The 124,146-nt window shown below is 37.8% G+C and overlaps 7 protein-coding genes and 1 long non-coding RNA gene across 16 annotated transcripts in view; 2 read left to right on the top strand and 6 right to left on the bottom strand.

Annotated features, from left to right (window-relative positions):
- Nucleotides 1-2,881: 2,881 nt before the first annotated feature.
- LOC139152810 (TNF receptor-associated factor 2-like) lies at nucleotides 2,882-15,048 on the bottom strand. Its single transcript, XM_070726153.1, has 8 exons — nucleotides 14,693-15,048; nucleotides 14,236-14,393; nucleotides 12,730-12,799; nucleotides 11,987-12,088; nucleotides 11,638-11,802; nucleotides 11,294-11,365; nucleotides 4,553-4,639; nucleotides 2,882-4,018 (listed from the first exon to the last, which is right to left on the bottom strand). The coding sequence occupies exons 2-8, from the start codon at nucleotides 14,379-14,381 to the stop codon at nucleotides 2,993-2,995; spliced, it is 1,668 nt and encodes a 555-aa protein (XP_070582254.1). The 5' UTR covers nucleotides 14,382-14,393; nucleotides 14,693-15,048; the 3' UTR covers nucleotides 2,882-2,992.
- Nucleotides 15,049-18,824: 3,776 nt separating this feature from the next.
- LOC139152806 (TNF receptor-associated factor 2-like) lies at nucleotides 18,825-29,328 on the bottom strand. 2 transcript variants are annotated; one of them, XM_070726143.1, is made up of 8 exons: nucleotides 29,146-29,328; nucleotides 28,408-28,577; nucleotides 25,051-25,120; nucleotides 24,711-24,812; nucleotides 24,083-24,247; nucleotides 23,009-23,083; nucleotides 22,542-22,628; nucleotides 18,825-22,145 (listed from the first exon to the last, which is right to left on the bottom strand). In XM_070726143.1, exons 2-8 carry the CDS (start codon nucleotides 28,557-28,559, stop codon nucleotides 21,123-21,125), a joined length of 1,674 nt encoding a protein of 557 aa, XP_070582244.1. In that variant the 5' UTR covers nucleotides 28,560-28,577; nucleotides 29,146-29,328; the 3' UTR covers nucleotides 18,825-21,122. The 2 variants fall into 2 exon arrangements, with proteins under 2 accessions (XP_070582244.1, XP_070582243.1); XM_070726142.1 differs by lacking the exon at nucleotides 29,146-29,328 and adding an exon at nucleotides 28,898-29,135.
- Nucleotides 29,329-30,756: 1,428 nt separating this feature from the next.
- On the bottom strand, nucleotides 30,757-42,148 carry LOC139152807 (TNF receptor-associated factor 2-like). 6 transcript variants are annotated; one of them, XM_070726144.1, is made up of 10 exons: nucleotides 41,840-42,148; nucleotides 41,240-41,394; nucleotides 38,687-38,757; nucleotides 37,708-37,853; nucleotides 35,555-35,623; nucleotides 35,124-35,225; nucleotides 34,418-34,582; nucleotides 34,003-34,077; nucleotides 33,580-33,666; nucleotides 30,757-33,201 (listed from the first exon to the last, which is right to left on the bottom strand). In XM_070726144.1, exons 7-10 carry the CDS (start codon nucleotides 34,517-34,519, stop codon nucleotides 32,179-32,181), a joined length of 1,287 nt encoding a protein of 428 aa, XP_070582245.1. In that variant the 5' UTR covers nucleotides 34,520-34,582; nucleotides 35,124-35,225; nucleotides 35,555-35,623; nucleotides 37,708-37,853; nucleotides 38,687-38,757; nucleotides 41,240-41,394; nucleotides 41,840-42,148; the 3' UTR covers nucleotides 30,757-32,178. The 6 variants fall into 6 exon arrangements, with proteins under 6 accessions (XP_070582245.1, XP_070582246.1, XP_070582247.1 ...); XM_070726145.1 differs by lacking the exon at nucleotides 38,687-38,757; XM_070726146.1 differs by lacking the exons at nucleotides 37,708-37,853; nucleotides 38,687-38,757.
- Nucleotides 42,149-46,078: 3,930 nt separating this feature from the next.
- On the top strand, nucleotides 46,079-53,730 carry LOC139152805 (uncharacterized). 2 transcript variants are annotated; one of them, XM_070726140.1, is made up of 5 exons: nucleotides 46,079-46,183; nucleotides 48,408-48,523; nucleotides 49,558-49,815; nucleotides 52,164-52,306; nucleotides 52,916-53,730. In XM_070726140.1, exons 2-4 carry the CDS (start codon nucleotides 48,458-48,460, stop codon nucleotides 52,173-52,175), a joined length of 336 nt encoding a protein of 111 aa, XP_070582241.1. In that variant the 5' UTR covers nucleotides 46,079-46,183; nucleotides 48,408-48,457; the 3' UTR covers nucleotides 52,176-52,306; nucleotides 52,916-53,730. The 2 variants fall into 2 exon arrangements, with proteins under 2 accessions (XP_070582241.1, XP_070582242.1); XM_070726141.1 differs by lacking the exon at nucleotides 52,916-53,730 and adding an exon at nucleotides 52,692-52,756.
- Nucleotides 53,731-83,939: 30,209 nt separating this feature from the next.
- On the bottom strand, nucleotides 83,940-88,049 carry LOC139152804 (uncharacterized). Its single transcript, XR_011556712.1, has 3 exons — nucleotides 87,959-88,049; nucleotides 85,289-85,586; nucleotides 83,940-84,851 (listed from the first exon to the last, which is right to left on the bottom strand). It is a non-coding gene; the product is annotated as an uncharacterized lncRNA (long non-coding RNA).
- A 4,134-nt stretch (nucleotides 88,050-92,183) lies between these two features.
- On the bottom strand, nucleotides 92,184-98,612 carry LOC139152794 (TNF receptor-associated factor 3-like). Of its 2 annotated transcripts, XR_011556707.1 has the most exons (4): nucleotides 98,519-98,612; nucleotides 96,001-96,299; nucleotides 93,449-94,933; nucleotides 92,184-92,595 (listed from the first exon to the last, which is right to left on the bottom strand). XR_011556707.1 is itself a non-coding variant. In XM_070726132.1 (3 exons), the coding sequence occupies exons 2-3, from the start codon at nucleotides 96,280-96,282 to the stop codon at nucleotides 94,286-94,288; spliced, it is 930 nt and encodes a 309-aa protein (XP_070582233.1). In that variant the 5' UTR covers nucleotides 96,283-96,299; nucleotides 98,519-98,610; the 3' UTR covers nucleotides 92,184-94,285. The 2 variants fall into 2 exon arrangements, 1 of the variants encoding a protein (XP_070582233.1); XM_070726132.1 differs by having other exon boundaries at nucleotides 92,184-94,933; nucleotides 98,519-98,610.
- A 759-nt stretch (nucleotides 98,613-99,371) lies between these two features.
- On the bottom strand, nucleotides 99,372-106,550 carry LOC139152793 (TNF receptor-associated factor 2-like). Its single transcript, XM_070726131.1, has 7 exons — nucleotides 106,347-106,550; nucleotides 105,622-105,697; nucleotides 105,228-105,329; nucleotides 104,367-104,531; nucleotides 103,566-103,640; nucleotides 102,946-103,032; nucleotides 99,372-102,508 (listed from the first exon to the last, which is right to left on the bottom strand). Exons 1-7 carry the CDS (start codon nucleotides 106,496-106,498, stop codon nucleotides 101,486-101,488), a joined length of 1,680 nt encoding a protein of 559 aa, XP_070582232.1. The 5' UTR covers nucleotides 106,499-106,550; the 3' UTR covers nucleotides 99,372-101,485.
- A 7,724-nt stretch (nucleotides 106,551-114,274) lies between these two features.
- The window catches only part of LOC139152803 (uncharacterized), a 13,146-nt gene continuing 3,274 nt past the window's right edge, over nucleotides 114,275-124,146 (top strand). Inside the window, exons 1-4 of the mRNA XM_070726139.1 lie at nucleotides 114,275-115,580; nucleotides 118,930-119,021; nucleotides 121,643-121,925; nucleotides 123,806-123,876. Of these exons, the coding sequence (XP_070582240.1) occupies nucleotides 118,955-119,021; nucleotides 121,643-121,925; nucleotides 123,806-123,876 (421 nt within the window). The 5' untranslated portion in view covers nucleotides 114,275-115,580; nucleotides 118,930-118,954. The remainder of the gene's footprint in view (nucleotides 115,581-118,929; nucleotides 119,022-121,642; nucleotides 121,926-123,805; nucleotides 123,877-124,146) is intronic.

The following is a 124,146-nucleotide window of genomic DNA, read 5'->3' as shown; positions in this document are numbered from 1 at the left end:
GCAAGTATGCATGCAATTTATTAATATTGAAGCTGCAAGCTCTTTTTGCTCCGTCTGAAAATATAAGCTTTTGTTGTATTAAGTAAATTATATGCGGAGCACTAGCTTCAACGTGAGAAAGTGTTACGTCCAATGTTACAATGTGTGGACAGTAATATTCAATAAAGTACAAAATTATATATTTTGGTAAAGCTAATTTATGGACAGCGAGAAGAAAACGTTCTATTTATATCTATAGAACATATCTACAGAACATCCAATAGAACATCCAAAATGAAACTATCAGATAATACTGCCAAGAACTATCAGATAATACTGCCATTACCCATTACAATATCTGTCATAGATAAATTTTTTGTGTCAATTTATTTCGATTACCATAATTTTGCTCAAACTATACAACAAATCGTGACATTAATTCAGTCAGTTGTTAAACCTAGTACTCCACGAATGATAACACCGACAGTGAACCATACACATACTTGTGATGAAGCATTGCTATATTTAGCTATACTTTTATTTATTCAACATCCCCAATAATCTATAACAGACATCAAAATTTAATCGGTATGTAATACATGCACTTTATTAATACAACTCTAAATAAAATAAATCTGTAAATAAGCAAAGACAAATATGATAGACAGTATAACAGTTTACATAAATATATCTATGTCTGATTGAAGTAATATGAAAATATATTCTGATGAATAAGCCCGCTATTGTCATGTTAAGAAAATATGTGTCCGAATGAAATACCAATGCCCGAACGATATAATGCTTGAAAAGTTAGGAATATCATGTTTTTGGTTGTTTTTTTTTAATGTTTATTTTAACGAAGACTGGCCTGAAAAAAGTGATCATGCTTAATTTCATTAACGCATCAAATATTCACTTGTAAATGATTTAGGATCGATCTCTATGTAGATGATATCGAGGTCTTGGTATGGCAGTGAAATATCTGAATTTTCAGAGAACCATCTTTAAGTAGCTTGGACAAAATGGGTTTGTGTCATCTTGAAAATTATACAGGGGCTTGTTTGGTATCTCATTCGTTGTGTCCAGCACAATGTGTAAGTTAGGTCTTTGGGACAAGTATTGACCCTCTAAACGGTGGATTCTCTGCAAACCATCGAGGTTGTAACCACTTTCAAATACTTCCTGAAAACCTTGATTTAGGACAATTAAAAAGCAACACTCTGAGACACTCAGATCGCGTTCATTACGCTGTCGCTTGTAAAGAAGCAGGTAAAAGACCGATTTACTTAGAAGTTATTCACATTGACTGTCACGTAATCCTTATGCGAACAATGATCTCTATCTACGCTTGAGGAAAATATGTACTCAAATAGGGTCCCGGGTTCTGTTAGTTGCAGAGAATCCATTATTCGGAAGGGAGAAATACTTGTTCCGAAACCTTTTAAAAATGTAGGATCGATTGTATACAAAACTGTGTTACGAAATACTGTGCACGTTTTCAACATGATATATTGCCAGTTGTCTCTATGTTGCTAAACACTATATACATAATGTGTGAAATAAAATTACTTGATAAAATAGGCACATTTAACAAACCTTTCACTCATGTAATACTTACAATGGTCATTGAACCCCTTACTGCAAAACCAATTAAGCGAAGGCAACTAAAACACTTTTACGAAATTACAGTCATTCATAAAATATACAAATACGTTCATGGCCAGTATGTCATATTAATGAGATTTTTTACACAAAAAACATGACTGTAGCAATTTTTCCCGCAAGTCTGATCAACGTTACATTTGACCGCTCGATTAAAAAGCTTGCTAATAGGTGAATTTGTAAACTTTATGTAATTGTAACTTGTGTAACTATTTTCATGATCAAGTATTTGTGATTAAGTAAATGAGTCCAACCGAGATTTTATTTGTTATGGTGAAGTAGAAGAATCAGCATATTTGATGGAATTAAATAGTAGAGCAATAGAAAATATATATAACAAAGTTATTAAAAAGAAGATGTAACACTCTATTTCATCAATAACAATTACTGTATTATATTATATCAGTAGTATACTATTAGTCAATTTTTATTTTATCAAGCTACCCTTGTTATTAATTTTCTTTATTATAGTGACTTAAAAGCCTATTGGGCTAGGTGACCACTCATCATTTATTTTGTATCATTAGTTAGATGCAAATATTAAAATCATGTCACTTGATAAATCTACTACTACTACTACTACTACTACTGCTACTACTACTTATAGTAAGATCATGACTTATGTTGGGGTTTTACGCGTATGATACGCATTATTTTACAAAGAATCCTTAGTCAAAGCGTTTAGTACTATCAGAATGCAAATCATAGTTTGTATCCATTTCATTGAATTTAAGATTGAATTAGATGATCTACCATATCTTTCTTTCCCCACATGAACTGAGAGTAATAACATAATATTGTTGTGCGAACGGTTATTAGAGGCTGACGATATCATAAGAGTCAACCATGGAAAGTGAGTTATGATGCAACTCTTTGTTATCTGTGATTCATATAGATATCATTCCCTAATGCTGCAAACAGTTTAGGACATGGTAAACAATGTACTGTAAATATACTAAAGTTGGTCGACCATAAGGTATTTCCGTTATGGCTAGTGCGGTTAACTGTGATATATTGCCCAGCAATCATTCATGACATGTGAAAAGATAATAAGTTAATAACCATTGTTCATCATTAGTATAACATGCCTATAAAACCCATGTTAAATCATGTGCCCTTTTAATTTGCACACGATCTCGAACAAAGCAAAATCCTACAATAAATTCGCGTAGTACCCACTGACTACAATTCATTGCATCGTATGGGGTGACAATGTATGATTAATGATAAAGAGGGCTAGGCCTATACTAGTGATCGATATTCAAAGACAGCATTCTTTTCTACAAAAAACAGGTATGCATGGTTGATTATTTAGTGGACAGAGCACTGGGAACCTAATCGGCTGTCAATGCTAAATAAGATCACTTGTATCGACGATTACTTTTAGGAAAGCTACGTCATCTTTCACATAACCATGTCTTGGACTGTCAAGTTGAGAAAATGGCATAAATAAAGGACAGCCACTAGCAATGTTCATGTCTTGTGTTGGTCGTTTAAATGAAGATGATGTTGGATCTGGTCGGAAAGCGTCTATCACGTGTTCTCTATCATTTTGATCAACCCACATCAAAGTGACCTTTTGACGGAATGGCCACCTCAAGAGGGCGTCAAAGGGTCCCTTCATTATTGTGAAAAATACAGACACATGATTACCCTTACCCATTCCATCTCCATTCAGATAAATTCGGGCGCACATTTTGTAACCATGGCGACTTGTGTAAAAACAGGGAGAATATAGTGACAAAGTTTTGCCGGATATAGCATCATGCCGTTTCCTTTCAAAATCTGAAATTTTCCACAAAAGTACGCCATCGTAAGACGCCATTTCTAGTGACTGTATCCTCAGATCCTGCTCTGCAAGAGCTACATCTTTCACGGCAATAATTTTATCCTGCGCTTTAACCTTACGTTCTAAACCTTCTATTAGCTCCCTATCCTTAACTCTCTCATACTTTATTTGTTGAATTACTTCTGTCTTGCGTTCTATTTCATTATTTAAAACAGCCGCAACCCCCTCCGTAGTGGTTATCTTAGTCTTCAGAACTGTTTGCTCGTGATTTAAACTCTCAAGTGACTTTGAATACTCGTCCAGGGTTAATTTTAAATTGCCCTCCGACATACCATTTCTTAAAGTAACTCCCCCGTCCATTTCTTCCATGATCTGATTCACCATCCCTTCCAACTTTCCTGTTCCAGATCCAAGGTTTTCGATCCTTGTCTGTTGTTCAGCGACAGTTTGTTTCAACTGTTGGATTACACCATCATTTTCTGTCATGTTTCTTACAATCGCTAAGTAAGGTGTTATGGAATTCAGCAGCATAAGTATGTGTTCTCCGATGAACTTTTTCCCATGGTCCTTCACTTTGTCCTTCTCGATCTTAGAGAGAAGAAAAATACCCCAAGGTTAAGTTTTCAGGTCATCTTTAGTCTCTAACAAAATACGGTCTTGCGACATTCAATGTCTAAACATTTACATACTTGTTTTATTTTTAAATTGGAGGACGGTAGAGAGAATTGGTAGAGAATTGTTGGAACTTTAAAATATCTAGAAGTGCAGTTACTTAGTAGGTATATTGCGCTTTGAAACTAGAATTTATCTATGCCAGGAACAAGTTTGTATATAAGCATAGATCTAATATCGTTTTTGCAAAGTTTAGGCATAAAAATTGATGTACGTGTACGTAATTATGGGAGGTGAAAGATTTGGCGTTGAAATTTCTTGCTTTTATTGTCATGAATCAATTTTGAAAAAATGACTCAATTGAATCCAAGAAAGCTCGTTAGCTTCGTCCAAAACGACGCACCAACAAAACTCCTACGACACGTCACTGATCATAAAGTAGGAAATTTAGATACACAAACTGAGAAGAAGAGTTGCAGTTAATCAAACCTAACGTAAGTTATGCCTTACCAGTTCGTTACAGCCAACATCCCTAAAGTTGCACGGCACTGGTTTCTTGGGACAGTCTCCAGTTTCAATATCAAGATGACTTGTCATCTGTTGGATAAAAGAGGGGTATTTAGTAAATGAACATGAAAGTATCTTGCAGAGTTTAGAAATTGACATAAATACTTCTCGATCCCACAAGCCAACGCTATCAGACCTAGTAACACTTTGCGAAAAAAAAATATACGTACTGACTTGATATATTGTCATCTTGAAAGTCTTAAGCTGCAAATACATCAGTTTATAATGAATTTGCCTTTCTAACTCAAGTTGTGACCAACTTCTTCAATGCTACAGTTATTGTTTTTGTGTTCATGGTAAAGCTTTATTGGCCTCGTTGGCCAGAGGCCAACAAGCGAATGCCATCATGTGTGTGTCTGTCTGTCCGTCTGTCTGTCCGTCCGTCCGTCGATCCGCTCATCCATCTGTAGACCAAATTTGTGGATCTCATAACTTAAAAAATACCGTTCAGGACAGTGTGCTCACATTCGTTGAATTGGTCCATTCGAAAAATATTGAAACCAGGGAAATCAAGAATGACAAAAACAAATAAGGTCTCCAACTTAGGTACTGGAGGTCATCTTTAGGAACATGCATATCAACTTCTATAGCAATGGGACAAGCAGATCCTAAATACATAAGCAAATGTCAACAACAAAAAATAGACAGAGAAGGTTTGATAAAAAGAAAAGATGGGAGTGGGTAAAAAATGTACAAGGGATCTGGTAAAAAGTAATGCTACCTCATCAATCTTCTAGACCCTACCCCCTCCTGAATATAAAATGTTCCATCCCTTGGTATTACATAACGCCAGATTACAGGAAATGTATTTACAACCTTGGGAAGTTTTTAATTAATGCAATGAGTGTTATCATTCTAATGTAAACAGCACTTAAGTTAGTTACAGATAGTGAAATGCCTTCCACTGTCCGCGGTGATTACAACATCTGGAATTTTCCTGGATCCAAATTTCTCATCAGTTCTTGTATGTCTTACATAGAAAAGTTGCAAAAATTGGTCCACAATGAAAAATTCACCTAAGTTTTGTTTTCAGGATCAAATTTTCCTACAAATTGATACCAAATATGACAAAATTATGTTCACAGCCTTCGAAATTGTCTCACAACATATCCTGGGTTGGTGTAGGTCATTTAAGGTCACAAACTGAGAAGATTACCTAAAATAAATTTGGGTGTTTCCTAACACTTTGAGCAGAAAATGTATCAAATAACATCCCTCAGGACTTTATACCAGGAAATGTATTCACAAACTTGCAAGCTATCAAACAAGTAATTTTGAGAACAAGTTTTCTTGACCAAAAATGACAATATTGTCTTAAAAATACAAATTTGTATATTTCAGAACAATTTCCACATATCTAACTATTGTCATCTCTGTACGTCTGTGTACCAAATATAAAAGCTGTCTGTCAAGAAGAAAATACTGTTTAAGATTTTTGACCAAAAATGACAAAATTGCTCCAAAATAGTAACTTTCCCGATATTGTCATAATTTTAACAAATTAGAAGAGTAACACCCTTTCAAAGATCCAACCCAAATTTGAGAGCGATTGGGCTGGCGGTTTCAGAGAAGAAGAATTTTTACTGAAAATGAGAAAAATCACCAAAAAATTCAGTAAAAATACAAAATTAAGGATATCTTCACAATATTCATAAAACTGTATAAGGTTTACCTAAGGTACTTGTACACAAATTTTCAAAGCAATCAAAACAGCGGTTCTCAAGATATTAATTCTTGACCATTTTCACATTTTGTAAGCTCATTTGCATAATTTTGGCAATGCAGACTTCATTTGAACAAAATCCCATCTACAGCCCAGGATGCATCCACACACCCAATACCAAGCTGAAATGTGCAGCGGTTTGCGTGTTTTTGATGTTGACGGACATACTGTACATACATACATACATACATACATACATACATACATACATACATACATACATACATACATACATACATACATACATACATACATACATACATACATACATACATACATACATACATACATACATACATATATATATATATTATCAAATAGGGCAAATGCAATTACACGGTTACAAGGGTATCGAAATCTCTGCCGACCTGAGAACCGTTTTTCACAAAATGGATTGTCATTGATTGGTTGTTGAATATTGTTAATCAAACACTGATAATGCAAAAAATGTAATAATAATATGAGTGTTCAATGCTATTTTTCAACAATTTACCAAGCGAAACATCTTCCAGATTGCACCATTATAAATATAAATTTCTCTCAATCTTCGATGCGAGAGGGGGAACCCTCCTATAATGCTCTCCGCCTTTAGGGTGTGAGTTTTACTTAGTAAAAGACTAAGTAAAAAAACTCTCAGATTGCACCATTGTGCACCTTTGCACACATCAATTCTCAACATTTTACAGTCATGCAAGATAGGGAACATCGCCTCCGACGCTTCCCCGACAGTCTCTCGTATGCCCCCCCCCCCCTCCGTTTTCGGATGAAAATGCACTTTGACGAGGCGGTTTTTAGAATTAATAAAGCAGTATGTTTAAAGTAGTAGAAGACAGTGACAATAAACCGTACTTTTATTTTGAATTTGAAAAGTACTCTGTACGTGAATTAATGTGGGCCAAGTGCATATGGGTTATAAAGCGTCAGTCTTGATAGAGAGAGACACTGACTCAAATATTACCTCTCCGTCATTTTACTAATGATAAAAAAAATATTCCATTCAAAATATCACACTCTGGCGATGGCAAATTCTTCCTGTGTATCAGTCAAAATGAGTGAACCCCCTGCCCATAAATATGATGACTCCCTTTAATCCTTTCACCCCCAGTTCCCTGTATACAGGTCCAACTTTACCATAGAAAACAATGGATTTGGGACAAACCATGGCGGTGAAAGGGTTAAGTCAACAAGATAACACAAATTTCATGATACCCCCACCCACTTGAGTAAAGTTGCATTCATAAACACCTCTGGAGGGGGGGGGGCGATATAATAAAAAAAGTTCCCATATTGTATTGTTTCACATGACCCCCTAACAAACACACATTGCGTTCAATCTCCCTTCTGACTTGCCATAATTTTGAACCCCCCCTCAAAGGGACTGATCAGAAATTACTGTCGGTCACCATTTTTGCGCAACTATTAGAAGTCAAAGTGTGTCCAATATAGTGCTTTGTCATGAAAAAAATATCCAATATAAAACTACCAATATCTGTGCATGTAGACGTTTGATAATTGACATAATGTACTTGATTGGAATACAATGGTTATCCCCCAGGTTATCGTTCGCCCCAGTTAAATCGATGAATTCGTTGCTTCGCTTCGATAAAGTTTGTATGTGCGATGTGTGATAGTGAGCATGCGTGCGTGAGTGCTTCACGAATTCTACAACGTGTGGAGCGTGAACCACTATTTTTGGGAGTGGATATTTAGCCGAGCGGTTCTCTCTGTGGCCTCTCCGCTACGCGACTGATGCCGTATGTTGTGGGTTCGAACCCAATTGAAAACTAGCTGTATTTACAACTCGTATGTGTACAAAAAGTTGATTTTGGAATTTTACCAAAAATTTTCATCCACTATACATAGGGGACTATGACAATATGCTGGTGCATATATATACGTTAGATAATTCAGATTTACAGACAAACGGCTTCAGATAGCGAATCAGAACATTTTTAAACACTGAAACTGCTTTTTGATAGGATGGATACTATGAAAATCAAGTGACCCCAACCTCTGTGCTGTTTGAAAAATACATGACCCCACCCCTTTGCAGTTTACAAATTTAAAGTTACCCCTCCTGGTTTTTGCCGGCCCACCCCTGGCCGTAATAACTGAACGCTCCCTAATATTATGGAGCCTTCTGCATGTGTAAAAGAGGTATTTCAAAATTTTGTTTTACATGTAAGTTATATGACAATGTTTACAGAGCTATTGACAATGTTTGGTCACAGTTCTAGCAATTTGTTTTATTTTCATAAAGGTGACAAAATTTGTGAATGTAATTAACATTTTAAGTGGTGTGGATGTAATTTAGTAAAGTTTCGATTGGATTCGAACTTACAACGTAAGGCTCCCTCCCGCCTAGCAATGTCATCACAGCCGAAACTGCCAGACTAAATCCCTATTATGTTGGTTTCATCAGCAGAAGTGGTCTATTAATGATTGTATTACAATATTAGGACTATATCCACACTATCAGTTGTAATCATGCAGCCTATTCGAAACTGTAAATCTTACTGTCATGTGATAATGACGGCATAATATTATTAGTATAAGATCTCAGAAATAGTGAACAAAATTGACACATTTTGAAAATCTGACTGTTGTCAGGCTTCAGTAAGTACAGGCCATTCCGGACGGTTTCAAATCAATCTAAGCACTGTATGTTATTAATTCATGACGTTTTGCCATCGAAAATGCAATTTGCATTTCTGTTTACTTGATGATTTTCATGAAATAAATGTATTCCGAAATGAAATAAATGTATTCTGTTTTATTCATTGATATTCATGAAATATATATATATATTTCTGTTTAGGCTGCGTTCACAAATAACGATAAGGGAGGCCGGAGGAATTCAGGGGGATTCAAACATTTTGGGGGTAGTAGAGGGGGGACTTGAAAATTTTGCTCTACCTGTAGGGGGGGGGGGCTTGAAAATTTTTGGTTCCCTTTTGTGTTTTACATTTTCCAAGTCCAAGTTTTTGTTGGTAATTTAATGAAAAATGAATATCATTTTTGATGTCATCAAAAAGTTGTAATGTTAGTAATGATTTGACAGAATCTAGAACCATTTGTCACATTTCATGACTTTTATCTCGAAAAAATCTAAACATGTGTGATTTGTCGGAAAAACAAAAAAACTTGAGCCTAGTAACAGGACAGAAGCTGCAACTGTTAATGATTTCTGCAATATTCCTATGCAATATAACAACTACTGTAGTTTCTTGCTATCTCCCTACAGCATGCTTAAACACACAATATTTAGCTTGTTGACAAAGCCTGTATATATAAATATGTATTTGGTGATAATTTAATTGGAGTGCAGACTGACAGTCAGTTGGCAGTGATACAAATGCATGGTACAAATACATAGGCTGCAATAGCAAGCTGAATACTGGACAATTCACATGCTGTAAGGAGTAGAACAAGAACACAGTTGTAAAACTGAACAAAATATTGTCAAAATTATCAAAGTTAATACAGCTACTGCCTACGGATAGTGCCACTATCATAATTATAACACCTTTATTGCCACAAATGTGATGTAAATCCTATATTTACAAGCAAGCAATAAAAATATTATTATTATTATTATTATTATTATTATTATTATTATTATTATTATTATTAATGCTCTGCTTCTGTAGTTTCACTGTTACTGCATACCTGAATAGTGACAGAGATATAGCTCTGACTCTGATGTACATGGTAGTTGAAGAAAGAGTTTGTGTCAAATAACGCTAATGACAGTGAAACATACTTGTCACACAAGATCAGATCAGAGAGCAACACATGGAAGAACACATGAACATTTTTGAACTCTGGCATATGAGAATATCAAATATTAAAGAAAAAAGATGGGGTCAACACGCTTGATTTCCTAAATTTTCACATTCTTGTCATAAAATGATAAAGAAGTAAAACTTTGAACAGTAAAAACTAAGTGAAAAAATATGTGACCAAATCGAATTATTAATTTTTAACCAAATTTGCAATTATTACACCCAAAATTTCAGAGATTAAAATGTTTATTTGATGACATATTTTAACCTTCCAGTATTGTCAATTTTGAGTAGCATCTAATTCATATTTGTCTTGTAGTTTTGGAACAAATTTTTGGTTAGTCACTGCGCTAAGTTTTTTACAATATGGCAATTAGCCAGAATTCACAATTTGGCTACTCTCTCATGATTGACATTTTGTGTGCTCTTCAGCAGGAGCAATTGACCTGGCCAGAGTTGGATTAACTCAAGTCGGCTTTTAGACCAAAAAATCTAAAAAAAAATCACCGATGTATTTGAAGAAATTGCCTTTGGAATATGACTGTACAAAGTGCTAGTACAGGTAATGTTGAACACCTGTGAGCAGAACGGCGCAATACATGTTTATTTTTTCTGCGCTCACACCCTTTACAAATATGCGGGCCTTTGATAGTTGGGGGGACTTGAAAAATTTTGACCATATAGAGGGGGGACATTTGAAATTTTTTCAGGGTAATTAGGGGGGATCTGAAAAAAATAATATTTCAATCGCGATTCCTCCAGCCCCCCCCCCCCCATCGTTATTTGTGAACGCAGCCTTAGTTGATAAATTTCATAAAACAAAAGTCTCCGTCATTTGCTTATGTCCTTGAAATAGAATAAACTATATTCGGCCAAACCAATATGTCCTCCTGTACTATAAAAATATGTTCTCCATCCAAACTCTAATCTAAATGAGAAACAATAAAACCAGTTTGAAAGCTTTTCTGAGATACAGTTGACATACCTGTTCTAGGTGGGCCATAATATGTTTGTGATGTCCAAACACGTTTTTGGAATCATGTGCAAAGAAATCAAATTGATCATGTTTTGCTTTGTTTGTCATGAGTTACAACTGCATGAGATGCATGTATATCGCACAGGGGCCATTGAAGTCTGAGTCTGATGTCCTTAAAGAATGTAATCAGCCTTTCCTACCTTCTCACCGGAAACATCTTCTCTGCAATATTGACAGGTAATCGGGCGCTTCGGACATCGGCTCTGATGAACCTTGGAATTAAGAATAATGTTTGAATTAAAACATTGTTTGAAATCAGAAAAGATTACCAGGACACTTAAAGATATACAGGTCTACAGATGATAAAGTCATTTGTACTATCACTTTGCAAACGTTTTCCTCTCTATGCCTTTAGTTTCTCCTTTAACCTACCATCCTTTATTTTACTCCCCATCCTCTATGTATCCTTCAAAAATAATCTCCACGAGTCAAACTTAAATTGAAATCACCAACAAGAAAAACCGCGAGCAGGATGGTGCCCTACCTTCAGTTCTTTGTATGTCACTTCTTCGCTGCAGAACTGACACTTTATTCTTCTAAATAGACATTCATTGTCCAGGTGCTCGGCTAGGTTTTCTCGACGCAATGAAATACCACATTCTGAGTGAATGCATCCAATGATGGCAAATAAACAGCTGGATTGATGTTCCTATAGCAATGAAAAGTTCGAATGTTTTTGCTAAGTTAATATGCAAAGTTACTTGGAAATGTTGCGAATAAATTTATCCACGAAGGTTTGGGTAACGGGACTAAGTTAATATACAAAGTTATGAGGAAAAGTTACAAACGTATTAAATTTATCCACAAGGGATTTCATGCGGGGAAAATCTTACCGTGTCATATTCCTTGTACAAGCCGTTCCACGTACAGCCTTCATTTTGACAATGTACTTTACAACTGTTGAGTTCTCGAAGTATAGCTCTATCCCTGTTTGACTGAAATAAATTGGAAGAAAAAGAAAACACTGGAGAATACCCGAGTACAGAGACATGAAGTTTGATATCATCATTTATGGTTTGTGCTCTTCAAGGCCTGACATCTAGATATAATCTTTGCTAATTTGATCATGGCACCTTATTTAATCTAAAAACAAGACGTTGCAGGAGCCATTCTGTCGTTTCATAAAATACTTCATCCGACTAGTCGACCAGAATGTCGACTTATATTTCGATTTCTATTTGAAAGCTAACTGTGCGTTTACTTCACGCCATCCATTCATCATTGTTGTGTCGTATAGAACCGATCATTCAAACAGTTACTTCGAAATATTTTTCAGTCCCACATGTGTACGACATTCAATGATATGAATGATGATTTTAATTTCTGTTAATTCTGTTGAGTTATTTTATACGGTATATGCGAGTGTGTAAATGTTCAGATTACACATAGATGAATGCGAATGTGTACCTAAAATTTCGTCGTCATTTCCCCTTGTATCATAATGTGATGCTAAATTGTCCATTCCGAAATATGATACTACAGATTAACATAATGTGCGACATATGTCCTCGGCGAAGAGTTTGTGAATAAATTTGTTAAAAAGGACATGAAATTAAATGTTACATCAGATTTTTACCTCTTGAATACTCAGTATCGTCTCTTTGTTATCTTCTTGGTTACAAGCTTCACATGTGACACGGTCACTACTGTTAGAAATGAACCAGAATAATTGCTATCAATATATGATAATGATTGTGGAAATTCTGTATTCGTTACGTTAATTGCATTTGGTGTATGACATGCACGTGTGCACAATTTACGCAGCTTGAGGCATTAATAATTAGGTTATAAATAGCAAAGAAAAGAAACGTTAATACTCTATGAAAACATTTACAAACGTGAAACTAAGATTAGATGTGCCGGGTACATTGAAAGATAAAACATTATAAATACTACTCTCTCTCTCTCCTCTCTCTCTCTCTCTCTCTCTCTCTCTCTCTCTCTCATACACAAACTCAAGCATAAGCTTAATATTCTGCCTTTCCTTTTATGGTAAAGACAGACGCAAATTAACATGCATTGGATATTCACGGTACTTTACTCATATATATAAGAATCCTCTAATGCAGCAACATATATTTTGCGCAAGGGATGGGATCACAGGTTAAAGAATGTGAAGATACATGATCCTTCCAAAGCTACATTAATCATAATCAAGGATATGTGTCATAAATAAAGCAGGTACGAATCCGCTGCATGTGTTGTAATGTCAACTGGAAAAATCACGTGCAGTAGTATGTGTAGAGACTGTAAAAATCAGATGGGTTTTCCAAATTATCTTTAAATTTGGTAAAGTTTGAGAGTAAAATAATCCAGTGATGATCACAAATTACTGGGTTATTACATTATGAAAACGGAACAATCAATAATAATATTCCCAGCAAAATGGTATGCAGTGTCTTACCGTTCCTATGATTTAAATTTACAAAAAAACCAAGTATTTTCGAGCATCAAGTTCACCATAGTATGTATGGATAACACATAAAAGGTGGAAGATTCTTGTGCTTTCCACAGAGCAACAACAGCTACTTATGATTAACATGATTAAGAAGGGTTATTCTTTGATTGACATTGCGTCATTCCAAGCCTGGCCAAGGTCATATTTGAGCTACTGTGCTCAAAAGACAAGCGGCGTAATATAGCGTACGATGTCAATGTGCAGCATTGAATAAGCTCTTATCCAATTGGGTAGCTGAATCTTACCAATATAAGGCCAAAGTAATTAAATTCTTTGTTTTGCGTCCCAACCCGCTTAGGTTTTTAAGGTTTTCATAAAAAACACACACAGTGTATTTGAATAGGAAATTTTAGGACATGGCCGCTTAGCTTTCCTGAACTAAAATTTTGTTTCAATTTTTTTATTTGCTGCAATTAAATTACATTGTGTTAATTTTCTTGTGTGTGTTTTTCAGCCGCTTAGACGCGTACCTTTTCCCATTTAGAGTGGACGCAAAACAAAGAATTTACTTACTTTGGCCTAATGAAAACAATACAAATAGACTCCCTAAGTCGCTATGAATAGTGACAATGGATATATCAGAGAAACAGCTTATTCAACGCTGCACATCAGCAGATATCTTACCTTTCGATGTATTCTTCTAAACACCTGTGGCAATACCTGTGGCCACAGTGCGTTTGAATTGGATCCCTCAAGACTTTAGAACATGGGGTACAGAGGAACTTCGACTGTAGCCCTTGACTAAAGATTGATTTTGAATAGCCAGACATTCAACCGTTCCGCTGTAAAACGACCAATGTTTCTTTCAGTTAATATCAAGGACATAGTCATTTGGTACATTTGGCGACATTGCTACCTTCACATCCTTCACATACCACAATCGGGTATCAATTCTAGCTAGCTCGCATGATTTCATATTTGAATTAATTTGGATATACGAGGCAGGCTTAGCTTATCGCTTGAATCGCCATGGTTTGACGGACTCCTGTATAAACGCAGTTCGAGAGGATCGACACTGTCTACTGTCGGTGTAACGACGATTTTGTTGTGAAATGTATATTGAATTTTCTCGAGTTCTTACCCAGCCGTTGTCAATCAGTCTCGAATGCTTCAGATTGACGCCTCGACAGTGATATTCGAACAAGGCAGCACCGTGGATAAAATATGTTTCTAACTCCGTGCAACGCATATTGTTATATATGAGCACTCGACAGCTACAGAGTACGTCAGCATGGCCTCAATGACGCGTAACGTAAACATGAATTCTTTGAACTGTTTGCTTGTCGACATGGTACCAGCTATTCATGGAATAAGTGTGTACATAGGGCAGATGCGATACCTCCATGGTGTGTACAGTTTGGAAAATACAATTCAATCAGCTTAACGCATGAAGCCAAGTTACAGCCGACCAGCTCGCTACGATCTTTTGACTGCGGTTATATGTGGCGTTCGCGACCAGAATAGTGTGTCTCTAAGTTTAACTGTGTGGGCATGCTCAGTTCACGTGTAAACAATGCTGGCACAGAGAAATGCTTAGGGATGGCCCATTTGGTTTCGGGGGGAGGAGGAAATGAGTATAGCGACCATTTTTTACCCACCTGGCAGCAAATTTGTTTTCCAAAGGTTGCTTCAAAGCACTTTTTCATAGAAAATTATGTACTCATTTATCACAATCTTGTAAAATCGAGCCGTTTTAACATTTAAATGATATCTTCACACATGCACATCACTGAACATATAGGCCCTATCCAACTTATGCAACCTTTCCAATGTTACTGCCTATGTTAAGCACGTGACTTCTAAGAAATTCAGAAGACTCTGAATGGTCTGTGCACTGCTGCAAACCGCTGCCTTCTCTTGAGCTTTCCTTCAACTCTTCTTATTATGAAGTTTAAAAATTATAGTAAAATTATCAGTATTATACATTTTTGACAATTTTTATCATTTCAGTCAACATTTTATTCTGAGACACCTCTGTTTTAATTGGAAAACGAGCTTAAAGACAGTATCTAACAGGTAGACATCAGTGGACTGTAAGAAAAGTATTTCACAGAGATATACATGCTTTGTTCATTTTTTCCTGAAGTAGTTAAACATTTTCAGTATATACATTTGTAAAATTGTGTGAGTATAACACAGTTAATTGTTCATTTATTCGTTGATACTTTTTTACAAAAGATTTATTTAACTACTGTATTTTATTGTTTATCTTAATCCTATCAGGAAGATTGAAAATCTTATCCTTTACATTTCCAGTCATTGTTTAAAGTACACCACCAAGGCAATGTCAACAAATGCGACTGAAGACTTGCTTTAAAGCAATTACACACCTAATGAATATTACAAATCATACATATTTACTGTGATATGAATGGCAGATTAATATTCTTTTCTTCATCATGAAATCTCTGATCAGATGCCATACAGCATGACATTGACATTCACCGGTTGTTTTGTTTTCTAGAACAATTTGAGACAAAATTTAAACTTTAATAGACATATATCTATTAATAAAGTGTTACCGCTTTATAATGAGATTTATTTGTTTATTGATTTCAATCTCTTTTGTAGACTTGACAAACATTCTCAGGTTTATTCTAACACTGGCAGCATTGCATTTATAACACAGTGCAGTCGGGTAGTGCAGCAGCAGAATACAAGTACACATTCATGTTCGGTCACTCTGTATGCACGGTCACTCCGCACAGAGTGACCGTGATTCATGCTACTGAGAAGAGGTTTCTGCTTCTATAGATACCCATTCAAAAATGCCGCCGTAGGCGGCAGCTCCAAATTAAAGACAATATAATTCTGTTTCCAAAGATTCTTGTTCAAATATGCCAGCGTAGGCGGCAGCTCCGGAGACCACTGAATGCTGGTCTACTACCCAAGGGTGCAATCACAGCAGTTTTTGTATAAGAAGCCTTCCTAGAAGCAATTTTTTGCCAACTGCAGAGACAATTTTTCCCAGCCTTTGGCCGGCAACAATTTTTTTTCGAAAATCCTCCAGCCGCCCCCCTTAAATCAAATGGACCACCCCTTATGTACAGGTCATCGCTGCGTACATCATCTTTTACGGCGTATGCTGAGTGAGTTTGCACACGGTACATCGACAACGTCATTAAATAGCAACGTTTAGGGGAATCCCCACAGTTCAACTGTACTCACGCGAGGTAATTCGACCAGTAATGAATGCAACGTCATATATTGTTTGATGTGAAACACAAAAATGAGTGTCAAAGTCGATAGTTCCTGGACAAGATAGAGACAAAAACGTGATATACTCGAGCTGATCTGAACAGCGATTAGAGAATTAATCCCCTAACAATTATTGGTACTATCGCGTGTTAGCATCCGGGGTTAGCATGAAGTCGTTGTTGGTATTGACGTCATCGCCTTTAGCAGTAACGTGACGTATGATTTAAATGTTTCCGCCGAACGGGTAATTTATTTAGGAAGTTTCGTATATGCAGAATCAAGCTAAATTGAACGTTGCGTAATTAGTTTTTGCCGTATTTGTACATTTGTATCGTAAGAGAGCTCTTAAAGGCATAGTTCAGGCGTCAGATTGTCTTGCCAGGAGAAATTTACTTACGGTTACAATTTTAATGAAAAATAAAAGGCTATGACACCTTCATTATTCTCTTACAGACTCGAACAAACTCGATCCCTTGGATCGATCGATTCCCCTACCTTTAAGTAGATTTTCCACCCTAGAGAGATCTCAAAGCAAAAAATTAATCGATTGATTTCAACACCCGCTCATGTATTTTTGGGTTTCGCTCGTTTGGTTTTAGTCGAGTCATCACATTCAAAATACTATTATCAGTGGAAATAATTAAAATATGTTGCAGCACGGCTACACCTACCAATTTGTCAAGCAAATATACCGTTGAAACATTTTACATTAATTTCTTTTTCAATCAAATTATAACGTTAAATGGTCGACGTAGAAAAAAAAACTAAATGAGCGAAACATAATATACATGAGCGGGTAATTAACTCTTCCAATTTCAATCATTCTTTGTTTGATATTTCGAATCGGTTAAGTCAGTGCTCGGAGCTTCGGATCCTCGCAAACCTCGCTGCAATGATCATTTGCACGGTATCAATTTCGTATTAAGAAAGAGGAAAAGAAAATTATATGTAAATTTATGATGAAAATTAGTTCCTTGTCATTGAGGGCAAGGATTACGTCATTTCAATCATGATTGCAATCACATCGATCTAAATCGATAGCTCATTTGCATAAACAAAGGCAAACTAGACACTAGTTTTCAAATTTGACAACACACCCACTATTATGAGAAATGGTAGATATAAAAACATTTTAAAGCTCAACACAGTTGGGATAAGGTCAATCCCTGTCTTTATATCAGTCTGTTTTCACATATGACTGTGTGTCGTTCACGAAACTCACCGAAATATGGCTTTACAAATCGATTGCGACTATTTATAAGTCACGCCTTTCGGATGTATGTGTATGGTTGCAATTTATTTTTATTTCATGTGATTTTCTTGCTTGCACTTAGTTATTTTAATACCCGCATTATCCTCAAAAGATCTACTGCGAATTACAATTTTCGACCATCCGCTAGTAGAAACACACATTTAAATGAATGAGTCATTCTTCTCATTACTTTTCAAGAAATTGTATCGACCTTTTATTTGGGGCATCATTGCCCCTCTGAGGCGTTAACATGGATTACAGTGATCCCGCACAGAAGAGGTCTCCGAGTGATATCGATCTTTTTATCAAATCAGATCAAAGCAAAATGAGAGAAATGTCCTTCAGATCGTAGGACATGAATTTCATTCATAAGCTTCATTTAACCTGTGCAGTCACAGATGTCAGGCGCATGGTACAGTTTGTCATTTCAGTAACTGCCTCACTTCGGACTGCACTGGCCAATTCCTGGTTTCATCATGGTGGTCTTCGGAAAACACATGGCCCTGAGGTAATATTTTGTTTTGACAGCAAATGTCTAGACAAGCTGATGTTATCAGTTACACAAGACTTATTGTGTCGACTTTTATTAGACCCCCTGACAGTGAAAACATAAGTGCGGACAGGACGTTCAGATCAATCGTTTTGGCAGTCAAAAGCCAATAGCAGTTGTAGTTGCCCAAATTGAAATTACATGTACGTAACCACCAAGGCAAAACCTCGCGGGTGGAGACAAATCATCAGATTTTGACATATACGACAGAAATACATGTAGAAGCTTGTAATTCATTTATTCAGCGGTCAACAATACACGGCAAATAATACCCACACTTGTCTACTTGTATTAAAAAATAATATCAATAAGTTAAAGATATCACTTTGTGCTTGAAATAAAAAAATTATTTGTTTACGTTTATAACGCTCTGTTTATTACAACGATCACTGTACTTTCATATATATATATATATATATATATATATATATATATATATATATATATATATATATATATATATATATATCTTTCAACCCGCTTTTTATGGAAAATTGGAACTGCATATTTTCCGAAATGTTGATTAATATCAAGGCAATTTTATCGCCAAAATATCCCTCAAATACATAATAAAGTACATAAAATAAGAGCGCAAGTCCCCTGAGCTGCAATATGTAAATGTTGTTGCATTGACGTCGACATATACGATAAATTATCGTCGATGAACTATTATACCTCATAGACAGCTCATCATACCCTGCAAGTTTTATATTTAGTTTGGTAATATCAAAGCTTGTAAATTTGTTTTATGAGATAAACACCAAAGATTCAATACTAGTAATTGCTATAAGTGAAATAAAGTCACTGAAAATAAACTTCGCCCTCACACGCTTCGTTGATTGTCAAACCGTTTTTTATATATATCTGACACTACTTTCTGTACGAGATGGCAAACCTTAATGTTTTTGTCATAAGTTACAAGTATTTTGTTTTAACATGAAACGTTGCTATTCGCAAAAACTATATTCTCGCAAAATCAAAACCATTTCAAAAATTATTGTAACAAAAATGTAACACTACACAGTAAGTGAGGCTACCCACAATGCTCCATGATCTGTACACACGGAGATCACTCACTGACTGAAGCAAATTTCTTCTGTACACAGAACAACTCGGTCCATATTTCAAATTCTGGCAACATAGTTCTGATCATCATAATTTTCTGATTTCTCACTGTGAATAATGAGAAGATCAACTCCTTTTCCACGGAGGAGATAGCAATTTTGTAATTTTGTCGACATAGATTTTTGACAGCCATACACAATATTTCAAGGAAACTAAGGGAATAAGTTGCATCTGTGTTGGCAAAAGAAAGGGTATTGATTTTTTTTAGTGTTCGTAACAAAGGAAATTTGCATGTCTGACAGGTGGTATGATGAGACCATCTCAGTTGCTGATAACTTTATCTTGACAAGTGTGCAATTTTTAGCATCTCCAAACATCACCTTCTCATTCAATTTACTCTTGAATTTTAAACATAATCAATAATTTTGGAACATAGTCTTAACAAATAATCCTGAATTTAAATTGTAAGTTAAAAATTGTTAAGAAACTGATAAAATTGAAAAAGCTTTTAGCAAAAAATGTCTGAGTGAACAAATCAAGGGAATTCTTGGAAGCCTCACTTACTGTGCACTATAGACTCTTCACCCTGTATGTACATACAATTATCCATGTCAACTGTATTACTCATATCATCATCGTTGATAGAGTTGACAAAGTAAGAACGAACATTAATCGATATAAATGTGTATTTAAAGAAACATACCATTTTCACAAATGAAATTATCGTCACTTCTCAACAAAGATGGCATTGCAATCGAAGTTGTTAAAAAGATAACTCATAAAATGAGTAAAAAACCTTCGAAAAACTGTAATTGCCTTTACCTTATTTATACCTGAATATAGCAAGTTGTTTATATAACATTGTAAATGACAAGTTTACAAATATAGAACAAACTTCACACGAAATAGTTAAAAATGTTTTCGATAATACAAATATCATGTATGATTGATTAATGGTTATTTTTCCGTCATCCTCAGTGAAGTCATTCATGGTATGGATGCACAAAAAATTCAACCATTTCATAACATAAGAACCATGATACCATTAACATCGTCAGTATTCTTTCTTTTCTGGGGACTGTATTGAAAGATTCTTCAAACACAGACATCGATTGAATGTTAGCACAGAAATACTTAGTGCATGCTGTTACGAAATGCTATGAAAATTAACTTTCTGTCAAATAAACAAAACTATGAATAGCAAACCCGATGAATACACCACCCCGGATTATGAAAACTTAAACAACTTGAATATTTTCAAAACAGACTGTTCGTAGACTCCTAAATGTTTATCTAAAGTACGTCGTTCTGCAGCAACGAATTAAATGATCAAGCAAGTCAGTTTTCGATTTCGGATCGAGAGGTATCGAGTTTAAGTTTGGCATCAACTTTGAAGTGACCCACTTCCATCGAGAGATACATTATCAATGAAGATCTGACGTTGTTTTACATCAGATCACTTGTGTCAACAATCACTTTCAAAAATGCTACGTCATCTCTGACGTATGCATGTCTTGGACTATCAAGTTGTGACAGTGGCATAAACAAGGGACAACCACTGGCAATATTCATGTCTGTGGTTGGTCGTTTGAATGAGGATGATGTTGGATCTGGTCGGAAAGCATCAATCACGTGTTCCCTGTTATTTTGATCTAACCACATCAACGTAACTTTTTGACGGAATGGCCACCTCAAGAGGGCGTCAAAGGGTCCCTTCATTATTGTAAAGAATACAGACACGTGATTACCCTTACCCATCCCATCCCCATTCAGATAAATTCGGGCACACATTTTGTAACCATGGCGACTGGTATAGAAACAGGGAGAATATATCGACACAGTTTTGCCGGATATAGCATCATGTCGTTTCCTTTCAAAATCAGAAATTTTCCACAAAAGTACGCCATCGTAAGAAGCCATTTCTAAGGCCTGTATTCTCAGATCCTGCTCTGCAAGAGCTACATCTTTCAGAGCAATGATTCTATCCTGCGATCTGATTTTACGCTCTAAAGACTCGATAAATTCTTTGTCCCTGATTCTTTCGCGTTTCAAAGTCTGCATCAAGTCCCTATCGTTTTCAACTTGATTATTCAGCACTGCGACAACACCGTCAAAAGTATTAGCCTTAGTGTGAAGTACAGTTTGTTTGTCTTTTAATTCTTTAACTGAACTACCCAATTTGTCAAGCGTCATTTTAATCTGGGATACCGATAAAGCATTATCGAATTTGGACTGACCACTCTTTCCATCCAATACTTGTGTCACTTTAGTTTCCAGCGTCTTGGTATCAGATGCCAATGATTCGATCTGTTGCTGTTGCTCATCGACTGTTCTTTTCAATCTTTCAACTCGGCTGTCATCATTCATGGTTGGAACTCGTGCCAATAAGGGAGTAATTGCGTAGAGGACCATCAGTATGTGTTTTCCAATGAAATTTGAGTTATGATCCTGAACCCTGTCTTCTTCAACCTAAGAGACACAAGGAGGAACAAACTGTCTCTTTTAAATATATACTTTAAAGTGGCTAAAGAGTTATCCTATCATGACAACAAAGATGTTTTAATGTGGTAGAACACTTTTTTTGACCGTCGTCTGGATATATAGGTACAGATTGTCACACAACATTTATATCATCACATACCTTGCTATGTTAATTTATTTTGAAACAGACAAAACATTTTATGTGAAGTCATTTCCTTTTTAACGAACTAGCATAATTCTCACGATAGGTTTGTGTGCTTTGTCTTTTTGTCATTTTCCCCCTTCAAATTTTTTATCACAATAATTCTTAATACAAGTTGTTGATTTTGACACAACAGCCTACGACAATATCCGTTTACAGTTACACAAACCTCATTCACTTACCATCTCGTCACAGCCGACAGCTTTGAAATGACAAGGAATCGGTTTTTTCTGACAGTCTCCATTTTCAAAGTCAAGATGCATTGCCATCTATAGGTTGAAAACAATAGAAATAGATACGAAATGACTCATTTTTGCCGTTTTCGTCAGTTTTATGATACATCGAAATTCTACATAACTAAGGAAAACTACAACGTATACGATTTGCAGGTATCCTGAGTCAGATCAAAAGTGAGTCACTATCTTTTTACCAATTGCAACAAAGGTGTAGAGGTGTTGCTTTGCCGATTTCCACTCCATCACAAGAGAACTGAATTTTCCTTCCCCTATTCATTACTCCCCCTTTAGTCTGTGTAACGCACGATATTTATACACACGAATATATATTTTCTATACATTTTCTATATAGCAGGCTGAAGTGATCAACTCCACTTCCCTCGTTCTGGCCATACGATATTTAGTATGCTTACCTCTTCCCGGAGAATGTTCTTTATTCCGCAATACTGGCAGGTTATTGGACACTTTGGACACTGTTCCTGGTGTCTCTTTAGGACATAAACAATGTTGCCATCAGTTAATGCTTAATATTAAACCAGTTCTTTAAAAAATACAACACAGTTATCATTCGATAGCAACTTTTTACAAGTTACTGTTCCCCGCTATCGTGTCCACTAGTTCACTTAGTCCGTACTGTCTATTAGCCTTTCTGAGTCTCTATACCCTCTTGTCTTTCATCTTCTTTCAGGCTCCCACTCAAGTACTACAGTAAGTGAGGCTACCCACAATTCCCCTTGATTTGTTCACTCAGACATTTTTTGCTAAAAGCTTTTTCAATTTTATCAGTTTCTTAACAATTTTTAACTTACAATTTAAATTCAGGATTATTTGTTAAGACTATGTTCCAAAATTATTGATTATGTTTAAAATTCAAGAGTAAATTGAATGAGAAGGTGATGTTTGGAGATGCTAAAAATTGCACACTTGTCAAGATAAAGTTATCAGCAACTGAGATGGTCTCATCATACCACCTGTCAGACATGCAAATTTCCTTTGTTACGAACATTAAAAAAATCAATACCCTTTCTTTTGCCAACACAGATGCAACTTATTCCCTTAGTTTCCTTGAAAATATTGTGTATGGCTGTCAAAAATCTATGTCGACAAAATTACAAAATTGCTATCTCCTCCGTGGAAAAGGGGTTGATCTTCTCATTATTCACAGTGAGAAATCAGAAAATTATGATGATCAGAACTATGTTGCCAGAATTTTGAAATATGGACCGAGTTGTTCTGTGTACAGAAGAAATTTGCTTCAGTTCAGTGAGTGATCTCCGTGTGTACAGATCATGGAGCATTGTGGGTAGCCTCACTTACTGTGCGTGTGTACAGATTATGGAGCATTGTTGGTAGCCTCACTTACTGTGAAGTAGTCTACATCGTTTTTGGGAGACATAATTCAAGCTGACGAGGAAGAGCGCCCTCAAGTCACGTACGTCCAACTTAATTTAAACTGGGCACAACAAGAGGTGAAAGTCCGTTCTTACCTTTGATTCTTCATACGTAAATTCACAATTGCAGAATCGGCACGTTACTGGTCTAAAGATGCACTTTCTCTCCAAGTGTTCGGTAAGATCCATCCTTCGCATTTGAGCGCGGCATCTTTCATGAATACATCTGACAGTAGCAAATGGACACTGTGATTCGTGTTCCTGCAACGAAAAATTGACCAATATCTCAATGAAAATAATCAACATCCGGAATCCACTGAGATAGTAAGCGGTTTGAAATTTAAAGACTTAAACTTCTGCTCCAACTTTCCGTAAGGAAACTTTAACCCATTCCTTTTCGAAATCAAAAATAGCAATCGGGGATCACCCCACAAAATATCGTACTGGAGAAACGAATTACCCAAAATTAATCGACAACTGAGATTCAAAATGGATGTCCGTGCATCTCCTTAGTGGAAAGTAAGCTTAGATTTTCGATTTCCATAAAAATAGCCTGGTGAAAACTCTATTTACTCCATGAGCTTCAAAATGAACCCCAACAAATTGTAGACCAAAAACGTATTGTAATGTTTGTGAGACCGACGTGCATTTTACATTAATGGTGAAACCTTTCACAATATCTTTTGACACATAAAACAAATCTATACGAGGTAAACGTCCTTACCCCAGCATATTTCTTATAGAGTCCCTTCCATTCACACCCGTCATTTGGACAGCGTACATCACGTCCGTTAAGTTCTCTCAGTATTGCTCGATCACTGTTCGACTGTAGGAATAAATTAAATAAAAAGAACGTACCGTTATCTGCAGGTAAGAAGAACTCTCTCTCTCTGTCTGTCTCTCTCTCTCTCTCTCTCTCTCTCTCTCTCTCTCTCTCTCTCTCTCTCTCTCTCTCTCTCTCTCTCTCTCTCTTACAATATCATATCATTCATCATATCGATATCATTCAAAATTGCTGTATAAAGTTAGCTTTGAAATATCGTTCGATTTAAAACGATACTCACATCTTCAATGCTCAATATTGATTCGCAGTTATCTTCAGTTTTACACGCCTTACACTTGATGATGCCATTTCTGAGAAGACAGCGAAATAAAATAGAAGACAAACTTAAAATTTTGTCAGCATATAAAGTTTGTGCAATATGCCAAAACAAGTGTTTTGGTTCTGAGACAGTTTTCATGGTCAGTTTTCAAAGAAATCTGTCATTGGGTACATATTCTAAAATTGGCTTTACGTGTGCGATGTGTAATAGATGGAAGTCTGTTCTTTGTTTGCATACAAAAAATCATGCGACGCTGTAGTCATGCACTTCGTTTCTCTTACGGTTAAGTCGGTCAAAGACATAGTGTTCCTTTATTTACATGCGCATACGATAGTTATTTTCTCTTTCTCTCTAATTTTGCTGTACATGGGACCTCATGTTACTCTGTGCTAACATTAGTGGTGAAAGAGTTATACGACTCATATTTATCAACGCAATATCAAAGAACGTGTTTGGAAATGCCCTCTACGACAAGTTGTTGAAATTAATTGCGCCATAGCAGTTTTACTTTATGTCGCAGTTATCATTCCCTGCAGTGTTTTGGTTGAGAGATGCTGCCTCTCAGCAATTTCTGTAGCTATAACTGCAGCAATGCGGTCACGAACGTTTAATCGTCTCCTGTGATTTTCATAGCCATGCACACGATGTGTTATGTGTCCCGTGTTCCGTACACCGTACATGACATAGCCATTATAGCGAGAAGCATACGCGTTCGGACTGGATTACCAAAGCTGTTGAGGGTACAACAGTGCAGATACAGTCCATTGCGAACTAGCAGCTGTAAGAGTCTAATCACAGCCAGACTTGGTCTTTTAAAGTCTTGTGTCTTACAGAAAAAATACTATTACCCCTCTGCATAGAGAAAATACACAATGCAAAAACGAGATAATGAATCTTCTTCAAGTAAACTTACGTCATCAAGTATGCCTTCAAAGAAGGAGCGATGGAGGTTGGACAACTTTGAAGATTTAGCTTATAGGACAAGAATTGGTAGGGTTTTTCTATCATGGTCAGTGACGGCATTTTGCTAGACGTTCAATACGTAATTGGACTAACACATGAAAGAGGCTACTTTTTTGGTTTTCTATGAGTGACTTCATAATCTCCAAGACTGACATACGTTGAAATAATGCCATTCTTCATATTCTTTCGGCTGGCCAACGGCCAACGCCTGTGAATTCTAAACGCATTCGACAGTGGTTCTTGTATAATTTCATAATGCCATTTTCTTTCATAGGTTGTTAAGAGTTGACACAGCTGTTTGAGTGGGTAAAGACACCGATATTCTTGGATCAGACAAGGCAAAGAATAAAAACTCTTCAGTAGCTACTCTGTCTTTACAGCACATTGCACACTGTCATTTTGCCTGTCTCTCAACTAATACGCATTACAGTTTATACTTGACTTGCGCAGTATCTATTATGAAACGTCGTAAACATGTTTACTAGGTCTCGCATATACTCTGGGGATGCCCCGATTTCGAGAGATATCGATTACATCGTAAATAACAAAGGCCAGTCTTATTTATCCGGTCAAAACAAACACATCCTTGCGTCATTAATGGAAACAACAACATCTGCAATAATGAGTAAAAAACAAAAACAAGGTCTGCAATTGCGCAACTTCTGTACGCAAGGAGAATCTATCACATCAACAAATATTCCGGGATAGATCTTTTGACATCAATTTAATTGTTACGTACTGTCTCTAAAAGACCATAATGAGAAAGAAGTTACATCGGCATCTACTCGAGTGTTCGTATGAACATTAAGATATTTTTCGAAGTACGTTGACTGGCCTAATGGCTGACATTAGTCTTTCCATTCTCTACCATTCACAAACTAATATTCGATCGTACGGTTCAGTTCGTATTCTTATCGGACACCGATGGAACACATTGCAAACACAAAGATGCATGGCTTGATGCGATCATTTATTGGTAGACTATAAACTGAAGAGTTACGGTGCAATGTCTCTTACGATAAAAATCTATACGAGTGGCAGCAATTTATATTAAATTATGACCCAAGAATATCATGAGACTGAACAAATACTGTTAGGACGCAGAACTCAAGATTATTTATTTATTTATCTATTTATTTATGTACACTTTTAAAGAGAGGCCGAATTACTGTTACCGTAATTTTCATCGGTGCTCATAAATACATCAAGAAAAGATTAAACGCCAGGAAGCCCAGCAAATGAATATCTTGCATGTACCCGACAGATATGACGGTCCGTGTGCTTTGAGGTTTACCTTGAACAAGTTTGATTGAACTTGTAATTAGAAAACGAGATTTAAAAATTATGCTTGTCTAGTTATACTTGTTTTGATCTGATCGGTAACCGAGTTACCGGTCCCAACAAGGTTCACGTGCATTAAATCGATTGATTTATCACCCACAATAAAACGTGTACAGGAAGCTTTACCCTGTGAAATCTGCAAACAATACTACTAGTAATTACCCCCTACCCTCCGCATTAAATTTTGGTGCAAAACTTGGCTATTTATGATATGAACGATAGCAATACGTATTATCAGATCGGGCAAATGCAAAATACACAATTACAGTACAAGGCTTTCGAAAGTGTACATGTACGAAAGTGACAAAAACGTGTAATTTCTCTGCGTCCTAGCTATCCGGAACTTTTGGAACTTACCCACGCAAGAGTTGTCTCACCTTTTTCTCAACCTGTCCTGGCATGTTTATGGTATGTCAGCTTGGAAGATCTTCATCTACAATGTCGTCGAGCCGAACCAGGGCACCTCGCGTATCCTGTCTGCTTTTCTAGAAGGAAATGCAAAGAACAGATTCACTATTGTGGGAACTTTCACAAACATAATATGACACACGTAACTGTGATGTGTTCGGGCTTTTAAATCCTGGCACAATATCCTATTTAGAAGTTACTTTGCTTTCTATTTGAAGAATAGATTATAGATGCGGATACTATTCACTCTTCTTCGAGCTAACATTGAGACATAAAATGGAAATGCATGCATGTGCCTTGGTTAAATGATTTTACGCCTGGTAATCTGCGAGAGATGAGGGTACTCGCCCGTATGCAGGAGGGTCCGAGCCCAGTGACTGCCGAAGCCGCGCTGTGCGCTTCAGCGATACCAAATTTCAGTCAAAATTAAATCAAAACGTACTTGACGACGTTTTTGTCTTTACGTTTTTATCAGTACAACTGCCAACCATGTGACTGTGTTCTGGAACAGAACACGGAACACGGAGAGCGAATAGCAATCGGTCGCAAATTAGTCATGAAAAGAAGCGGTATAGGCAGATTGGTAATATATTGCAGAAGTCTTACCTTCGAACAGTGTATTCCAGGCATTTTCGACAAAACCTATGTCCGCAGCTGGTTTGAACGGGATTCTTCAACACTTCGGAGCAGTGAATGCAGAGAAATTTCGTCTCAGGGTGTTGAAGGAAGATCTTTTTAGAATATCCACTGGTAGACATATCATGCAGATGCACAAACTGCGAAAAATGGACGAAAAGGGGTCAAGCATATGCATAATATAAATAAATGAAAATGCAATAACGGAAAACACCAGTAGAGTTGTATTGACTGGCATACAATCTATAATTAAAGTTCATCATCGAAGCCCGCAGAACAACAGTCCTACACCTTATGACTTTCAGTACATGGCTAAAAAAACTCAAGGTGTAGTCAGTTCATAATGTTTGCACTTTCTTAAGTGGTTACAAGCATAGCAGAGTTATCACGTATCACGATAAACGTAAGTATTTGACCTTGCTTGGTGAATGTACCTGTACCTTGGTGAATGTACATGTACCTCGCTATAATACTTGCCACTTGTCTCGTTTCGCCATGGGCGAAGGCTCCATTTCGTTCGCGACTTCACATGCCGTCCAGGGGACACAGCCTTAGCGTCAGGAAAACTCTGACTAAGGCCTGCAAGACTGCAGGAAATGTATCTGTCACGGTCGTTATTGCATGCAAAACACGACGCCAAGCGAATTACTGTTCTGACAACTGCATAAAGATATTCGGCCATAGCATTTCCAAGTTAAATGTACTTACTGTTGCTCAAATAATGTGTCAGTCGCGTAAGGATTTTTGAAATTTCTTCTTCTGCTATGCAGACAAGCTCATGCAGGGTTGCAATCCTGTGATAGATCTGGCATAATAAGATAGTACGTGTGAACTAGCTTGCGTGTACTGTGGCGGGTCATTGACGTGATATTGCGACATCTCTGCATTGTCCAGTGGCCTAGCTGTAAACAGCCGTGACGTGCGGGGACTTTGCCCATACAAATCAAGTATGCACAAGTTAAAACCAGAACAAACCACTGAGCGGACAGTGTCACTGTAAATCGTATCACCTGTTGATGTTTTGAAAAATTCGATACCTGCAAGAGGTATTTCGCAAAATGTTCTTTCCCTTCTATCTTTCTGCTCAAAAGCTGCAACAAAATTTGACATTGATCGTCAAAAGTTCAGCTGTACAGCTCAATCTAAACAGTATATGTTGTATGTATTATCTGCATTACCGTTATATGAGTAGACTTCACACTGAATATTAAATGTTTTCACCGAGGCATGCTAGGACAATGTCCATTAGCTAAACTCGTTTACCGACAATTATAGATTAGGAAATGGAGGCAGAACCGAGATCTCGCGTTATTTCTGCGTGGTCTGGTTAATCCTATGTCTTCCTATTAGCGAACGAATATTACTAGTGTTGATTGATGCGTTCAGAAGTAGTAACCGACATATATTGATATCAAGGTGAAGACTAAACAAGGGATCAATTGTACAAAAGGCCAAGTGCGTGACGTGACCGACAAAACGAGTCAGTGCACTGACACAAGTGACATTGCAATAAGTGTTGTCATTGTGGGTTAGCGTGCTTTGACTATTTCATATATGACGTCACGTCAATAACTACGTTGGGGATTCCCCATTATTTACGTGCAAGTTTGTTCGTCCCCCGCTATCGTATAATAACCTAAGAGAATGAGAAGAATGCAACGTCGTTTTGGAATTTGAGGAGAAATAATGAAGAGATCGCCAAATATAGTTACAGCATGGGCGAGATTTCACAATCATGAATCTGTATCAGCAACGCGTGCCAATGCACAGCTTCTGTCTATGCGAGAAATATATTCACTTAACCCAATGCCACCTCAGTGATTACCAGATTCGTGGTCTTTGACTTTCCTAATCAAAGTCTTCAATCTGTAACGTAAAAGACATGGTGATACCTGGCACTAAATTTCTCCGATAAAGTCATCATTTTGAATTCTGGATGCATTAGAATTTAATTATGTATTCAGTATGATATTAAGCAATTTTCATAAATCAATAATGGGGAATTGTATTTCAGTAGTAATTTCCTTGCGTAAAGACAATATCATCTTCAGAAATGTAACATTCTTTCGGCGAAAGAAATAAGCGGTCAATCTTAGAATTTCGTTATTGTCTTTGCTAAGACATGCAAAAAGACTCACGCCTCCATTGATATCCTGGACGAGACTATTAAGAGCTCACGTGAGCCCTATACAAGCTCGGTGCAACCACTTGTCGTTTGATTCAGAACAAGAATTGAATGGAATTGCAAATACACGCAGGCATGCAAACACACACTCTTGTGAACATACCCAAGGATGGAGAAGACATCTGCCTACTATCTGTGCATTCATATTTATTCATTATTAAGATTTATTTAAAAACAAAGCAAAATGTCTACTGTGAATAAGATTGACAGTATCCCTTGTATAAGCCAACATTCGACAAGTGATAGGAATATTTACTTGTAAATAAAAAATGACAGTTTACGACAATAAATAAAAAGTACTAATGAAAGACTTACGAAATTGTTGACATGAAGATCATGTGATATTCAATTTGAAAATGCTCAAAAATGTTTTTTCCCTCCCCTGTAGTTCCTCTGCAGGGTTTCCGGTCGAAATTAGCACCAACAATTAACAGTATAATGTCGTCGAAAAATGTGTCACAAATTTCTTTTATCTGCCCTAGTTTGTTGTTTTTCATTACGGACATGATTGCCAGCCGGAACCAACGCAGTTTGCGCGACTGACACTACACCTTTTAATCACGAATTTTTCAAACATTGCAGCGTTGTATTGGGGAAGGCAAAAGCGATTTTCGAGAGGCTATTTAAGTTGACTGTCACGTGATCTTTATGTTAAGAATAATTTACACAATAAATATTACAGCATTCTAGAATACCTAGGCTTTCAGAAAATATATACTTCAATAGAGCCACAAGCTGAGGTTTTTTAGCAGAGAATTCTGGAACCTGAATAAATACCTTACAAATAAACATCACAAGCTTACATTTGCAGCAATAAATAAAAGCACAGTCTACAGAGCGTCACCAATTTTCGTGTCACAATTATGACCTATGAGTAACGAGCGCCTTCATGTTCCGAGTAAAACATCAGACTTCAAATATCTGAATACACTCAACATAAGTATTTCTGATTAAAATGTACCGTCAACAATTTGCGAACTTACTTATTATTTTGGCGTATGTACTATGATTGCTTACTTGACATGTTTTTAAATTCAATTTGATAGTTTTCCATAAAAATGTAAATGTACCCAAGACAAGAAAGTTCTGAGCCAGTAACAGAATCAGCATATTTTTAATTCACTAATGAAGGGTGTGATTGTTAAAGTTCTGGAAAGGCACGTTCAATGTCACTTCTTACTCTTCCATCTTTAAACAATGTTAAATGCAATACAATCAAATAAAATAAGATTATATTTCGGCCAAGTCTAATATTCATACCTAAGAAAATTTGAACAGTGTTATTGTCATTATTGATGTTATTATTGTATTATTCATGTAATAATTATATTTCTAGTTATCTTATATACGCAAACTTTAGAGAGCCATCCCTTCAGTCTATAGATAAGACATTGAGTTAAGTAAGTGAGTGAGGTAAGAAAATAATGGTACAAAAGTTAGTCTGTAAGTAAATTCAGTATTAAGTACATCAGTTAGTACATGAGCAAGTAATCAAGAAAACATGAATGAATAAATAAATAAATAAATAAATAAATAAATAAAGATGGAGGCATTTTTCATACGAGGTCACTTGTGTCTACAATCACCTTAATGAACGCTACATCATCGTTCACATATGCATGCCTAGGACTATCAAGTTGTGATAGGGGCATAAATAAAGGACAGCCACTAGCAATATTCATATCCTGGGTTGGTCGTTTGAAAGAAGATGATGTTGGATCTGGCCTGAATGCATCGACTAAATGTTCTCTATCATTTTGATCAACCCACATCAAAGTGACCTTTTGACGGAATGGCCACCTCAAGAGGGCATCAAAGGGTCCCTTCATTATTGTAAAGAATACAGACACATGATTACCCTTACCCATTCCATCCCCATTGAGGTAGATTCGGGCACACATTTTGTAACCATGACGACTAGTATAAAAACAAGGAGAGTATATTGACACAGTTTTGCCAGATATAGCGTCTTGTCGTTTCCTCTCAAAATCAGATATTTTCCACACAAGTACGCCATCATAAGAAGCCATTTCTAGTGACTGTATCCTCAGATCCTGTTCTGCAAGAGCTACATCTTTCAAAGCAAGGATTCTATCTTGCGCTTTAATTTTACGTTCTAAAGATTCGATAAGATCTCTTTCCCTGATTCTTTCACGCCTTAAAGTCTGTATCAAGTTCTCATCATGTTCTACTTGATTGTTTAAAACTGCGACAACACCGTCAAAAGTATTAGCCTTAGTGTGAAGCACAGTTTCTTTGTCTTTTAATTCTTTAACTGAACTACTCAATTTGTCAAGCGTCATTTTAATCTGGGATACTGATAAACTATTTTGTAATGTGGACTGACCACTCTTTTCATCCAGTACTTGTGTCACTTTCGTTTCCAGTTTCTTGGTATGCAATGCCACAGACTCGATCTGTTTATCTTGCTCATCGACTGTTCTTTTCAAACCTTCAACTTCGCTGTCATCTCTGATGCTTTGCACGATTGCTAGTAATGGAGTAATTGCGTTGAGGACCATTAGTATGTGTTTGCCGATGAACTTTGAATTGTGGTCTTCAATCCTGTCTTTGTCGACCTAAGATATGCACAGACCAACAAATTATGTTACTTATAAAGTTGCAATGTTTCTTTGAAATTGAAAGTAAAAATCATCATTATACGATCACGAAGTTCTTGTACGTTTCTCGAAACATCTTATTCAGGCGAACATAATATACGAATATCGTGAAATATCCATATTGTCATGCACTTACTAGAAACATTTTAACTGGCGGAGTAGCAGACACAACAGTTGCCACTCTGAAAATTGTATTAACTTTTGATTTACGTCAACTGCGACGAGTGTGGTCCTCATGAAACATCGGTCCTGCTTGTTTTCTTTTCGTTCATATTTTTACTGTATATGTTTATTATTCTTAGCTTACACAGTATCTAGTTCCTATGTTAGACTTACCATCTCGTCACAGCCGACACTCTTGAATTGACAAGGAATAGGTTTCTTCTTACAGTCTCCATTTTCAAAGTCCTGATGAATTGCAATCTGTAAAGGAAGACAAAACAACTAGATAATAACACAAAAACTCATTCATTGAAACAGCGTATGCACTGCTATACAGCGATATTGTGTACGACCTATAATGAACAACAGTTGACGACTTGCAGTTATGCTGAATCATTGATTTGATATTCAGTCTTATTTTCCAGTGTCAACAAAGGTTTATTTAAATCTAAAGACAAGGCAATGCCTCATTTCATGTATAAAACATCACTTGACCACTGAACCATCATTTTTACTCCCTGTAATGTATAATATAGGCAGCTAGCAAGAAAATGTACTTTCTTGTCTGTCCTCACAAACAATATTAAGTATGCTTACCTTTTCACGAAGAATGTCCTTCCTTCCGCAGAACTGACAGGTCATTGGACACTTTGGACACTGCTTATGATGACTCTGTACAATAAGAAGAATGATAACACCGTTATTTTGTGAATATTAAATGAGGAATGCTTGTATTATGCCATATTACTAATCATCAACGACAAAGACTGAATGGATATAGTGTACTGCGATTGGTAGATAGGTAGGTCAGTCAGTCTGTTCTGTCTGTGTGTATACATGTACCTTTTCAAACTATTGCCTGCCCGTGTTCCACACTGTCTCCGTCCAACACGTAACCACCTCATTCATTGAAAGAAAGCTCACATTGTCTTCAGAAGTTACTCGATTCAAGTTGTCAAAAGAGAAGGTCGAGAATTACCTAGTTCGACCTAAATTTAAAGTAAGTTTTTACCTTCGATTCTTCATACGTCATTTCATCATTGCAGAACTGGCACGTTACCGGTCTCATGGTACACTTTCTCTCTAGGTGTTCCGTGAGGTCCTTCCTTCGCATTTGAGCCCTGCATCTTTCGTGAATACATCGGACAGTAGCGAATGGACAAAGTGATTCATGTCCCTGAAACAGCAATTTACCAATACCTAGGTAAAATGACGTCCGTTGATTCATTTTGAAAGTGTGTTATACACTTTCTGGTAACACATAAAATTTTCTTACAGTATTAGGCACCTCTAGACTGAAAGTTGTAAACCTTTGCACATTCTTTGTTTAAAAAACTTGCCTGGATGGTATTCTCTTTAATTATGCAGAACACACAATCAAGGCTGACCGTACACATTTTGGTGTCAGATAAGCAAATTACTTCAAATTTACCGATATTTGAAATCCAAAATGGACTCCATTCCCTATGTTAACTCTATAATAAAACATTTATTACTTCAAATTTACCGATATTTGAAATCCAAAATGGACTCCATTCCCTATGTTAACTCTATAATAAAACATTTTATTTTCACAGAAACAAGACTGTGAAAACATAGGCTTCAAAGTTAGTTCTCGCGAGCAGCAGACTATTGAAGAAGTGTATTGCAGATAATGGAGTTCGAAATACTGTCTCCAGGATGCATTCTGCCTTTACTATAAAATTAAGACATCTTACCTCGGCATATTCCTTATAGGGTCCCGTCCACCTACATCCACCATTTTGACAACGAACTTCGATATCACTGAGTTCTCTCAGTATGGCTCGATCACTGTTAGTCTATATTATAGGAACAAAATGGTCTTAAAGATTAGGAAGCAGAACTCTCTCTCTCTCTCTCTCTCTCTCTCTCTCTCTCTCTCTGTTGTCTTTCTGTCTTCTCTCTCTCTCTCCTCTCTCGCTCTCTCTCTCTCTCTCTCTCTCTCTCTCTCTCTCTCTCTCGTTCGTATGACATTCTTCTAATAGAGGACCGACGATTTTGTTTGAGAGTCAAGTACAGTGTTGACATTATATATTACAGATATTGAGACTGCACGTTATGTATTGATATACTTCACCGCTCAAGTTTCTATTATAAGTAGTCAAATTCGATAAGAGGGGATACTCACATCTTCAATGCTCAATATTGACTCGCAGTTATCTTCAATCTCCACGCTTTGCACTTGAAAATGCCGTTTCTGAGGATGAAATGAAATGACATGAAATCACAAACTGAAAAAAGATCTAGCAAGATGAAACCAAAATCTAATGAAATGTACCAAAAAGTTATTTATCGGGCCAGAGAGAAAACATATTGTTCTTCGGATATTTTGGCAAAGCTATACAGTTTTTTAAATGTGTTTTGAACCAGCAAATCTCCAACTAGTTACATTGTTACTGATGACTTGAAGTCAAGATGTTAAAAACTGTCAACAATAAAAGAGGCATTAATACATGAAATGTTGAGAACAATTGCTGGACATGTCGACATGCTCCAAGGGGAACACAAAACACTGTAAAATATACACGATAAAATGCCCCAAAATTAATTAAAAAATTGCTATTTTGTCCTTTTAAAGTCCTAAAGGTGGGGTTGGGTCTTACATTTGCGCGTTATTTTCATTTTACATTGAACCACGTTTCGTTTTAGTAATAATGTATATATTTGCCACAATTTCTAAAAAATCCTAATTGGCCGAAGGAGAAGCGGTGATTTCGAGGAACAATTTAATCGTTTTCTCTGGCCTCGATAATATCTTGAAAATTATTTATTGATATGAAGAACTGAAGCACAACAACATTCATGATAATAATCTCGTGACGTGCTTGAATCTGCATTCTGCATCGATGCATAAACATTTACAGGGTATGGAAACTGTTACCTTACGTCAATGCTTTTAAAACTCATTCCACTACACTGCATGTAAGTCTAACCTAGAAACCAACATATCCTCTAGGTTGGTTTTACATAGTTATCGGGAATGAGCAATTGGTGACAGCCTGAGTTAATACAACGATAAATGCGTTACTTTGGAAACTGTCCTCAATTTGGAAATAGGTAAACCCTAAACTCCATCCACTTGCGACGAACTTTAGCACTATTTAATGGAAGTAGCATGGCAAACTATCAATGCAGTCGTGGAATTATTCCGACGAGGTTGTGACTCACTTGCAACTTCTGCTTTCGGCAAAATTACTAACCAAAAGTCTCTAAAGTTATTGATACCTGTCAAATTAGAATTTCTCACTCTCCTGCGCCAGGCGAGACTGGTAGTTGAAGTGCCCAGCAACCCTCAACTCATTCGGCCCTATTGTTGAGGTTATACGGTCAAAACATTTGGCAATTTTCCGACAGCACCGACAAGCGACAAACTATAAACATATAAACCTCCAAGGTTGTTTGGGAGGAAAAGGCTTGTTGGCATGGCCAACGATTGAAACTATGTCTACGCACATCGACATACATTTGACGGGACGAAGAGAAAGTGTAACATTTCTAACAGGCTTCGAGAGGGTTAACACAGCTGATAGAGCGGGTAGAGAAATTAGTAATACACCTTGGCCGTACATCATGATACTGTGAAAGCGCCAGGACAACAGTCTTAATAACAGGACACACCCTGCCTTCTGTTTGGTATCAGCCAGGCGGACTCCATTGTGAATGTACTGACGTACATTTCTGAATACTTGGCACGTCTACTTCTGAAAAGTGTCGTAAACATGTTTTCACCATGTGCCTTATCGATTCTGGCATATGTTCAGACATGGCAGACATGTTCAGACAAAGCTGATTACATTAGAATGACGTCATGGTTCTAGCATTGTGCAAAAATAATTACGTACTGTACTTGTCCGATTTTTGAGAAGACATGCATATTGCAAGTGAAAGGAGTCCACTGTTACAAACATTACGTTATGAAAGAGGCATGAATTGAGGTGGTTAACAAAATTCGGCCACATCATCTGTCAAAATAAGCAAAGTTTGAGCTGGTGATGTCAGTCAGCTGACTACTACGACTAGACCAACAGCTTACATTTTTAATTTTAGCCAACTGAACAACAAAATATCCCTATTAGACCCATTGTAGAGTCAAAACAGCAGTTTCTTGAAATCGTTATTTGAAAGCCTGAAATCAGGCAACTCCTGTAACCTATAAGCGTGTATCAGAAATCTACTCGTTACGGGCTATGGAATGGTAGCAAATCAATCTTACAGAACGATGTTTAATTGTTTAGACCTTTGAATATTTTGTAAAGTCAATCTGCGACTATGAAAAATTACCTGTATGCTATTCCATGGTCTGCCCGTTTACTGACACCATGGAAACCATACCATACCGGATGCAAACAAGGATTTGTGGCTTGAAGAAATCATCCGGTGAAATGTAGGAACAAGCAAACATCGGTTCAATGTGTGTCGTAGTAAATCTGAAAAAAAATATTTGCACCATTTTTTTTTCCACATTATACGACCCTGGAATGAAACTAAAATATATTTTAGTGTGACGATAGCCCTGAAAATAAAGGGCTTGCGTTTACCTGATAATCTTAACTTGTTTTAATGCGATCTATATCCTATAGGGATATATTGTTCCAAAAGGATAATGCAGCATTAATTGCCTACGTGCTCCTCTAGGACAGATATTCGGACAACCAAACTTTAACACTACTTTTATAGCCTGCCACTTGCTGATAATTATTTCAAGCATATGACAAAATAAACTTTTCACCGATTTCTTTTAGTTGAAATCAAAATTTAATTTTTGTCCAGAGTTGACACAGGCATGGAGGCTATTTTAAATTCCAAGAGTCTAGAAATATTGCGTAATTTGTCTCTCTAGTGTGGAACTTTGTACTGTGATCCCAGGTTTTACGGCTTGGTTTCGATTTTAAATAATTTCAAGTTTCCTCAAGGAGAAAAAGTTTACGTCTTTCAATTTCGAGGCGTTATCTACCTTAATGGTTGCACATATGTCCAGCAGAATACCTTTTTGATATTATAAATCTTCCATGATAAACGGTTGGAATTCGAATTTCTAAACACTTGGATATTTAACTTTTAAAAAATCACTACGGATCTACGCATAAGCAATTGATACTACAAATTGCATCAATGTAAGTTTTCGGTCTCGGGGCTCTCAAGAAATACGAAATATATTGAAAGCCATTTACTAACAGTGTTTTTCCCCGGCTAAATTATAAAGCAATATGGCGCTTCATTTTATAAATTACCCACTCAAAGTCATGTCACCCTTTCCAACCTGTTTTAGTGTTTTCCTGAGGTCTTCTCCGTCATCTTAAAAATCTCAATCCATTGTTGTCAACTTGGAGGCTGTCGTGGAAAATGCCAATGTCATGTGGTTAATTTTCGAGAGAGAAGTCTAAACTAAAGCCCAAAGTCAAATACGTTAAACAAGAAGTTTTACTTTTTATTGCTGAACGCATCACACATTTCCATGCCCCGGATCTACGCAAACTGATTATATTTAGAACGTACTGTAGATGTCCATATCAATGCTCTGAATGCTGGTCATTATATACATAGAATCTGCATATGAAGAATACAGTTTCGTAACAGTGCGAGTAAAATGGGCTATCTTTGAGATTCTTGATTGATTTTGTACATCCGTTTTTTATCTGTCATTTTATAATACTTAACTTTGTACATTTGAAGCTTAAGCGGGTGTTTGCAATTGGCAGAGAGCAGCCGTCAAAAAACGGCAAAATCAATTGTGCTGAAGCGATTTAAAAAGTTTGAACATTGGGTTACAACCCACTTCTGTTGGCGATTGAACCATAGAATACAATTCAGTAAGGGAGCCTTCAGTAATTACAGGGGGGGGGTATGCCGGGGGAATTTCGCGAACACCTGTACCGTAAAATGTGACCCTCCCCCCAATCCTCCCGTCTAAAATGTGACCCTCCCCCTTGTCCGACATTCTAAAACTTGACCTTCCCCCCCCCACCACTGCGGTATTCTCCCCGGGAATAACTAAAACACTATCAGCTAATTTACATAACAATTGGTTCAATTGTTATGTTAGGGACAAATTACAGAGGGGAGGGCTGGTGTTTTTGGAGGGACAGTCGCATTTATCACGCAAGAATTTTTTAAGAGATAGGTATTTCATACAGTTTAGGGAGGGTCACCATATTTTGTGCAACTATAGAAGGCAAGATGTAGCTGATTTAGTGCTTCATCCAAAAATATCAAATCATAATACATGGAGTCTATCAGGCAAATTATTGACAATTTACCCCCACAAAACATGCTATATCTGTATTTTATATATGTTTGATAATGTATTTAAATGTACTTTGCTTGAATAGGGAAGTAAAATGAACATTTGTGTACAAGAAATTGATTTCTGAATTTCATCTAAAAAGTTGGTTCACTATCCATGGTGTTTATGATGAAATTATGAATAGTTTTTTCCAATACAAAAATAGGTAAATCTTTGCATTTGTGTACTCTTGATTATTGATATTAATTTTCTTGATTAGACTAGAATGGTTACAAGTCCATGGTTGTGTAAGAAATTTGATTTTGGAATTTCACCAAAATGTCGATTCACTATGCATTGGGGTCTATGATGAAACTATGAATAATTTTTTTTCAGTACAAAATTAGAAAAATCTGTGCATTTATGTATGCTTGATTATTCACATTATTGTTCTTGATAAGACTAGAATGGTTACAAGTCCATGGTTGTGCAAGAAATTTGATTTTGGAATTTCACCAAAATGTCAATTCACTATGCATTGGGGTCTATGATGAAACTATGAATAATTTTTTTCAGTACAAATTAGATAAATCTGTGCATTTATGTATGCTTGATTATTCACATTATTGTTCTTGATTAGACTAGAATGGTTACAAATCCATGGTTGTGCAAGAAATTTGATTTTGGAATTTCACCAAAATGTCAATTCACTATGCATTGGGGTCTATGATGAAACTATGAATAATTTTTTTTCAGTACAAAATTAGATAAATGTGCATTTATGTATGCTTGATTATTCTCATTATTGTTCTTGATAAGACTAGAATGGTTACAAGTCCATGGTTGTGCAAGAAATTTGATTTTGGAATCTCACCAAATGTAAATTCATTATGCATGGCAGTCTATAAGTGTGTGCGTATTTTGTTGGTGATTTCCTATTCAGGAAATATCACACGGACAATCAAAGTTTTGGCCATAAAATCAGCTTCTGTCCAAAGTGACCCTCCCCCCAAGTAGGTTTTATAAAAAGTGACCCTCCCCCTTGAACTGTTTTCTAAAAAGTGACCCCTCCCCCCAATTCCCCCGCCACCCCACCCTGTAATTACTGAAGGCTCCCTAAGCTCATCGGACAATGATGCACATGTAAAATTATATTTATCATTGTGATCATAGACACGCGAGTTTCGAGTGTCTATCTCTATTAAAACCAATCTAATTGCCTAAGAGGTACACTTACTGCTACATTAACAGAAGACAATGAGCTGGCCGAGAAAGGAATAATTATCTATAATGAATGTAAGGCACTTGAAGCATGTGCAGAGAGACGTTATGCAGGGCATCGGTGCATGAACAGCATATTGACCGATTGAACCAGAGGTCAAATTCCGGTCAAAATTTTAACATCACTATGACGTGCGAGGTAAACACGGGGTTTCACCAATTTGGTCTCATTGGCTGCAACAACTATACTGTACCTAAAATGACTTCCACAAACCTTGTTAGTGAGCGAGAAATTCAATTTATGATGACTCGTTAATCTTAGCCGCGGAAAGAGAATTTAGCCTCGATATGGAAAAATAAGTATTTTACCTGTTGACGCTTTCATCGACACATTTACGGCAGTATTGATGTCCACATGGTTTGAACGGGATCTCTCAATACGTCTGAGCACAGAGAACAGAGAAACTTCACCGCGGGTGGGTGAACGAATATGTGTTTTGGATATCCAGACATGCGTACTAAAACTGCAAAAAAAATAGGGAAGAGTCACGGGTATATTGAAAATATTCTTTTAACGAACTAGTATTGTACAGTCAGCAAGCAATTTTTTTTGCCGTGTCAAATGCACTCTTAGTATTACGGTAGTAATCTTCATCTTACTGACCTGAGTCCTAAATATAACGATATGTAAGGGCACAGTAAAGTTACCGTAAATTTATAAGATAGACGCAGTGTCTTCACGCTTTTACCGCACGTATTTAGGTATTCACATCAAAACCAGTGTGATATTATCACTAAACGCCAAAAGCCGGTTATGCGGAGTGCCATTTGCAAAATTCAGATGAACGTTATTCTAGTATTGTAAGAGATGCGACAACAAAAATCTTGTGCTGAGTAGTGGGGATTGGACTTGGTTTTGGACAATACAATTAAATGAATAGGAAAATAAATTAAGAAAGATGTACTTACTTCTGCCGCGGCTGATATGGGTCGACTCGGAATGACTTTACTGAGGCAACTTTTTCTCTCCGTGAAAACTATATTCTGTGTTTTGCAATGCTCCAGTATAGAAACTGGCGTCAACCGCCTGTGTGTGTATTTATACGCAAAGTCTCTTATACATAGCCCATGAATGACGTCATAGGTCGTTAACCTATACTGGGTTCGAGATCTTTCTGTAAGCTACCAGGTACCATGATACCAGGGACCAGGTTAAGCCGTCAAACATAATAACAACGAGATTTACATGTTCAGCGTCTTCACGATGTCCGGTGAATTTATTATTTCACAGAAAAAACGAATCATATTCATGTACATCGACTAACAGATACAGGATAACGTACATTTCATTTTCGACCTTTGTACGTAGTTCAACGTGTGACACCGTCGATATTTGCTAGGGGATTCCCTTTTGATGAATGTTTTGTTTACGTGCACATGCGCTCGTGACTCACAGGCCCAATAGGAACATTGAGTTATGCAATATTCATCTAGAATATTCTTTGATAAAACAAATATTTGAATCAAATGTACACTTAAACACCCGCTTACGTATTTTGGGTTTTGCTCATTCAGTTTTGCGGAGTCATTTAACGTCGAAGTTTGATTTAAAAATGTAAAATAACGTTTTAACTGTATAATTATTTGCCTTATTGGTGAGTGTAACAGTGCTACAATACACTTTTATTCTTTTCCTCTAAAAACAGAATTTTGACAGTGATGACTCAGCAAAAACTAAACGGGGAAACAAAAATAAAATACATGAGTTACTTACGATAGCGAACAAAGATCTATGTTTCTTGTCATGGACATTTGGCAAAAATTCTGCCATGATAGGATTTGTTTCTTTCCTTTTACGCCTATATACCAATACGTCAAGCAAATATAGTGTCAACATTTTATTTTACATCTTTTTCTTTTTAATGAAACTTTAACGCTATATGACTCAGCTTGAACAGAATGAACGAAACCCAAAAAACACGAGAGTGTGCAATCTATAAAATAACTAATAGAAGACAAGCCTTTTGACTTTCAGTTTTAATCTGGAAGGAACTCTTGGTCGCTGTACATGTCATTGCGATGAAAGTGCTATGTACTACACGTGCCATCATGTGATGATGTATAACTCCCGGGATGGATGGTTTGTCTTGTGCTTGAACTTTGTAGAAGAAATTAATTTCTTTGAAAGGATAATAAATAATATTTAAGGCTAGATTTATTTGAACCTTTGAAAATAAGTGTAACTGTTCAATTAACATGTTAATGGTGTACATGAGCACACAAGCAGCGACTTGTCACTCATTAACAGACTCCGAATCGTTTATTGAAAATGTTTATGTAATGAATGTGAGAGAGCTGAATAAACACCGCCATCATTATTAGGTGAGAAAATATTTGTATTCACGGAAAGGTACCAAATAGCAACAAAGATTTACCCTTTCTTGAACATTAGACATTTCAACAAATAGATTAAAATGAGAAATTGTACCTATATATCTTGAGCTTGAGTTGTATTCAGCCCATATTTATTGTCTTCAGTATTCACCCAGCGCAGTTTCTAGTCACACGCCCTCGAGTAAACTTGCGAAACTATATTCAGCACTACATGTTTTACGTCAGTTTGGAATCGGAAACGCTCTGTCACCGCTTCCGAACCGGGACAAAGGGAGCTTGCATAGCCTGAGTTGGAGAAGTGCTTAGGGGTGTATGTGAGAGTCTATAATGTATCCTGCAAGCTCAGCTGTAATTTACTGATATCGATCATGATCTCACAGGATGTTAGTAAACAACACTATCTTACAGTGAGCTTTATGTTTGCACACTGAACCTTTTGTCATCGCTTTGCCATTTGCTAAAAATAGCACACTGGGGATTTTCCTTTGCGGTATTTTACGCATCGTCTACCACATTGTGAGGTTTAAGAACAACATTTTAATGTGCCACGACAGAGACAAGATTTCGCAAGCGTGTGTGGCAGCAAAACGTTGCGAATAATATGACAACACTGTCCATTTCAAAGATTTTCGCGACGTAATAAATGCTTTCAATCAAGACGGTAAAATAAAAAGCAGGAAAATCGTGCTTGCAATATTTACAGATGTTGACACCACATTAAAAACCCAACACCAAAAATCAGTATATTTTAATAATTCTTTCATTTGAGGTAAAACAGAAAACATTTCTACAGCAAGAAACACAACAGCATCGAGACCTCTCATCATAGGTACTACATAAATACATGAAATTATTCACAAAGTTTTTCGTTTGGTACCAGAGAAATGTTTTACCTTGGCCGTCCAAGCAATCAACATTGCGTTAGAAATGCTCCCGATTAGACTATAGGAAATTAAATTAAATTAAAACACATCGATATATTTCCGTTCTTGGTTAAATATATAGCAACCGCCTTGACTTGTAACTCTAAGTTTAGCATAGTGCAGCCGGCGGTAGAAGGGGTAGGGAATTAGAGAAGTACAAGCACAGCAGCACAGGAGGGTAGATCTACGAGGCGCTTCGCTGTACAATCTTCCATACGGGTAGCCAGCGAGGCCATCAAGGAGAGCAGCCTAAAATATTTACATCAATTGTGATGAACGGAGAACTGTCACTTTCAATCGAAATTGCGTTTCCAATCTTATTCTGCGCGACTGAGCTTATGGGCTCAGCCCTATCGTGATATTATTTGATGTATAAATATATAAAGTTGCAAGAAGTAGTATCGTTTTTGAGATGCGATACTTTCATGCGATGTAAATCGAAAATAAAGTCGTGACACGTTACAAAACGAAGAAGTTTCCTAGGATCATTTTATATGAAATTTTAATTCAAAATAACAATGTGCAATCACTTTCATGTTGAAAAGGCTAGGGAAATGGTCACAATATTTGAAACAAGCGCACACAGAAACGATTTCCTTCAAAAATTTGAATTCTAAACTATCTATGTGACCGCCGATTGTTCTTGATTCGGAAACATACTATACCGGTCTATCACGAGTCTCGACAACGACGTCATCTCGTTTACGCGAGAACAGTTTCTAAAAATCTAACACGACGACCGAATTAGATATTTACTTCTCATTCGAACTCAAAGAGCATGCATCATCAATCCACTCTCTGATGTCTAGGTCTAGTCATAACCCGGCGTATGAAGGTCCAAAAGCCAGTAGGAAGGATCATCTTTGCCAAAGTTCCTGTAGAGATAAATAGGTACATTGTGTCTCGATTGCTCTTTTTCTTCAGAATACGAAATGGCACTCTTGTGGTCTTTCTTTGCGGATTCTTCGTTCTGTGGTGAAGATCTCGGAATAAAACCAAGAATTCGAAACAAAATGAAATTCTTAAATATGTTGGGACACGTATCAACGGTTACTTTGACGAAAGCAGCATCGTCTTTGATGTATCCGTGATCCTGGTCGTAAAGCCGAGACAACGGCATAAAAGCGGGACAACCAACAGCGAAATTCTCGTCAGAAGTTTGTCTTTTGAAAGAACACGATTCAGGATTCGGTTGAAAGCTGTATTTCACGTCCGTGCGATGCTTGTCCCCTTGGTCGATCCACGTCATCGTAACCTTAAAAGGGAAAGGCCATTTCAAAATGGCGTCGTATGGGCCCTTCATGATGACAAAGAATAACGAAACGTGAGACCCCTTTGCATTTCCATCTCCATTTAGATAAATGCGAGCGCACATTTTGTATCCATGACGACTGGAGTAGAAACAATGTGAATTAATTGACACTGATTTGCCACAAATAGCCTCTTGTTTCTTTCTCGAAAAGTCATCAATTTTCCATAGCAGTACACCATCATATGAAACTGATTCAAGTGAACTTATTCTAGCCATCTAATTCAAGAAAGGAGGTGGGAAGTTGTATGCAAATGAGAATAAGTGTCGCGAAGTGTAGCGAAGCTAAATTAACACTACACTTGAAAGCGTAATGTTTAGGAGTGTTGGTTTATATTTTATAAAGCATTCTGTAAAATTTGTACATCGAGTTTCTTTGATGTATTGTCAAAATAAAGCCATGAATGGCGTACTTGATTGCTTGTCATGGAAGGATATGCCTGTGTAAAGCGGCCCTATTGTCACAAACGCCCGGTCACCCCCAGGCCTGGGTCACCCCGGTGACCGGAGGCTGTACGAGGAATCCCCAAGTCACTTCAATGCGCGGCCACGGGATCGCGTATGAGTTGTGTTTGTTACATCGTGGGGCGACTCGGCCGTACATCGTACTGCAGCCAAGTCTCACCATTGTAGGGGAGCAGCTGATGATCACGTATTTTCGTCGACTGGTGAAGTCCTCTCTTCCACGTAAGTATATCTACCTCCATGGTATCAGTATGCTGCCGCTTTAGCTCTGCGTGGCACTGCTGGTGTGGCAGTGTGTGTAACTGCACAGTGGCTCGAGGTCACGTTTTGCCGTCCGACCCAAATACCTCGAGCGCGAGCTACTGTACTGCAGCTTGTCTGTAACACAGACGTTCTGTTGAGTGGGTAGTTTGTAAAAGTGTAGTTTATGCTACGTTCGGACGTTCTGTTCTGTAGCCTTTTCTTCAAATGGTGATAAGGCTACGGAGGAGAACGTCGGAACGTAGCGGAAACTCCACTTTTACAAACTATCCACTCAACAGAACGTCTGTGGTCTGTAAGCCTAAACACGTACAGCATCATAGGGAAAATTGTGAGACTCGAGCGAGAAAATGACGCTTTCTCGCAATTAGTGAGAATCTGTTCTTATTCTCACCGCTGAATCTTAAAATAATGTTTTTCTACCGTTATTCTTTCTTGCATATACCCTTATTGTAAATTGTCGAATCCTTGGTATTCTATGCCATCTTCTGCAATCATATATGTATTTCTTACCCAGAATTACTAAAAAATTGCCAGTGAATGAATCATCTTTTGTTATAATTCCTACGATAACATTCTCTGGAAACAATGTTATTGAAAAATTACAATTTTTCAGCAAGAGCGGAATCAAATACCCGGTTTGGGTATGGAGCCGAGCAGAGCTGTGATGGGTACAAAAATCAGGGAAGGTGATTGCAATTGTGAAATTTACTGATACTTCATACGACTGGAGATTACCATGATTCATTATGATAATTGTACCGCTGCGATTCCCCAGGGAAGGCAAAAATATCCCCCATGTTTAGAAAGATTCACAGACTGTTTAAAAATTCTGTTTTAAAATTCTGAAAGCATATTTATACTCACTATTCTTCTCTATTCCAACTTTAAATGAGTTGGAAAATTATGCTTGATTAAGATTAAGATTAGTCATGCATATTTATTACCTGATGTTATATGAGTTATTTATAGCTACTGAAACCCTGCAAGGTTCACAAGTCTGTAGGGAATGGCATTCACCCCACTATCTGAGCACCAGCCAACCACCTAGCCTGCCAGTCTGCGAAGTTCATTGCTTCAATGTATTCATTTTTGATATTTACATGCCCACAGACTTGGCGAAAGTCTAAAGAGTGCAAAATGTTGTCAGTTTTGTATTGGAAAAAAATTGTTCCTTGTTCCTTTGGCAGCCTTGTGTACATACATGAAAAGTGCATTTGCTGAAATTCCAAATTTAATTTCTTGTACACAAATGGCCTTATCACACTTATTTTAACCCTTAATAAATGAAATTAATAGAAAAATGGGAGAAGCCTTGACCATTATCATTAATTTATGGCCAAGGGCAAGAGGAAAGTCCAAAATTAACAAGGCTTGGCGAGCATGCTTATTTTGGCTTTCAGTCTTGCCAAAGCCTATAGATAAATATTAATGGTCAGAGCAGAGTCTGTTATTTCCATGATATTATCAACCTGCTGCGAGGGCACATAAACCCATGTATTCAGGCAACAATATCTTCATGGTTATAAATGCTGTATCACATTTAGTTACATGCGTATATATGCAGGACATTTTCAAACAATTTTACCATTATCGACCAGCATCGAAAGGATTTTAACAAAAGTCAAATAGAAGTGTGCACATGTATATTTTACATCTATCATTAAGTGTCTACTTGGATGTTAAAAACGTTGAAGGGCTTCACTTGCCCAGGTAACCATTAAAACCGGTCAGTACATTATGTTCACCGACCCGCTAACTCCCCGGATGTTCCTTTTCAAATCAATTCACTGATTTGCACCCACATCAAGGCATGTAATAAGCATTGATGCACAGTCATGCCCACCCAAAAAATTTGGCAAATCTGGAGATTTTTAAAAAGTGTATAATTTGGCCCACAAGCACTTCATTTGTTTTTGTGATTGATTATGATCGTTGTACAATTGACTTTTTACATTTTTGCTGAAAAGTTTCAATATTAGCACTATTATTCATATTCACGGACATAAAAGCAAACCATGATTACTGTGTATTTGTGGCATGGTAATACATAATGAATGAGTATATGATTTTACTAATCTTTTGACACATATCCATGATTATAAAGTTGAGTATCCATTGTACAGACAGTGAGAAATAGGACTATCTCAAGATTCTAATTGTATTCATTGACATTTGTCTACAGCTGTTAGTATACCTCATGTAACCTGGTCGTAAAGCCTCAGAGGTATATGTATGTGGAACGTAGAAGGAACAAGAATCAAAAGATTGACAACTGATCTTTTACAAATCCTTCATCAGGTAAGATTTGTTTTAAATTTTTAGTCATTTTTTATTTTTAATTTCCTGCACATCTTGTTCATTATCAGTTAAGCTTTTCGCATGCTCGGTTATATTTGGCGGAGTTGTAGTTCTTTCTTCAACATCAACTCCCTTGACGCTCTGTACATAACTTATATAATACATGTAAGTATTTTAGAATATGTGTCTGTACTGTAGTCTCCTTGGCAAAAAAATCAACAGGAAAAAATTGAGCAAGTGCAAATGAAATTCATGAAGTTCCTTTGTTTCAAACATAGCATCCTAACAGCTGAAATAATTATGAAGAATTCTGCAAGCATTTTAACCTTTAGCCTCTTTATCATCGAAGATTGTTTTTATATACTATATTTTTATATGAATATTTTAATAATATGTATGATTGTCCCAATCATGTTTCATGTTAATTTTGATGTTCCTCAGTAAACTACAAATACTAGAACTCGCACTGTTTTTTAGACTCACAGTATAAAACTCAATGGTTTTAGGTACTTGGCTCTTCAAAGATGTATGGCTACTTTGATGTGTGCATTTCCAACCCTGCCATTGACAACACATTATCTTGTCAAAGTTTCAGATGCCTGGTCAGAATGTCATGCCTAAATTTGTACATATTTTTAATAGTTTCACATAGTTTGTTGTGTGTTGTTTATTGTTTTATTGTACTTCATGCATTCATATTTTTATGTATATTTTATGGAGCCTGTTCCAGGTCTTCCCTTGAAATAATGTATAAATGAATTTATTGCTACTTGCTTGAATGCACGTCTTGACCTACATTATAGTTTTCTTTAAAAGGTGCACAATCATCAGTGATTACAATGGGTTTGGTGCAAAGTTATACCAGTGATGAAAGGTTTAATTAAAATTACAGAAGTCATAAACAATCAAGTTTTCTTATCTTAATGAATATAAAAAGCCATGTTTTAGGATGAACTGATGTGTAAAGTAATTTCAGCAATGTGCAGGAGATAATATTTACATTACATCCTTGTTAATGTTTTCTTTTCACCCAGTCAGATTCGAGATCCCTTACTGAGGCAGTGCGTCCCATTGTCATTGGATACTGGTCTGACAACCTGGTGAAAAACAACATGGTGACAATACCATCCTCCATTGCAAAGCAAATACACAGTGTGTGGCTATGCAAACAGCCAACACTGAACAGAGATGGTGGTGTTGTCATCAATGCAGTGCAAAAACCCATGGAATTGAGGGAGTTTTTCATCAATATATTTACTTTCCTAAGGCAGTGGGTCCTTGCTGTGGCACAGGTTTGTACTTACATATATCCTGTTCAGTGTTTCCACGGGCTAAATTTACCACTAAGCCATTCTGGCTAATTGAGACCAACGTTGACTAGCTAGAACTATAGCCATCCAAATTACATATAATTTCATCTGTGATTTTGGCCAACTGACAGCTGTATACTCAGGTCCTATCAGTTGCTACAGTAACAATATGACATTAAACTGGTCCCATAATCATTTCCATTCAAAGTAATACATTACCAGGTCCATGGGACATTTGTGATTTTCAAATTTAAGTAGGACCATCCTGAACCACAGATAGCTAGTGGCAATGAAAATAAACAACTATTTTTTATGGAACAAACTGCTTTCTTTATAGGATTCACAACAAATTTTATTTCCCGTGTGCTTCACACTTATGTGACTTGCACTTTTGTAAATGTATCAAGACGTATCATAAGTATTGCATTATTTACAGGGTAACTTCAAGATGTTTCCTTTCTACCCTTTCCCTTCTGCCTCAGTCATCAAGTGCTTTCAGTTCTCCAATCACAGAGTCTAATTTTTAAACCAACTGTTCACTTTGAGAAGGTGTACTGCAGATAATCACATTTTGTACACTAGGTGTAAACAGTCGCCTCTTTCTATTGGTAGTCCAAACAATGAATGCTTTAATTTCAAATCAAACTGGGTGTATAGGAATAAATTGCGAGACTGGAGAGAGAAAGTGACGCTTTCCTGCAATTTGTGAGAATCTCTTGTCAATTCTCACAGCTACCAGTGAGAATTCAAAAGTTCTCACCGATGAGTAGTGAGAAATGTACTCTTTGGTGAGATAATAGATTCTCACCAGTTAGAATGGAAATTCTCACTAAGCACTGTGAGAATGGTACTTTTAAGCTGAGAATGAACCAGACTCACCATTCATTGGTGAGAATCAGACTTGTTGTTCACTGGTGTGAAACAATGTGGTTAATTCTCGCAAGTGAACAATGAGTCTGGTTGATTCTCACCAGTGAATGATTAGTCTGGTTGATTCTCACTGTAAAAATTACCATTCTCACAGTGCTTAGAGAGAATTTCCATTCCCATCGGTGAGAATCTATTATCTCATCAAGAAGTGCATTTCTCAGTGCTCAATGGTGAGAATTAAACTATTCTCACCGATAGCAGTGAGAATGGCAATTAAGAGATTCTCACCAATTGTGAGAAAGCGTCACTCTCGTTCCAGTCTCACAATTTTTTTCCTATAATGGCCACTGATGTCTTACAGAAAAAAAAAACTGATTCGTCTCTTATTCAAACACTAGCCATGGAAATTCAGCAAACTATTCCTGGTACACTTTCATTTTTTGTAACTAGTCCTACCCTGCAACTCTGCAGACAACCTGTGCAATTATCGTTTTTGCTTACTTGTAATCGAACACGACTTAGCATGTCGCAGTGTGCTGCTTGTTGTTCAGCATGGTAAACATTCAACTGGACAATATCCTGGGCAATATCTTCATGCAATATTATGACCTATGCCTATCCACAATACAGTGTTACTCAGTACTGGTACACATCATGACAGAAGGTGACCGCTGCCTATCCACAAATACATGTACACGGTATGGAAGATGACCCAGGCCTACATGCACACGATATGGAATATGTCCCAGGGCTATCCTCAATCCAAATGCATTCACATGGTATGGAAGATGGCACAGACATATCCAAAATACACATAATATATGCAACGGAAGATGACCTAGGCCAATCCACAATACGCATACATGCACACAGTATGTACATGTAAGCTGACTCAGGCCTATGTAGAATACATAATGGGAGATGACCAATGTCTATCATCAATACAAACAATCTGTACCTGTATTGTATTCAGGATAGGCCTGTATCATCTTCAATAATGTGTATCTGTATTTGTATTCATGATAGGCCTGGGTCATCTTCAACAATTAATGTTTACCTGTATTTTATTGTATTGTATTCAGGAAAGGCCTGGGTCATCTTCAATAAAAACACTGTACCTTTATTTGTAATTGTATTCAGGATAGGCCTGGGTCATCTTCAATAATGTGTACCTGTATTTGTATTCTGGATTGCCCAGGATCATCTCCACTAAGCGTGTACATGTATTTGTTGATGGTTGACCGGGGTCACCTGCGATGCTGAGTAATTGTATTGTGGATAGACCTGGGTCATCTTATTTAGAATGTTTACATGTGTGTAATGCTTATCATCATTAGGGTTAAGGACATTATGATGTTTTGAAATTCATTAACATCCCATCATCAAATGTATTTTAATCATTCAGGTTATCATTGTCATTTAAAGAGTTGTAATCATGAGTCTATCTGTTTACAATTCAGGATCAGCAGTGAATGCTGCAATGTCAAGGATGAGAAATACCATTGCCTTGACAAAGAGCAGTAAAGAACAAAGTGGAGGGCTTTGAATAGGACTTTGCCATGACATTTACAATGAAAGATGAATGGAAATGATCAAACAACAGGTAAGTTTTTTTCCTTTTCAGTCCTTACTCCCAAGTATATATACACAAGTGGTTGTTGCAAAGATGTGCTGGAACTGGTATCTTGTAACTTGCACAAAGTGTTTTATATTAGTTGTCTTTATATAGCTAGCATGTTTACGATTACAAGAATACTAATTAGAAACACAGGTTCACTGATACATTTCTGTATTTTAATTGTCTTTATATAGCTAGCATGTTTACGATTACAAGAATACTAATTAGAAACACAGGTTCACTGATACATTTCTGTATTTTAATTGACATTGCCACAGCAACTATGTAGGTGCATCAGCTTAACACTAATCCATCCAGATACTATACACAGCATACATGTTACAGCAATTCTCATTCTTAAACTGCGCAGGACATTGGTTGAGCAAGAAGAAAACGGTGTGGTTGAGATGTCTACGTTAGAGAAATATGTATATAGCGGAGAGAAAAATAAATTTATTTTTTTTTTTTACACAAGAATTCTTTGATATTTAACACACAAATAAACTAACTTTTTGTGAAGAGAAATTATATGTTTTATGTTCCATGATTGGTCCATGATTGTCTTCCATGAGTTTATTATTATTACTATGTTAGGGAACAGGTGTGTATATCCATGCAGAAGAGGAAGCAAGATAAATCCAAACCGACTTTAAGGCAGCATTTTACCACGCAAAGAAAGGAACCAGCTACCAGGGACAGTTTTCTCAAGATGAAGACAGTGGGATTGCACCTCCATTTGGTAGAGGATTTCCTATTAGTCAGTATGGTGGACAGACGTGAACCCTTACACTGCTCAGCACACAGATTGTATGTACATGTATGTTAGGATCAAAACTCCTAAAGGCCACTTCACCTACCACAGACAAACAGTGGGCAACTTAACAGATATAACCCGCAATACTAAGCATCATCATATTGCAGCTTGTACACTGAACTGTTTAAGGTAGTCCAGCTCAAAGAGAGGAAAAATTCAACTTTCAGAGCACTGAGAAAACACAATTATTATTTCATGCCTCCCCTCAGTATCATGGGGATCTCAGTAGTATAATAACAAACCTGTAGGTAATTGTCACTTGTGATGATTGTTTATAAACATTCCATTATCACTTTTTCTGCTCCAGAGGTGTACATGTCAATCAGGACCCAGATTTACATATACTGGTCAATAACATTGCAATGTGCACATGTATGATATATATAGGTACTTTGTTTCCCATTAAGCTTTCAGAAGAAGAACAAGAAACTAGAGTTGATATTAAAAAAATTGTGAAAAATTCATCAAAAGATACAGCTACACTGCAGCCCAAATTTCATTGGGAGCTGTCATTATTTACAGCCAGGGGGGGGGGATGTTGGAGGAATTTTGTCGGAAACTCTAAAATTTCAAGTACCCGCCCCGCCCCCCAAAACCATGATGAATTTGAGTAACCCCCTTTCTCTTACATGGAAATTTTGACTGACCCCCCCCACTCACTTTTGAAAACTTAAATTTCAATACATGTATTTCTATAATTTACATAAATACAGCAATAGTAAAGACCATTCAAATCCTAGTGTACCCTGCTAGATAATCATTGGTTATCTCATGACGGTTGAAAAAGGTGAAACCAACAAAATGAAATTCAAAGTCACAACAAAACATAGATGTCAAAGGTCACACTATAACCAGTATACAACTACATACAGTATTGTTTAATATGGATGGGTATCATAACAGGGTCCTCACTGGGATATCTGATAGGGTAGACTTTGAAAGTACTGATTGAAGAACATGCGGAAGGCTGATGGGGAAAGTGTCCGATGGGCTTGCTCCTCTCCCTTGCATGGAAAATTTGAGAAATTGTAGTGTGCATTGGTGCAGTTTGGCGTGATCTCAGGGGTGTTTTCAATGTGTAATTTTACTGAGTAAAAATTTGTAGAAATTGATGTGTGAAGTGGTGCAATCTGAGAGGTACATGTTTCAATACATTTTGCACCTTCTTTCTCTCAACATTTTGAGTAACCCCCCCCCTTATCAATATTTTGAGTGACCCCCTTCACATTCCTCTGATCCCCCCCCCCCCCCCCCAGGCTGTAAACATGATGGCTTCCAAGGAGATATATCTTCAAGCTTGTGCGATATGGATTTCAGGCAATGTCAACTTGTGGACAGGGTACAGATTTATGTTGCAGATTATTGCAAATTGGACTAACTCGTGAATACAGTACATGAAGTCCCATTCCATTATCAAGAGCAAAAGCTCAAAACTACATCTGAAACTTGCTTTGGAGATCAAAACTATTGCTTGCAATAAGTAAAAATTCATGTTATCAGAAAATCACAAGCACACCTTTAGCAGTCTGACAAGCTTATGAAAAATAGATATTTACAAGTATATATGTTATCAGTACTTGTTTACTTGTATTCAAGGAATATAACTTTAAAAAGAACAGACATGGAATCAAATGATTAAATTCTATTTTAGCTCTGCAGTTAGTGTGAATGAGCTTATTTTTAGCTACTATAGTCTATAGAAGCTATTGGGATGGGTATCCGTCCGGCGTCTGTCTTTATGTATGTATGTATGTATGTCTAATTGTGAGGCGTCCGTCCTCTCAAATATCTTGAGAACCGCCATACTTACTGATTTGATATTTGTTTTGTAGATGATTTATATGATTTTGAGAAACCGATTTTTCAATTTTTTGATCTTGTTGAAAATATCCAAATTAGTGCCAAAAAAGGCGTTTTTGGTAAAAAATCTTCTTCTTCATAACCGCTGGTCAGACAGCTTTATTATTTAATATACAGATCCCAAGGGATAGCCCAACTTAGATTTGTTCAAATTGTGATGATATGTGCAAATCTGTATTTTAAGGAATTTTTTTTGTCATTTTTGGTCAAAACTTTATTTCATCAAAACCGCTCATCTGACAGCTTTGATATTTGGTATACAGGTTCCTACAGATAAACTTAATATGATATATTAATATATGACGAAATCTGCAATTTTGTTTTTTGGTGCTATTTTTGCCATTTTTGGTCAAAAATGTGTTTCTCAAAAAGTACTTGTCTGATGCCTTTGATATTAGGTATACAGGTTCCTAGGGGTTGTCTTAGTGTGATATATTGAAATTTGATGAAATCTTCAATTTTCGTATTTTTTGGTCAATTTTTGCCATTTTTGTTCAAAATATTTGTGTTTCAAAAGTTACTCATCTGATAGCTTTGATATTTGGCAGACATGTTCTTAGGGATGATCTTAATGTGACATTGTGAATTTTTACAGCTGTCCTGAAATGAGCTAGCAAAGATTTCCACCCTCTTCATCAATAAGTGTCAGAAATAGTCTCTACACTCTACATAACACAGTACTAGTTGAGCTCTATCCGCTGCCATTCACTTGCTTACAAATGAGAACTTTTAATGCTACCAATATGTCACAAACCATTAAAAGAGAGTTTCCATGTTGTTTAGAAATGAATGTATTCATGACATCAATTGTCAATTGGAAAAAGCCCTCCACTACATTTCTTCCTCAGTGACTTTGCTGTGCTTCACTCACTCAGTGACCCCCCCCCCCCCCCTATTTTAACCATCATAGATCACAGTGTCCCACCTTTCCAAATCCTTGGAAAAACACTCACTGAAACCGACAGGTACTATACCAACAAATTTGTCACACATAGTTATTCTCTGGACCCACAGCAGGGCTCTGTCAGTCACTAGGTCACTTTACAACCAACTTTACAACATAACAACCAATACTTTGAATAGGTCTAGTGGACCCCAGTTCAGTTGGTTAAAAGCAACATATTTGAGAATAGAAAACTTTGTGAACCTGTTTTATGCAGCTATAGGTATGATGCATCATTTTCCTCAGAATATTTCAGATTATGTACAATGGTCAGTCTTAGGCTTTATGTTCCCATTGGTATGCCTGTAAAAATATGCAGCCAAGTATTAAAGCTGTGTATTGTGAAATTCTCTTGTTACACAGTAAAGACTTTTATCACAATACTGCATGCTGATTTACATGGGATAATGATCTCATCCCCAATTGGCAGGATTGACATTGTATCAGCTGTACACTGATGTACATGTATACTTGAAACTTCCTCACGTATGTAAGATTTAATTGATTCCTCCAGTAGTTCAAATTACATTGCATTTGTAACCTTTGTAATTAAGGAAAATATATGTAGTTTTTTCCAAGGCCTGCATATGTAAGAACACTTGGTTGATTGTGTATCACTCTTTTACAATGTAATACAGATATTTTAATGGTAAATAAAACCTCCTAACAAGCTTTTATACAGCATAACATGTATTTCTGTCTCTGTCATATCGTAGGATGATCTACCGGGTATGTGTTAATTTCTCTAGTGTTTTTTAAAATGTATTGTCATGTATTATTCAAATAGATGTAAGCCATCTTGAATATCACATTCATACACTGTGCCAAATGGCAAGTTGATCAATCTTGAATCCCACCAATTTCAATGTGTCAGAGATATTATGCATATTTTATCATAGAAAGCATTAATGTTTTCAAGAAAAATTTAAGTAAACGTTTACGTGTCATGAAAATGTATGTTCTCCAAAAAAATATCAGTTATCTTTCTATGTACAGTAAAAATACATTTTCTATATGATATTTTTTCAAAGAAATATCACATATTAGAGGTCTTGTTGCATTGTGTACACACATTTAGTCCCCACGGAGGTAAGTTCAGTGAGGGACTTACGGTGCATGAGTCTGTGCATTTGTGCATGCAGGTATCTCAGACATGCCTGAGCCAATTCTTTTCATACTTGTACAAGGACATAAAACTATGAAATACATATGCAAAACCATTGTTTTTGGCGTGGCGTGAATAATTAGTACTAAATTGCATGATTAGTGAATTTTGAAAAAGCTAGGTTTCTAGAAAGATGGTGATGAAATTTAGTACTGTGTTGGTCACACAACTCTGATAACAGACAAAGATTTACATCAGTATTTTGTCAATTTATTGCAAATTTGCATATTTAATGAATATTTATGATAAGTGTAATGTAAGGAATCCTGCATCAAATTTGACTAATGTGGTACAGATGTTGATCTCCCAGGACCACCATAGTGTGCAATGGCATTTAGCAGTGTTAAGTCAATTAATTGCTAATTTGCATATTTGATGAATTTTCATAATTAAGATGTGTATAGAAATTCTGCAAAGTTTACAAAATCTAGTCCTGTAATAGTGTGCAAAGACATTTATCAGTATCATGATAATTAAGGTCTAATTTGCATATTTAATGAAATTTACTTATAAGCGTAATACGTTAAGAAATACTGCATCAAATTTGATAACACGTCACAGCACAGTTCCTAAAAATGATGTACAGATGTAGATCTTTCAGTGTGGAATTTCACTTGTTGAATTTTTCAATGGAAACAGGCAAATTTATTGCAATTTCTCTAAGATTTTCAGAAAGCCATGGTTTTCAGGAAACAGAAACATTTTTACCTCACATTTGGTATATGTACAAAATCAGTGAGAGGCTATCTTATAAGATGAATCAGTTCATTTGCATATCTGTGTATGTAAGTATGTATGTATGTCTGTATGTGTGTTTGGGTGCGTGCGTGTGTGTGTGCGTGTGTGTGTGTATGTATGTCAATTAAGATTAGAAACTCCTAAACCGCAGCACCTACCATCTTAGCATTTCAAGTACAGGTGCACCCAGGGGTGTAGTTGAGAATATGTTCAAATGTCAGTGCCAAAAATATGCAAATTAGGGGAATAAAGGAAAATGCGGCAGCTTGCTAAAACTCTGTAACCTTAGGTCATATTGGGTTGAAACGTGGTGTACGCAGGTTCCTTTAGGTATACTAAGTAAGTTACAGAGTAAGGAGTGTACAAATTGAGGTGAAATATGTATGTTTGCATTTTTGGGGTTATTAGTCCCCACGGACGAAGTCCGGGGGACTTTTAGATTGGGTCATGTCTGTCCGTCAGTCTGTCAGTGCGTCCGTCCGTACGTCTGTGCGTCCGTCTGTTAACGCAGATATCTCAGACATGCCCTGGTCAATTTCTTTCAAACTTTGCACAAGGACAGTACCCTACCCCATACAGATGCACGTCGATTTGTTTCACAATGCGATCAAATTGGCCGTGTTAGAGGACTTTTTTGTTTAAAACTCCATTTCTCATCGTATTCATATTGCATAAAGGATGGAGTGACACAGTTTTTAGTCCCCCTGGATGAAGGGGGCTTATAGATTGGGTCATGTCAGTCCGTTCCTCCATCTGTTCGTCCATCCGTTCACGCAGTTATCTCGGATATTTTGACAAAATGTCACGTGACCTCAGTGACTTTGACCTGAAATATACATATTTGTCCATAACGTAGTAACCACAAGTGCTACACCCTTCATATATGGTGTGATGGGACACCTTATGACGCCACCTATTGTACCTCATTAATTATGTGCATATCTAATTTTGAGCGAGCCAATAGAGCTGGATGTCTGATTTTTGGTATAAAGGGATAACTTAGCAATACAATTTTTTTGACAAAATGTCATGTGACCTCAATGACCTTTGACCTGAAATATACATATTTGTCCATAACTCAGTAACCACACGTGGTACACCCTTCATATTTGGTATGATGGGAGACCTTATGACGGCACATACTGTACCTCATTAATTATGCACATATCTAATTCTGGGCAAGCGAATAGAGCTAGAGGTCTGATTTTTGGTATGTAGGGATTAATTAGCAATACAATTTTTTTTGAAAATGTCACGTGACCTCGATGACCTTTGACCTTGATTACATATTTATATATATATATATATATATATATATATATATATATATATATATATATATATATATATATATATATATATACAAGTTCTATACCCTCCAATTTTGATAGGATGTTAGACCTTCAGATGTCACATCTTGTACCTCATTTATTATGCACATATGCCATTCTTGGCTGGCCAATACAGCTAGAGGTCTGATCTTTTTTCCCGATTTAGAACCACAACTTAGACATGCCTCATGTGTTTCAAATTGGGAACAACGACATAGACCTATGTGCCCATAGATCTCAACATATACACTCCAGTGATACTTCTTAATGACCACATTTCCCTGCCCCATCAAGACTAATACTCCTATTACAAGTGGGGACTATGTCATTGTCAATGACTTGCTTTTTTTCAGTGTTTAGTCAAAAAAATTTCCCTGAGACGGCTTGTCCGATTGCTTTGAAAGTTGGTATCCATGTTCCATTGGATGACTATAGTCAAGTTTATCCAAATTGTAGTGAAATTCTCTTGTTGGTAATATTTGGGCATTTTCTCAAAATTTTTGGTCAAAAACTACTCATATGATAGCTTTGATATTTGGTATAATGGTTCATAAGCTTAATCGAAATGTGATGTATTGAAAGTCTGATGATATCCACAATTTTGTATTTTGGGGAAAATTTTTGTCATTTTTGGTTTAAATAATTGTTTCTCAAAAAGTACTCGTCTGATAACTTTGATATTCAGTAGACATATTCCCATGGATGATCTTGGATTGGTATGATTGCGATTATTTTAATATGTCAAAATTATGATGACATATGTAATCAAGTATTTTTGCAGCTATTTTTGCCATTTTTGGTCAGGCTAGCCTGGCATGGTTGTCAAAGATGTCCTCCTTCATCAACACATATGTCACAAAAAGTTCTCTATATAACATAAGAGGCTCTAGCTTCAGAGAAATATCTTCAATTTTGTGTTTTTGTGAAGTTTTTTTCGGAATTTTTGACGGGAAAAATACAGAAATAGTTCCTTGTATTGATTGGAAATTAGGTTTGTAAATCCCTACAAATGTTGTCATACATACATTGCATGTTAGAATGAGATAAACAATTCTGATATTTTTATTATTTTTCTTTGTCGATCTTGGTAAAAATATCCCTACAACAATCACTTCCGATGCTGGTTGAAAGTTGGCATGAAAGTTCCATTGAGTTCAGTACATTATATATTCAGATTGTGATGACGTGAACAAAATTAATAAATACTGTGAAAAAACTTGTTCTTATTTTATACCTTCAGGAACATAGAGTATACAATGTGGTTATTTAGTAAGCATTTCAATGGGTAATTTAAAACTGTATTTGGTATTGAAATAGCAAAGCTGAAGGTGATTTTAGCAGGTTTGGTCTCCAACAAGTACATTCCATAGGCTTTTCAATTCTCTCTCTCTCTCTCTCTCTCTCCTCTCTCTCTCTCTCTCTCTCTCTCTCTCTCTCTCTCTCAGGGATGACGAGATCGATGTTTATGTGTATCAAGGTTGTAAATAGTTTACATATTTTACATTTTCTGCCATTTGAAATCATAATTTACATCAGAGACTTCCGAGTGCAAAAATAAGGAAAATACAAAATTTGACTTTATTTAATATAAAATACAAAAGTTAACAATAACAATAATGAATCTAATCGAAGCCTTTTTTCTTAAACTTATCATTTACAAAACTACGTAACTGCGCTTTGAACTGTGGCAAACTTTCGGTATTCCTACATAGACGAAGGAATACTATATCCAATTGTAGAAGTACAAACTACATATCTAGCTGCTGTCTGAAAAGTTGGAATGTACAAATCAGCGTTGCCAGAACTTCGAGTATTGAAATGATACATCTAAAACGCGGAAACTGTAAATAATCAGGTGAAAAACCATTCATTATTTTAAATGTCTGAACAGCGACAAAATAATTAATAAGTAAATCCATAGATAGCCCATTGACGTGAAAGAAGGAAGCGAGAAGACACCGTAACATGTACTACCAATATAACCCTCCCAGCTCTCTTCTCAAGTTTGTATCACAGTACGTCGTTTATTTCCCATACTGTAACAGTACAACAATAAGTAAGTACAGTAGGAAATTAAAAGTTGCATTAGTCCATCTTTCTCCTATTCCTCTTCTGTAACAAGAATAATCTCAAGTGAGGTTCCATGAATTTACAAAGGAAATAGACGCATTTCATTCTATAAATAAACCCATTGAGTCCTGACAGTTGAACAGATGAATGAAAACTCGTTGCTTGAGCCAACGTTACAGAAACATTGACGCTTTTATGGGCGAAAACATTGGGGCCATATCCTCCAACTTGAATAACGCAAGAAACGAAATTATATTCGCCTTATCCCTTACACACGATGCGTATCTGAAGGTGTAAATCTTACATGAAAAAACGGAACAAAAGCCGTTTTATTGTACAACTAAAATAGCAAGTTGCTTGTCAACTCGAAAGAACGGAGACCATACTTCGTTTTTCTAACCCACTGACAACGCTCGGCTAAACGCAAGACTAGACTCTGAGTGTATAGGTTTGAAAACCATTTAAAAGTGCAATGGAAATTGTAACGGCCGGTTTACTGTGTATCGTGTTAAACGAAAGAAAGAAAAAGGGCAAGCGCGCCGAGTATCGAATCCGTGGAACTTTGCAGTGATTCATTTTCTAATGTAGCTATTCAATTAAAAAATAAAATGAAGGGTAATTATCAAAATTTAATTTAAAATATTTTAGGCGAGCAGATGAAGAGCATTTCAGCCTTTTTCTAAATATATTAAATTTTGCCACAAGTTAAAGTGTGAGAAATAGGGAAAAGGACTGGTGAGGATGGTACATTGCAGCAAATCAGAATTTTGCTTGGAAAACTTCATTCAATATTTGAAAATCATATCTTTTTCAAAATGCTGCTTAGCTAACACCTGATTATTTTCTTACTTTCCAAAAGTCAACCATATCCTAATTTCTATTAGAGTTTAGGCGTGGTCTATTGGGAATTCCCTCCGGAACGTAAATAATGGACACCTCGAAACAATCAAAACAATGAACCAAACAGTGACGTTGACATATATCACTAATATTATCAACCAGTGTGGTGGCTATCAGGTGTGCTTGGATCTAGTGTGGTGTCATTCGTTTTGACTACAAGTCTGACCTCCGCAAGTCAATTAATGTTTCAACTTTCGCAGATTTGATTTTTTAGTGGATATTACGGCTCAGCAGATGATAACAGCGGAGTGTTGGCATCTCAATTTCGACAGCCAACGGTTCAACGTAAACCGGGAGGAGCAGCAGGAACTCAGTCAAGGTGAACATCTTTACAGTCCCGATGTTAAATATCTTGACCGTCATGGAATTTCAAGATATAGGAAAAACTTCCTGTGGCTGAATAAAATTATTTAAATTAATGTTCTTGGAAACGGTAGCCGACTGGTTTTGTGTGAGGCCTAGCAGCTAGGCGATGTTGCCGTGAGTGTGTGGGGGTTCGAATCCCATTTGGGTTATAGTAAAAAATATATTTCTAAAATATGTACAATTTATTAGTTCCCTCATCACAGTAATAAGGTACGAAAGGAGCGCTAGTATTTTAACGAAATGATAGAGCGCGGTCCGTTGATCAACTTCATATATTAATTTTGCACCGGAGAAGTTGCATGAGCATACCGGTGGCGAAAATGAACAATTCAATCATGTCAATCCTTTCATTTATATCGGATATACTTCCAAATATGTACACTGTCGGGAATAGGCTGATTCATAATTAGGTGGCGAAGTGCCAGGAATGTAACGATGAAACATTCATGAAATTGTGATTAGCTTAATCGTAATATTCGCGGGAATGCTTAGACATCAATCTAGTTGTCATGATAACTCGTCTCGTGCTCCGCCTCTTCTTAGCATAGACACTCCTAAACAGTTCGTGTTCAGTCTTATTTAGAGATTATTATGCGCACTCGCAGTAACGTTTTTGACCCGTTGACCCTTTGCTGCGCGTGCGTAGAGCAGGAAGTTGATCGTACCTAAATGTCAGAGGTCAGAGCTAGCTCCGATCGCGCGGATCGCGCTAAGTTTTCTGCCTGACTGTCTACACCGTGTGTACTCCTTCGGAAGCTTCTGCTGTATACGGTAAACTTGCCGAATCAGGTCCACAGTTACAATTGATCAGGAATCAACGGTAATAAACCTCTTTACAGTGATCCCATGATAAATTTGTGGAACCAGCGCTTAATTTTTAACTTTCCTGGGAGCACGATGCAAGGCCTGCGTGGCAGGGCTGTGTGTTTTACCGGCGTTGGGGCCACAAAACGCCGGTACCCTGCGACGCAGAGCCCGCTGCCCGGACTTGTATTTCATGTTTGCATGCACGGCAGTGTATTTCTTTTGGTGTTAAACTTCGCCATTGTACCGTCGACTGTTTGTCCCTCCCTGCCTGTTAATGTTGATCATTTCGAATATATTGCCATGGGGCTGTGTATGGCTTATAATAAATATGATGCTGCATGGAGGTAGAAACTTCTTCCGCCATCGCCACGGTGAACGTACGTTGATGCTCCGATGGACGACTGCACTCTAGTCTGCAGAGGTACGTCTCAGGTGATCGTCAAAACCTAAAGCTTCCGCAATGACCCTCGGGGGCTAGGCTTCCATAACTGACATAGGTTTCTAAAACTGTATTTAATTTCCCTTCCCCTCAGTCTTTTGCTACACGCCAACGACGCCAAAGGAGTCTCGCCATGAAGCGGTTGGGAGGATCTGGACTAATGGAAGGAAACCAATTGAAGGGGAATTTTAGTCAGATGTACGACACCAGGATGATAAATTTGCCTAAATAAAATTTGCTTCATGTGCATTATAACGTTTGTCTAGTCAAGCTTATAGGCTGATTTTCAGGTTGTTTTGATTTTGCTCTTGTTTTAGGGAAAACCATTTCCTCCAAAAACCTAGTTTGAGGGTTTTCTTTCGGTTTTGTTCTTATTTTTTTATCGTCATATTTTTTGCACAGTGCAATGAAAGCATTTGTTCTTATAAGGTTAATATAAAAGACACATGTCAGCAGAATATCACTCATAGTTAGTTACTCAACAGGACTGTCCATGCAGCACTATAAAGTACTACAAAAACAAGACAGAGAAACATTTATTTACTGCAAGAGTATTTATTTGAAAATTATAATACTTATATTGTTATACATGTTCATGGTGTTGTGAAATATAATAAAGATACTGCAATATGATTTAGTAGTGTCTTTTAGTGTCTTTTTTAATTCAGATCCTCAGTCATGAAAAGCAATACAAAATTACTGGAATAACAATACTGACTAAGTTCAAGGTATCTCTTGTAGAAATACCCAAACTGCAGACCTTGAAGATGCATCACCAAATTGACTAATCACAGGGCCAGGTTACTTATCCATGTGACCCCATACATATATCATCTAAAAAACAAAAACTTTGCTTGGCAACCCTAACATCAAAATGTTTGACTCTCCAGAAGACAATTTGTTATTGTACTCTACAATATCTGATACATGCAATATTTATTTTCAAACGAGATCAAAATCCTAAATATTTATAATGGTGTATTTCCCCTCTTATCACTTAACATCGAACTCAGTTAAGTTTGAACCCATCTAAAGTGCGGTACGTACCAATGACTTGATTCAATTCGTATACTGCCACTAGACGTAGCCGGCCCTGCGTACAACGCTGTTTGTTCCTGGCGTTACACGGATGGGAGGACGTATAGCGCCGGGAACACACACTATTGTACGCAGGGCTACCACTTGACGCAGCTGAACACTTGGATGAAACTATGGACAATTGAAGGCTGTATTTTTTTCACTAAAAGAATTCCTTCGCGGGCTGTTCTATAAGTCACCATGCATGAGATCGTTATGAAACTCTATATTCTTGGTACGTATACAAAGCTAAAACGTCGGAATTTCCAAAAATAGAAGTAGGCCGCGATGCATGTAAGGAAATGCCGAGTGTCCCCCAATGTCCCCCAAGGCGCAACGGCCATAAAATGCTGGCCTTTGTGTCCACCAATTGTTCATCGACAGTGTTGTTCACGTGGGATGAAAAAATCGGCCGAAAAAGACACTGTACGATGGATTTGAATATAGCTGAATGAAATCATGGATATTCTGACAGAAACAACATGGCGGAAACCCTGAGAGGATCGCTGAAAGTATTGCATAAAATCTACCGGAAATCCTAACTTTCCACCCTCGCTGGTAGCAATGACGTTAACTGAAAGTCCAAACTGTTTCTGCTTCCAAGCTTGACCCGAATATGTCTCTCCATCGCCTTTACACAAGAGCCGAAAGCACCCGGTGCGGTGTGCGTACCCTGAGAAAAATCCATTTTCGTGTTGAACGGGTCGCTTATGCAAATGTAGAACTGCGCATGCGCAATGCTCCAATACATCTCTAAATTAAGAGTGAAACACGAACTGCTAAACTCAAATAGGAAGTCGGAAAATGGCCAATTGGAAATAAGGTTGCAGTCGCCAATTCCCACCTGCAGTTTTGAAAGGTGATCGGGCATCACACAAGTTACCTAACATCAATGAAAATAGACACTTTTCTAAGATAACTTTCATTTACAATGACATTTGTATATGAAAATACTGACTGTCCGCAAAGTACCATCTTCACAAGAGTTTTTACCAATTTCTCATAGTTTCACCGGCGTTGAAAACTTGTTCATTTCGAAAAGGGCCAAAGCGCGCGTCATCAACGTGAAAAACGTTTGAAAATTGATGATTAGCCTAATTTCTTTTTTCTATTTGTATAGATTGTATCGCCTTTTCTACGACAAATGCGACATTGCAGACGCTCGACAGCATGACTCATTATCAAAGAAGCTGGTCAACCCTATAACTTACCGGTCGATCGGTTAATCAATGAATGCTACCCGAGGTGTGAAAGTTGTCATCTCACATATATTTCAATCTGTCTATGGAATGGTTTATTTCAGAGGCCGAACATCGCCCTAGTCGTAGAACGGAGTCATATTCGGCACACCACGGGTATTCCTGTTCCTATCCCTTCCATTCCCTCATTTGACATGATCAACCCACCTTTATAATTTCAAGTTGTACGGAATTGAGTATGTTTTCAGCCCCTTTCAGGATCAAACTAAATTTTTTGGACACAAAAAGATGAAAATGCTGTTTGCAACGACAGTTTGCTCATACGACGAAAATACTTTCTTATTTTAGAATTTTTTATTACTATTAGGATTATGTTTGTACAATAGGCCAAACCCGGAATTCGAATCGACCACGGTACAAACAAAGCCATGTGCGCAAACGCGCATAGACGTGCGTGTATTTCCATACGCGTTAGTACACATGTGGGCTTGTTTGTACCGGCATCACGTGATTATTTGGGCGTACTGAGTCTGTAGAACACATCGCGTCCTTTTTATTCCGGAGTAGAACCATTGCCTATTAGTTATGTCATCAACTTGGTTCAGCAAACTAGCACAACAACAACATAAAAATAAATGACAAAATTTTAAAGTCATAGAGCGATCACTCCTATGTTTATTTGTATACCAATTGATCACTTGGCTTTTCCTTAAACAACTTAGGTTTGCCACCCAGTAAGGCTATATTTTGGGAAAATGTAACAAATCTTGGTCGGGTAGTTTTGGCTTTTTTATTAATTCTTTTCTTGTTCGAACTCAATTTCATATTTCTTGAGCTATAACATTAATATCTCAGAAAACTGTCATAGACCAAACCTGCATGTACACTTGAAAATTAAATTTCAAGCTATTGAGTGCTGTTGTTTCAGAGAAAACAGACACTGAGCAGGTAAGGAAACACTGAACAGCTAATACCGATCCGTGTACCACCTTCCGCAATGTTTATGATTTTATAGAGAAGTTTCATCTTTTGGTGCATGGCACTCTGATCTGAGGCTTCTTGATGTTTTCGTTGTTTTACTGCAAACAGCTGTACATGTATTTTCCTAATTTGTTCAGTGTCTGTCTCTCTGTCCATCGTCGATGTTGCATTCTCATCGTCATTGTTTGAGTAAATTGCAAATGAAATATATTGAAGAGCCGATTCATGACGTATGAGTGGTATTTGGGAAATTTAAAGCGCAGTGGTCGTCGCGCTGCCCGTGCGCGATTTTTTTTGTTGATAAACATAAATGTTTGTAAACAGAAGTCTTGCCAACTTCAATTGGAGTGAGATGGGGGCGGTCCCTCACTTTGTTAACGCCTTTGTAAGACTCAACATCATGCAATAGTAAAATATTGAGATCGGAAACGAACTTCAGTGGTGTATTTCTATCTATGAACTCATGTAAGGCTACGAACATTGAGACACTCTGCACATTATGTCGCCGAGTTTACAGCACGCAGTCACAGTGAACAAATGGGTTTGATCACGCGGTCACGCTGGTTGTACACAATGCTATGTACAGCACAGTAAAAATGCATCACTAAAATGATCAACATTGTATATATATGAAGACCAGGAACAAGCACAATGCCTAAACACAAATATTACACTCAAGACCATGATCGGCAAGCCAGAGCAGCACAAGGGAGGTGTTGTTGCTTCGATAATGGAGAAGGTCACCGCGTTGACATACACTCAGCTCCATGGCTCGAGCGAGGCCCGTTCAACTGATTCAAGGAAATCATGATCAAATGTGATCTCAATCCAGCGTGTAATTACTGTTCAATATTCAGAAGATATTTAACTCAGATAATTGACCTTTTATTGCGTGTTAGATTTGGAAAGGTGGTATGCTTGTGACAAATCAGCCGCCATATTATCGACAATATCGCAAATATAATAATCAACCCGTAACCTCATGCGGCATTCTCGGATATGTTGTCAACAGGGGGGGGGACCCCTCAGGAGCATGTGCAGTGCGACGACCACTGCGCTTTAATTCAGTTCCACTTGTTGTTCTTGATAAAGACGCCATTTCTTTAAATACGCGGTTTACTTTGATGATTTTATCCTCTTCAAGTTAATCAATGTCACAGAGCAATAATACAATATATCATTTTCAAAAGCTGCTCTATGTCACAAATTTTGATGAAACTATCAGTGTTTTCTGACAAAAATATGCCTTATTGAAAATGCTCTTCCTGATAATATAAGGGCATCGATACTTAAGAACCAATTTATGCACTTACAGTCGGAAGGCTATCTATTTCACAATTTACCGATGTATAAGTTAGTTGCTGTGTTTGTATTTGCGTACTATATGAAGTGTTTTTGTTAATAATTACGCATGTGCGAGTGCTCGGTGAGCTTCACAGTGCCATGCCTTCGAGAGGTTAAATAGCTCCGTACGAAGGTTACAGAATTTACCTAAGATCGAGGGTTTAGGTCGAAGAAGAAAGAATGACGTTTTGGGGAATTTTCTGTTATTTGAATAATCTGAAAGGTTCTCTATAGAGGCTACAGGGCACTATACAAGTGACAATTTTTCAAATTAAATATGTTCGAGTAATTTTGTAAACATTTTTAACAACACTCTGTAACTTTTTGTTGTATACTTGAATTAACATCATGAAAACGCAGCTACATTCTTAAACCCCCTCTCCCTCAATAAAGTGACCATCTTACAACCCCTTACACCTCGCTACACTTCGTTAAACTCAATTCTCCAGCATCCCTTATGTATCTCGCTCTACTTTTGTATTGAGCACTTTGTATCGGACAAGTCGAACCGCATACTTCGTATATATATATATATATATATATATATATATATATATATATATATATATATATATATATATATATATATATATATATACAAAGTACTAGTATGCGGTTCGACTTGTCCGATACAAAGTGCTCAATAAACAGTAGAGCGAGGTACACCGTTTAAGTCCTGGTTATAATATAACAGAGTAGAACAAAAGCAAAGGTGTTTAAGTTACTCTTCAGATGTTGATTTGACAAGCTTGCTAAAGTTGGATAATAGGCCTACTTACAGAAATGTAACCCGTAGTCTTGTCTTCAAAAAACCAAGTTCTTCAGCACAAAGTTTCTTATGATCGGTTATATCATTTTTATTGTTTTGTTAAATATAGCTTAATGCACCAAACGCCTTTGGGCTATCTTACCTGCCTTTCAATGCTATACTTTACGTAATTGTACATTTCCAAAGACCGGCATACAATCTCAACTTACTCTTCGTCTAAATTTGTAGATCTCAAAAATGTCACGATCAATGCCTTGAAGCAGTCTCCATATAAAAAACATATCTCGTGTGTAAATTTCATTATGGTCCTATGAATTCGACCATTGAATTATTTAGCGGTGTTATTTCCGATGAATTCGATGATTTGAAATCGTAAATATTTTTTCGGGTAGAAAAATTTGTATGGTTTCTATATAATAGTTCTGTAGAAGAAACGATCGAAAATAGCGAGTATAAAGGAAATGGACTTAGATCATGTGTGCGAAATGTTTTTGAAAGGAAGCGATGTCCTTGAGTTGGATAACTACGTCTTCTTCGGCCATAACAGAAAATTCATTTCAAGAAGAGCTGTACGTGGCTCGGGAGGTGTTGGCATATTTGTGCATATGCGTTTACTGAACCTATACGATGTAACTGTAATAATATGGAAGGTATCTTGTGGCTTAAACTCAAACACAAGCTTTCTGAAGGTTCTTTTACCGTATGTTGTTGTTACCTACAACCTTAAAGTTCTCCACGGGGAGATATTAGCAATGAATTCTTTGAATATCTCACGAAGATTGTGTCGACTTTCACGTTTTGTGAGGTGACTTCAACGCCAGATGCGGTGAATTGCAGGACTATGTGACAGATTTACTTGATGTACCACCGAGATCCGTTGTAGATGAGGTAAAAATTCCTACGGTGATTTGCTGATTGACTTTTGCAAAGATAATAACATGTGCATGTGAAATGGGCGTGGCAATCATCAATATCATGGTTTTACCTCAGTATCAACTTCCTCAATGTCACTGGAAGTTTCCTTGCGCATGCGGCCGAATTACATGCACGTCGCCGGTTTGACCTATTTACGCTGCAGTCTGGAACGTTCGTCGTCTCTCTACGTAGAGTTAGTGTATGGAAACTCTGCTCCTGTATTTCCAGGCGATTTTGGCATTTCATAGAAACAAGCCTCGGCGTGAAAGCCGTCACATTAATTTTGTAATTTTTCTATGAATTAAATTGCAAAAATGTTTCTTATTTCTGCCAAAGTCGAAGTCGTCGATCGTTTGATCTGCATTGTGTCTGCTTCAGTTCGATAACCATATGACAGCCCTGATTTTGTGGAGGGACCGTGCCTGTGTTATACTAGCGTACTTTGACAAGACCAAATTCTTTAAAGTATAAAAAAAACTCAGATATTACGTTTACATATTACAAGTTTCAATTTGATTGAACTTTTGTAATAAGTTAGGCTATCCATGGATGTAATCAAACAGCCCAACAACCATTTGTCTGGCTGGAGCTGGCCCTTGCTAGTAAACAATGACTCTTTGACAGTTCCCCATGATATTTGATAGCTGTTCTTTCCTTGTCATCATTTATTCTTTAGTAAAAAAATTGTCCAACGTACATAAGTTTTGGCTTAATTTTTACTGTATGAACATTATTCCTTTCTCAGGGGTGAGCAAATCATGTGTTGAGTCACAAGCCCCTATAGCCAAGATATTTACTAATAGCAGGCCCGCCAGTGACTCGTCAAATGTTGTAAGGTCCATTCTTCACTGCCTGCTCACAAAATTGCAAACTATGAGGGAAAAAATTGTGTTTGTATATGTGTGTTTGCCATGAGGATTTTTGCCTAAGTTAACGAAACTCCTGAACCCCAAAATATGGCAAGATACCAATCAGTTCTTTGTAGCGTAATGCAGGGCCGTCCTTACGTGCATACATGATAAGCTTATGACTGCACTGTGATACTTTTTTATTGCCAACTACTTCCATGTGATATTTCGGTAACCTCAAGTACCCTCTACAATAGAAGCATTCTGTCTTTTGATCATACGCATGTATTAATTTTGTAAATTGATGAAATTACAGAAAAATATTACAAATAGCATCACATAGACTATGTTTCAAATTGGTGTCGATTCCGATTTCATATTCGCCACAGTTGTCAATGCAAGTCCAGCCGATCATTCTCTCTTGGCACGAGCGATTTCATCGCTCAGCGATTTCATCGCTCACAGTATGGGCCAAATGAGTGATTTTTTTTTATTTCGAAGACTTATATTGATGAATACAACGAATTTAACAGCAATGTTGTTTTTATTCTGATCTTTGAAAGATCTTTTTTTTCATGCTGCAATTTACACACTCTGCATAATACTTGATCCATATCAAAAGATGATTTTTCACGTAGATGCTTAACGTTTTCATGCATAACTTTGTCGTTTTTTTCGAAAAGAGGCATTCTGTTCCTAGATATTCATGTATCAATTGTGGAAATAGATGGAATTACAACAAAAAATCACACAAAATAGCATCGCATACACGATCTTTCAAAGTGGTGTCGATCCCCATGTCATATCCGCCATACTGCCAGTCCAGCTATCTTATCTCAACTGCCGATCATTTTCTCTTTTCGTCGCTCACAGCATATTCAAAATGAATGATTTTTTTATTTCGAAGAGTTATACTGATGAATACAACGAATTGTCTTTATTGTGATCTCTTACTGAAAGATCAGATTTTTCATGCTGCAATTTACCTACTCCACATAATACATGATTTTTTACGTGGATGCTTGCCATTTTCATGCGTAATTTTGTTGTATTTTTGAGATAAAGTTCAAGCTGTAATTTCTGATAACTACTTTTTTATCCCAGAATTGCATGATTTCTTTTGTTTTGATCCTTTGAGAAGAATATTTATGAGAATATTACGTCAGTTAGGCTTGGCACAGCTATGAATCCACAGCTACGATCGCCACAGCTAGGACGTTGCAAGGCGACATTACAACTTCCCCGATGCTAACTTGACACCTATTAACGCCTGTTAATCAGATGCGAAAAGCGCCACCTGTATGCATTTCGCGGCGAAGTGTAAATGAAGTTAGTTTGCTCACAGTATTAGTTAATGAGGGGATTATTGACGATGAATTTTCTGGCCAGCATTATGGCAATGCAGACCTTGATATGCTCACCCTCAAGTCCTCAACACGATACGGACTATGGCTGACCCTTACCTCCATGGGTTGACCCAGGGAGCTTGAAAAGGACGTCTCTTGCTTGGAGGAGGGACTGTCACGCGTTGATAATCGATACCGGTTTTGGCCGTGCAATGCAAGAGTACATTGGCACCTGATTATGTGTGCCTAGACGTGTATAAATCATCAGTGGTTTATACAGCGGTACAACGTATCGGGTGTAAGCATGGAGCTAGATCCGTTTCTAGCTCCATGGTGTAAGACTACGACTTTATTTTCGGCTGCCTGCACCAGCGATGGTCCGAATCAAACAGTACTACACAAGAAAATTTACACCGCAAATTTCCATGGACTTTTTTCCATTTTTTTGAAATCATTATACCTGCACTTACCGTGAAGGCTCACTTCTCAGCCGTAATTAAAGCTAGGTTTTCATATCAGTGACGTGTGCATGTGCGCAATTTTACTGTTGCTAAAGAGTGTCGATCGACCTTCTGTGAATGCTAAAACACTTCTCCGAGCCATAGACCCTCGAGGGTCTATGTCTGAGCATAGCATCAATAACTTGCAATGTAGTAAAGTAAGATCCCCGGAAGATTTTATTTTTTGACATTTTGATCCTGCATACCCTCTGCTTGTTGACAAGCAATGAAGCTAACGAGCGTCCTACTGTTCACCATATCCTTGCCCCGAAAACGACTACGAGGCAGATTATTTCAATTTTTCAAATTTCCATGGGAGAGAGTGGATGTAATCAGATAATTTTCTGGAACAACCTGGCTATGATCACCTCATCCAATCATTACCCGTTTTCCGAGCGATCTCTTGATATTAATTAGTGTGTCATGATCAAACTTTCACTTTATTACAATGCTGAACTTCTTTCGAGAAACTTAGAAATAAAGATCGATTATTTTTACATGTGTACACACCAACGAGATGCTATTGTTTAGCAGGAGCGGAGATTAAACCCAGTGGGTCATGGATGCCTTCTGATCTGAATAAAACGTTGGGTATCTTTAGAGCGGCAGTGTTTTCACCATGAAGACGCGACTTTGCACAATTTTTAAATATCGGATATTTACTATCTAATTATCGAAGTTTGACGATTTCGGGACAAGTATCGATACTTGACGATACAGAATGAATTGCGGTTGTTCCATGGGAAGCCGCGTCTGTGAAATCGACGATATTTAGGATACCCGATATTTTTTTTCGCCGATTTGGGAACTCTAATATCGATACTAGAAGATACTAGAATTACTTGCCTGTGCCTCGGCACGCTGGATCTGTGAAATCTCCGATATTATATATATACCCGATGTTTATCGGCGATTTGGGGACTCTAATATCGATACTAGATGATACTTGCATGACTTGCCCTGTGCCTCGGCACACCGGATCTGTGAAATCTCCGATATTTACCCGATATTTTCTGGCGATTTGGGGACTCCAACATCGATACCAGACGATACTAGAATGACTTGCCTCGTGCCTCGGCACACCGGATCTGTGAAATCTGATATTTACCCGATATTTATCGGCGATTTGGTGACTCTAATATCGATACTAGACGATACTAGAACTACTTGCCTTGTGTCTCAGCACACCGGATCTGTGAAATCTCCGATATTTACACGATATTTATCGGCGATTTCGGGACTCTAATATCGATACTAGACGATACTAGATTCAGTCAATCGTGCTTAAATATCCATATATCGGAGATTTCACCACCTCACAGTTCTGGCCAAACCCGACATCCAAGGACTGACTCTAGCTTCGATACTAGACGATACTAGATTCAGTCAAATCGCGCGTAAATATCCGATATATATCGGAGATTGCACCACCTCAGAGTTCTGGTCAAACCCGACTTCCAAGGACTGGCTCTAGCTTCGATACTAGACGATACTAGATTCAGTAAAATGGCGCGTAAATATCCGATATATATCGGAGATTGCACCACCTCAGAGTTCTGGTCAAACCCGACTTCCAAGGACTGGCTCTAGCTTCGATACTAGACGATACTAGATTCAGTCAAATCGCAAGTAAATATCCGATATATATCGGAGATTTCACCACCTTACAGTTCTGGCCAAACCCGACTTCCAAGGACTGACTCTAGCTCTGACTGACTCTAGCTTCGATACTAGACGTTACTAGATTCAGTGAAATCGCGCGTAAATATCCGATATATATCGGAGATTTCAGCCCTTTATAGATCTGGCTAAGCCAATCTAATTTCGATATTGTATAGTCTAGTAGCCGTAAATATCGGATATCATATAAAAGTGAAATGTCGCCTTGTCCTCTGTTTCACACAAACGAGATCGTCTTTGTCCGACAACGGAAGTTGACCGGGCAATTCATTTCGCAATCCAGTTTCTTCCAGTGATTGTCATTCGAAGTGTTTTTTCACAAAGGAACAAGCTATAAAACTTCTCGACCAGTATTTTCCATTAGCATTTAGCATAAATAAAAAAAACAGACAGACAAATAGCTAGATAGATAGATCATGTGGGTGGATAGATAGATTCTCTTTGTGACAGCGACTGTGTATGAAGATAAGACAGAGAAGATACATGTAGATGGACAAAGAGACGAAGAGAAACAGGGAGCAAGGAAGCAATCATTGTTCGCCGCGTTCGTTCAGTGAAATTTAAAATCGACGGAGGCTACGCTACACAAACAGGACTAAAATACCAACATTTATGTGGAAATGGAAATTTAAATTTCATGGTCACTGTTTTGGCCATTAAATGATAAGATTTTAAAGTGACACACATATATATATCCCTTTAAAAAAATTCAGCGATGGCCACAAAACTGTTTCAGCTGAGTCATTTTGAAGGCACGTCTGCAGTAACATAGGATGGGGATTACGATATTGGCGTTGGTTGCCTTTCAACGACAACTCGCAGTGCACGTGAGAGATATCCTTGTTTTCGTGAAAATTGTCTTCCTTCAGTGACTGTCACTCTCACTGTGTTTTTATCTTGGGGGACTTTTCAAACACAATGTGTACCACCGTTTAGCTCTGTTCAAAAAGGAACGCAGTCCTCGCTTCTAGCGTTTATGCGGCTTATGCTGGCATAATTATGTTTATCTAATTTGAATAGAAAAGGCTAACATTACAACGTAAAGCAAAGACTCTCGAGAAAACCGAGTTCTGTAAAAAGCATGCGAATCACTACCAGAGGAATAATTTCGACACCTTTTCATGCTCCATGAATCCATCATGAATGTCCATCAAATGTTGTTTCAACAAATTTTGCAATGTTTTGATGCTTATTTAGACAAAACATGATCTAAGGGCCTTTGGCGAGAGATAAGCAGCATGGACCACGTGATCCACTGCCGTCCGCAGATAGGATTCAAAATTATGGTGAAGTCACCGTGGTTTAATGACCAGCTCGTAAATACCGTAGTCATGAGCGTTCATCTTACACTTTACACCCTTTGATGCAGCAAATACTGAGTCCGAATCACCACAAATTCAAGTAAATCAAAGTCCGAACCGAAAACCTTTATCTACGACTGAAACTTAACATCATTCCGTTCGAGGCCCGCGGCCCCCTCATTATCACCGGCATAAAAAAAATCGGCGTCATCAAGGGACTCTCAATTTTGCATTTTTATATTTTTTGATTCGGATGTAGCTTTACCTACACTTGGCTATTTAAAAATTGAATTCGTTCTCCACTGCTTGATGTAAATGTTCTGCTGGGAGTGTTTGAAGACTGTGAGACAATCACAATTATCGCCTGTGTTGTTTGCTGAATTAGCAACCTCAAGAATGGTACAAATTTTCATTACGATTTTCTTCTGACGGAAGTCCTTGTCTGATTCAAAACGTTTGATAAAACGATTGTGACTGGCGAGGCTACATTACGATTGCAATGCACTCGAGTCGAATACATAGACAATGTCTCTGTTTTTTCTTGTGAGGTGGGATGAGGTAAGGTATACAGCTGCCGCTATGTCGTCATAAGTACGGACCGAAAGAAAGTAGGAGTTATTACTTGTAAACTGAACTTTAGTAGCAGTCAAGTCTACAAGCTACAGAAGTCGAGCGAAGTCTGCACGCCACGGTCATTCCACTCGCTTTTGTTGAGTGACCGTGCTTACGTCGTTCGACCATTTTCAGCTTTTGTGCTAGGTGCTGGTACAATGAAGCGTCTTTTCAGTTCTTTTGTACCGATGTCGCATCGCAATTGCCATGTGGTGTCAGAATTCGAAAATACCACGAAACCATAGTCCCTTGTAGAGAGACTGTGACGAAAATAATCGGACTGTGATTCAATCAAACTTTACAGGAGAAATAGTCGCGGTTTCCACACACTGCCTTGCATGCAAATGCTGTTCGAGTCGTTTGATTTTGGTATTATCGATGTGTACGTGATTCACACCTTCCGACCGGCTTAGCATATAACTAACCCCGAAATTTCGGGTTGCATACATGGCTAGTTAGCATCGGCGAAGTTGTAATGACTTCCGCAGCTGAATTAGGTCAAATCGCCATGCAAATGATATAATGTTAATTTAACTTCCGGTTGAATGAGGAAAAGGTCTATTAAAGGTTCTGCTGTAGTTGACTATTGTTTATTACCAGCCCTTGATCCGAATACATTAAAAAAATTCCAAGTGTGGTATAATGCACGAATTTGTGATGAGCTCGGTATTTTTTCCTACCTGCACTGCACCCGACCATTGTGTGGTCACTTGGAATATTTGTGTAGAATTTGATGGCGAAAACAAGGTTTCTGTATCGCGCTCCAGTGACTGTAGAAACGTTGCACCAAAAACAAAACGGGTTTATAGTTCGACCATATTTCAGATGAATTTATGTGCAACCACAACACTCTTGTTCATGTCACTAAAATCATTGAAAATCTCGAACGAGCTCAATTGAAACAATCGGATGTTGATGCCATGTACAATGATATGTGAACTTTCAAAAGTGAGATGGATACGCATCTACAGTTCAAGATATATCGTAGAGAACCACGGAACATCGCAGGGAAAATAAACCATGGTGGTCAACAATACTCTCACACTTGTGGAATCAGCTTGTCAAAAGAGAAACTATTGCTCAGATGCAAAGGCCCATCTAGGGTTAAATCAAGACTGAGACAATCATTTATGGAAGCTAGACGGTTGTTTGATTCTGAATTAAGGAAAGTCAAACGATGGTACTAAATCACAACAACAGAAATTGCTGGATGTGCAGGCCGAGGGGACAAATTTCTGGAAAGACTTTAATGACATATTTCATCAATCAAACGTATATACGTAAACACCGATACCAATGAAAATTGTAAATGAGGGTGTGTCATTTACAGATCCTGAGGCTGTTGATCAGGTATAGAAACGATTTTGCAAATTTATTCAGCACGAATGAACCTACATTAAAAGATGACTCCGAAGAGTTTTGTTTTGATGATGAACACCTGTGTGCAATAATGAATAAAGTAAAGCAATTTGACAGCGAGTATGATGACCTGAAATCTTATGCTATCCAGACATTTCATAGTAAATCAACCAATCACAATTGCAGAAACTGAAAGGGCCAATCAATAGCAAAATGTGGTAAAGCGACAGGTTTGGATAAAAAACAAAACGAAATTCTCAAGAACAAAGCCTCCACAAAATTACTGCACGGTTTTAAAGACTATTTCACCTTTCGTGAACGTTGCTAGCATTAACAGACATATGATTAACACGCATGGCCATGGAAATCACACATCCTTCAAGCGACATCATGTCCGATATTTACCCGATGTATGAAACGTGCTTTTCCGAGCATGAATAATACCTCCAGCCTATCAGGGGTTTCATTCAGTTTTGAAGTAGGGGGCTAGAATGGAAAAGTAGGCGGCTTGCAGCTGCCATGACCACAAAGCAGTCGTCATCGGGGGAGGGTCCGGGAGGGGGTGTTCCCCCTCCCGGCCGAAGGCTGGAAACCCTGAAATATGAGCTTAATTTACGCTTACAGTCACTTGAATTTCTATATAGTATTTTCGGGGGAATTGTCAGCAGTGCTCCAGGGCAATTTGTGTTCATATCATAAAAGCCATTTTCCTGGGAGATTAGGCCTAAATATGATAATTCATAATTAAAAATGATAAAATGTGGTAATGTTGACGATAATTTGAACAAAGAAAATTGAAGTCTTTAGAGCCTCTATGCTTTTAGGAGGTAAACTATAATAATTCACCATTATTAATGATATAAATTTGATATGTAGATGATATTATACAGTGTTACATCTAGATAGGGATAGGGAATTCCCCCTCTGTTGAAATGTTGGCACCCCCCAATTAATTTGACAAGGGACCACTCCCCCCCCTCTTGCCATGAAATTGTGTCAGTCACACCTTAGAGGTACAAGTAGAACACATGAACTGGTGAAATGCCCTCGAAATTTTCTGGTAAAGGGGAAACATCCCCTTGTTGATGCCATCCTGGATGAAAAACTCATATTTTAAGCACAGTAAATTAGAAACTTATTAATGCATAATGTTATGCTTAAAATTAAGAACCCTGATGTTTGGTATGGAAATCTGTAGATGAAAAAGTGGAGGTAAAAAGGATAATTTATATAACGAATAATGATAAAAAAAATGACAATCATTACCATATTTCGCAAATAGAATCAAAGATCCTCAGGGTTATTTGACTATATGGGTATGCAAAGTAAGAACCTTAATATAGGATATGAAAATTTGTACGTTCATGCAGAAGCGCACATTTGGATTGAACTTGACGAAATCTTTTGAAGTGAATTTAGAGGTCTGATCGCATTGTAACCACTCTGCGCGACGTTCTTATTGGCGTCGACAGACCGAAGAGCAGTCAGTACATATCATACGTCCTGCTGGCTATACTCCTTCACAATTACGCCAACCGCAGTGCAACGCACATCGGCTTACTAAAAAGATTTTCGTGAAAATCAGGTCATTGCCTACGAAAACAGTTTAAATCCACGTAATTATCCTTCTCTTGTTTCTTGTCCACTTCAAAACCGAGGATCGTACAGCAAAGCTTGACCTTGCGATCGCTTCCGTCTTCATTTGTTCATCGACCATTTTGAGTTGAGCTAACGACGGCCGACAGTGTAGTATGCACGTTTTCATTAGCGTATATAAAGGTCACCAAATAGGAATCAGCAATTCAGGTAGCCAATAGAATCGTCAATTGCAATTCCGATTTTTATTGAGGCAGTATACGCAAGACCGTGCTGCATCGTAGTACAAAGCGATCGTAGTAGTCGCTCGTCTTCTAAATTTTGTTTCACATAAAAGCCGTTGAAAAGTTTGATTACACATCTTATGAAACTTGTCCGTATCATTTCAGAAGGTAAAACATATTTTAGCTATAATGAAAGAGTTCAAATTTCCAAAAAGGTAGCCGGCGAAATCGTAAGAGTAACCGGTCAATTTCGCCGGCTGCCGGCTCTTGATGAAACCCCTGGCCTATGGTAACCGACCATTGCCGAATAATGCCAGATCAACAGAGTTGTATTTTGAGTATGGCTGCTTTATCGATCTCGACTGTTGATAGGAATGCCGAAATGCCGTCGTTGAAAAGTTGTTTTCGTGCACCATTGTGATCGAGTCTGAAGCAAAGAATTACGTCATCTCATTATTTGAAACACGACGGCGCCGATGTGCAACATTATAATGTTGCAAATTTTAAACACGATCTCACAGGTGCCGTACTGCACCGTTGACGTTTAGACGTATCAGATGATCCATTAGGTTTTAGTGTACTTGTCTCTTCAATGTGGCATTTGTCAGTTGCAAACTGTCACATATTCAACTTCCTTGCAGAAAATACGCGATACATGTATCATCGAGGTGGAAAGTCAAGTGTACAAATCGAGGTTACGTACACTAAAAACATAAATTAGCCCGGCCCAACATAATACGAAAATTTCTTCAAATTCGTGACATTCAGGCTTGCCCAGCAACCCCTGACACGTTTGTGCGGGAATTTTATAACTGACAACCTACTTTGACGAAGATTGTTTTTGTTGAAGAATATGAATGAATTCGAAACTGACGTATTTTTACTATGCAAGAATTATCTATTGTGTGTACACGGAGCTTCGAGTGTTTTCCAACACGTATTTGTTCGTTTTGAAATCTAGCAGTGAACTGCCTCAGAATCAGTCACAACATTTTTCATTTGCTGTCAAAAGACTTACTTGTTTTCGGATGTTGTCATGACAAAGAAAGATCCTGCCACTGTCGATCTCGTTACTAGAAACATGAGAAAATAGTATGTGAAACTTTTTATTGATCTTAGTCTGTAGTACGTCCATGATCTTGTTATTGAATACGGAACCATTCCTAGGCCTCACGGCCCAGCTACTGATACACCAGTCAATGAGTCTGCCTGTGAGTGTCTAGCTGCGTGATTGAGTCCTGTCTCCCTTGCCTGAGTCAGTCCTGGTTATAGTGTGTGTATGTCCATTTAGACAGTATCTTGGGCATGTCGGTAACAAACACCATAACGATAAGTTGATATAACAATACAATGTTAATAACAGCTGAATATTACATAGAAGTGGTTGAAATACAACGGAAAATATTACGCAGAATACTTACACGAGAGAGATAGGTTACCGGCTGAATTTGTAAATGTGTAAACCAGTAAGACAATGTTGTCGAAACACTGCTGGTATTTAGTGACGCCAGTATTATAAGTTCCAATTCGAGAAGAATTGCGCAGGTTTTATCGTGTCGAAAAACGATAACGTATCGCGAGGGTAAATAATTAATTCCTTTGCGCCAATTTGGAAAGACTATGACAATTTCAGGCGGAAAATGCTCTAGTAATTTCTTAAGAATTTATAAAAACACTCTGCAACCTTTTGTTTGGTTACTTGAATTATCATGAAGAAAACATCCACACACGCTCACCCCTTCTCCAATTTTCGGAAAAATAAATCTCTAGAATAGGTTACAAAACACTTAACCCTTCTCCAATTTTCAAAAAGAAAACACTTCTAGTCTCGGTTACACGTCGTAACACGCTACACTCCTAGCTGTCTCTCTGGCGAGTAAAAAGTGACCATCTTACAGCCTATTACACCTCGCTACACTTCGTTACGTCCGCTACACCCCCTTCTCCAATTTTCATAAAAATTTTACTCCTACACTTGGTTACACCTCGCTACACGTTCTTAACTACGCTACAAGATGGGTGTCTCTCTGGCGAGTAAAAAGTGACCATCTTACAGCCTATTACACCTCGCTACACTTCGTTACGTCCGCTACACCCCCTTCTCCAATTTTCACAAAATTTTACTCCTACACTTGGTTACACCTCGCTACACGTTCTTAAGTACGCTACAAGATGGGTGTCTCTCTGGCGAGTAAAAAGTGACCATCTTACAGCCTATTACACCTCGCTACACTTCGTTACGTCCGCTACACCCCCTTCTCCAATTTTCACAAAATTTTACTCCTACACTTGGTTACACCTCGCTACACGTTCTTAACTACGCTACAAGATGGGTGTCTCTCTGGCGAGTAAAAAGTGACCATCTTACAGCCTATTACACCTCGCTACACTTCGTTACGTCCGCTACACCCCCTTCTCCAATTTTCACAAAATTTTACTCCTACACTTGGTTACACCTCGCTACACGTTCTTAACTACGCTACAAGATGGGTGTCTCTCTGGCGAGTAAAAAGTGACCATCTTACAGCCTATTACACCTCGCTACACTTCCTTACGTCCGCTACACCCCCTTCTCCAATTTTCATAAAAATTTTACTCCTACACTTGGTTACACCTCGCTACACGTTCTTAACTACGCTACAAGATGGGTGTCTCTCTGGCGAGTAAAAAGTGACCATCTTACAGCCTATTACACCTCGCTACACTTCGTTACGTCCGCTACACCCCCTTCTCCAATTTTCATAAAAATTTTACTCCTACACTTGGTTACACCTCGCTACACGTTCTTAACTACGCTACAAGATGGGTGTCTCTCTGGCGAGTAAAAAGTGACCATCTTACAGCCTATTACACCTCGCTACACTTCGTTACGTCCGCTACACCCCCTTCTCCAATTTTCACAAAATTTTACTCCTACACTTGGTTACACCTCGCTACACGTTCTTAAGTACGCTACAAGATGGGTGTCTCTCTGGCGAGTAAAAAGTGACCATCTTACAGCCTATTACACTCGCTACACTTCGTTACGTCCGCTACACCCCCTTCTCCAATTTTCACAAAATTTTACTCCTACACTTGGTTACACCTCGCTACACGTTCTTAACTACGCTACAAGATGGGTGTCTCTCTGGCGAGTAAAAAGTGACCATCTTACAGCCTATTACACCTCGCTACACTTCCTTACGTCCGCTACACCCCTTCTCCAATTTTCATAAAAATTTTACTCCTACACTTGGTTACACCTCGCTACACGTTCTTAACTACGCTACAAGATGGGTGTCTCTCTGGCGAGTAAAAAGTGACCATCTTACAGCCCCTAACACCTCGCTACACTTCGAATCGTTACGTCCGCTACACCCCCTTCTCCAATTTTCTTAAAAATTTTACTCCTACACTTGGTTACACCTCGCTACACGTTCTTAACTACGCTACAAGATGGGTGTCTCTCTGGCGAGTAAAAAGTGACCATCTTACAGCGTATTACACCTCGCTACACTTCGTTACGTCCGCTACACCCCCTTCTCCAATTTTCACAAAATTTTACTCCTACACTTGGTTACACCTCGCTACACGTTCTTAAGTACGCTACAAGATGGGTGTCTCTCTGGCGAGTAAAAAGTGACCATCTTACAGCCATTACACCTCGCTACACTTCGTTACGTCCGCTACACCCCCTTCTCCAATTTTCACAAAATTTTACTCCTACACTTGGTTACACCTCGCTAACACGTTCTTAAGTACGCTACAAGATGGGTGTCTCTCTGGCGAGTAAAAAGTGACCATCTTACAGCCTATTACACCTCGCTACACTTCGTTACGTCCGCTACACCCCCTTCTCCAATTTTCATAAAAATTTTACTCCTACACTTGGTTACACCTCGCTACACGTTCTTAACTACGCTACAAGATGGGTGTCTCTCTGGCGAGTAAAAAAGTGACCATCTTACAGCCCCTAACACCTCGCTACACTTCGAATCGTTACGTCCGCTACACCCCCTTCTCCAATTTTCTTAAAAATTTTACTCCTACACTTGGTTACACCTCGCTACACGTTCTTAACTACGCTACAAGATGGGTGTCTCTCTGGCGAGTAAAAAGTGACCATCTTACAGCCTATTACACCTCGCTAACACTTCGTTACGTCCGCTACACCCCCTTCTCCAATTTTCACAAAATTTTACTCCTACACTTGGTTACACCTCGCTACACGTTCTTAACTACGCTACAAGATGGGTGTCTCTCGGGCGAGTAAAAAGTGACCATCTTACAGCCTATTACACCTCACTACACTTCGTTACGTCCGCTAACACCCCCTTCTCCAATTTCATAAAAATTTTACTCCTACACTTGGTTACACCTCGCTACACGTTCTTAACTACGCTACAAGATGGGTGTCTCTCTGGCGAGTAACGACGCGACTGCTCTTTACAACTTTACCGTTCTATTCCATACTTAATATCTACATGCATCACCTCAACATATCTTGAAAATTATCATGTTTTAGCTTTCATCAATCACCAACGTACCCTAGTATAGTTTTTAAATTATTTGTAGGGGTCCCTGGTCCTTTAAACGAAGTTCAGGTGACCCTCTCTCTTTTACTACTCTCAACTTTCTTTCTCTTCTTAAAGGCATAATTATTCACGATATGTAAATCGATGGCAAGACCGAGCTGTTCCATACCAGACTCTCTATGTGAAAATAGTCCCATCTAAAATAGGCTGCGCATTGATATATTTCACTGTAATTAGACTTGTTTTCCTAGCATTCGCTACACTCGCAACACCTAAATACGTAGCGAAGGGTAGTCTATAAAAAGTTTGCACCTCGGATCTTGCAGTGTATAATTCTAGCGTTAGTTTTGGCAAAGTCTTGACTTTTGAGCGCGGTGTTATTCTCCAGTTCTTTGAGCTTTCCTTCTATGGAGTTGAATCGTCCTTTATCATGGAGTATTTCTGACTGTAAATTGTTCATGGTCATAGAATAGCAGGTGACTTGGTTTTTAAGGAGATCCACTATTTCCCTTGAGTGTGATATCGTTGACTCTAATTGTAATTGATTCTGTTTTAATATCTGTAGTGACCTTGCTACTTCATGATTGGTGTAAACTTTGGCGTTTTGACAGTCGTCATAGTGACCGCGGACTTCCGCTAAAGTTGAATTGCCTTGAAAGTTGTTAACTCGATCGGTGGAAGAGTTTGAAGCCGATGTCAAATGGTCAATTTTCGTTTCTAGTTCCCTAACCCTTCCACTTAGCTGTTGAATTGTCCGATCGCCACTTCCAGAGCAAAGCCAAAGTGGGTCCCCCACATGTGGTTCACATTTTTGTTTCACGTCTTCGCTTTTCTGAAGAGAGAATTATACCTCGTAAGGTTGGTAAAGTTTAAACAAAATACAAATATTTCCTTTGAATAAATGTACATACATAGATACATAGATACATATATTAGATACATAGATACACCATACATATTAGATACATATATTCACATTCAAACGTAACTACACACACACACACACACACACACACACACACGCACGCACATATATATATATATATATATATATATATATATATATATATATATATATATATATATATGTGTGTGTATTTATATAATCATATACAGTGTATATACACAATATAGTGTATACGTATATGTCTATACATGTATTTGTTTGTATAGTGTATGTATGTGTGTGTGTTTTAAAATATTGTTTATGTAAAAATACATAGACTGTTTGTGCATATATACATTAATAAAGTTGTATGTAGTACTCACCTTTTTGTTTAAATCTTTAAAGAACTAGCATACCGAAGTGTTAGGTCTTGCCTCGGAATTTTGATCAGAATAGCTTTGACTCTGTCCCTGCACACATTGACAGAATCCGAATAACTCAGAAGTGTGTTTGCGAAGTCACTTGGCGAATTCAGTCGCTCTACAGTGCCCCATGGTATTCCCATCGCCCTAATGACATCCTTTGCCTTCTCAAGGTCATGTTTTCCGAGGTCTTCGAATATTTTCAATAATTCCGAGCGACAGGCTTCCGACGGATTTTCCATGACAATAACTCACTTATCTGAAAGAAATCGTGCGTTACTAGATACTATACCTCCACTCAATTGCCTCGACTTGATGATCTTCATTTCTCAGCATTCAACTAATGCGACACAACGTTCACTTTCAGTTGAAATGTATAATATAGACTCTGTGATTTTACCCTTTGTATATCACGGGTATAGGAGAAAAATCAAGCCTTATAGGCCGGACCGCATGACTGTGCGTGGCCAGTTCGGTACAGTCTCTCTTTATGAGGTTGGGGGGCTCCTACTCGAAGAATCGCGGCCATGCTAGTAGGAAGATGATGAATAGAGCTGCTTTCTGCAAGACACGGCGAAACCACTGTTTTACTGCGAAATTCTGCGCGTAGAAGTTGCATGATTCGTCAGCGCCTTTTTACAGTTACATACTGGTAGTCTTGCCAACACCTCATCACGACTCCTTTCCCCAATCATGTACATAATAGTGTAAGAATATTGAATCATTATGTAAAATATTGCCTACATGTTGTTTTTTCAATAGTGACAGAGTGACTTGTTTCTATTACGTTGTTACAATTTCTGATCGAGAAAAAGGTAATCATAATTCTGTCGCGAGCGGGCGCTCCGGTGAACGCAATTTGCCGCACACATCTGAATCTTGGGGTCTAAATTACTGAGTAAGAAGGAGGAAATTTGAAGCTCTGTGACGAAAATTTAGGTCATGAAATACTCAATCGTTATGACATTGGTTCCGTATATACAATTGCTAATGACATACCGCGACAATCATGGAAACTGAACGCGTCACGTCCACATGATTAGATGGATGAACAAGTTTGTTACCGATTTTCTCACGAGTGTCGTCTCTCCAGAGAACTCGAAAAAAAAATCGGTAAGGTGAGCTTGAGCGTGTAAGTTGATTTTAACTGCGAAGTGGTAAAACTTATATTTGACAAACGTCACTTTGAACACCTGTCACCGCATAGAAGGGGAAGTCACTCCGTTCATCGAGGCTGAAGAGATCTAATGTTTGCTTTGAGTAAAGTACGCAGTTCTCTGTAGTTTTTCCACAAAAATGAGGCTCTGCTATCTTTGAAATTGTATTTTTCATAGTGATATTAAATCCTATTTCATGGATTGCACACGTGGCTATGAAATCTAGATTCGCTTTGAGTTAGATGTCACCTACTCACTGGCCAATGCTTCACTGTTATGTTTGTCTTCAAGACCTGTTTCAGATGTAAAAGTGTATACGAACTGTTCTTCTCAAACTTAGTTCAGTACAGTTTTAATAATATCCCACATGACCCATGAGTTTTCTTTTGTCCCTGAACGAAAGAGTACCGGCAAATTTTACTTCACAACGCAACACAAAAATCAAAATCTTTTTCTTAATTAATTGCTCTTGGAGGTAAATTTGGCATGGGAAATATGAAACATTGCATGTAACAAAACAACATTAAATTTCATGGAGACTAACTGATAGTGTCGAAACTTCTAAACCAGCTCTGGCAATTTCGTTGAATATATCCATCCAAGGTCATTCTTAATCATGTTGATGTATGGGACTTTTCGGGGAAATGTGTGTCATGTACAGAACGACGAGAATATTTTGCCGACTCGCCCCCGGCTAAGGAATCGTTCACTTGGCTGATTTTGCATCATTTGACACGGTGGTACGGGAGGACAAGTTTACGCGCCAACAAGGCCTGCTGAACACTTCTATTTTTGCTCGAAAAAAGAGAATACATGGAATGCGTATATCGCCCTGCATAAAGGGGACAAACGCAACAATGGGCCATAGTAGCTTGAACTGTGTGGTTCTATCAACCACTCCGATACGTGCTTTTGAATATAAAAGCTGCTTTGCATACTTGACGAACATGTAGGCGGGTGACCGCCATGTTTCTACGGCATAGGTGAGAGCCTGCCAAGCCGAACATGTTCTCGTTTTCAGGTAACTCATGTCACAGTACGTATTAAAAAACATCAAAAAGACTTGGTGCGAACAATGTGGACTCACTATTCACACATGTATGTGAATAATAGAACAGTCTGAAATGCCGCAGGTGAAAGGACTTTAGTGACAATCTCGCCTTTAGATTCTAATTTTTGAGATAGAGTAAGAGCAGATCATTCATATTCAAAGAGATAATGACGTGTACTAAAAAGAACGTTTTATGCTTCATTATTTGAATTAAATGTTGATAGATATATAACAAAAAAGGCGGATCAATTGACGTCATGACCATAGTGTTACTTCGCAGACAATAATCGACAAGGCCGATAGCTAGGACATTCGATAGACGATAGACTGGAGATTCATCAGCATGTATTTTAACGCTTTCAGAGCAATCATCCCCATGTTATATTTGTCATCTTTCTTAACTCTCCATGAGAAATTACTTACCAAGTTATTCGGAAAGCGTTAGCAGAACCAAAAGTGATAGAATTTCCTTCTTCTGTTGTCACAGTAGAATTGAACGCCGAAAGAAAAATCGAAATTCTGCGTCACAGCGCTATAAATAGATTGGGTTTTCCCCAACAGTACTAGCATACATAACAATCCCTTTACACTCAATGGATTTATATTTCTTTTCAAGGTATGCCGGTGTTCCCAGTACCTATATTTACAATATTGTACTCGAATTTTCTGTAAACTTAAGGTCATCCGACATGTACCAAATTTTACTGAAAATTCCTTCTGTCTAACCTTCTGACAATAGTGAATTCGATTGGGACGGAGCGTTCTGGATGTCTATGTATGTGACGGCGAGTGCGTGGTCTCTGCCTCACAGATCATGGTTTTGCAGTAGTTTTGGTGCTGCTTTTGTTTTAAATACACTCATACACCATCTGAAATAATTATTTTCTGAAATTCACCCCCTTAAGGGGCGATCAGTTATTACGGTCCTGTAATTATTACGGTCCTGTAAAGATCCAGTTCTGTGGTCATTGAGATTGTCATCAGACGAGGCAAGACGGTCAGTCCAAATGCATTTTTGGTTCAATATTATTAAGGTTCTAGATTTTAAGCTTTGAATGATAAGGTTTTCACAGTTAACGCTTGGTATTTGTAACTCTGCAAAAATATAACGCCTTGCGTCTACCTTCAAACTCAGTCCCGAAGGCAATCGCCTTGTAGATTGCAAATTTGACACTGAGGGGGTGTGGAGTAGAGACTCATAAACCTGACGACAAGTGATAATCACAGTGGATCATGGTCTGAGATGAATTCGAACTTCGCTGACAACAGCTCCTGTCTTCCTCCGAAGGCAAAGGTAAAACCCGTTTAATGTAAAAAAATACATTGTAGTTTAATACCTGGGAGACGATGATGATGATGATGATGATGATGCATCATCATCATCATCATCATCATCATCATCATCATCATCATGAAGTTATTGAAATAGATAAAATGGATGAAGACATTAGGTCCCCATTAGCTGTATCTATTTTGCAGTTATGTCGATAACATGATCTGAAAGCGAAGGCAACTTATGCTAAAATACTTACCGAAGTGTGACTACTGAATTTTTTTATAAACACGGGCGACTGAAACTTATATGACTGGCTTTTTAATTAACTTCATAACCGGAGTCCAAACCGGCCCTCTGAAGATTGGGTGATATTTTTTTGTAAGTAACGTGCAAACAGGAAGAACTAACAAGTTCTAAAATAAGATGCTAGACATGGACAGAAGACTTCAATGCAATACTTTATCTTATCTTATCTTATCTAATCTCAAGTACGCAAATGCAAATTAATAGCACAGCGATTATTTCAAATACTTCATTAGAGCATGGAACATTATTTCATGTGCCAGTCTCGATTTTAAAGTATGTCGAGAAATTAAAAATCCTCATGATGATGATCAAAATATGAGTTTTTTTTCGATACAAACAAAATATGACTTAAAAATATTTTACATATGTAGCATCAATACCCAATCTCTCTGATTTGATCATATCATCTGACCATAATTGTATATTTCAACCAAAACATTTAAATTTCTGTTTTCAAAATACAGATTTGACGCCTTCCCTTATTGTTCACAGTCTCGTCTCAAATTCCCAAAATCCATAGATTTGTAACAAATATACATCATTTTGGCCAAAATATGACACCTGTTTACGTGAATATAACATTAAAAACAGTTGGTGTATTGGCATTTGCTGTTTTCACATACATGTATGATTTGGAGACAAAACGCATTTATATCGTTAGCGGGATTAAAGTCCAAGATTTCAGTGAACTATAGAAGAATTGGGAAAACCTTGCAATCAATCGTCGTTGGCATAATTATATGCACAAAATTCAAGAAAGAAACACATTGCTGTCACGAATTATTACATCGCAACTTAACATCAGAGCATCGTAACAAAAAACTCATCCAAGGGTAACAAATCTTCGTACTCCTTTGGAATGCTGTATTTGTCTGTCTGTCTGTCTGTCTGTTAGTCTGTCTGTCTCCCGTCAAGTTCTGATTTCAAAACGTTCAATCAACAATAGCTGAAAGGACGTTCAACTTCCAGAAGTGCAGCCATAGAAAGAATGCCTGGCCCGAGACCTGTGGATGGTTTGTCTGAACGTTTCTGGTACTTCGCTTCGTTTACGAAATCAGTTTGTATCGGAATATAAATATATGTATATCTGCCAAAAGCGAAAAAATATTCGTTAATATTGAAGGCTTTGTTTACTTTATTTTTTAACGAATGTAAAAAGGTCATTGTTCAATTAAAAATGTTGATGGAACGTAAATGTGTAAACGCTTAAATACAAATCAAGTAACTTCGTACACAATTACGGGCACAATATGATAAAATTGTTAATCAAGTGGGCTGAACCGAAAATCGTCATTCAGCCCCTCCGTGGAAAGTAGATGCAACAACGGGACATAGTAAGTGTCAATATGTGAACTTGTGCATGATGCACTGAACACCTAGCTCAATCATAGACAGTAGAGGGGGTCCCCTCTACTGTTTATTGCTCAATATACCTTTGCCCTACCTGCATCATGACCTATAGGAAGTAAGACATATGCAATGTGATAAGTAAAAAGACCACATTTCATTCTTTGGCAAACTCAGCGATCACAGAAATGCTCTCCATTGCATTTATGAAAACGCTGTGGAAAATTGTTTACGTTGTCTTGAACGAGAGAAATCTTATTATAGGTGCAGGTCTGATCAGATCTATGATTTGATGTTCAGTTTCATTATTCATGCAATTGTTTTTCTGAAAAATCAGTAGAGTCCAACTGAGTACAATATTTGTTAGTTCAATCAGTAAATCGAGGAGGGTGGAAGAAGATATCCCCAGTGATATTGCATCGATGCTTCTCTGAGTCAGCTGTTTATTTATCAACCAATGTCAATAAGGCTGCGATTATTTGCCAAAAATAGCATGAGTATTCCCCTTTTGTATAGTATACGTTAGCACGTCATGGCAAAACGACATTATTATTATGCCATGCCTCTAGGTTGAAAGTATAAAGATACTGCATAGAAATCGATTGATGTTTAGCAGATTGCCATGTCATCTACCCAGTTTGCACCCGTGAAAGACCGTGAAATTTGCAACTGTAAATGGCACTAGTAACGAAAAGGCTGCAAATGAAATGACAACACGAGCTAGTACACACGTTTAGCGACGTTTCGTGACGTTTCCGACCAGGGATTTTAATAAAGCAACGTCCCATAATTAAAAGCAGGAAGGTGTTGTGTACCTTTGGCAGTTTGAGGGGTACCAAAAGAGCGCCCTCCTTCGCAGTAATTAATTATTCAGACTTGTGACCGTTCACATAAACTTTTGCTGTCACTACTGTTGTGTCAATGTACATCAACCTATTGGAAACACATTTCAACTTTGCTACTGTGACAGATCTCTATCGGGTTAACGTTGTGCTTCCCGTCTCTTAAATGCTTCTCAATCGTATGTCCAAGTAGCTTGCTCAATGGAAGTTTTAAACTAAAAGTCACCTTTTCCATGTTAGTTTATTCTTAACCGTATACATGTAAGTGTGTTTATTGCATAGTATTATTGCAATTGACTTTTACGCTTTGTTTTGAATATTATTTTTCTTTATTGTAAAGCGTATCATAGTATTGCAGCTATTAATACAATACGCTGTATAAAAAGTAAGGAGATATTAAGATTGAAAATCTATAGTAAACATTTGTCCATCATAATTATTTCACCTATTTATCAATTTCAACCCCATCATGTCTTTCTCACTAGCTTCTATACTTTATCATACGTAATCACAGACAGTTGCTAATGTCAGTGTCTATTGTATTGTACATTTTACAGAAGTGTTCCAATCTGTTCACATTAAAACACAGGCAAAACAGTACTTTCCATCATACAGCAACATAACCTGTCGGTTCACAACTTTTAACCTTCTCTACTTAGACGAATTCTCTGTACCATTTCTTCTGTTAGGGTGTATGTGACCGGCTTCGTATCGGCAGCGCAAACAGTTCGCCTTGGTAAAATATACATAATTTATGAATATGTAAGGTTTGACGGAACAGTATAAACTTTTTCTCAAAAAGAACGATGACGTACGATTACTTGTACACAATATAAAAATTAAAAATGGTCGATCATATATGCAACATAAAAAATGATTCATTTGAAAACGTTAAGTTTTAATTCAAAAGGTAACTTAAGCTTCTGTACAATATGTTTGATATTTGACAAGTGTTATTTGACAAGTGTTATCTAGTAAAGTTTCAGTCGACAATGACGTTATCCATGAATAAAGGTCACAATTTCAAGACGGTCATAACAGAATACTAAGTGATATCCTGTCTCTAAAAAAAATACTTTATACTTCAAATTAAAGTGAATATCTTGTCTGAGTCTTGCCCATTTCACTGCCACCTAACCACTCAGATAAGGACCGTGGACTTTCTGCCAGGAAATATATTCTTGTATTACGTCCAGTCACTATTCAATATATTTTCTTTCTATATATACTCTGATAGCATTCCTTCTAAGATTTCAGCTTTGAGGCACCGCTTCCTATCACTGTTCATTCTACAGGGCTCGAAATTAGCGGTAATCCCGCGTCCACAGACTACCAACGTTTCCCTGGGGCTACCAAAACCCGTGAAATGGTAGCCCACACGGACTACCAAAGCCTGGGACATGAAATTACTTAGTGAGCGACATGATGTTGATCGCTGTGAGATGACGGATGCTCATACAGTCAACCAAGCTAAAATATCATTATGTGAACTGATGTACGTGGATGACAGGCTCGGGAAATGATGGTCAATGAAAATTCATTTTCAAAGTTATTTAATCACAATATATCAATCACAATTAAACACATAATTATCACACTGCAAAGAAAAAGCTGTTGAGCCATCCACAAATCACGCTTTCCGAAGTGTAGGAGATCATCCCATGATAGTGTACTATGGTGGAGAAATGTGGCCAAAATTGCCACGAAAGTATTAAGAACATGACTGTACCAAGTTGTCCTCCTGAAATTCATAGCCAATCTATTTTAGCCATGTTATGTTTACACGTGCTGAGTGAAAAGTCGTTGTCTTGGCGAACACCAAACCTTGCGTATAAGTACTGCGTATGTATGAATAGGTCGTCAATTTTTGAGACGTCACCGTTGTCCACTACACATGCTATACCGTTCTCCTAAGGCTATGATCTGCAGGTATTGATGTCAAATGACTAAAAAAATCACTTCCAGGATAGAATCATACAAAATAAATCTGTCATTGTCCAGATATAAATAAAAATATCCTTTACAAAAAAACTCTTCATTCATGCATGGGCTACCAGAACTTGTCACTGGGCTACCAACTTCAGAAAATGGTAACCCAATGGGAGTATCAGGGAAAAAAGTTAATTTCGAGCCCTATTCAACCAACCAGAGATTCCATCTGTTAAGATAATCTGTTAAATCTATCATGTACCTAATTCATGACTCACTGATTTTCTTAGCCGAAATTGCCTTATTAAGGGGAAACCTCGCCTTCCAAGATCAGAAAAATTTGTACCTTCAACAGAATCACTTCACTGCATTCCACACCGTTATTATACTGTCTCTCACCATAGTGTTATGCTTCACTGTATTAGCCACTGTCTATTATAAGTTTAGTAATAAAATAGTCTTCTATAGTATTAGACGATTTCGTCTCCCCACGAGGCTGCTTCCTCAGACCTGCTTATACTCTATACGTGTTTCAAACTATGTGAGTTTCCTACATTGGTACATTTTGAAGACTGTCTCAACTGTCAGTTTTAATAAGGATACGTAATAATTTTTAAATTTTCCTCATTTACAGCCTCTTCGTTTTGCGGTGCAGATCTCGGAACAAAACCAAAAATTCGAAACATGATAAAATTCTTCATTGCGCTAGTACAAGTATCTACAGTGACTTTCACGAAAACGACATCGTCTTTGATGTACTCACGGCTCTGGTCCCAAAGCTGAGATAACGGCATAAATAAAGGACAACCGACGGCGATATTCATGTCAGAGGTCGGCCTCTGGAAGGAACATGACCTAGGGTCTGGTCGAAAGCTGTATTTCACATCAGTGCGATGCTTGCTCCCTTGGTCAATCAACGTCATCGTAACTTTGTAAGGGAAAGGCCATTTCAAAATGGCGTCGTATGGGCCCTTCATGACGACAAAGAATAACGAGATGTGGGTAAATTTTCCCATTCCATCACCATTCAGATAAATGCGGGCACACATTTTATATCCATGACGACTTGAAAAGAAATACACAGAAAAAAAAAGGAGAATAAATTGACAATAATCTGTCATTGTTAGCATCTTCTCGTCTTTTCGAAAAGTCAGTAATCTTCCATAACAGGACACCATCGTAAGAAACGGATTCAAGCAAACTTATGCTGTGACGTTGTTCTGCTAAGGACACGTCGTTGAGGGCGGTGACATTCTCCAAGTGTTTGAGCTTGCGTTCCATGGAGTCTAGGCGCTCTTTATCGTGAAGTCGTTCTAATTGTAAATTGTTCATTGTCGTGGAATAGCAGTTAACCTGGTTTTTGAGAAGATCCACCATCTCCCTGTAGGTTGATATCGTTGTCTCAAATATTGATTGCCTCTGTTTCAGTTCCTGTAGTGAGCTTGTCACTTTGTAATTGTTGTCAACTTTTGAGTTTTGCCACTCGCCACTTTGTACCTCCTCTAATGTTGATCTGCTTTGAAAGTTGTGAACTCGATCAGAGGGTGAGTTTGAGGCCGATGTCAAACTGTCGATTTTCGTTTCTAGTTCCTTAACCTGTCGACTTAGTCGTTGAATTGTCTGATCGCAACTCCCAGAGTAACACGGTGATGAATCGCGTTCATCCGGTACACATTTTTGTTTCTTATCTTCGCTTTTCTGAACGGGAGAATTATACATAGTAAATTGAGTATGCACAAAATACAAATATTTTGTTCATATGAGCAGATACATAGATAAAAGCATAGTTTACGCAGACAGATACATACATACATACAGACTGACATATGGGTAGATATAGAAAAATGCATACACTTATAGATGCACATGAAAGGTATAAATGTAAAAACCACTGCTTTCTCAGGGACGCACGATTAGGCGAATTCCCCTTCAAATAATCGCAAACACATGATATGTCGCCTTTCTACAATGAGGTTTGTGATTATGATTTACACAGAGTGTAGAATTCCACTTCATGGTTACTGTCTATGATGCAACATCACACAGTTCATGTAATCCACTATCTGCAGCTGCAGCATAGTGATACAGGCTTCCTATCAGCAGAAAGGCATGATAAAGCGGAAAAACTATATTGAACTAGAGTTTACCACCTAATATAAAAAACCGTGTTTTAACTGAAATGAATATTTGTGTATGCTTCTCATTTATTCAACATTCACTTGATTCAAAGAATAAGGAAACAGAAATGTCTTTTATTTGATATTTGATCAATATTTTGACCTTAATTTGCTAACCGTCCACCATGAAATTATTTTGATTTGCTTTGATTTGTATATAAGTCCCGCTAAATTTTCAAGCAGTGGGAGACATTCCCTTTGTGAGAGAAACCTTGAGAAAACAATGATAAACGATATTAAATATATATATATATAATATATATATATATATATATATATATATATATATAACATCGTTTATATAATATAAAATATATAATTTAATATATTTAATATGTATATTAAATATATATATTATATATATTATATATTATGTATGTATGTATGTATGTATGTATGTATGTATGTATGTACGTATGTACGTACGTATGTATGTATGTATGTATGTATGTATGTATGTATGTATGTATGTATGTATGTATGTATGTATGTATGTATGTATGTATGTATGTGTATGCACATATGCAAACATGCATACATGTATAAATAAATATGTGAGAGCTGACACGTAAGCACATAAATGCTCACCTGTATATGTGTCTTTGTGAAGAAATCAGCATTCTGAAGTGTTATGTCTCGCCTTGGAATTTTGTTCAGAATAAATTTGACTCTTTCCTTGCACACATCAACGGAGTCTGAATGATTCATAAATATATTGGCGAAGTCACTGGAAGAACTCAATCGCTCTAAAGAGCCCCATGGTATTCTCATCGCCCTCATGAGGTGTTTTGCCTTCTCACGGTCACCTTGTCCAAGGTCTTCGAATATTTTCAGTAATTCCGAGCGGCAGATTTCTATAGTGTTCTCCATGGCAATAATTCAGTTATCTGAAATAAATCGTGCCTTACTGGAAAATCAACACTTACAAAATGTAATAAAACTGAATCGGTCTGCTGTTCCCAGCATTCCTTAAATACGACGCAAAAATCACCTTTAGGAAGTTTTTTTTTTATATTGGCTGGTAAAGTTATATTGGCTGTTAATATTTATATTGGCTGGTGAAGTTTTCAATTATATATTGGCTGGTAAATATCTAGAAGGACATTTTAATTTGGCAATCAACAAAGGGAACTCTCTCTGATCAGCCACGTAGGAGCTCATACATTCATGAGAAACGTGATATGAAAAAAAAACTGTCATCGGGATCTTACATGCCCTATAGTTATCAGAAAACAAAATCACAGCTATCACGTAAAGACAATTCAGTCTAGTTGTGCAGAAACACTGTCTCACGTTGATAAATTTAGTTAAATATTAACATTTTCAAACATATATAGGGAGTGACTTCCTGTACAAGGTACAGAATGACACAATAATATCAGTACCAAAACCTCCTGCGCATAAAAGTAGGTTGATACTTCGGCTCTTTATTACATTTGATATAGTCATGTCACCAGTGTCACCACCTCATTTTGAGTGTTTTCCTCAGCTCTTTTTGTGAACGAATAAGACTAATTGATCCGGTATTGAAACTTTTGCTTAAATAAAGAACAGTTTGTTTATTTCACGGTGATGGTGTACATTGCGTTAGTCTCTATATTGCTCTACGTGACTACAACTTGTGAGTGAGAGAAACGCAATATTTCTGTCGTGGGCGGGCGCACCTTCGCATTCAATTCCAACATGAAATTTGTCTCAGTGCGCCCGCACATAAGTGAATCTGAACCATTAGATTGAATTATGGTTATTGAATAATTGTATGTTTCCCAGGAGTTGGGGTCGCGAGCCTTCTAGTATATTTTTACAAGGGAGTTTGCTGTCTGTGAAATCTTGTTTTATTACAGTAAAAGTAAACCTCGTTTTATGAACTACCGTTTGGCGCTATTTTTTCTAGATTCAATTTGAGTGCCTTTAATGAGTAACTCACCTTCTGAACTATTTTAATTCCGGCGTTTTCTTTCTTTTCTAAGACTATTTTAGATGTTGCAGTAAAATGTAAGCTGTCCCTCCATACTACTAGTAATACACTTCTTCAAGTATAATATATAGCATGAATTTGTATTTTTCGCAAACAAAAAATATAGACAAGTTTTCCTTTACAACAAAAACAACTAAAATCGTTGTCAAAATGTTTACTTCGGTCATAAATAGCTCTTCAGTATTATATTTCAAATTTTGTATCTGTATCCATTGACATTTCTGATAACAACCCTTGAAATTTTTCTGAAAAAATGTACTTCTAAGGTATAGGCTAGGTCATCATGACTTCAACGTTGCGAGAGTGGTTTGACGGCTGTTGCATTCGCAAAAAAAACTTGACCAATGTTCGCCGGCCTAACAGTGGCGAAAGGAACGTTCACTTCAGTGGCGTCACTTGGAAAGGTCATACACGAGGATTTCAAAAAGGGGTCAAATGTTTCTGTGTCATCACGGAGTGCTTTCTGAATACCTGCTTACTGCTTCATTGTTTGGGACAAAGAATATGCATAGATGTGCAGCCATATGCATTAGAGGGGAAGCTGTCAATTGTGTAACCGTAAACCAAGGTCAAAGTGAACAATTGCTATCAGTCAATATCCACTGAACTTCTTTGTAATAACGTGAATGCAGGCTCGCGGCTGACCGCCATGTTTCCATGCAAAATTCTGCCGAGCCTATAGTTCCTTGTAGTTTTGTAATACATGTCTCAATATATCAAAAAACCCCATCCAACATATTTGGTGCGAACAGTGTAGACTCACTGTTCGCAAAGGCGAATTAAATGTGTTAGGAGGACTGTCTCAAAAGGTTGCCCGGTGAAAATCTCGTCTTTAGATCCCGACACCTTTGAGACAGTTTAAAATTATCATTCAATTTCGAATTTGAATAGCATATGGTACTGAAAGAGAATGTTTCATAATTTCACTATAATTTATCAAATGCAAAACCGATGTGTGTATTAGCCCGCGGATCAACTCACTGACGCCATGATGTTTGCCGTTCGACGAGGCCGCTAGCAAGCAAAGCGCTGTGTGTGTCATTTCTTTTTGACACTTACAGAATAACCATCACTATTTTACATTCGTGTGTTCCATATTTTGATAGCCTTCAATAAATCATTACTCACCTCATGATTGGTGTTGGAAAGAACGCGGTATAACTTCCGTGCCTTCTGTGAGGCCGGGCTGTGACCATCAAAGGGATGCCAGAAACCAAAAGTCTGTGCTATAAATAGACTGGGATTTCCCGGTTAGCACAACACTAAATTTATCTCTCTACTGAAGATGTTCCGAGTATCCTAGTTTAACTCGTTTACCGGTTTTGCTTTTTATTTCTTTTAACATTGGTTTATCCGACTTATAAAACACAATATTAATTTTCCTATTGCCACCATTTTCAACTTGAAAAAAATTAAGTAAATGGTGAGGCCGGTTGGACGTCCTTTATGCAATAACACAGGCGTTATAGTTTGCGCAGGGACTCTCTCTGTCCCCGATCATTGTTATTCAGTCCTTTTGCTGCTGTTTCTTTTAGACATGGAGAAAACATAAGAACATTAGCAAATTTGCCGTTTTCAGTGCTGTTCCCCGCGATATCATAGCAACTGCCGACTTGACTAGGGTTACAAACATAATCTGTAGGTCATGCGCTGATGAGTCGGCTAGCGGCTGCGCAGAACAGAGGGCTTTTCATTCGAGTAAATACGTATGACAAAGGCGTCACATTATTACCTGGTCTACTGTCGTACTTTCACTTTTACATTCGTTGTAATTTCCAATGAATGCGAAATTGGCGAGCTTGTAAAACCCCCTCTGACAGCAGTGCACATATTGGTAGTCTTGAAAACCGGTAAATAACCATGCCTCGAAGATTTTCATAGCGATGTAATACATTATATGCATGACTACTGCTGGCTTTCAGAATGATGTTTACTCGCTGCTGTAGCTGTTTAATGACACACTGAGTCGCTACTTGGTTGATACAGGCAGAAGGATAGGTAGCTTTATTTCAGTACCGATGGCCAATGGCCAAATTTTACATAATAGTAGCGATATCTTTTCAGTATCGCTTCTGGTTTCAAAATGTACACAAACACACTTTGATTGAAGATAACTTATTGCACTTTAAGAATATTCACCCTGAGATAAATTTAATGACACACAAATATGCATGGTTCGCCTATTTCTCTGCTGTTTATAACTACTAGTATTAGCAGCGGACAAAAACATTCAAAAGGTATATATATATATATATTTACTGGTAAAAATATTGTCTTTTTCAATCTGTGTGGAAACGAAAGTGCAAACAAGTAAAAAAATAAATTTCATCCTCAACAAGATTTAAATTATGCACTTCGCATATTGTGTCGGGTCGTGGAATATTATTCACTCTACCAGTCTATGTGTTTATTGTGTGATTTTTGTGGTAGTTTGCGTTTTTCAATGCAAATGAAATGAAATATGTTCTCTTTTGAATTAGACACGGGTATTCTGATATGGGCTCACCTATAATTTTATAACATCTTTAGCAGAATGAAAGTTTCAGATATGAAAACCGCACGCGTAGACGTTTGGAGAATGTTACATTATTTGTCTGTATTTTGTGTATGAATATAAGATGCAAACACTTTTCTCACGACATGATCGCACAAAACTCACCGAAGGGTTACACGTTATCGTACTCCTTATATTTATGTTTTTGTTTGTTTGTCTGTCTGTTTCTTTTTCTTCGCCTTTTTCAGAACACAGTTGATAACCAAAAGCTATTTTTTCTTATAAAGTCATAGTGACAAAGTAATTGCTCTAGATTAGTGAAAAAGTATACATCACATATATATGTCATTAATGTTTCTTTACATCTTTTCTTTACATCTTCTTTTAAAAATAACAAAACAGGAATAAAACCTACCGTATTCAATATGAAATGCACTATTATAACGGTATATAGCTACGTATTGTAGGACTTTTTAAAGGAATGGCGTATGTAAAATGACCATCGTTGAGTTTTCTGATCATTGAATTTCGTTCTGAATGGAATTCAATGAAAACCAGCACTAATGAACCTCTTCTACAGAAAAGATTTGTCTGTCTCGCGGTTAAATTAATGTCATTGAAATTTCTGATTTGTAAAGTCATTATGTTATATTCGGTACTAACGTAGGAATCAGAGAGATTAAAACAATCAGTCAGCCGACAGCAATCGTTGAACAGAGACGAGAGATACCAAATTTTTTTACATTTTCCTAGCCAAATTTAAACTTAATATATACACCAAAAATAAATGTATAAATAAATAAAGTAAAATAAATTATTAGGTGCTTCTTTGCCCAAGAACGAGAACTCTGAGTACTTATAACTTAAACCAGTTTGCAGTAGCATAATCTTTCCTAACATTAAAAAAGAGAGAATTATTGAAAAAATTCAAAATTGTAGCTTAAAAATTTGTCCAACTGGAAAAATATAAATACTGAAGTAACAATAATGTCATTACTTTCGAAAAAATAATTTTCAGCCATCGATGCATGGAAGTTTTTTGAAGTGATAAATTTGTTGCCGAAATGTTGATGAAGGAGATAATGAATATTTCAATAATAGTTTGCACGGCAAATACTCTTGTACAATAAATGTATACGTGTAGATTTTCAGGGGAATGTTTTTCATACCTGCAAAAGAGGTAAAATGAACAGATAAAGTAGAAACCATTTGTAGGATATCCACTTATCTCTTTGCTGTTTTGTATTTTGTCACTTGAATGCCCATTCTCACAACAATGAAATTCCATGCTTCCGATATTGCTGGTCGTTCAGTAGGCGTGTATGTAAATGATATCAGATGAAAGATTTTGTAAAAGTGCATGAACACATGTTGTGATCGCTGTAGCTAACCACAAGTAGTTAGTTAAAGCCACACAATACGTACTCATTTCGGCAAAACAAGATTCTTTCAGTGACTCTACAGCCAAACAACTTATTCCGATGATATGTAACCTCTGACAAGAAAAATTTAGATACTGCAATATGATTCTTTAGCAGTTCTGACACAAATCTATGAAAGAATAGATTTTGGCTTCTGGTAGAGTCATTGAAAATTTCTTGCTAAACCAGGTCACTTGTATCTACAACCACCTTTAGAAATGCCACATCGTCTTTTACGTACGCATGTCTTGGACTCTCCACCTGTGATAACGGCATAAATAAGGGGCAGCCACTGGCAATGTTCATATCTTGTGTCGGCCTTCTGAACGAAGATGAAGTCGGATCTGGTCGGAAAGCGTCGATCACGTGTTCTCTGTTGTTTTGATCTAACCACATCAGGGTGACCTTTTGGCGAAAGGGCCATCTCAGGAGAGCGTCGTATTGTCCCTTCATGACGACGAAAAAGAGAGATACATGGTTACCTTTGCCCATACCGTCGCCATTCAGATAGATACGGGCGCACATTTTGTAACCATGGCGACTTGTGTAAAAACAGGGAGAATAGATGGAGACAGTTCTACCAGAGATAGCCTCTTGTCGCTTTCTTGCGAAATCAGAAATTTTCCAGAGAAGCACGCCATCATACGAAGCCATTTCTAAGGATTGTATCCTCATGTCTTTTTCAGCGAGGGCTACGTCCTTCACCGCTATGATTCTATCCTGTGCCTTGATTTTGCATTCTAAAGCCTGCAGTTTCTCGCTGTCGTCTCGCTTACTTCTTTCAAGTTCACGTATCCTTTCCTCATCATCCTCGATCTGCTTATTCAACACCGCAACAATTCCTTCGTAAGTCGACAACTTGGTCTGTAGCACAGTTTGCTTGTTGCCAAGAGAGTCAAAAGTCGCTTGAAACTTTTCTAGAGACCCCTTCAAACCATTGAGGGTGAGACCATTTTCAACGACGGCAGTTTTCTTCACCTTTTCTTGCAATGCATGTATGTCGCTCTCAAGGTTCTTGTTCTCGCGGGTTAGTGCTTCAATCTTCTCATCGTGGTGGTTGACTTTTCTCTTGACGTCATCAACTTCATTATCAACTTTAGTAGTTTGAACCGAAGCGAGCAAGGTCATCATTGTATTCATCACCATCAGTAAATGGTCGCCCATCGAGTGCTTCGTGTGTTCATTTTTCTTTTCTTCCTCAACCTAGAGTGGAAAATAAATTGTTATCCAAACGTCATATTTAAAATCTTTGAGCTGTTAGAGAGCTGAACCACGAAATATTACGCTTGTTATGAATTTTATGCCAAAATCATTGTAATTAATTCATAATCCTTTGAGTTTATCTTCATTTATTTATTTTATTTAATATTTATCTGCTCATTTATTTGTCAACTTCGTTACATATTGTAGAATAAAGGATAAATATTTGTGTAGTCAGTTTTCTTAGAATTAGGTCAATTTCTTTCTTTACATTTTGTGCGTTCAACTTTGCAATGCATAAAGCCTTCCACTTTTACGTGCCACCCTATCACTGTATTCATCAATTATAAACATTTTCGTGTAATTCGCGGTTTTTAGACACATTGCGTGGCGATTGGTAGTTGCTTCGACTAAGACATGGGAACATGACTTTTACTTACCAATTCTTGGCAGCCGACTGGTTTGAATGGGCAAACTGTACGCTTCTTCGGGCAATCACCGGTCTCCGTGTCGAGATGTGCCGCCAACTAAGGACAAAATAGATCATGTTAAAATGATGGGAATAATCTTGAATCACATTAAAGCAATCATTTGCTCATATTCCAAATCATTCACTAAGGAAAATTTGATCTCATTCTATGCCACTGAGCAGATTTATTAATATTTCTCTACCACATGGAAAACAAACGCTCTATTAACATAATGAACAACAATAATTAGAAGTTGAAACACTGAATAGTACTGACAAAACAAGGGATATTATGACAGGGTATACCCTGGTAACGAGACTGGAAACGTTCAATCGCTCGGTTATGTTAAATAAGATGCCAACAATTCAATTTTGTGATGCGTGAAAATTGCCCTTCAAATCGAAAACAAACGTCTGATTTTATTGCTTTCCTGAACGACTGAAAGTAAAAGACAACCATAAATCCGCAGACCGTGACGATGACGTCAGTTTTTGAGAGTAAAACCGAAATTTCTGTTCATCACTAAATATACTTATTTCTTAACTTATTCCCTCGCGTCATTAGAAAATAAGATTGGTCACGTGAATTACCTTTCCACGCACGATATTGTCTTTCTCGCAAAATTGACATTTGACCGGGAATTCTGTACAATCATCGTAATGGACCTAAAATGAGAAAATGATTATTTTCAGTTATCCCATCTTATTTTCTTTGAATGACAATTTCTTTTTGAAAACGACTTTCCAAGAAAGAAACCATATTTTCATATTGTCACATCGCCAGAATACAATAATTTTTAACAGATATTTAACAATTTGTACACTGTAACAGTTTTGGAAAATAAAAAATGTATTATAAAAATTTAAAGAAGTTGACGAGTTCCGATTTTAGGTCAACCAAGATAAAAGGTGTGACGGCTGAGAGGAACTTCAAACTTCAAGTTCTTCAAATGTTTATTACTTCTTTAAATTTCCACTTCTACATTTTGACTGCGAGGTTAATACTTCTTCAAAACGCCCATTCTTCCACATTCTGGACTTATTAAATTATATTTCTTGAAATAATGCTACGACCACATTACATTTAAACTTCGTTATTGATCATGGGTTGTCCTTTTCCCAAATAACACGAAGGTTATTATGATCAAAATGGATGTGGTGAGAGCTAATTGTAGCGACAATTAAATTAAAAGTTAATTCATAAGTCCTGATTTAGAAATGAGAAGTCAGCGCGGTTTGAAGAGGGAAGTATACTGCCCTTCTGTGGCTTTCCAACAGAATTCATAAACTACCTTTCACGCACTTGAACTTCCCATACCGGCCAGCACGCAATACACGTGCATCTACACTATTGAAGTAATCATCAGTTCACATTTGCTGTGCCTTGCTCACCTGTAATTCCTTGTGCGGAAACTCAGCTTCGCAATACTGGCATCTGACAACTCTCATGGAGCATTCATTCGCCAAATGTTCGGCCAAATTGTCCCTCTTGATTCTTATTCCACATCCTGATTTGATGCAGGTGATCCTCGCCGATGGACAGCCAGCTTCGTGCTCCTATCAGAGAAGAGTTTTAAGGCGGTCAGTTGGTTTGTGCATATTATTTTTTAATTAAATGCAAACACGAGGTACCTCGCTCTCTGGGAAGTTTAATTCGCAATCAGTAATCACCAACTATTCGATTTGCGCACCCATATTTGTCACCACTTTTGTACACATTAGTATTGGTGTATTTTAGAATAATTATCTACCGTTGTTATTTTCCCGACTACGCTGAAAAATTTCAGACTATTTCTCTTCAAAACGCGGTCATTGTTTCGGCAGGGAAACTGATGATGTGTTCAGTATTTGATGAGAACTTTAATCAGTGGTTGTGTTGTCATTTTTATCATCGTAAAATTTCCCAGGATATTTATGAATCTAATCTCGAAGTATGTTACCTTTACTGGTAAAGCGATGATGATTAATCTCACACGGAAGCCAGTCAACTGTCGTTTCCCCGATAATTACCAGTCACATGAGCGCTGCTGTGTCAACAATCGTGATTGGACATGTGACGAGCAGTCGTGTTACTAAACTATTACATGTAATAGACACGGAAACTGGAGGTTGTTTTTGCTGCTTCTAAATGCGATAAAGCTACTCGGCTTGCCTCCCTGAGTCCCCTCCAACTCTCCCTCAATCGTTACCACTACTTGCAACATACGTCGAACCTTACAATGATACATTGTCTGTCTCGCTGTTTCTACTTACTTGGTCGTATTCCTTGTAGAGGCCTTTCCAATCACAATCTTCATTAGGACACTCAACACTGCAGCCATTCAGTTCTCTGAGGATAGCTCTGTCCCTGTACGTCTGTAAAATATACCAAAATACTTATTTAACACATCGCCCAAGCAGTGTGACCCTTGTTCACTGTTTTCTCTCGAGAAGTCACTGATAGTTTTGAAAACTCGAAAACCATAGATAGTAGTTAGTGTCTATGCAGAAACAAAGAACAAAAAAAAAATATAAATCATAGACTTAAGTAAATGCTGATATCGAGGAAATGTATGGAGGTCTAACCGAATTAAAATACTAAAACAAACGAAAAGGGAAGTCCTTGGACCACTATTTCAGTCCCCTGTCCCTTATCTCTTTCTCTCACCTGATCTATGCTTAGTATTGAATCGGTATTTCCCTCTTCATTACAAGCTTTGCACAGCACGCCAGATTCGCCTTTACTGGAAAAGATAAACATAGGTCGATTAGAACTAACACGAATGGAACTAATTTGAGATAATTGGATGGTGAAGTAATGTCGGTTTCATCTGCAAACGTAAGCTCATCTTCTTTTCTGTTTACGTTATACACTTGTTTTTATGAGTAATTTGTAATATTGCAACATTCAGCCATAGGGCAGGAAACACCTTCGCGAAATTTGAAAAACATGAAGATCCAATTATCCTAAATTGGTTCAAATCGTGTTAACTTCAAAACTGCATCTGTGATATACAAGAAGCCTAGTCTAAGTTGTAAAATGTTCGATAAAAATCAGCGGATACACGGGCAAATAGTTATCTGCATTGAGAAGAGGCCTACCCATTTGATATTTTAAAGGGCTTATAGTAAAGACAGGGTGAGAAATATTGTAAGTGTCACTCAAAACGAAACAACGTTCCCTATGACTGGTGTTACTTGTTAGGCTTAGTTAACTCTTGCACGTACAAAACCCTAAATCCCGTCGGTACACCGCACTATTATAGTCGTTTCGAAAAGTTGTAGGTTTTTGTCTGTAAACGTTAGCATGACATTGATTTATTTTTAAGTTATGCGAAACATATCGTTATTGTCAAGATTCTCAGAGGAGTGACAGAAAATATCGCACTTTACCTATTAATAAAGAATTCCAAGCATTCCTTGCAATAACGGTGGCCGCAGAAAGTCTGGATTGGATTTTTTAGAATCTGACTACAAAAGTTACATACATATTTCAATTCAGGAGGCTGGCCGCCAAAGATACTGCACGTATATCCTGAAGACATAGGTATGACTGTTCGCCTCTACAATTATTATGATTCGGACAAATGCATGTGCAGAGATATCTACCAAGGATAGCCTTTTAAGTAACACCATATCGAAAGGAAACTAAATGCTTTTCCAGGTATTCTCTGCTATTTCTAGTTATTTCCAGTCGATGACTCACTCTGAATAGAGTATGATGCGTGTTGGGAAACCCACATAGCATGACGTCATCACGTGATTCCCCATTTGTTGACCTTTGTCCCTTTAAAATATGTTACATGGAGGTAGCTCATTGTGAAAGCAATATTCGCTGGTACTTTTGACGGAACTCAGACCCGAGAAGACAAAACGACTTCGAATTAAGAGCCACAACTATATTACAAGTGAAATCTATGTAGGTTAAGTGACCTTTTTCGTATTAATCGATGGAATGGTTACCTGCAAGTTTTCATGCCGATTGTTCCATCATGGCCGTCGAATCTGTGACCGTCACATAGGGCCTATTAGCAGGCATTCACTTGATAATAGCATTACATGTCGATTTCAATTGTGTTTTCACGCCTCCATTTTACCCATGGAGCTACAACTCCATGGTTTAACCGTAAAGACCAGGATCGTAGTACTAACAGTCAAGGAGATAAGTGCGCGAGTCTATTGTACCATGCGGGGTACCATGGAGCATCTCTACTACCTCCATGCATGGAGGTAGAAGGAGAGACTACCTCCATGATTGTACGTAGCGTAGCAGTAACATATTGCAATATCGCTTCAACGTGTGAATCGATATGGTCACGTAACCCCATCCTTCATCCCTCCGGCATTGTCATACCATGGAAAGGAGTTCCATGGTCATACTGAATGTAAGCACTGATAGAACAATGTGCAAAAACGTGTACAAGCGCCATAACCTGAGATTTCCTTTACCTGATACTAGTAACACCATACACAGTAGAAGAGGCTTCCCCCTCTACTGTCTATAGTAAAACCTAGCTCGAAAATATTACATACATACTTACCGTGACTAAAACCACGGTCGAATCTTACCAACAGCAGTACTGGCATTACGCCCACTCGGATAGAAATGGTAACACAGCTCTGAAATATATATAGCGTTTTGTCCGGCATAGCTGACGCCTTTGAAAGTAATGAGAAATAGCAATCTGATCTGACGCCGATAAGGGTTGTATGCGTCAGTTTTTATTGATTGACCGTGTACACTGAGTGCTTATAATATTGTCAGAAAAAATATTTTGTGCTTCCAATACCTAATACTCTCATTCGGAGTTTTATATTTTTCTCCTCGACCACAGGTCAGGTTATATACTATTTAAACGAGAGAGAGAGAGAGAGAGAGAGAGAGAGAGAGAGAGAGAGAGAGAGAGAGAGAGAGAGAGAGAGAGAGAGAGAGAGAGTCCAATTTGTACATTTTGTCGGAGGTTAAGCCCTAGGCTTTCGAAAATGGTACGTTGCTTGATCATCCATGACATAATCAGTGAGTGACAGAGCTCGTGCAAATCACGCGCCAAGGACATGTTGCGCAGGTAATAGGCGGACTATTATATTTTAAGAGGAAGTAAACAACCGAGAACTCGGAATGATCACGATGAGAAGTGTTGAGTAATTAGGAAAACATTGAAGCATCTTCTTTTGCCACTGGCATTCCATGTAAAACTTCAGATAACTGGTTTTGACGGCCTCAGAGTGGTGCTGCAAACACACTGATAACGAGGGACTTGTCTGTCAATTTCAGACTGCCCAGCTTCATGATCGGTTGTCTCATGACGGTTGATTAGGGGCAAATCAACAAATTCAAAGTCACAACAAAATAAGACATAAAAGCTTACGCCATAATCAGAATCCAGCCGTATTATATATGTGGTATTGTTTAATTTTGATGGGTATCATAACAGGGTTTTCACTTGGATATCTGACAGGGCGCCGAATGTGAAAGTACAGGGGGTGAGGAATACGCGAGAGACCGAGGGGGAAAGTGTCAGAGTTGGTTGTACCTTCTCTTTCTCGGACAATTTTGAGAAATTAAAATGTGCATTTTTGCAATCTGGTACAGTCTGTGTTTTTACCAAGTAAAACTGTAAGAACACCCTAAGGGAGAGATCACGAGAGGGGGTTTCCCCCTCTGGCATCGACAATTTAGAAAAATTGATGTGTGAAATGGTGCAACCTGAGAGATGTATCAATGTATTTTGCACCAAAATTTGAGTAACCCCATCTTTCTTTCCACATTTTGAGCAACCCCCTTGTAGCTTTAAATTCTTTTTAGTGATCCCCATCAGACTCCTCCGCCCCGCCCCCAGGACAGGTAAATAATTAAGGCTACCGAAGGTTAATCACACATGGTTGGTTATCAACTTTGGGAATTTTTCAGTAGATTTGTGATCCGTGAAACTACCGTAGGAGTATTGGTTTTGGTCTCAACTTCGTCACGGGTCTATATTTGTTTGTGTACACATCATGGAAAAGTTTAAAATTTCATATTTTAACTGTTTTAATGCGTTAATTTTAGACCTTTTCGTTTAAATTTATGATCTTTGCAATCCTTATGACAGACGTTGAAGTAAATACCGACGTTTGAACCCGATATAGTCCGATTCATCCACATGTAACAACATAGGGCCTCTGCGTCCGAGGAACACAACGGCGTGGCCATCGCAGTCATGGCCTCGCTGGGGTCACTGCTAAAGGAAACATCACTTCGTATAGACTATATATACTCTAGTGCTGTGTATATGACATGTAACCGACGGAAGATTCTCCAAACCATTATGTCGAGCACCGTGGGTTGAAGCTCTGGATATATATCCACAGCTCAAAAATTACTCTGTCCCTTGTATAGCGCTTGCATGGTCATGATTTTATTGGGGGAAAACCTTTGACTGATTTGGAACATACGTGTAGCTTCCTCTATGAAACCATAAGTTTTATTTACATTGTGGAACCCAATAATTTGTCCTTATTTGACAAGTTTCTGTGATAAACTGGACTTTTGACCATTTAATACATTATTGTAACTTCTCCCTGGTGGTGCATGCGCTCAACATAGCTCAGAGTCTGATCTTCTTCAGGTTGTTAATATTCATTTTTTGTGCCATCAGGTTCCTCTTAAAGGTTTTTAAAGTGTTCGCAATGTGTTAAATACGCCCTGACATTGTATTTTTGGTGCGAACCAAACTTAGACGATTACCTATAATTCAAGAAAAGTAGTCAGCATCGATTTTTATGTGAGTCGGAAACCTGGCGGTGATATAACAGACTAAATATGACGTCAACTGGTCTCATAATCGCATCCATTCAAGGTAAAACATTACCAGGTCTCGGAGAAGTGTTTTGGTTACAACAAGAAGCTCGGAATGGGTCCTGCTATCTAGCATGCTAAGTTTTGACTCAATGTCCCCTCTTTGTGTTATCATCAAAGCCTGCAAGCATTTTGGGGAACTAAAATGTTACAGCATGAAACTTATTAATTGTTGAAATATAAAACTGTTGATTCAAGTACTGACACGTGCTGACATTCACTTATCTTCCCCTCTTTGTATTCAAGCCTGCAAGCATGCAACTATCAGGAACTTCAAATGTATGAAACTTATTAAAGAATTTGAAATATTAAACTGTTGATTCAAGTACGTATACGTGCTGACATTATTTACATATCTTCCACAAGTTATATCCGAAGGCCGGTTGATACACGGTTTTTCTGGTAAATTTAAAAGTAAACGTGGTTGACATAACTAGTATCAGCACGCAAAGAAAGGTGTTTTGTCAGTTCCCTTTCCCTGTTTTTACCAATTCTATCGATACTGTATGTTTTAGTACTGTATATAGACACTTAATTGACCCGTAGAGCACGATTCAGCCAGAAGTATACTGAATAAACGCTTCGACCCCATGACTATCAGTCATGTTGTCGTGAATTCATGTATAAAGTCGTGCGCCAAGTACAATGGCGTGTATTAGTTACACTGTGGATCCCTCATCGCCTTCTGATGGTCACTTGACGTATGTTTCCGGGTTAGCTTCCGGGTCGATAGTATCGCACTTGAAGGGCAGGATACTGGCCGAGAGATATGGTGAATGTGAAGCTGAGACGAGGAAAGGGTGTATATTCCCCGAATACAGACTCGTGAAATACGTCACGGAGCAACTCATGCCTTCTCTAAGCCGGCAAGTTGAAAAATGTCAACACCAGACGTCGAGTTAAAATTTTAATGATATGCTTAGAGGTATTGATCGTTATTTAAAGGGTAATCATTATTTTATGCACCTAATATTGTAAGCACTGAATTTGTCATGTACCTGCTTTCCCTCAGTTGTCATGTCACGTTAATCTCATCAGAAATACCTGCCTTCATATGTGTCTTTTTGACGGCGTTCCCTGCCAATCATAACGCTATTAAATCTACACCGTTGTATTTTCATACCGAAATATTTTCATGGAAATAATAATCTGCATCAATAATCCATGGTTCTTGTTTAACTATCGATTGCTCTATACCTTTTATTAGTAAACGTTTAAATTTTGATCCTATTTGCAGTTGTCATCACGGGATTTCTTCCCACGAAAAGTCGTTTCTTTTCCCGTTTGCATGCACAGTATGCACTGTAGTAAAGATCTCGTGCGCGTGATAGTGGTATGATTTACTTCCGGGATAGCCGACGTCAACGCTATTTTCACACGGGTTGTTTTGGTTTTATTTGCCGAACGCCGTCAGTATATTACAGATGACCGACAAACTTGAGCTTCACTTAAGTAGGCGAATTGTTCCGAATGTCGCTGATATATGGAGTCTACCTCTACTCTTTCAGATACAATCACTGTGCTGTACCATGGAAAATGCTTGAACTGACTGTTTGGCTGGCTAAACAGTTTAAATAGTAATTTACTCATATAATCTATGACTTATAAATTTTGAAGCACGTTGTAGTCATCAACAGGATACATAAGAGGATGTCACATCCATCTAAGTATAACGGCACTGAGTAGTTTGTCTGCTCTGCAGCAGAGCTAGTACATATTAGGGAGCGTTCAGTTTTTACGGCCTGGGGGGGGGGCGGCAAAATCTTGTCGCCGGTGTTCAAAAAAATATAGACCCCCCCTGCATTTTTTGTGAAAAAAAGATGACCCCCCCCTTTGTCAGACGAAAAAAAATGATGACCCCCTGAAAAAATAACCAAAACCCATATTTGAAATTTACGCGCATGGTTTGGATTTGAACTCCGGTACGCGGCGCACTTTATTCGTGTAGCAGAGATGCCAGTGAACAAACTTCTCAGCCACATCCATGCAAACGTCTGTTAATTAGGACGACTGTAAGGCAATTTTTAACTCATTTCCATAGACAACTCATGTCCATGGACATTGTATAAAGTAAACTTTATTGGTGGTTCGCCAAAGGCAGCCCTCCGGTTAAGAGGGTCATGGGCCATTACGTATAGTCAACTTTATTCTAGCGGGCCACCAGGGTTGATCATGGCTATTGCATTAAGGTAATATGCACCTCGAAAGTGAAAGACTTAAACTTTTGCTCAAACTTTCCTCAGTGCAACTTTCAACCATTCTCTTACCAAAGCAAGAATAAAAATCAGGGGTCACCGTGCAAACTTTGGTACTAGAGAGACAAATAACTTGTGATTTCTCGGTATTTGAAATCCAAAATGGCCGCCATCCCTGTGTTAACTCTATGAGAAAAAATAAATTTTCGATTTTCGAAAAAACTAAGACGGTGAAAACTTTTCTTTTGCCAAGAGCTTCAAAACGAGCCCCCACAAGTTGTAGGTCAGAAGAAACGTGACAAAATTTCAAGGCCTAAATTTCTGTCCCCGAGGTGCGTTCTACCTTAAGTAGACTTTACTGGACAGGGCAGCTGAAGGCACGCAGTCATACCATTATTCAGTGCGTGATCCCGGGTCCCTCAAAAATGTTTTAATACAAGCCGCAGCTTCAATTGGGATTTTACGGTAAGATTGCTGTGGGATATTACATAAAGTCAATTTATTGTAGTGGGCCGCCGAAGGCGGCCCGCGGTAAAGAGGGTCAATCATGGCCATTGCATGAAGTAAACCTAATTGGAGTGGGCCGCAAAGGCGTCTGCCCGTAAGAGGGTCATGGGTAATACATAATGTCTATTTATTGTAGTGGGCCGCCGAAGGCGGCCCGCCGGTAAAAAGGGTCGATCATGGCCAGGCATAAAGTGAACTTTAATGTTGGTATTATGTTTTGAAAATGTGGTGACCCCCCCCTTTCCTACCAGTGAAAAAGCGATGACCCCCCCCTTTGTGGATTCCAAAATTACGATGACCCCTTCCCCTGGATTTTGCCGCCCCCCCCCGGCCGTAAAAACTGAACGGTCCCTACTTTTCCCTGAATTCTGAGTAATAAATTGCTTCCGGTAAAAGTTCTGAGAGATACTTCGAATTTCCGTTTACGCAGGCAGAAGACTCATAAAGTTAACGTCCCGGCGGTCAATCACACCAAAATTGAACTATGCAGAGGATGAGCTAGTTCCCACAATAATATTATTGTGCTGGGCGGAAGTCTAGGAGGAAGTCATGGGCATTTTTCGGCGAATCGTATCATTACTGTCGGTGTTCTGCATAAGCTTTGTAGGTTGGTTGTGCTCTTACTATAATTTACTGATAACAACGGGTTCAGTGTCTCATTGAGATAGCTATGCCGTAACTATCCCGGTAATATTTTACGATTAATACAGGAATTTCAATATCGTTCGACTTTGGTCTGGAATTTAAAATTCGGCTATGTTAAATTCATCATTAATAACACTCTCTTTTAATCATCTAGACTATATGACTTTGTAGTATTATTAGTTTTACCTTAGCTTAATTTATGTTGCGGTTACATGGTAATTTTGTATTTCATACCGACAAAATTTGAAAGATGAGAAACTCAGCCGCACTAAGACAGAATACCTAGACAGACAGACATACATACATACATACATACATACATACATACATACATACATACATACATACATACATACATACATACATACATACATACATACATACATACATACATACATACATACATACATACATACATACATACATACATACATACATACATACATTCGTACAAACTACGTACACTATATAGGTATGTACGTACTTCCATCCATCCATGTATCCATGCATGTATTATGCATCTAGTGTCGTGTCTGTATTTTCAACGAGTCAAAACTTGGATACCTTATTTGAGTACGGCGTGATATCGACCAAACTTCGTGAAATTACCTATTTATCATGCATGCATAAATTTGTGATGAGTTTTCCTAGGGTCTTTCCGAGACTAAGGGCGAAGTTGTTAGAAGTCTACTTCGGTGACTCCTCGATATATTCGTGGATGTGTGGCTGCTAAGAAGCGCTACTAACCGCCGCGTACCACTCATCGATATTATTCCGCAGTGTGGCCATGGCCATCCACTTTATAAGGATGCCCGTGCCAGACTTGTGGAGAGAGTAATTTAACCATGAAGATGTCAACACAGATTAAGTTGAGTAATGCTGTAGAAGTACAATATAGGCCGGGGTGTGTAAAATAGGTAGTTTTGTGTTGTGAAAAATTACCGAAACCTTTCATCAAAATATTGAGGTCCGTAAAAAATTGTTTATCTTGAACTCGCGCATTTCAATGCATGCAAGACTATGACCAAGTGACCTTGGAGTCTGACTATCCTAGAAGTATCTTTGAATGCACTTTAGCTATAATAGCAGTGAATATGCATGTCTTAGACATCTGACATGCCCAATTTTCTGTTTTAGGAAAAGCATTCGTGAGCGGAGAAGGGAAAGCTTGACGACGTATGAAGTGAGTACACCTGCAGCGTCGTAACTTGAACTTTGTTGAGTATGTTGTTGCGGTACGAATAAATTATTTCAAAGGTATTTACATTATCTACTCGTATGTTTTGGTTAATGGATTGCTTAAGCTTGTTTTAGTGATCTGCATTAAAGTTTAATTTTCTTGGTAGGATCGTATACAGTGAAATTTAAACAGAATGCCATGATTACTCTCAGTCACTGTACTGATCAGGAACTCATTATGTAGTTATGTAGTTCACAACACAAAACTACCCATTTTACACACCCCGGCCTATTGTACTTCATTATGTATACGTAGTTGGACTTTTTTGGCTGATTAGTGGCTTCGCTCCATGTAATTTACTGTCTGGATATTACATGTAAAACTCGCCCACAGGATCGCTCGCGATGTATGAAGTGTCGGACGCAATACATATACTTCTTATCAATGCGTTCTTTCTTCACAGTGAAAATATGGTTCACAATTAACATTTTAAATCCTCTCTGAACAACAGGATAATGGCAATACAAGCATAGCATGTATGGTAAATACATATACATGTCACTACGTGAGAACCTAGGCAAAGAAAACAAATCACTTTATTATTTAATTATCTAATTCAGCTCATAACAGAATCCATCCCAGTATCCGTCCCAGCACTGAGTAGCACGGTCCCAGCACTGAGTAACGCGGTCCCAGCATTGAGTAACGCGGTCTACTTTGACATGCCATCAAATATCACATGCAGTCACTAGAGGTACGACAGACAAATAGCCCACTGTTGTTTCTCAACCAGGTGTTCAAGTAAAAACCACTGTCTAGAAGTCCGTGACGTAAAGTGTACAACTCAACGCCTTGTGTTCACTTTTGTATTCAACTTCAAGTGGTATCTCCAGGTCTTGGCATCATATAAAACATAAGGGAATGATAAAAGTTGGCCTTGCAGTTTAACAAATGTCATACCACCTCATGCCTATCGTTCTAACCATGCTTTCTGATTTCCATAACCAAATTCTGATTTCCAGTCACTTGTCAAGACTGAATGTGAAGTTTTCTATCCTCTGTAGTAAAAGTTAAATTTACAGGCAAACATGCATTACCACACTCACTGTGGTCTAAACATGTTTTGTTTGCACATGACGTGGCGGTGCATACAGCTTGGTTTTCCGATTGTGGCGACTCGCTTGAAAGGAGGATTTTTCTTTTCCATCTTTGGCTTCGGTGGTTGAAGTGCATCACATACAGCTTTCACTTGTTTTTCATTGGTACGTTTTTAGGATGAAATCTGTTTCCCAGTCAATCATGTAAGTGAGTGGTTCGGGTATATCGAAATACGTAGAGCGACTCCACAATTGTGTGTGTGTGTGTGTGTGCTGCTCAAAGTTTTAAACCCAAAGGAGCCACGCGTGACACAGCATCGATCTGCAAACACCCGTTCACTTCATTCAACCAATCAAACATAAAATCAAGCATAAAATTCAAACCAAACCAGGTGCTCAACCACGTCATCGCACTAATTTTGTTTTATCCAATCGTAGATTATTTTTTATACTTTCGTTCAACAACGCAACAAGCTTAAGGTGACAAAACGCTTCAATGTTTCCCTGCCAACGCTTCAGGAGTGATGTGTAGCGTCTTGGAAGCTGTTATCCAATTGTTTGCCTGAATTTTACCGTTATAATTAAATAATACAAATATACAAGTTGCCGTGAATAGAGACAATCGACTAATCAGATATAACCTTCCGAGGGCGCTGCACATCAGCAGACACTTCAACTTACACTGCACTAAAACTACGAATCAAAGAAGGCCTTAAAACTCGGCAAATTCGTGGTATAACACGGTAAGCGAAATCGTAGTCTGCGGCTTACGGAATTTAACGGTACAGTTTACCATAAAACTCCCCAGCCCTGCGGGCCTCGGAGTTTTACTGACTAATTGTACCTTTAAATTCCGTAAACCACCTCCTACTCGTCCGCACACCTATAGTAATCTAAAGGTTTTCTTGTTATATCGACACCTTACACTACATATTTTTCTTATGTTTCGACTGATCATCACGGTGCGTACTGACTAGAACATGTAGCGCCCTCAACTTCGTGGTTCGCTACATCCCCACATAGTATACAGTTTCCAAAATATCGTTACCTCGAGTGTACCATTTATATCCTTCATAAGTTTCACAATTCTACATTTATGGCGTCAATATAATGAACTTTCAACTTCACTGAAGTTACATATCTATGCCATACATTATTGGAGTGACGATGACGTAGATATTATATTTGCTTTGACAACTTGCTGAGGTTTCGCCCTGCGATCTAAATAGCATGGTGACAGGACGCATTTGGAAAGGTGATTCATGGCATTTATCTTCATACAATGTTGTATTTTCATTTGTTTCCTCGTTTTAAAATAGATGAAAACTAAAACCTTTGAAAGAAAATACGGGTAGTATAGACTTACCAGAATTTCATTTGCAAGTTTCACAGCTGTGATATATCGATGGTGAACTGCTAGCGGCGCTGTGCCAATATAAATGAATAATGAGTGGGGTGCACACCAGGGAGAGATGGTGTCTCTCCGTGTTTTTTTTTTACAATACTTACCTCGTTTTCTGCTTGTTTGGTTTAATTTCGAAGCCTGTTTAGTAAACGACGTTTTCACCGTCTTATTTGTTTGTTTGTTTTTTGTTCGGGTTTTTGGTTATATATTTTCCTCGTGCTGTAAACAGAGGGACGGTATAGCAGTCATTATAGATTTATAACATCGGCAATGCCACGATAACGTGCCTGTCTGTTCCGTCCCGAACTTTTCACAGTGACCCTTGATTGATATTGCTATAATACAAGAGCATTGTGCGAATATTGAATTCTTTTACGTTTGAGTAACTTCACATGCGGCCACCAGGATGCATTTTGTTTCCTCATATATGTGTGACGTATTTGTGTAGTTGTGTACACGGTGTGGTGGTCTGCTCACCGTAATGCTAGCGCGTGCCTTTTTGCCGTTCAATCCGACAGGATAAATTTGTTCCTACCTTCCCGTCTGCCTGTCTGCCTGCCTGCCTGTCTGTTTGTGTGTCTGTCTGTCTGTCTGTTCCTACCTTCCCATCTGCCTGCCTGCCTGCCTGCCTACCTGCCTGCCTACCTGCCTGCCTGCCTGCCTGTCTGTCTGTCTGTCTGTCTGTCTGTCTGTCTGTCTGTCTGTCTGTCTGTCTGTCTGTCTGTCTGTCTGTTTGTCTGCTCCTACCTTCCCGACTGCCTGTCTGCCTGCCCGCTTGTCTGTTTGTGCGTCTGTCTGTCTGTCTGTCTGTCTGTCTCTTCCTACCTTCCTGTCTGCCTGTCTGCCTGCCCGCTTGTCTGTTTGTGTGTGTGTCTGTCTGTCTGTCTCTTCCTACCCTCCCGTCTACCTGTCTGCCTGCCCGCTTGTCTGTGTGTGTCTGTGTGTGTCTGTCCGTCTGTCTGTTCCCGTCTTCCCGTCTGTCTGTCGGTCTGTCTGTTTGTTCCTACTTTCCAGTCTGCCTGCCTGCTGCTGTCTGTCTGTCTGTCTGTCTTTCTGTTTGTCTATTCTTTCACCCGCTCTCTACTTTCCATTGTGGGTGCCTTACATTCAAACATCAATCTCGATTAAGCAATTGGCGTTGAATTGATCTCGAACTCAGAGTGCGGGGTCCTGTAAACCAGAAATGCCCTTCCTTATCTAGCCCGACTATTTATGGCTTATTTTTTTTTCTCGAGGAAAAAGTTAAATAAATATAATAGAAATACACGGGCAGGCCCCTTCCGAGGCAAATATGTATATGGATGAGTCTTTTATGATTCATTGCTTTCGACCGGGTGACAAGTAAGCCCGAAAAGGCGAGGATGACGAACGTAGAAAAAGGTTAACCGACTAATTTTTTGAAAGAAAAATACAGGATTTCCCGCTAACCTCCAGTTAAAGTATCATTTATTAAAATTTTGTCACGTTTTACAGTAAGGGTATGGCGGCTTTGATATTAGAGCGATATTAGGAAAAACCCCGGCAAGCGTCCACTGTGACGAGAGTATAATATTTACATCATCGGACCTTGAAATGATTTAGAGATAGTCACATGGAGGTAGCTTTGAGACTGCATAGCTTTGAGATGGCCTATTATATAATTAATTATCGTCGTTTGCGACATACGGCGATAAGGTAACATAGAGTAGACCCAGTGATTCCACGAAATTCACGGAAATCGATTGAATCTGCCTCGATGTCAGAGCACGTCGCATCCCGGCTCGTATCGGCGAGGAGCTTTAAAAGTTGGAATGTCATGTTGTGTTTTTAATGAAAGAAGTCAATGTCAAAATACATAAAATATGTAAGGTAAATAAATATTGTATTTAAATGTTCTTAAGAAACTGGTGAAAGGTAGTTCTCTTGCCGTGAAAAGTATCATATTCCAAAGTTCATTTTACTTTTACTCGTGGGCGACGATTGGCCCTTCGGTCAACATAAGTCGCACAGTTATGTTGACCTTTTATAGGAAAACAATATAAATACACAATGCACCCTCATCTGATACGGGTGGCGGCCAATCGTTTCATGCTACGTACTTTTTAACTTTTCTATATGCGACTTAACTAGATCAGAACGTGTTACTGCACAAGAGATGTCCATCACCATGGATTTCTTGCTGATCATGATTTCGCTCATGGCAGCGGAGTTTTCGTTATCGGGTAAGATTTATTTTGTCTTTCTTTTAAGATTCAAGCACTTCTTCATCGAGAGTCTGTTCAAAATTGGAGAAAGCATCTACGAAAGAATCGAAGCTTAGTCTGGTTTAACTTAGTGTTTATTGATACATTTCTGGGAAAATATTGGTATGTAGCTTTATTGGTAATATGTTGTCACCGTAAAGCAAACATGTGGTTTTGAAATCGGTCGGCAAAATGTTTTCAAGCAAACAAACAATACTGTTTAAAGTTGAATGCACCAGGGGGGTATGATATTCAGACTCTGAAATTTTTGCTATTCTTTTCTCAGACTGATCTACCATTTGTTGGGGCTTCATTTTAAGGCTCTTGGAGTAGGAAACATTTTCAAAGTCTTAGTTTTTTCCAAAAATCGAAATTTTTATTTTCCCCGTATATTTAACACAGGGGTGGTTGCCATTTTGAATTTCAAATATCGGTAAATGTTAGGCAGTTTGTTACTCTGGTACCAAAATTTGCATGGTGACCCCTGATTTTTATTCTTGATTTTGGAAGAGAATGGTTGACAGTTTTATTGAGCCGAGGTGATGAAGTTTAAGTCTTTCACTTTCGAGGTGCATATCACCTTAATTTATGTCGCCGTTTGAGAGATGTCCACTTGAGAAAGATCAAATGTGAATCAAGCTAATACATGTAGTTTACACTCTTCAAACTTACCGACCACCATGCACGTGATTGGTTTTTGCGGCCTCCTAATGTAGCATATCGACAAAATCATGTCTTTCTCCTGCATTGTATTCGTAAAAAGTTAAGAGTCAATAGTATCAGTATGACACCTTTCCAAGTAGGGGATATCTTAACAACTTCATGTTTCACAATTTGTAACATAGGGATACAGATATCGACATCCATGCATGGTACGAGAATGGACGGCGTTTCGTCAGGGGTGGTCGTGTATGAAGGAGCGTGCACGGTGTCTGGATATAGTTCTAGTTTTATGAAGCACCGGGTTTAAAGCTAATCCTCATTGTATCACTTAATCCGTTTTCGATGTACAATGAAGCTTCATCCATTTTTCAATTCTAATGTTTTTGTTTCGCATTGACCTGTCCTGTTTGTATGTGGCCTTAATTTATTGTAAACACATTCCCATTTGTAATATCAGACGATTTCATAACCCATTTTGTGAACGAACCTCACCAGCGTGAGCGGCGCAAGTGGTGCGAATGAGGTTTTATTCGCAAAAGTCTAACAAATACTGCTGATTACAGGAAATTGTGATCGTAGTCGCACATAGTCAATTTTTTTTTTGAAAAATGAGGTGAATTTACAAACTTAGTTATACTTTTAGGTTTATTCCAAAGTTTGTTTTAATATAAGTAGGGTCGACTAATCTGGAAGAGGGCAAAGCCAGATCATCTATCATCAATGTTCTTGAATGCACCTGAATTTGAAAACATTAACTGTCATGTAGGGTATGCTGACAAGCATATACACCAATGGCATCATTAAATTATCAAAATTTTATATTAAATAAGGTATAAATTTGTTGAACCTGACAAATTACTACCTACGAAAAATGAATTTTGTTTCTTGTTCTCGACATACTTTTAATGGTATTTTTTACAACGAGTTTAGTGTGAAATTACAGTAACCGGTATTATGTTGCGGGACCGCAAGATATTTTTTCGATTCCTTTTAAACACTTTCTCAGTGTGAAGAGAAGTCAGTTTCTGCACATCGAATCTATCAGGTTACTTTATACGATATGAATTGTGAATCATTTAGATCTTAGCGTAGGCCGTTTATAAGGGAATGCAACGGAAAATTTTTTGAACACACCAGAACAGGTAGGCACAACATGCAGATCTCGGAGTGACGCGCGTGTGGTTACCAGAAACATTGAATCTGTTTGGGTCCTAGACTAGACTAGCCAGTACTCGCTCGGTATTCCACTGGCGTACGAGGAAGTTACTCGCTCCCATTGGAGTTCACCCCACCATCAACGCGACATTCGACAAAGTTCATTGCTAGGGTCTATCTTTAGTGTCTATGAAAAGCACATGCGAACGTCCCGAGCAAGAGGTGCTCAGCGTATTCTGAAGAGTTATTGTCGAAAATAATCTATATGATAGCACCCGCTGCGGATGGTAACCGATAACATCATGTCAAGTGCATTTTGAGACTACTCTATGTTAATTACATTTTAAAGAAATCATGATCACCGCAATTCACATAGGCATTGTTAACAGCAGTGAGAGATATACATCTGTTCTGGTACGTTGCGCAAATGATGCTGAATCTTGTAGATTCACTACGGTATATCATTCTCTACTCTTCCGAACAATGATTTATCAAAAATGAGAAATGTTTGACTACGACCTTGATTTCAATCTTTTTACAATCACACGTGTTATGCCAAAATATGATAGACTGAATACATAGAAAAGTCAACTTTCTTGGTCTATAGAGAGGATTTTAAGGTGCTCATAAAAATGTTGAATAACCCTAGAACATCGGATGCGACCTATATATGTTATTTAGGTTTAATGGTATTTTGTTTTAAATTATTTTCTACTTATATTTTAATGAAATATACTTTAATATGCGGAATTGACAATTAGGAGTATTCTTTTAATTTCAAGAGTCAACTACCTTCAAAATATTCCGTGAGAAAAAGGACCATGGAGACGCTCGGGATTCATGTTCAGCAAAGGGAATGTTCCTGGCAAAGGACACGAGCGCCGAGAGACACTCGGAATTACTGGCGCTTATCAGCCGTGAAGGTTTAACGAGCTCGGATTTCTGGATATGCGGCAACCGGAAGTGTTGTAAGTGCGTATTTGAAATCGACGGGGAAGATCTGGGTGGCCATCAACCGTGGGCGCCAGGGCAGCCGAATGGTGGCGGTGGCTGCTTACAGCTCTGGTAAGTGCCTTCGTAAACTTATTAGCGATGGTTATAGAGCGCATAACAGAAAGAGATTGTAATGCCAATTAAGGAATGAGTTGTTTCGCATCGTCATTCGCGTCAATCTATGCAAGGCATAACATTTTCACCTGTACAGGAAAAAAACATGATCAAAAAGATTCGAAAATATATCGGATTACCATGGCAATGGTCTACATTGAGAAAATAGAAAGATCTGTAGAGTCAAAGTAAATTTAGTGCTTAGCTTTGAGCTTTGCATCGAACTGCTGATTTTTTAAGTATAGCATTAAAGGGCGAAGATGCTGACAACTTGTGGCACATAAATGCTGTCAACGCTCATTGTCAGTGTCGTTTTCAGCAAAGCGCCTCGGGGACAGATATTCTTACTCTCAAATTTTGACAATTCTTTTCTAATCTACCACTTGTGGGGCTCATTTTGAAGTTCTTGGAGTGAGAAACATTTTCACCATCTTAATTTTAAAAAATGGAAAATGCTATTTTCAGTCCCATAGAGTTACCACAAAGATGTTAATCATTTTGAATTTCAAATATCAGTAAATGTTAAGGGTAATTTGTTTCTCTGGTACCAAACTTTGCACAGTGACCCCTGATTTTTACTCTTGATTTGGTAATGGAATGGTTGAAAGTTTAATTGACGAAAGTTTGAGCAAACGTTTAAGTGTTTCACTCTCGAGGCGCATAACTTCTACACCCGTGGCCACTTTAGTGTTGATCAAGCCTGTCTGGTGCAAGCAGGATTTCTGTCTGCAGAATGGTGATAAAACGGTTACTTTACCCTGTATCAGTGGTGATAATGATCCTACTATCGGTACCCCATGGACACGCCGATTAGCCTGAAATTACGGAGTGATTGTATACAAATGATGTTGACCACAGCATTTGCCCTATCAGTATTTAGTTTCAGGTAAAACGGTGTGTTTCAAATGCAGTCAGTGTTACAGAACATCACACATTTTGTGCCGATTTCAATATTGCAGTGAATGAATACCAACGATACTATAGCATGTATCGTAAGTGTCGTGTTCAGACTTTGTTCGGACGCGGGAATTGAGAAAATGCCACTTTGAAAATGTTAGCAATTAAATTACAGACATCGCTCGTCTTGACTGCAAAACTTTCGAAATAAACATTCACTTGCACTAAGCCATGTTTCTTTCCTACAAACCGTGAATAAACTTACTCCAATTTCACTTGGTACGGAAAGGTAAGAGTCAGGTACAGTCGGGGTAGCATTTTACATGTACATGTATTCACATGTGTGTAACCACATGAACGACACTTTTCTTATCCCGGTTGAAGAGAACCTGTCCTGATACATGTATATCACTTCCAAACTTTTCTGGCTCCCTCCACGCTTATCTTAAAACGGTCGCTTACTTGTTTTTTTGTAGCTCCTCGTGGTACCTCGCTAGATGCCGAATTGCCACCACAATGTCTTATATTTTGAACACTTAAGCTGCCCACGTCCTTACTGAAGGATTTTCCCGTATGATATTGTTGTTGTTATTGTTATTGTTATTGTTATTGTTATTGTTGTTATTGATGTTCATTGTCGGAGTGCAGACTTACAGCGTGTCTACAGTGCAGTGTTGTGATCGATTTGAATTGGGCAGGCGAGACATTTTAGTAGAACGTTATCTCAATCCTAACAGTGGGGTGCCGATAGTGAACCTTACATTTATTACACCGACCACCACTTTGTTTCGTTTATACAAACATAATTTCTGCTTGCACCGGACAGGCTTTATCAACACTAAAGTGGCCACGGGTGTAAGCACCTCTCTTGCTAGTTTCTAAAAACGTCGAAACGTCAAAAAGTCCCAGAAAACCCAATTGTTTGTATTTCTTTTTGATAGGAGTGCAGAGAACCATCAATGGGATGACGATTCTTGCTCTGCAAAGAAATTCTATATATGTGAATCGACAGGTAAGAAAATTTTGTTACATATTTTGATACAAAAAATAAGCTTTGCATTCCTGATTCTAATCCGTTAACAAGAAACATGCATAATGAGACTAGGAGTCGTGAAAGAGTAAGATGATATTTAATCTATATGTGTGTATCGAATTTAAGTCTTCAGCCAACGCCTGCATGGCACACACCACACACACACATTATATGTATTCATTCATGGAGCATAATCCTTTCACACATTCTCTGGAATATTAAAGTAATTGAGCCTTTCAGAAGTGACTA

Source organism: Ptychodera flava, chromosome 16 (assembly GCF_041260155.1).
Source record: "Ptychodera flava strain L36383 chromosome 16, AS_Pfla_20210202, whole genome shotgun sequence".
In the NCBI taxonomy this organism is placed as follows: Eukaryota; Metazoa; Hemichordata; class Enteropneusta; family Ptychoderidae; genus Ptychodera; species Ptychodera flava.
Note: the sequence above shows the minus strand (reverse complement) of the source record. Positions and strands in the feature narration are given on the sequence as shown.

Excerpts from the sequence above, each read along its gene's own strand:
- LOC139152810 (XM_070726153.1), bottom strand. The coding sequence starts at position 14,381 with ATGTCTGGCTATTCAAAATCAATCTTTAGTCAAGGGCTACAGTCGAAG. Across the intron at positions 4,640-11,293 it reads AAGATGTTTCCGGTGAGAAG|ATGACAAGTCATCTTGATAT; the intron begins GTAGGAAAGGCT and ends TTTATCCAACAG. Across the intron at positions 4,019-4,552 it reads ATGTTGGCTGTAACGAACTG|ATCGAGAAGGACAAAGTGAA; the intron begins GTAAGGCATAAC and ends CTTCTCTCTAAG.
- LOC139152806 (XM_070726142.1), bottom strand. The coding sequence starts at position 29,119 with ATGGCCGAATATCTTTATGCAGTTGTCAGAACAGTAATTCGCTTGGCG. Across the intron at positions 23,084-24,082 it reads TTACGTATGAAGAATCAAAG|AGACACCAGGAACAGTGTCC; the intron begins GTAAGAACGGAC and ends TATGTCCTAAAG. Across the intron at positions 22,629-23,008 it reads AGAACATTCTCCGGGAAGAG|ATGGCAATGCATCTTGACTT; the intron begins GTAAGCATACTA and ends TTCAACCTATAG.
- LOC139152807 (XM_070726144.1), bottom strand. The coding sequence starts at position 34,519 with ATGCGAAGGAAGGACCTCACGGAACACCTAGAGAGAAAGTGTACCATG. Across the intron at positions 34,078-34,417 it reads TGACGTATGAAGAATCGAAG|AGTCATCATAAGCAGTGTCC; the intron begins GTAAAAACTTAC and ends CTTATTGTACAG. Across the intron at positions 33,202-33,579 it reads GTGTCGGCTGTGACGAGATG|GTCGACAAAGACAGGATTGA; the intron begins GTAAGTCTAACA and ends TGCATATCTTAG.
- LOC139152805 (XM_070726140.1), top strand. The coding sequence starts at position 48,458 with ATGTGGAACGTAGAAGGAACAAGAATCAAAAGATTGACAACTGATCTT. Across the intron at positions 48,524-49,557 it reads TTTTACAAATCCTTCATCAG|TCAGATTCGAGATCCCTTAC; the intron begins GTAAGATTTGTT and ends CTTTTCACCCAG.
- LOC139152794 (XM_070726132.1), bottom strand. The coding sequence starts at position 96,282 with ATGGAGAACACTATAGAAATCTGCCGCTCGGAATTACTGAAAATATTC. Across the intron at positions 94,934-96,000 it reads TCACAAAGACACATATACAG|AAAAGCGAAGATAAGAAACA; the intron begins GTGAGCATTTAT and ends TCTCCCGTTCAG.
- LOC139152793 (XM_070726131.1), bottom strand. The coding sequence starts at position 106,498 with ATGTCTTCAGGATATACGTGCAGTATCTTTGGCGGCCAGCCTCCTGAA. Across the intron at positions 105,698-106,346 it reads TTGGAATTCTTTATTAATAG|TAAAGGCGAATCTGGCGTGC; the intron begins GTAAAGTGCGAT and ends TATCTTTTCCAG. Across the intron at positions 102,509-102,945 it reads CAGTCGGCTGCCAAGAATTG|GTTGAGGAAGAAAAGAAAAA; the intron begins GTAAGTAAAAGT and ends TTTCCACTCTAG.